This window comes from Tinamus guttatus, unplaced genomic scaffold, assembly GCF_059628265.1.
Source record: "Tinamus guttatus ecotype Peru unplaced genomic scaffold, ASM5962826v1 Tinamus_guttatus_pri_ptg000724l, whole genome shotgun sequence".
In the NCBI taxonomy this organism is placed as follows: domain Eukaryota; kingdom Metazoa; phylum Chordata; class Aves; order Tinamiformes; family Tinamidae; genus Tinamus; species Tinamus guttatus.
In genome coordinates this window covers 1670-143607 of record NW_028289258.1, presented here as the reverse complement: position 1 = coordinate 143607, position 141938 = coordinate 1670, and the positions used below count along the sequence as shown (strand labels likewise).

Sequence of the window (141938 nt, the reverse complement as noted above, 5' to 3'; positions counted from 1 at the left end):
GAGTCTGCCCTCGTGTTTTATTCCCAGGGCATCCTGTCACGTAAGGCCAGTACATGCCAGGAGGCTGCCCAGGGGCGGGCAAATCTCCACCTTCCTGTCATAGAATGCTTCTAAGACTGTGCACGCGCACATTCCAGAAGGGGGTCTCATTCCTCAATGTGGTGGTCCCACTTTCCTTATCCTTCTCATTCTCACATTCTCAAACATCCTTAGACAGCATTTTGTAGTTAGGCTGGGAGCCTTGGGACCTGTGACAGAGGTGAACCAATCTCCAGGAAGGACAAGATGCCAGCAAAAAGTCCCTTGGCCTGAGTTCACAGCCTGAGGTCATCATTGGCCCAAGTCCCGTTCATGCCATCTAGGGGTGTGAAGAGTTTCAAGAGAGGGAGAGCTAGAAGGTACGAAGGATGCGGAGACCTTGGTGTGATGTGCCTCTCTCATTTATGAAGTAAGCTTGGCTTAGACTGTTAGGACTTGGCTGAAGGACAGTGGTGGGATCCAGATGTGTGGGCACTGTTAAGAAACCTGAGTGCCCGAAACCACTTGAAAGGGACAAGTGCCTGAACAGAATGAGATTAATTGTTTCAATGTCGGCATCTGCTTGTGCCTCAGCTTGCTAGTGAGTAGAGCTCTGGTAGCAGTGGGCATCTGATAACATTTTGGGGAACCAAAGCAATTCCCTACCCTGTCCCAACCCATGCTCTAGAAGAAAGTAGGTATGGTGATCATAGCAATCAGACACTGGCACATGCTTTCAACCACCTCTGACCCTTCCAGTGTCACCAAGGGCTTGTGTGTGTGCAGCTGACACTCACCCTGAATGATCAGTGTTTGGGAGCATAGAGCAAGACCTCCCATCCAGGCATCCCTGCTGTACTCACTTCAGCCTGGGCAAGGGGAATCCCACCTGCTGTGTGTTTCTGTGGAGCTCACCACAGAATACCATGGCAGCCCAGGGTGTTCTAAACCAGCCTAAGAATCCCAAACTGGGTGACATCAACCAATACCTGAACACTGGGAAAGTGAGCTCTATTCTTGTATTCATTTATCTTGCCCAGCTAAAAGCTGGGAAGAGAGGCTTCCTAAGTGGGACATTTTCAGCTCTTCCAAGTAACCATGCTCTGATGAAACAAACCACAGTGCTGACACCAGTCTTTCCTAGGGTTTAGAGAGGGACAATCAGGGATTATTTTAGTTGACTACAGTGCACATTTCCCAGGAGGAGGGAACACGAGGGACAGAGAAATTGATGAGTTCAGCTGGGCCTCTGCTCCTGAGCGGGGCCAGGCTCCTGGGATGGAGGCAGCTCATGGCAGCCTGGCAGCACTGCCCAGAGACAGCCGAGTGCAGGAGCAGCTCCTGTGCCAAGAGCAGCAGGGCTGCGGGCACTGCTTGCTGCTGCGGACAGGGGAGGAGAGAAGGCAGCGAGAGGGGAACGGCAGTGTGGAGCAGGAGGACAGAGCAGAGCTCACTGAAGGAAGAAATCTTCACAAGCCCTTGCGTGGTAAGTCTCTGGCTGCAGGGCAATGCTGCTGAGGTTCCTGGAGGGATCTTCTGAACCCATCCCACCCCATGACTGATAGGACTTGTCTCTCTGGGAGTATCCAGGGCATGTCAGGAGAAGGAGCTGATTCAGCTCAGGGATTCCCTGATGCACCTTCACAGGGCAGGGCATGCTGCTCCTTTCTTCCAGGTATCGCTGCAGGGGTGTCAAGTGCTGGGTGTGCACATAGGTCTCTCCAGGTTTCTGAATCAGAGCAGCATCCCTGCACCCGAGGGAGCACCCTGGGCAGTGACTCTGCTGCCTGCAAGGGTCAGTGCTGCACAGAGAAGCTCTGACAGGGCTGGCTCCCACTCAGCCAGGATCATCTTCCTGTTGACACTGTGCTGCCTCGGTCAAGTCTGCTCACCTTGTTCATGTGCAGGACATGTCCCAAAAGTCTTTTCAAGAGGAAGATCAAGAGAAGGGCTACTTCCAAGGGCAGGAACTTTCCTCTTCCCATATGCACTTTCCGTTATCTCCCTAACTGCTGCAGGGAGAAAAGAGGAGTGTATTCTGTTTTGCCAAGAAAGTGGGACTCAAACCTTCCTTCTCAGAGATCAATAGGTCTGTGAGAAACTTTAAATGGCCTCTTCAACCCACCTTAGTCTGCAGACAGCATCAGCATCACCTTTGTGCAATTTATTTTACTTGCTCCGTAAAGTGCCTGCACAGCGATGCCCCTGGACAGTGCCCTGTCCCCAGAGGCTTGTACAGGGCAGAACTGAGCACACAAAAGTGATGTCTCTGTGAGCACAGACTGACAAAAATTGTTGGGACAGAGTAAGCTGCCATTAGGGACTGCTGTGGGCAGCAGGGATGGTCAGAGAAGGAGAGGGAAGTGCCCACCGTGATGGGAGGATGGATTTGGGGAAGTCATGCTCAGTCCTTCCAATGCAGACACCTTCCTCCGAGCAAGCCCTGCCACGTCTCCTCTGCCACCCAGCAGCCTCTCTGCCCTGACAGCCTTGGGGTCCAGGGTATCAGCCCACTCTACTACAGCCAGATCCCTGGCAAAGGACAGGGGCATCCCTCCTGCTATGGGCACATTTCCTGCTGCCCAGTATAGGGGCATCAGATGCATGGTCTGCAATGCAACCTCACAAGGTAGCATGCCCACATAGGTGAGGTCAGGATGTTCCTGAGTGCCCCTCTGCCTGTCTTCCCTTTCTCCCCTTGGCAGAAGGATCGCAGGATTGCTCCTTGTTTCCCCTCCTGTTCTTCTCTTGGGCTCCCCAGGGTTGCACAGTTTTCAGATGCAGTTCAGACACCTACCCTGCAAGCTGTGGAAGAGAGGAATATGCATGGGAGTGAGGTGCCTCCAGTCCCCTCTAACATGTGCAACTCCAGGAAATGCAGCCCAGGGGTTTAGGAACTGATCTAACTCTCCCTTAAACACAGTCCATCTTCAATGCAACTTCATTTGACCCTTTTGCCTGTAATGTCTTAACAGATTTGGAGGTGCCTCAGGAGGGACATTGCTACCTCCTGCCATCTCTGTGATGTCCAGGAGACCTCTGAAGAATCTGTTACAGAGACTGAGAGTATGAGAAAACGGTTTGGAAACTGCATATGGGCAGCTGAAAAGAGCCCTGCATATTATTGGCTAGAAGCGAAGCTTGGAGACCTCCCTCAGGTGCCCTGAGAAAGGGAGAGAAGTTGGAGATTCGAGGTTTAGAAACTGGACTTGTCTGCTCTTAGGAGGGGCTGGGTTCTTTCTAGGGCAACTGATTAGGGTGATCACCATGCACTTCAAAGAGGTTTGGGCACACAACAGCTGCAATCAAGATTATTATGAAGAGGAGCTCTCCTCACTCTGCATAACGTGACTATAAATCCATTTTCTCACGATTCCCAGTAGAAACGCTGAAAAATTCTGCCTCTCAGAAACACTCTGCAGAGGTGAGAGGAGCATCCCAAAGAAAATACATGTCAAAATAAATGTCAAAAATCCCCAAATTGTGCTCTCAATACACATTCATTAGATGTGGTGCTGTAGATACTGAAAAGCCCTTTCACAAACCAGGAGATATTTAACTTTAAAAATCTAGGATAACTGCTCAATATCTTTTCTTTTCTGAACAATCCACAAAGCCTGGAGAGAGTGAAATGTCCAACAGCTCCCTCAACGAGTTCCTTCTCCTGGCGTTTGCAGACACACGGGAGCTGCAGCTCTTGCACTTCTCGCTCTTCCTGGCCATCTACCTGGCTGCCCTCCTGGCCAACGGCCTCATCATCACAGCCATAGTTTGTGACTACCGTCTCCACACCCCCATGTACTTCTTCCTCCTCAACCTCTCCCTCTTCGACCTTGGCTCCATCTCCACGACTGTTCCCAAAGCCATGGCCAATTCCCTGTGGAACACCAGGGCCATTTCCTACTCGGAATGTGCAGCCCAGATATTTTTCTTTGTCTTCTTGATTGGAGGAGAGTTTTCTCTCCTCACAGTCATGGCCTATGACCGCTATGTTGCCATCTGCAGACCCCTGCACTACGGGACACTCCTGGGCATCAGGGCTTGTGTCAAAATGGCAGCAGCTGCCTGGGCCAGTGGTTTCCTCAGTGCTCTCCTGCACACTGGGAACACATTTTCCCTGCCACTCTGCCAAGGCAACATGGTAGAGCAGTTCTTCTGTGAGATCCCCCACATCCTCAAGCTCTCCTGCTCAGACTCCTACCTCAGGAAAGTTGGGCTCATTGGGGTTACTTTCTCTTTGGGCTTTGGGTGTTTTGTTTTCATTGTGGTGTCCTATGTGCAGATCTTCAGAGCTGTGCTGAGGATCCCCTCTGAGCAGGGCCGGCACAAAGTCTTTTCCATGTGCCTCCCGCACCTGGCTGTGGTGTCCTTGCTTGTCAGTTCTGTATTGTTTGCCTACCTGAAGCCCCCCTCCATCTCCTCCCCACTTCTAGATATGGTTGTGTCCATTCTGTACTCGGTGGTACCTGCAGCCCTGAATCCCCTCATCTACAGCATGAGGAACAAGGAGCTGAAGGAGGCACTGAAGAAACTCATGCAGTGGGTACAAGGTCAATAATAACAACTGTTTCATTCACACACCAGGATATCTGGTATCAAGGCTGCATTTTATCCATTTCTTTCATTTTTACTTCTCTCTTTTACATCCACCTTAAAAGAATAAGTAATAAAATAAAGATACCTAGTTTTTGTCACATCTGCACAGGAATCTTTCATGTAGCACTTACTTAAACACAGACCATGATAAAGCAGGAAGCCAGGCTTCCCCCTTCACTAGCAGAGAGGGGTGATTCTCTGAGCCGCTTCTTTGAGCTCCCTTGGATGTGCCCAGTGCAGGGAGGAGAGTTTCCCTCTGCAGGGTCTTTTCCATCACTGACACCAAGGGACCTCTGGGGTACAGAGTCACGGTGGGAAAAGGGCAGGTGGGGTGAGACCAGGGGTCCAGTGTTGTTTAGGAGATCTCAGCTGTCGTGCCTATGGTTAGAGTGTGATCTCAAATCTCTCTAATATGACAGAAATGGCAACCAAGCGTCACCACAGGTTTCCATGGTTCCATGCAAAGCTCCAACACATAAAACTAAACATGAGTGAATTGAAGGAAAGTCTAGAGGCAGCCTTCTCATGGCAGTTCATCTTTCCTGAAGACACATTCCAAGAGGGCAGCAGGACTTTCTCTATTTAGAGTTGGCCTCCTCATTTCCATGCTGTCCTTCCACACTTTATTCTGCAGATATGGCCCAGGAAATCTCATAACCTGGTAAAGATAGGCTTGTTTTTCCTCGTAGCCTGGAAGAACAGGCAGGACCAGTCCTTGGGCTCCCTTAAGACACAGCTGGATTCCAGAATAACATTTCCATAATAGAAGGGGATCTGCCCTAGGATGGTCCTGAATCTGGCCTCTCTTTAGAAACAGGAATCAAAAAATATGCCCTAGGGTGTGCAACCACAAATGGGCCTGCTCTTCTGCGTGTGAACTCCATGAGATCCAGGGGATGACCTCAGCATTCCAGGGTGATCTGTTAGCCTCAATCTAGGGTCCATCTCTCAGTGACCACTGCAGATAAGCAATGGTCTCTGCATTGCCTGTGCCAGGCTGCCCCACACATGACTGTGCTGATGAGAGAACCCCCAGGGGATCTCCAGGCACAGGGTTTGCCTGGGAGTGGGCACTGAGTGCAGCTTTAACGAAACAGGGATGACTCACAGTGCAGGGACCAGAAGGTAGAGCACTAAACCCAGGTGCACATGGGGAAAGGAGGGCTCTGCAATCCCCAGGGAGGCAGTGGGGACCCAGGAGGTGCAGGGAAGGAGCAGTGGAGGGCGATTCCTGCACCCGCAGTGAAACACCACAGCCTGGAGCTAGTGGCCACCCAAAGACATCTCCTGCCATTGCTATATTGTGGGAGCACTCTGAGTACTGTCAGACCTCAGCCACCAGTATCAGCGGCTACAAGGGCACACTGATGGCTCATGGTCTATTTGTTGCCAACCACGATTCCCAGGTCCCTTTCTGTGGAGCCGCTCTCCAGCAGGTCAACCCCCAGCCTGTCCTGGTGCATGCGGTTATTCCTCCCTAGCTGCAAGACCCTGCATTTGCCCATGTTGAACTTCATGAGGTTCCTCTACCCCCAACTCTCCAGGCTGCCCAGGTCCCTCTTAAAGCCTGCACAGACCTCTGGGCTATCAGCCATTCCTTCCAGTTCTCTATTCTCAGCAAACTTGCTGAGGGTGCACTGTGTCCCTTCAGGTCACTGATTAATAAACTGAACAGGCTTTGACTGACTCCTGATACTAACAGTTGCAGGTCTCCAACTAGGCTCTGCGCCACTGATCACAACCCTAAAGCCTAAACCCCAAACCCAGCTGCTCACACGGAGGTGACCTCACAGGTGGAAACCCACCACATCCCTGCTGCTGCCTGTGGCCTTCGGAGACAGCAGCTTCCTCAACCCCCTTCCCCACACAGGAACCACTGCTGCCCTCTCAGCTCCTCTCACCACAGAGACCCCCCACCCACCGCCCACGCCTGCCTGCCTGCTGCCGGCCAATCAGGCGCTCACAAAGACATGACGTCACAGCGCCGTCCCGCCCAGCTCTCTGGCCCTGCCCTCCAGGGCAGCAATGGCCTCCCCAGCCCTTCCCCGCCAGGAGCCCAGCCCGGGCTCAGCAGCTGCTCCGCGGAGATGATCTCAGCAGCGCAGAGCCCCGCAGGGCCCGGCTGCTGCCCAATGAGGCGCTGCGGGAGCAGTGACCTCACAGTCACCAGGCAGAGCCAGCCCTGCTGCTGCCCAATCAGCTCTGCCCGCAGCGGGGACCTCACAAGCAGCAGCCACGCCCTCTCCCTGCAGCTGGCCTATCAGGGGCTGCGGCAGCAGTGACCTCATCATGCCCAGCGCAGCCATTGGCTGTGAGGTCCCGCGGGGCTCCTGGCTGTGCTGGGGGCTGTGCGGGGCCGGGGCAGGGAGGGGAGCCCAGCTCGGGGCTGGGGGTGCTGGGGGTGCTGGTGTGGGGGCCTGGGGGGCTGTGTGAGCTGCTGTGTTGGGCTCAGCCAGCACTGCCCACCCCGGCGTGGGGGAGAAGAGGGGCAGCCAGTGCCAGGGAAACCTGCCCTGGATTCTGTCCTTCTGCCCCCAGCACCCACACAAGGGTTGGAGCTGCCCCATGGGAGCCTTGGGGCTCAGGGATGCCCAAGCCCCAGGAGTCCTGGCTGCCCCATTGTCCCCTGAGCAAGGTGGGACCCTCAGGCAGGACTCCTGCAACAGCCTCCAGTCCTGAGCAGCTACTGCCACAGCCCGGGATCCACAGGGGTCTTTGCAGTGACAGTTTCTGTGTGACACCTCGGGAAGGAGCTCTCGAAGCTGGGAGCCTTGGTGGAGAGCAGCAGGATCGCTGGGAACAAGAACTGAGGTCCAGGCTGTGGGTGTTGATCCAGCAGTCCCTATATCGCTCATCAGTCCCCATCTCATTTGACTCCATCAGCAGTTTGGGAGATGACCAGCTCCCTGTTCTGCAGCTGATGAAGTTGGGGAAAATCCCTGCAGTCTCCCTTTGTGCTCTTCCTCATTTCTGCAGCAGAGTCCTGGTTACCATCTTAAAGGAGAAAACCCCCATCTCCCTGCAACCCTGTCAGGGATGTGGCTTTCCAAGTCACTGCGAAAGCAAGGACTTCTTTGGGTTGCTTATTAAGTCTGTGGCAGCTCGTAAGTGATGCTGTGAGCCCAGCTCTGCATGCTGGAGGTCTTTCCCACATGTCCTGTTTAAAGTGACAATTTCTAACATCTGTTTGGACACATCGTGACTCCTCCTGATACTCTGTTCACCCAGAGACTCAGCGGCTGGTTTGCCCTATAGGGAGGTTAAAGCATGCTCTGTCTTTCTGCAGTCTGCCCCATTAGCCAAGTCCTTACTATATGTACAGACTGTGCGGATACATTCAAAGAGTGTCATTATTTTCCATGAAACTATATTCTGTTATTTATTTATTTATTTCCTTGTAACTAAAAGAAGATCTCTCTGTGCCTGTTGGTAGCCAGTTGTCTAAGTAGAGCAGGTGAGAATTGGGGCAGGTGAGCTATAACATTGAGTGCAGACTTAGGTGGACTAAGGCTCTGGATGGCTATGAATTGGATAGTGTGCTGTCACCTATTCTTTAGAATAATAATAGAAAACTTTAAAAAGATGAAATACTTGTATATGATTGTTATCTTCAGCTTTCAGCTACATTCCCCAAACCTCTCCAATCAGCCATGGACACTTGAAGGCTTTTTGCTTTTTAATGAGCTCCATGCAGTACTTGGAGCTGAGTCCATGAATTGCAGCTATTGAAAGAAGGTTGAAGAAATCACTGACGAAGTCATAATCAGAAGGAAACCCTAAAGTTTTGTAGAGCATTAATGGATCCCACTGAGGCCATTAACTACAACAACTCACCAGGGGCTGATTAAAGGTAAAAAAATATAATCATTGGTAATAGTTAGGTAGAGAAAATACTCAGGTGGCTCTGATGCTGAATATACCCTTGATGTGTTTTATCAAGGAAAATGGCAGAGCACATGCAGAGAAACCCTGAGAAGGGAGATCCTTTCCTCCATGTGTTGCCCATGTCCTCCCTGGCATCAGTGTTTGGGTGAGGGTCTGCAATGCTGAGTGCAGGACAAGCACACGACAACTCCCAGGGTCCCCAGCAGGATAAAGGGGGCAAAGAAGTCCTGATGATTCCTGATAGGCCTCAGTGACAGACACAACAGCCATAGTCAAGAGGATAAAGACCTCCATTCTGTTGGGGCCTTGGCAGTGCCCTTGGCCGTCTCTACCGCAGGTCATCCTAGACCTGCTCCTGTGTCCCTGCAGACTATGGACACCCCATCTGCTTCCCCAGCAAGTTCTCACAACAGCTTCTCCTTCACTTCATTGAGAGCTTTTTCATCCTCGGTGGCTGTTTCTTGAAACACAAAGCCATTGGTGGTGACAGACTCGCTCTGGGTGTCCTGTAGCACCACTGCCCATTGCAGCTCTCAGGATGCAAGGTTGGCCTCTGATTTTCAGCCTTGCAGGCCACAGTATTTCTTAAGGCTGCTGTACTTCTGGTCTGGTGCTGCTTCCTGCAGGTGGTCACCCTCAAATCAAGATCAATTGGAGGGGGCCACGAGTGTTTCCAGCTAGCTCTGGAGAGGGACCAAGGACACAAGTTGCACCTGGAGTTCTCTCAGGCAGCAGTTGCCTGCTCCAGGGTAGTGAGCAGGCAAGTGTTGCTGTACTCTTCATTTGGTAAATGGGTATTCTGGTTTTCATGCGATGTTTCTTGGTCAGGTCACAGATTCCTCCTCCCTACATCCTGTGGTGTAAAGAAGGAAGAAGCAAAACTCTCCAGAACTCCATGTTTTCTGTCCTTTCTTTTGACCAAACCTGATTTCTGGGCTCTACATAGCAGTCAGCAGATGGCCTGGAGGCGTGGATCTTGTCGTCTCGGGTCCTGCCTTAGAGCCTATTCACTTAAAATGCAGTGGGCATTGGTGGCAAGTAAAACTGTCTTTTCTTTTGCCAGGGTCGAGGAGGACAAAGAGCAGGAGCAGTCCTTGTGGTTTTGTTCTGATTGCAGGTCAAGTTTGTTCAGTGTCTCGTGGCTCAACTGTGCTTTAGTAACATCCATGAGCCGCTGTAGGTTCAGACAAGCCCCGGGAGCAGCAGTCCTCTTCCCCTGTGACCCTCTACAGGGTCCAGAGACTGCAAGAGAAAATCAGTTGTTGTCATTTGCAATTCTGAGAGCAGGGGGGGGTCTCTGTCCCAGGAGCCTCTTGGCGTCTCCATGCGTGGGAGCGGTGGGGCATGGAGCAGGCACTGCTGGACCTGCCTGCAGCAGGCTCCTTGCTCCTGGCAGACCCTAGGCAGGCGGGGAGCCCAATGAAAAGAGAAGGAGAGAAAAGGGCAATGTGAGAAGTGTGAGCACCAAGTGTCGCGCGGTGGCTTTGGGGCCTCCCCTGGGAGGCATCGCGCAGGCTGCCCTGCAGCCCCACAGCTCCCCTGCATCTTGTGGGCACCACGGGTGGCCCCTGGTGCTGCGCGGCCCTGCTGCTCACCTGGCCTTGCTGCTGTGTGGCCAGCACTGGGGCCACTGTGAGGCGCAGCCCTGGGAAGCTTCCGTGTTCCCGTGGCGATAACTGCCCCTCTGGGATGTTCCACTGCTGCGTGGGGGGAGGAGGACAGCGGCAGGGGCCAGGGGGGCCGCCATGAGGAAGGGTCTGCGTGTGCTGGACTCCCCCTGGCACTGCTGAGCCTGGCAGCAGAGAGCAGTGCGTGGCCTTGGGCTTGCTGGGTGCCAAGGAGGGCTGGTGGCTGCCTGCCCAGAGGCCGGACTCCACTTGGGGCTCTGCTTCCATCCCTGCAAGCAGCCTTGAATGCCTTCATCTCTCTTCCCGGCTCTCTCCTGCCCTTACAGCCTGATAGACTTGAGCAAGTTTTTTTTCCATGGTCAAGACATGTTCCTTGGCAGTGCAATGAGTGCGAAGGGCAGTTGTGCCCTAGGACCAGGTGTGCATGTCCTCAGCAGAGCTCTTGTGAGTTGGTGGTGGCCTGGGAGCCCCTGGTGCTGCTGGGCTCCTTCTCTTGTCCTGCCATGCACCTTGCAGGCCCCATGTGCTGTGGCTGAGAGCAGCCTTGGTGCAGCTCCTGCACTGCTGCCCCTGCCACGGCTTCCTATGGCTGCAGAGGGCAGAGCAGGCACAAATGTGCCCTCAGCAGAAGCAGGGACCTGCAGCTGCTGCAGCTCTGCCCAGCACTGGGCTACAATGATCAGTTGCTAACGGAGATGAATTCCCAACCCTTGTGTAAGGACAGGAAAGTCTAGGGGAAATGGAGCAGGAGATCTCCCATGTGCCATCGGATGTTGCCCTTGCGCAGAGGAAAACTCTCCAAAAGCAAGCAGCGCAACCTCTGCCACCAAACATTTCTTCCCGCACAGGTGGAGGAGGAATCTCCAAATGCTCTGCCTTTCCTTCACTACCAGGCAATCCTCTGCGTGGCGCCAGGGGAGCCCTCCTGAACACATGGAGCGACGGCTCCAGCTCTTTCACCCTCTCCAGCACTCCCTCAAGCTGCTCTCCGCCAGCTCCTGCAGTTTCCTCGGGCTAGTCCAGCTCCACGGGGTGCAGGTTTTAGCGTGCCATTCCTCCTTGGAGCACTTCTGCAACAGAAACCAGGAGGACGTGAGGAATGAATGGTGAACAAACTGGAGAGAGGAGATGGAGGAGGTGAAGTGATTGGAGCCACCCCTTAGCCCTGCTCTTGCCTGCCTTGCGTGTTGTCTGCTCAGCTCCCATCACACTTCTGCCTGTTATGGTGGACTTGTTGGCCCATTCTCCATGCCTGAAAGTGCAGAAAGCTCAGTTTGCAACTAGAAACAAAAAGATCTTGTTCCTGGAGCTCCCTGCATTGTCATGCTTTCCGAGAGGCCACTGCCCAGGAAGGAGAAGGGGTTCACCAGGAGAGAAGGGCTTCCCTCAGAACTCCCAGAGGGTGCCTGGGGATGACTTTCCCCCCATTCCCATTCTGAACCCTTCATCAGCTCAGCACGGACCCACACACTCGTTTCCAGACCACAAGGGCTCTCCTGCCAGCGCAGTCTTTCCCGCTTCTCCAGCTCCTGCCTTGCTGGGAGAAAACAAGGGAAGCCCCAGCCCTCTGCAGCACTAAGCGTCCCTGTGAACCCTGAGCTTTAGCTCCTTGTTGTGGCCCACGTGTCTTGTCGCGCTCTCTCCTGAGCGCGGCCAGGTGCTGCCTGTGCTGGCTGCAGTGGCGCAGGTTGCAGACGCCCCATGGCGAGATGAGGGCAGCAAGGAGGCGGCGCTCGTGGCGCTCCCGCGCAGGCTGCCTTGCCAGGAGGAGCGCTGGCCCCGCGGGAGCTGCTCCCCTGCGCGCGCGGCCCTGCCCAGCGCCGGGGGCCTTGGCTCCCAGCAGCCAGCGCGGAGCCGTGCTCCTCGCTGCGCCGCCTGGCCACGCACCCGCTGCTGCGGCAGCGCCGCACAGCCTCGCAAGAGCAGCTCGCAATGCCCGCAGCGAGCGCTGGGCTCCTCCTGCCCCTGCAGGGACAGCAGCACAGCAGCCCTGCGCCCTGCACGCGCACGGGGCGGCTGCAGCCAGCGCTCTCCCAGCCTCCCCCTCCCACGGAAACTCCTCTGCTCACCCGCATGGACAACTCACTTGGCCATCCTTGCTCATGTAGCCTCCTCTCCTCAGTCTGTGCAGGTTGTCTTTGTGGTTGGAGGACTCCCACAAATGGGGGTCCTGCACATATTTGTTCTCATTGCCCAGTATGTGACAGGATGGATGTGCAAGAGCAAAGAGACAAGATGTCTGTTGAAGCTTTAAAATACATTGTGCATATCAAGATGAGGGTAAGGTGGATGAGGGAAGAGACCAGGACACTTTGGAGATTTGTCAGCCCATAGGGTAGCGCTCTCCAGGCTCTGAGCTTGAGGGTGATTCCATGCTCAGCACATAGCTCAGCTCTAAGCCTGGGGGAATTGTACCCAAAGGAAAGCTTATTCTTTTTGGGAGACTCTTCACTGTAGGAGAATCCTCAACTCTACAGCTCCTGTCTCGTGGCTGTGTCTAGAAGGATCCTTGACCCGTTTCCCCAGCAGAGAACTCCTGGCATTTACAGCTCTGCAAAGACAGAGCTCACAAGAAGTTTTTGGTCCCTGCAGAGAGTCTTTTGGGGCTGCATGAGCATCGCTGGCCCTGCTGGAAGGACCCCGTCCCCTGGCCGCCTTGCTGCCTGCTGCACGCAGGGCCCCGCTGCACACTTCTCCAGGGCCACACGCCAGGCTGCCCTTGGCTCTGCAAGCTCCTGCCTGGGCACAGAGCTGTGCTGGGACCTGCTCTCCCACCTCCTGGACACCACCTGGCTTCTGCTCCTGCCACCTCCTGCCTCCTCACAGCGCATGCACCAGCCCCTGTCCCACTGAGGACTGCAGCTCCCGCTGACAGCAGGATGTGCCACTGCTTTGCTCTGGGAATCTTGCAGGATGCTCGCTGTGTCAGGGCAAGGAAAGGAAGAAGAAGAGGGGACTTTTCTAGCCCTTTTTGACTGCTTTTACCTCTTCCCCCAGCTTAGACATGTAGAAGACAAGGCTGCAGCTTGGCTCCAAAGGGACCTTGACCTCACGCGGCAACTTCAGCAGCTAAGTCAAATTGCCCTGAGTTGCTGCCTGCTGTGTGTGGGCTCCAAGACAGAGGCGCTCCTGGTCCTTTGGAGCGCAGGCTGCAGACCCTTCCTGCAGAGCAGCTCCCAGGAGTGTTGCCGTTCAAACGGCGTGGTGACCTGGTTCAGGAACGGCACGGCGACCACCCCCAAACGGCTCGGGCCATCAGCTCGCTGACACCAGTGTGGTAGACGGCAAATGGCATTTATTGATGGGTAACAAGGTGTTATATAGCTAAGGGTTACAACGTCACATCTCTCTGCTTACACCATAAACTAAACGCTATTGGCTATTAGGGTCCCTATCTTTCCGTACAGCACGATATCTTCCGGCCGCCGGACCCTAACTATCATCTGCAACATTTCCCCCCTCCCTATGCATAACAAAACTAGCTAAAATACAACTATCTTATTCTTACTTATTCTTATCTTATTCTAATTACTTATTCTTATTATTATCTTATTCTTATTACTATCTTATTCTATTCTTATAGTTTATAACAATCTTAAAATTATATATCATAAACTTGACATAAAAGCATAAGGCACAAAGAAGAAGGCACGTAGAAGGTAGGGGATGACAGGTAATACCGGGGTGTAGGAATAGGGTGTACCTTGGGATAACTTGGGGATAATACTGAGTGGATATATTCTTAAAGCAGTTGTCGGTGTTCTACTAACATGATGTTAACCTTTTCTATCCGACTCTTGACAAACGGCATGAGCTTATTCAATATACAGGGTCCAAAGATTAGTGTCATCATGATCATCATGATCATTGTGATCGGCCCTATCACGGTGGATATCAGGGTGGATAACCACACTGAAACGGCGAACCAATTTTCGTACCAGCTGCGTTTGGAACAGGGTACAATGGGTGCTGGTTGGCAAAGCGTGGCACTGAAAATTGGTGGCCCTGTAGTTATTTTTGTACTAATTACTCGAGATTGTTCGATCTGTTCAAGTACCCATTTAAAGGGCTGATGTGACTCTACCTGTCCTGTAGTGACAAGCTCCAAAATTAAGATAACGCAAAGGCATCGCGGCCCCCTCTTTCGGAGGCTGTTTTGTTGTTTCCTGGATTTTGTCGGCGTGGAACTCACAGGCTCGGGCGGGACGCCTGTCACCGGGGGGTCCGATGATCCGGTCCTGTGAACAGAAACTCACAATTTTCATTACTTTTATTTTGAAGGCCTGGTTTAATAGACTTAAGTGGGCACCACTTGACTCTTCCATCTTTCCTGACAGCGACCTTTGGGTTGATCTTGGTGTGGGGGGAGCGCTGCCAGCGAGTCCCCCAGCCAAGGGCAGTTTACTGCAACGTGGCCGGCCTGGCCACATTTAGAACCTGCCATTACGTTGGCTATTGCGGTGTGAACAGCCACCTGAATTGGGGTCAGATGCTCTTCCTTTGCAACATGCTTAATCATGTCTGCGATACTTGACCCCGCCGGCAATGATCGCAGGATTTCTTTGGTTGCCGAATTGCATTGTTGGCGTAAACATTCAAATACATTAACAGCAAAAGGAAGATCAGGGAGAACGTGGGTCCGCTGGAGGACGGGATGGGCACCTTGGTTACAAATAACACAGAAAAAGCAGAGTTGCTCAATGCCTTCTTTGCTTCGGTGTTTACCAAGGGCAGCCCTTTAGAGCCCCAGGCCCTAGAGACAAGAGAAGAAGCGGGTGGAGAGGAAGACTTGCCCTGGGTAGAGGAAGATTGGGTCAGAGAGCACCTAAGGAACCTCGATACCCACAAATCCATGGGCCCTGATGGGATGCACCCCAGAGTGCTGCGGGAGCTGGCAGATGCCATAGCTAAGCCGCTCTCCATCATCTTTGAAAGATCCTGGAGAACGGGGGAGGTGCCGGAAGACTGGAAGAAGGCCAATGTCACGCCAGTCTTCAAAAAAGGCAAGAAGGAGGACCCAGGCAACTACAGGCCAGTCAGCCTCACCTCCGTCCCTGGAAAAGTGATGGAACGGCTCATACTGGCCGTTGTCTCCAGGCACATGGAGGACAAGAAGGTGCTCAAGAGTAGTCAGCATGGATTCACCAAGGGAAAATCTTGCCTGACTAACCTGATAGCCTTCTATGATGAAATGACCGGCTGGATAGACGAGGGGAGAGCGGTGGATGTCGTCTATCTCGACTTCACCAAGGCTTTTGACACCGTCCCTCACAACATCCTCCTGGGCAAGCTCCGGAAGTGTGGGATAGATGAGTGCACAGTGAGATGGATTAGGAACTGGCTGGATGGCAGGGCCCAGAGAGTGGTGATCAGCGGTGCAGAGTCTAGTTGGAGGCCTGTGGCTAGTGGGGTCCCCCAGGGGTCAGTCCTTGGTCCAGTCCTGTTCAATTTATTCATCAATGACCTGGATGAAGGCACAGAGTGCTCCCTCAGCAAGTTTGCTGATGACACGAAACTGGGAGGAGTAGCCGATACCCCAGAGGGCTGTGCTGCCATCCAGAGGGACCTGGACAGACTGGACAACTGGGCAGTGAAAAACCTCATGCAATTCAACAAGGCCAAGTGCAAGGTCCTGCACCTGGGGAGGAATAACCCCAGACACCAGTACAGGCTGGGGACCGACCTTGTGGAGAGCAGCTCTGCAGAGAAAGACCTGGGTGTCATGGTGGACGACAAGTTGACCATGAGGCAGCAGTGTGCCCTCGTGGCCAAAAAGGCCAATGGGATCCTGGGCTGCATTAAGAAGAGCGTCTCCAGCAGGTCGAGGGAGGTGATCCTGCCCCTCTACTCAGCCCTGGTGAGGCCGCATCTGGAGTACTGTGTCCAGTTCTGGGCTCCACAGTACAAGAGGGATGTGGAGCTGCTGGAGAGAGTCCAGCGCAGGGCTACAAGGATGATCAGGGGCCTGGAACATCTGCCCTACGAGGAGAGGCTGAGGGAGCTGGGCCTGTTCAGCCTGGAGAAGAGAAGGCTGAGAGGGGATCTAATTAGTGTATATAAATACCTCAAGGGAGGGAGTGCAGAGGACGGTCATGGTCTCTTTTCAGTGGTGGCCACTGATAGGACTAGAGGAAATGGCCGGAAACTGAAACATCAAAAATTCCATAGGAACTTAAGGAAAAATTTCTTAACAGTGAGGGTGACAGAGCACTGGAACAGGCTGCCCAGAGAGGTTGTGGAGTCTCCTTCTCTGGAGATCTTCAAAACCCGCTTGGACGCAGTCCTGCGCCACGTGCTTTAGGTGTCCCTGCGTATGCAGGGGGGTTGGACTAGATGATCTCTAGAGGTCCCTTCCAACCCTAAGCATTCTATGATTCTATGATTCTATGATTCTAATCCCTCTGGGGGACTGCAGATGACTGCACAGTCCAGGGCACCTGGACTGCAGAGCATTTCCAAGGGTGCTCGTTGTGTCCAGTTGTGCCTATACATCCTGCCCCTGGTGTTTGATAGATGGGGACCCAGAGGGCTCTCCGTTCTACCTTCTTCATGACAGTTGAGTCCTCACTGCCTCTACCGAGACTGCAGAGTCCTCTTTTGCCTGAGAATACCCAGTGCTTTACCTCTAAGAACCTCCATGTTCGAGGACCTCTCCCTTTATGAGGCTCTACTCACAGTCCATCCCAGGCATATGCAGTCCCAGGAGGATCTCTGTGCTCTCCTGACACCTCCAGCTGCCCCTCCATGAGAACAGCCGTCTGACACTGTGCCTTAATACGTAGGAGAGCTGTGCATGTGTAAATCCATGACCATTCAGTGTCTCCACTATCCTTGGACTCTGATAGGTGAATTCTCAAATCAGCCCTTGGTGTCTGAAAGATCATTACATGATTCTGAGCTCTGTGTTGCTGAACCCATGGAGAATCCTGTGCAGCAGGCCCTTGAGGGGTTCAAGTCCTTGGGCCTATTCTTGACCCCAGCTTTGGAGGAAAAGCCCAGCTTTCATGCACTGTACTGATAGAAATTACTTTATTACAGAAATACTGTTAGGGAGCCAGTTCTTGTCCAGCATTTGACACAATTGAGGGTAGCAGGTGAGACAGAGCAGACACCATAAAAAGGGGAATGAATACAAGTAGTTGTGCAACAACATGATAACAATTATTATCACTAATTAAAGCCATAATAAAAATAACATGAAAAATCAATGCTCAATACAATTATAGGATACAGAAAGAGTCATTCGTGGAGAGTAATGAAAAAATTACCACTGCTTAAAAAGGTCCATGAAATCACTTTCCTAATGGCATCCTTGAGCTCCTTGTTCCTCATGCTGTAGATGAGGGGGTTCCCCGCTGGAGGCACCACCGAGTACAGAACAGCCAGCACCAGATCCAGAGATGGGGAGGAGATGGAGGGGGGCTTCAGGTAGGCAAACAGAGCAGTGCTGACAAACAGGGAGACCACGGCCAGGTGCGGGAGGCACATGGAAAAGACTTTGTGCCGGCCCTGCTCAGAGGGGATCCTCAGCACAGCTCTGAAGATCTGCACATAGGAAACCACGATGAAAGTGAAACACCCAAAGAATAAACAGGCACTAGCCACCAGAAACCCAACTTCACTGAGGTAGGAATCTGAGCAGGAGAGCTTGAGGATCTGGGGGATCTCACAGAAGAACTGCTCCACCACATTGCCTTGGCAGAGTGGTAGGGAAAATGTGTTCCCAGTGTGCAAGAAAGCATAGAGAAAGCCACTGGTCCAGGCAGCTGCTGCCATTCTGACACAAGCTCTGCTGTCCATGATGGTCCCGTAGTGCAGGGGTCTGCAGATGGCAACGTAGCGGTCATAGGCCATGACTGTGAGGAGAGAATACTCCCCTGATACGAAAAAAAGGAAGAAAAAGACCTGTCCAGCACATCCCAAGTATGAAATGGCCCTGATGTTCCACAGAGAATTGTGCATGGATTTGAGGACAGTGGTGGAGATGGAGCCAAGGTCGAGGAGGGAGAGGTTGAGGAGGAAGAAGTACATGGGGGTGTGGAGGCGGTGGTCGCAGGCTATGGCTGTGATGATGAGGCCGTTGGCCAGGAGGGCAGCCAGGTAGATGGCCAGGAAGAGCGAGAAGTGCAAGAGCTGCAGCTCCCGCCTGTCTGAGAATGGCAGGAGGAGGAACTCGTTGAGGGAGCTGCTGTTGGACATCTGTTCTATCAGGCTCAGGAAAACTGTGTAGGGAGGAAAAGGCAATAATAGCTTAGAGGAATTTTCTCTGAAATAAACATTCCATTTTTCATAGAAATGCTTTTTGACCCCGTCCCAACTCTCAGGAATTCCTTCTTCTCACTATCACGTTCATTCAGCTCCTCAATCTCTGCTCCACCTGAGTGTTCTGGGAGGAGCCAGAGCCTGAGCTACTCTCCGTCATTGTGTATAAAAGAGTGGTTCTTGATATCTCTCCTTTTCGGCGTTGATGTCACAGGACATCCACCTTTAAGATAAAGGGTCTTTCCATATTGCCACACACACTTCCAAGGAGTTTGGGGTGCAGCAGGGGGTTTTAGCATTTTGTTTTTGAATTACTTATTTTGGGAATTTTAGATTCTCTCACCATATCTGGTCAGGTTCTTTGCATGTATTTATTGACATGCAAATAAAGACAGATGTCTCTATTTCTGAAAATGTGAACATTAAGCAGACTGGAGATGGAAATGGGCTCTCTGCTGCTTAGGGAACATTGAGGAGTGCTGTTGAGTCCATCTGCCTTGTTCCTCCAGACAAACCTGGACTCTGTTGAGATCATAGAAGACTGGTTTCAAAGCACTCATTTAACTTTACTCTCCTTCTTAGCTCAAGGTGGATATGTGATGGAGAGACCAGAACACTGCTACTGACATGACAAAGACTCTCTACACTGAATCCACTTATGCAGGGCAGCTCAAAACCCCAGCAGGACAACAGAGACAGTCATGTGTCCTGACAGTCACAGGGTCTCCTAAAGGGAGAGTCGACCCCTTTGCAGCCCCTCCAATGAGGCTGCCCAGCACCCTGGGCACATTGCCCCTCTTCAGACACCTCCATGGCAGGACCTCAGAGTGAGTATCTGAATTTGTAGCTGAAGCCCCAGGTGACTGCCAGGACAAGAGCAGAAAGGAGAGGCAGGGAAACGAGGAGAAACACTGTGACTGCTGCCAAGGGAGGACAGAGAGACAGAGCAGCACCGTCCCCAGGTTGCACCTCCCAGACAGTGTGGACTTCCAGGGCAGTGGTTCTCAGCCCCTGTGCCTTGCAATGGGAAATGGGCACATGGCAGGAGAGAGGCAGCTCTGCTGTTCTGGAAATCTGACTGCAGAGGAGGTCAGAAATGCCCTGGAGCCCTTCCCGTTGAGAGTGGAGTGAGACTAAGCACAACAAGAATGAGGAGAACTGCAAGGGGATATTGCTGCTGCCCACAGGTGAAAAGGCAGTTGAAGGAATATTCTGGGGTCCTCACAGACCTATTGAACCCTCAGAGCAGCACTGCAGAACTCTCCTTCAGGCATCTAAAACTAAAATGTCCCATTCATTTGCTGCCTTGTCAAAGATACAACACAATATCCTATCCTCTGGATATTGCCTTCCCTTTCATAGAAGCTTCCCAAGAGTGTCCTCTTGAAAAGCCCTTTCCAGATATGTTGTGGGAGTGAGGCTGAGCTGTGAGCAGCCCTGACCCCACACAGCAGCCTCTCAGCAGGAGAATGAACCTGCCCAGGGGGGATCTCTCCACCCACGCAGAGCTTCTCCCTGCAGCGCCCTGGCAGGCTGAGTGCTGATCCTCACAGAATCACTGCCCCGGGCACACAGCACCCTGGGGCGCATGGACACTGCTCTGAAGAACAATGCTCTGAAGAACCTGTGTGCCCACATTGCCTTCACTGTCTTGCACCAGCTCCAGAAGAAGCAGCCATAATGCCCTGACCTTGTGATGCTGGGGCAGGGAATTTCTGTTCTGAAGCATCTCCTTGTATGCAAAGTAGAAACAGGGAGAACAGTCCTCAAAAAAAAAAAAAAAAAAAAAAAAAAGTCATCAGCTGGAGGGGTGCTGGAGACCCCTCCAGAAACCTCAGCAGCATTACCCTGCAGCCGGAGACTTACCATGTCACAGATTGCTCCCACCATGGGCTCTCCTGTGTCCTCCCACTCCACGCTGCCTTTCACCTCTCTGTCCTCTCTCCTCTCCTGTCCGCAGCAGCAGGCAGTGCCCACAGCCCTGCTGCTCTTGGCACAGGAGCTGCTCCTGCACTCGGCTGTCTCTGGCAGTGCTGACAGGCTGCCATGAGCTGCGGCCCAGCTCAATTCATGAATTACTCTGTCCCTTGGGATTCCTCCCTCTGGGATATGTACCATCAAGTAGAGTAACCTGTTTTCCTTCTCTAAAGAGTACAGGGATACAGCTTCCAACATTGCAATTTATTTCATCAGATAATGATTATCTACAAAAGTTAGAAATGTCCCACGGGAAGTCCTGATTCACATCTCTTAACTAGGCAGGACACCCAGACAGGGATAAGAAGGGAGCTTGTTGATACATGGTGCATGTATGATTCAGATGATTTATTCAGATGGCTTACTGGGGCTCCACATCTCTGTTCAGAAGCGCCCGGTTTGGAGAAGGATTCAGCTAACTCATGAACTCCACAAATACATGGCAGGTGGGATTCCCCCTTACCAGGCTAAGCATGCACATGGTCTGCTTGCAAGCTCCTGGCCTAAAGGTCCTAATGGAATCACTGGAGATAGAGCTTAATCAAGAGGAGGGAGATGGAGCACTTAGCACCATGAATTTGTGCCGCTGTGAGCATGATCTTCTCTGGCGAACGTGGACAAGGAGCAGAGACTTGCGGCCAGCTACCATTGGACCATGGAGTTCAGCAAGACCTTCAGGCTGCTAAATGTACCCAGTGCCTAAGTGAGCATGGTGTAACGAGAGCAGTGGCATTAGTAATTTTTGATTCCCATGCTGTTTGTGCTGCAGTAATTCCCCTCCCTGTCTGATGGGTGAGCTAATGTAGACTCGGCTGAATTGCACTCTGAAGATGTGGTAAAGGAAACGATGGGCACTGTCCCCAGCAGCAAGTTCACAGAATCACAGAGTGGTTAACATTGGAAGGGACCTCTAGAGATCATCTAGTCTAATGTCCCTGCTTAAGCAGGGACACCTAGAGCATGTGGCATGGGGTGGCATCCAGGTGGGTTTTGAAGATCTCCAGAGAAGGAGACTCCACAACCTCTCTGGGCAGCCTGTTCCAGGGCTCTGGCACCCTCACAGTGAAGTTCTTCCTCACATGGAGATGGAACTTCCTGTGTTTCAACTTGTCCTGTCACCGGCCACCACCAAGAAGAGTTTGGCCCCATTTGTCTCCCTATATTCACCCCTAAGGTACTTACTTCTACATGTTGATCAGATCTCCTCTCAGTCTTCTCTTCTCCAGACTAAACAGGCCCAGCTTGCTTAGTCTTTCCTCATACGATAGATGCTCCAGTCCCTTAATCATCTTGGTCACTTTATGCTGCACCCTCTCTAGAACCTCAATATCCCTCTTGTACTGCAGAGCCCAGAACTGCACACAATGCTCCAGGTTAGGCCTCACCAGAGCTGAGGAGAGGGGACAACATCTGCTGGCAACACTCCTCCTGATGCAGGCCAGGATGCCATAGGCCTTCTTGGCCACAAGGGCACATTGCTGACTCATGGTTCACTCCTTGTCAACCAGGATTCCCAAATCCCTCTCTGCGGAGCTGCTTTCCAGCAGGTCAACCCCTAATCTATACTGGTGCCTGGGGTTATTCCTCCCCAGGTGCAGGACCCTACACTTGTTCTTGTAATGAGATGCTGGGCAATATTTCTAAATGCTTCTGCCTTTGCCTCTGCCTTTTTTTTTCTCCTCTACATTGCCCTTTTAGTCTGGAGCTAAGTAACGAGATCTCAGTCTACCCAAGGGGTATCTGCTGGTTTGAGTGCCCTGAGGTATCTGATAGTTTTAGTGAGTATCGGAATGGCCCATCCTTATGCTTGGCAGGTCTGTCCTTAAAGACCTGCTGGCTTTCCTGAGCTCTGATGTCCTTGAGAGCTGCCTCCCCTGGGATCCCCCACCAGTCCCCTGAACAGGCCAGGAAGTCGGCTCTTCTGAAGTCCAGTCTCCATTCTGCTACTGTCCTTCTGCACTCCCCTCAGCATTAGGCACTCCAGATTCTCATGGTCACAGTAGGCAAGGCAGACATTGACTATCCCATCCCTGATCAGTTTGTCCTTGTTTGAAATGTTCAGATACCAGAAAGCATCGTCCTTATCAGCTCGTCTGGCAGCTGTGCAAAAAAGTTCTCCTTAATGCCCTCCAGAAGCTTCCCAGACTGCTTGCACCCTGCACTTTGCCTTTCCAGGTCATGATAGGGGGATTAAAGTCCGCCAAACAAGAACCAGGGCCAGTGATCCACAGACTTCTTTTATACTGCCAAGAAATAGGAGAGCTCCCTCCTGAGATGCTCACCCACAAGCTCTCACTTCAAACCTTGTCTCTTCCAATAAAGAGCTCCACACATCCAATCTGCTCCTTCACACAAAAGGCATCCTCCCTCATCTTCCATTGATCATCATTCCAATGATATTTCTGGCCTGTGACAGCCTGCACATCTTCACGTGTTCCTGCCTCTGCTTCAGGCTGCCTACACTTGCATATATTTGGGCTATAGAGCTTCAGCTGTGACACAGAGAACAGAACGGTCACACAGAAACCTGTTACCAAGAGGCAAAGACACTGGGTGTGCAATGGCCCAGTTCAGAACAGAGCCATGCTGCCATATATAGCAGGAACAATGCAGTGGTGGAAGCAGCTTCCTACTAAGGAAGTGAATCCAGCAGTGTCTGAGGCCAGGAGGACACCAATCTGGGTCATGTAGAAACAGCAGGAAAGGGGGTTGTGCCTGAGGTGACTCTGTGGCTATACTGGACCTATGACAGACTTCTTGCACAAATCTCCAGGAAGGACAAGGTACCCCTGACGGTGTTCATGGACCTTGACAGCCTGTGATCCAGCCGTGCTGAGGTCCTCATTAGCCCAGTCCCTGTTCATATAATATGATGGAGTGAGCAGAAATTGAGGGGAGGAGAACAAGAAGGGTTTGAGAGTGCAAAGAATCTCCAGATACCTTGGTGTGATGTGCCCCTCATTTATGCAGCACACATGGATGTAGATGGGATGGACTTTCCCTGCAGACAGTGCTGGATTTCATTTGTTTGGGTTCAGGACGGAACCCTAGGATTCTCTGGAGCACTTGCCCAGCAAGTGCTCCAAAGGGGATAGTTTCCCTGCAGGTCCAATCTGCAAGAGACATATGCTTGAGCTGGACAACCCAGGCATCTGACAAGGCTCTTCCAGCACTTTTCAACGCCATCAAAAGAAGTGTCTGTGCTGAATTACAAGAGCTGCTGGTTAATACTGGAATCTTCCCATGCCTCAGCTGGAGTGAGTGGGGCTCTAGTTGTATTTGGCACCAGGAGGTCATTTCAGATAGCCAAGACAATTCCCCACCTGATCCTCACCTCATCCTCTAGGATGATGCAGGTCCCCCAGTTCCTGCATCAGAGCAAGCAGACACTGACACCACATCTGTGTGTGGCACATCTGCCTTGGACCACATCTGTCTCTTCAACTGTCACCAGATATCTGTGTGTAAGCAACTGACTCTTCCATCTCCAATGACTGTAGCAGACCACACATGCACACCTCTGTGTTGTGCTCACTTTGTTTTTGGCAAGGGGAATCCCACTGATGGCATCTGTGGAATTTACAGGAATAATCTGAATATCACTTCAGACTCAGGCCTGGGGGTCTGCATTCTGTAATGCCCAGATTGATTACTCCTAATCAAAACCTGAACCACTCAGTGAGTTGGCTTTTGCCCCATCTAGGCGTCCCTGTCTGGTTGAGGGATGAAAATCATTCTTCCAGAGTGGGACATTCACAACTTCCATAGCTCCTCATCCTGTGATGAAATAAATTGCAATGTTGGAACCTCTCTCCACTCACGATAAAAGGAAAACAGATGATTATTTTAGTTTGCTTGAGGGAACATTCCCCAGGAGGAGGGAGCACAAGGGACAGAGAAATTGGTGAGTTCAGCTGGGCCTCTGCTCCTGAGCGGGGCCAGGCTCCTGGGATGGAGGCAGCTCGTGGCAGCCTGGCAGCACTGCCCAGAGACAGCCGAGTGCAGGAGCAGCTCCTGTGCCAAGAGCAGCAGGGCTGCAGGCACTGCCTGCTGCTGCGGACAGCAGAGGAGAGAAGGCAGAGAGAGGTGAACGGCAGTGTGGAGCGGGAGCAGAGCTCATTGTGGGGGAAATCTTCACAGCCCTTGAAACAGTGAGTCTCTGTCTGCAGGGCAATGCTGCTGAGGTTCCTGGAGGGGGTGTCTGCATCCCAACCAAGCCGTGGCTCATAGGATATTTAATGGTCTCTTTCCTGGAGTAAGCAGGACATAGCAGGAGGAGGAGATGCTTCAGAGCAGGGATTCCCTGACACATGGTCAGAGGATCAGGGTATGCTTCTCTTGGCTATGCCACTTGAACGCTGTAGAGCTGTGAAGGCAGGGAGTGCACCAAGGTCTGCCTGGGGCTGTGATTCAGAGCAGTGTCCCTGTACCTCATGGTGCTGTTTGCCCAGGGCAGTGACTCTGCCTCCTGTGAGGGTCAGCACACAGCCTCTCCAGGGAGATCCCTGTGGTGCTGTGGGGAGAAGCTTTGGGTGAGCAGAGATCCCTGGCAGGGCAGGTTCTTTCTGCCCTTGAGAGGTGCTGCAGGGGTCAGGTTCTGCTCACAGCTCCAGCACATGCACAGCACATGTCCGAGGGGTCCTTTCAAGAGGAAAAGCAAGAGAAGAGCTGCTTGAAGGAGAAGGAGCTTTCCTTCAGGTCTCTGCACTTTCACTTTCCTCGTTTTGACAGGGAGAATGAAGGAACAAATTTTCTGTTTTGGCAATTAGCTGGGAGTCGTAAACCTTCACTCTGAGAGATTAAAAGGTCTGTGAGAAATGTCAGTGAGCTGCTTCATCCCCACTTTAGCCTAAAGGCAGCATCAGCATCTTCTTTGCAGCATCCTAGGACTTTATGTGACCTGCTCATTCCAACCTGCAACCACAGAGCTGGCCCTGGACATTGCCAGAGGTTTCTGTAGGGCAGAATTGAGCACCCAGAGGGTGACATGGGATCTTTGAGCAGTGACAGGGACAAGACACTGCGACAGAGAAAGAGCTGCCATCAGGGACAGCTCCAGGCAGCAGAGATGGACAGGGAAGGAGAAGGAACTGCAGGGCATGGGGCTCGGGCTGAACTCTGCAGCCAGAGCTGTGGCAGAGGAGAGGGGCATCTCTTTGGTGCCTCCCCACCAAAGGGCTGAGAGGGGCAGTGCTGCAATGTCCCCCTCTGCAAGGTGCCATACCCTGCTGGTAAAGTGAAGGTTTTCCAGAATGCCTCTCTGTCCCTCTCCTTGCCTCCCTTGGCAACAGGCTCATGGTGTTGCTCCTTAATCCTTCTCCTGTCCATGCTGCTCCTGTTCTTGCTCTCTGCTTCCTGTTTTTGGGAGGATTCAGCTGCAGTTCAGGCACCAAAGCTACAAGTAGTGGAAAAGAGGGATTTCCAGGGGAGTGAGGTCTCCACAGCCCCATTCTGTCCTGTGGAGCTCCGGGAAATGCAGTACAGGGAAATGAGTTGACTGTCCCTTAAGGAAAGTCCATCTTAAATCCTCACAGTCATTTGGCTGTTACCCTGTGGTGTCCTGCTGGCTGCCACCTGCCCTCCAGAAAGGCTCTGCTGTCTCATGGTCTATCTGAGGTATCACAGCGACCCATGCGGAACCTATGGAAATATTGATAGTATGGAAGTGATGGTGGGAGGCTGTAAATGGGCAGCAAAAAAGGGTCTTGTGTGTTGTTTGCTACAAGGGGAGTGTGGAGACCTCCCTCACGTGCATGCAGAAAGGGTGAGAGGGTCAGATGGGCACTCTGAAACCAGACTCTACTCTCAGCAGGGTCTGCTGTCTTTTTAGAATAACATTTTCTTATTAGAAAAGTTGTGAGCCTCAGAGATCTGGGAATGAGTCAAAAAGATAAGAAAACTTCATTAATTTCTTTATTTTCCTTTTAAGAGTGTCTCCTAACTTGTCTCTGTCTGTTTTTTTTCCTTGGCGAATTCCCCATATGTATGGGGAGGAAATGTCCAACAGCAGCTCCCTCAAAGAATTCCTCCTCCTGCCATTCACAGACAGGCGGGAGCTGCAGCTCTTGCACTTCTCGCTCTTCCTGGGCATCTACCTGGCTGCCCTCCTGGCCAACGGCCTCATCATCACAGACATAGCCTGCGACCACCGCCTCCACACGCCCATATACTTCTTCCTCCTCAATCTCTCCCTCCTTGACCTTGACTCCATCTCCACAACTGTTCCCAAATCCATGGCCAATTCTCTGTGGAACCTCAGGGTCATTTCATATATGGAATGTGCTGGGCAGGTCTTTTTCTTCCTTTTTTTCAGTATCAGTGGAGTATTATCTCCTCACCGCCATGGCCTACGACCGCTACGTTGCCATCTGCAGACCCCTGCACTATGGGACCCTCATGGACAGCAGAGCCTGTGTCAAAATGGCAGCAGCTGCCTGGGCCACTGGCTTTCTCAATGCTCTCCTGCAGACTGGGAACACATTTTCCCTACCTCTTTCCAAGGCAATGTGGTGGAGCAGTTCTTCTGTGAGATCCCCCAGATCCTCAAGCTTTCCTGCTCACACTCCTCCCTCAGGAAAGTTGGGTTTCTTGTTGTTAGTACCTCTTTAATCTTTGGCTGTTTTGTTTTCCTTGTGGTGTCCTACGTGCAGATCTTTGCTGCTGTGCTGAGGATCCCCTCTGAGCAGGGCCAGCACAAAGCCTTTTCCATGTGCCTCCCACACCTGGCCGTGGTCTCCCTGTTCTCATCACAGTGTTTGCCTACCTGAAGCCCCCCTCCATCTCCTCGCCATCTCTGGACGTGGTGCTGGCTGTTCTGTACTCGGTGGTGCCTCCAGCAGTGAACCCCCTCATCTACAGCATGAGGAACAAGGAGCTCAAGGATGCCATTAGGAAAGTGATTTTATGGACCTTTTTAAGCAGTGGTAATTTTTCCACATCTCTCCACAAATGACTGTTTCTGTATCCTGTAACTGGATTGAGCATTGTTTCTTCATGTTATTTTTATTATGGCTTTTATTAGTGATAATAATTGTTATTGTGTTCCTGCACAACTACTTGTATTCATTCCCTTTTTACAGTGTCTGCTCTGTCTCACCTGATACCCTCAATTGTGTCAAATGCTGGACAGGGCCTAACTCCCTAACAGTATCTCTGTAATAAAGTAATTTCTATGAGTACAGTGCGTGAAAGCTGGGCTTTTCCTCCAAAGCTGGTGTCAAGAATAGGCCCAAGGACTTGCACCCCTCACGGGCCTGCTGCACAGGATTCTCCATGGGTTCAGCAACACAGAGCTCAGAATCATGTAATGATCTTTTAGAGATCAAGGGCTGGTTTGAGAATTCACCTATCAGAGTCCAAGGATAGTGGAGGCGCTGAATGGTCATGGATTTACACATGCACAGCTCTCCTACGTATTAAGGCACAGTGTCAGACGGCTGTTCTCATGGAGGGGAAGCTGGCGGTGTCAGGAGAGCACAGAGATCCTCCTGGGACTGCATATGCCTGGGATGGACTGTGAGTAGAGCCTCGTAAAGGGAGAGATCCTCAAAGATGGAGTTTCTTAGAGGTAAAGCACTGGGTATTCGCAGGCAAAAGAGGACTTTGCAGTGTCAGGAGAGGCAGTGAGGACTCAACTGTCAGGAAGAAGGGAGAACGGAGAGCCCTCTGGGTCACCTTCTATCTGTCCTAGGTCACCATCTATCAAATACCAGGGGCAGGATGTATAGGCACAATGGACAAAACGAGCACCCTTGGAAATGCTCTGCAGTCCAGGTGCCCTGGACTGTGCAGTCACCTGCAGTCCCCCAGAGGGATTAGAGGTCGTGATACCCATTTGGTTGGGTCTGACTCCTACTCCCGGTCACAGGGACAGTGAAATGTCACCCTGTGGCTGCCCACCTGCCCTTGTCCCGCCATAACTCTGTACCCCAGAGGTCCCTTGGTGTCAGTGATGGAAAAGACACTGCAGAGGGAAACTCTCCTCCCTGCACTGGGCACATCCAAGGGAGCTCAAAGAAGCAGCTCAGAGAATCCCCCTCTCTGCTAGTGAAGGGGGAAGCCTGGCTTCCTGCTTTATCATGGTCTGTGTTTAAGTGCTAGATGAGAGATTCCTGTGCAGACATGACAAAACCAGGTATCTTTATTTTATTATTTATTATTTTAAGATGGATGTAAAATTGAGAATTAAAAAAGGAAATGGGTAAAATACAGCCTTGATGCCAGATATCCTGGTGAGTGAATGAAACAGTTGTTACCACTGACCTTGTACCCACTGGATGAGTTTCCTCAGTGCCTCCTTGAGCTCCTTGTTCCTCATGCTGTAGATGAGGGGATTCAGGGCTGGAGGCACCACCGAGTACAGAATGGACACAACCATATCTAGAAGTGGGGAGGAGATGGAGGGGGGCTTCAGGTAGGCAAACAATACAGTAATGACAAACAGGGAGACCACAACCAGGTGCGGGAGGCACATGGAAAAGGCTTTGTGCCGGCCCTGCTCAGAGGGAATCCTCAGCACAGCTCTGAAGATCTGCACGTAGGACACCACAATGAAAACGAAACACCCAAAGACTAAAGAGGTACTAACAACAAGAAACCCAACTTTCCTGAGGTAGGAGTGTGAGCAGGAGAGCTTGAGGATCTGGGGGATCTCACAGAAGAACTGCTCCACCACATTGCCTTGGCAGCGGGGTAGGGAAAATGTGTTCTCAGTTTGCAGGAGAGCATTGAGGAAACCACTGGCCCAGGCAGCTGCTGCCATTCTGACACAAGCTCTGCTGCCCAGGAGGGTCCTATAGTGCAGGGGTCTGCAGATGGCAACGTAGCGGTCATAGGCCATGACAGTGAGGAGAGAAAATTCTGCTGAAAACAAAAATGCTACCAGAAAAACCTGGGTAACACATCCTGAGTAGGAAATGATCCTGTTGTTCCTCAAGGAATTGGCCATGGATTTGGGGACAGTGGTGGAGATGCAGCCAAGGTCGAGGAGGGAGAGGTTGAGGAGGAAGAAGTACATGGGGGTGTGGAGGTGGTGGTCGCAGGCTACGGCTGTGATGATGAGGCCGTTGGCCAGGAGGGCAGCCAGGTAGATGGCCAGGAAGAGCGAGAAGTGCAAGAGCTGCAGCTCCCGCCTGTCTGAGAACGGCAGCAGGAGGAACTCGTTGAATGAGCTGCTGTTGGACATTAGCTCCTTTGGGAGTCCTGTCCAAGGAAGGAAAGAAAGCAAAAATTTAGAGCAGACTTGTCTGAGCCAAACTATTTCAGTTACTCAAAAATCCCCCATATTTCCTCTCCCCCTTAATTCAGCCCCATTTCAGGTAATCCACATTGAAATGGCTGTATTCTCTGCAGCAGGGACCCACTTCCCATGGCTCCAAAGGAGTTGTTTCTGCTGTGCTGTAGGTGTAATTGCATGTGTCAAACTACTGTTTAATTAGTGTTTCTGGAGATGACTGGGAATGGTGTCTTGCATTGCTTGGAAGGGACTTGGCCTGGAAACCCCGCTGGGAATATTCTCCATTCACCAGCATGAGAGCTGAATACAGCGCTCACACCGGTTGTGTCTGAAGGAGAAGTGCTTTGTGAAGGATTTGTCCCCATCTATCGTGCCCTCCTCAACAGAGATATTTGTGTCTGAATCTGTCACACCAGATCTGACTCCAGCCAGGGAGGAGAACAGTCAAATGGAAGCAAGGAAAGACCTTACCTCTTTTTAGATGTTGAGATGTCTAGAGACAGACCTTGTCCTCATGCCACTTCACCATCTGCACCTGTCTTCCAGAAACTTCAGAGAGAAGGAGTAGCTTTGCTGCACAAAATCTGCAGGAGTTGATGGCCTCCCCTTCCATGGCAGGGCTCTTCAATATGCGGAAATCAAGTGTTCACTGCAAAAGGGTCACCACAGGAGTCTGTTGATATAGAAATGTGCGTATATATAATATATATGATGGTGCACACAGAAACACACAAAGGTGCCGCCTCAATGTGGGAGCATTCTTAGATAGAACAGAAATCTTTGGCATTTCAATCACTCTCAGCATGAACCCTTGTGCATTCCAACAGCAGAAAAAGTACTTTGTCACAGGACCTGCTTCATCGCTGCGCCTTGCCCCTCGCTGTCGTGTTCTTGCACCTTAGTCAAATGAAGGACAACACAAGTGAGCCCAGTTCTCCCTGCAGAAACCTCCCAGGAGCAGGGGACTGTCCAGGGGCACCCCCATGTCTGCAGGTGCTAAGGAGCAGTTCAGATAGACCCTGATGCAGCAGCCCAGGAGAAGCTGGTGCTCTCTATGCACTAAGGGATGGGTGAGGGGACATTCAGATGTCCCTGGCAGACTCTTTGGCCGTTCCTTGAATCTCTTAATGAGTCTCAGTCTCTTGTCCAAATTTAACCATTTCATTTCCATTTTCCTCTTACCAAGTGGAAGGACCATCTAAGCACCATCTCACTGGCTCCTCTTCCAGGAAATACCTGCCCTGCCTTTCCTTTTGAAAAGTGCCCCCTGAAATGTGCTCACAGCTACACCTGTGAGCAGAGCTGACCCCCGCAACACCCTCCCAGCAGGAGAAGGAGCCTGTCCTGGTAGAGGATAATCCTCCCACCCAGAACTTCTCCCCTCAGTGCTGTGGGGAGCTCCCTGGGCAGGCTGAGTGCTGACCTTCACAGGTAACACAGTTGCTGCTGCAGGCACACAGCTCCTTTGGGTGCAGGGACCCTGCTCTGAAGTGCAGACCTCTCACCCTGTCTCGAACCTCTCACCCACCTGGGAAGGTGATGACCCGGCTTCACATCACTGCTGTTTCTGTTGGGGAAGGCAGCAGGATGCCCTGCCCTTAGGTGGTATGTTAGAGAATCCCAGCTCTGAAGCAGCTCCTCTTCCTCTGCACTGCAAAAGCCAGGAGAAAGAAGAGAAAAATGCTGCCACCCATGGGGTGTGATGGGTTCTTATGTTCCCTTCAAGAAGCTCTGTAGCATTGTCCTGTAAGCACAAACCCACCATGTCAAGAGCTGTGAAGGTCTCCTCTGTCCTGCCACTCCACACTGCCGTTCCCCTCTCTCTGCCTTCTCTCCTCTGCCGTCCGCAGCAGCAGGCAGTGCCCGCAGCCCTGCTGCTCTTGGCACAGGAGCTGCTCCTGCACTCGGCTGTCTCTGAGCAGTGCTGCCAGGCTGCCACGAGCTGCCTCCGTCCCAGGAGCCTGGCCCCGCTCAGGAGCAGAGGAACAGCTGAACTCACCAATTTCTCTGTCCCTTGTGCTTCCTCCTCCTGGGAAATGTTCACTGGAATAGACTGAAGTAATCACCTGTTGTCTCTTCCCATTGAGTGGAAAACGACTATTTCCAACATTGCAAGTTCTTTCATCAGAGAATCACTACCTATGAGAGATGGAAATTTGCTCCTGTGGAACACCCGATTCTCATCGCTGAACTAGGCAGGACGCTTAGTCAGAACAAGAGGGAGCTCCTCAGCACATGGTTCAGGGATCGACTCAGATGTGTCAGTCTGGGCATCTCATGCTGATCTAGAAGCCCCTGGCATGAAGTGGGATTCATAAAACTCCTGTGAGCTCCACAGGCAGCTTGTGTGATTCCCCTTGCCACAACTGAAGTGAGCACAACACAGAGGTCTGGAAGAGAGCTCTTTGTCTAGGCTGCAATTGCAGTCACTGGAGATGGAGGATAAGAGTCAGTTGATCACACACAAACACTCCCTGATGACAGTCCAAAAGACTGAGGAGGTCCAAGGCATGTGCCAGTGCCCACTTGCTCTGATGCGGCTCCTGGGAGACCTGCATCATCCTAGAGGATCAGGGTGGGGGCCAATGGGGAACTGCATTGCTCATCTGAGATGACCCCAGATGCCAAATACAATGGCAGCCCCAGGAACTATAGCACTAAGATTATAGCACTAAGAAGCAGCTCTGGTAATTCAGTGCAGATCCTTGATTTGATGGCATAGAAAAGTGCTGGCAGGGCCTTGTCAGATGCTTGCGGTGTCCAGCACAATCACGCGCCTCTGGCAAATGCAGCAGGACACCTGCAGGAAAATCATGTGCCCTTGGAGTGACTGCTGGGCAAGTGTCCCAGGGCATCCTGCGTTTCCGTCCCGTACCCAAACAAAGACATTCCAGCACTGGCTGTAGGGAAAGCCCATCCCGTCTACATCCAGAGTGCTGCATAAATGGGAGGCACTCCGGCCCTACCACGTCTCTGCTCCAGTCTCTGCCCTCTCAAACCCTTCTAGCTCTCCTCTCCTGAATTTCTGCCCACTCCGCCAGATGATATGAACAAGGACTGGGCTAATGAGGGCCTCAGAGTGGATGGAGCACTGGCTACCAAGGCCTAGGGACTTCTTCAGCAGCACCTTTACTTTCCTAGAGATTGCTTCAAGAAATCTACCATCTTGCCCCATCCCTCAGGATAGGCAGGTGTGACAGTCACAAATGGTTCATGTGCCCACCTACAGCACCTGCACACACACACACCCATGGTCCCTACAGCACTGCCCTGGCCTTTGGGTGCTTGGCACTCCCTGGATATCCCCTTTACCCTGCTTATTGGCTTGATGGGGCCAGCAAAGGTGCTGCTGGTGCTGTCAAAAGGCAGAGTGGGCAAAGGCACTTTTGGAGCTTCCGCATAACCTGCTGGTCTGTCCATGGGCTTTGGAGTCTTCAGCCAGTGCCATTGTGGTGGCCTTTGCTCTGGAACAGAGCAGTGAAGCACAGATTATGCCTCCAGCAGCAGCATCCCTGCTCATCTGGGCATGCACTGATGCAAGAAGGAGAACGTGTCCTAAATATTCATGATTTAATTCTGCATTTCATATACTATAATTCATATTGCTTTCATGTACCCTCATACCAGCTTATTACAAGATGAAATTGGAGAGGACAAATAGCAAGGGTCTTTCTCGCCCTCCTCCCCTTTTTTTCTCTTCTTTTTCATTTTATTTTTTTCAGTAGAATTTGGAGGACAACATGGAACTGAGCCCACAGCAGGGCAGCAAGGCTGCAGGTTGTCACATTTCCTTTGGATGGAGACTCTTCCCATCTGCCAGCCTGATGGTCATCAACCAGGTGGCCAAGCCGGTGAGGAGAGCCTTAAACTGGGAGTGACTCAGGGGAGAAGAAAACTTCCGCAAGAGTGAGGAAGTGATGGGCTGGGAAGGCAAGGAAAGGTGCAATTGATGTGAACAAAGGAACCCCTGGAGAGAGCAGTGGGATGCAGGGAGCTCTGCATAGGGATGGACAGAGAGCCTGTCAGGATTGTAGGGATGAGGATTAGTGGGCAGAGCAACAGAGGTGGCCTTGTGTAGATCTTTACTATGGATCTCTAGAAAGGCATCATGATGGGATCCCCATGGTTTTCACCAAGACATTGTGATGGCGTCTTTCTCCATGGTTTCCACCAAGGCATCATGATGGGGTCTGCCATGGTGTCCAGCAGGGCGTGATGATAGGGGCCCCATGGAAACCACCAGGGCTTTGTGATGGCAGTGGTAGCATGCCCATAAGGCCATTGTGAGTGGGTGGTCCCCATTATGACCATGTTCTTGTTGGGGACCAAGGCCCCAGGCCCCCCACTCTGAGGAGAGCAACTCCATTAGGAGGGAGCAGCTCTCCTTGGTGCCAGTGTCATGTCCCCACGAGAAGATCCTGAACATGGACAAGGAGCGACAGGCGAACGCCTGCTCCCAGTGCACAGATGGGCTCTCAGGCTTGCAGGAGAGCAGGAGTGAGGTGAGCAGTGGGGCTGAAAGCAGAGGCAGGCGGCAGGGATGGCACCGACACAGAGAGCACAAGGATGGTGTCGAAGGGGAGCTGGGATGAGGGGGGAGTTATGAGCTCTTCTGGGGAGGGCTCATTTATTGCTGGCCCTGAACATTACTTTAACTGAGGTAGATTTAGTTTGTGCAAAACTGGCCCCGCTAAAGCAGAGCATTTCCTTGAAGCTGGTCTCCTGCCTTTCTGCACCAGGCGAGAGAGGACGACACCGCCGACTGTGATGTGCTCTGTGCAGAGAGTGAGAGGTGGCAGAGGCAGCTGTGGGCAGGGATGCTTTTCTGAGTGCTTGGCTCTGAGTGGGACAAGGAAACCTCCTATTTAGTGCTATAGGCCTGATAATAACAGAAATGTTTAGAAAATGTCTTCAAAAAGAAAGCTAGAATGAAATTAAGAGAAAGAGTTAAAGCAAATAAATGCTTTGATTTACCTTCCACCTTTATTCATTGTTCTGTTTTAGCACACTAGACTTTGGCATGATCTCTTTTTCTTGAAAAGGAAAATGATTTTCAGAACTGGGTGGGATGCAGTCATGGAGTCCTGGACAGCCATTACACATGCTGTGGTCCCCTGTCCCCAGCCTCCCTCTGCAGCTCTGAGGGGCTCTGCTCTCCTGCAGGTCCCTGCAAGAGCTCTCAGGCCCACGCAGGTCACTCAGAGACACTGGGACATCTCCAAGTCCCGCTGGGTGCTGGTACTCAGACACTTGAGCTCTACCTGCAGAGATGAAGGACTGTTTTAAATGTTTTCCAGTGATCAAGGAGTGGAAATCTTCAGGAAGTTTCTCAATCTGCTGTGAAGAACTATTTATCTGCCCTTGCCTTTTAATTTTCACTGCTCTCTATTGGACTGTAGAGGAAATCTCTGTGATCACTCCCATATTTTCTATGTCTTGAATACATTAATCATTTCTGCATCTCCTCTGGGCAGCCCTTCTCCCAGCACAGCACTCACCCCCACTCCAGGCATGTTCTGCTCCTGGAGGTCTCCTGTGCTCCATGGTGGCTCCATATCCCCTTCCAGAAGGATGGGCATCTCTCCCAGCTCTGTAACGAGCGGGACTGTCCTCAGAAGATCCCTCCTGAGCACTCACCCTCTCCAGGGCACTGGGCACCCACAAGTGGCACCTGAATCCAGTCCTCTTTCCCTAACACTTCACTCTAGGAGCTGTTGACCTTTGGCCCATGCAAAACCCAGAGGTTTCCAGGGGGTATTTTGGGGGGCTATTCCCTGTTTCCATTCTTACTTCCAGCTTTGGAAGGGGAGCCCAGTCTTCAAGTACAGACAAGAGAGAATCCTCTTTTACTACTAGAGAGGCCAGTTCTGACCCAGTGTGGGGCAGATTGACAGAAGGGCACTGAGTCAGATCAAGTGGGTTTGTGCCTATCGAGGAGAAAGATGAATTTAGATATTTGTGTAGAAATATGCTTATCAAACACAGAACAGCCAAAACACCGCTGTTACCTAAAACAGCTATGAAATCACTTTCAAAGACTGATGTGCAACAGGTGTGCCCCATAATTAGAAGAAGAGAGATGTGGTGAGATCATTTGAATGGCTACATTCCTTCCATGACAGCATGGAATTCTTGAGGAAATGTTATGTTGAGTGGATAGCTTGGACACATGGAGCTCTTCAATAGGATGAACCAAAGAAAGCAGCTCTGAAGGGTGGAGGACCTCAGGAAAGGCAGCCATTAAGTAAGCATCTGTTAAGAAGAAGAATGCTCCATACAAACAGTTGGTAAAATCAGGAAACATCTCTGGAGCCCAGCTTGACTAAACAGGGAACTGGCATGTGGTCTTCCAGTCAATGAGGCAGCATGTGGAAAGGGGAGGAAGAGAGAGGCTGCAAAGGAGGAAGCCAGAAATATTGTCCAGCAAAGTAAGGGTGGTTTGAGGAAAGCCAAACCTCCCTGCTCCTGCTTCAGTGGGAGTAAAAGAATGCAGAAGGAAAATGTGGGCTAATGGCTGAATGGGACTGGGATTTTAGCAAGTGCCGCCCTGCTTGGCTTCAGTCAACCTTCACCAACAAAGTGAAGCCTGAGAAATGTCTGAAAGGGGCAACTGGAGAGGTCACTTCTCTGTCCCTGCCCTGGCAAGTACGCGCCCTGGGCAGACCTATGGGGTTGCCTGGGCTTGGGGCTTGGTTTGAAGGTTTGGCATTTGGCAAGACAGGATCAAAGTCCTGTGGGATAAAAGAGCACGAAGTTTGAGCACAGGCTGAGATGAAGGTGAGCCTCAGCTCCATGATAACTGCTGTGGGCTGCTCTTTGGGTAGAAGTGGGATGGAGGACAGTCTGTGGCAGAAGACAGTCTTCCTCCTGGAGGCACCAAAGTAGGCTCGCTGTTCTTCAATTCCTCAGCAGGGTTTCATGCACTGTGCTTCTTAAGATAGAAGTGATAGGCCAGAAAAGAGCAAAGGTGCCCTTAACACAAATCCTCCTGAGAACTTTATCTAGGAATCTGCTTCCAGCCTTACTTCATTGCCATGGTCAATGTTGTGCACCAACATAGTGCTGCAAAATAAGAAAAATTAAATGTATTTCATAATGTCAAAAATGGCCAGAAGTTTTAGAAGGGATAATTTTTGTTATTCTATGAGAATGTTCTGACTTATGACTAAAATCTGCTGTAGGGGTTGGATTCAATTTAATCACACAGAGAGGCTGGTGCTGCTGGAGGTTCTCTGGGGCAGTTGTGTTCCCCTGTGGTGCCGAAATCAAATGTCTGTTAAGACCACTTATTCGCCTGCATTGACTAGAAAGGGAATTCCAGACAACTGCATTTGACAGAGGCAACTACATGGATGGGGTCTGACACTTATCACTTTGAAAGTCAGCTTTGATTCAGATGATCTGCACATCTGCACTTTTCATGGTTTGAGTATTCCTTCTCCCCTTGCTCTTTATCGTTCACCTCTGAACTCTTCCCTTGCTGCTTTGAGCTTCAGGGAGTCTTTCAGGACACACTTGTTGTCTCTTAACCAGCTCATTCACTGTGTGTCTATCCAGCCTTTACTATCTGGTTGTGAAAAGCAGTTCAAGGAAGGTTATTCCTTGTAGGCTGTAACATTCAGCTACTGGAGTGAGAAAAATGGTTTGATTTTAGCCAGAGTGATCCAAGGCCCCAGTGGCTGATGAGAGAAGTGGCAGGGCTGGGGAGCTGAGCAAGAAGGTTCTGCATACAGGTCTCCCCTCAAAAACATTACTTTTCACACATGTCCAGACTTCATTAGGAGACACTCTAGGAATTGGAGAAGGTGCATATGGCTGATTCAGAAAATGGAAGAATAAAGAAAGTTCAAAAAAAAATAGCCATCTTTCTTTTCCAGGTGCTCATTGTAATCAATCTAATGTTAATACACTCCTTTCCAATTAGCTAGAGAAGATTTGAAAATTGAAGAAAATTATGGCAAGAATCATGGCTCCTGAGGGGTTTTGCATTTGACTGACCCCTTGGGAGTTCTTGGTGCTGAGCCCATGAACCACCAATGCTGAGAGGAGACTGAAGAAACTTCTCCAGAAGTTCAAGTCAGAAGCACATCCCCAAGTTTCTTGGAGGGTTAATGGGTCCCTCTGTGGTTCATTACCAAGCAAAGCCTCCCCAGGGGCTGATTAGAGCACAGAGTTGGAAGCCATGATTAAACATAGGAAAATGCAAAGTGCAGCTGCCTCTGATGCCAAGTCAACCCTACATGTGTGTTTTCAAGCAGATTGACCAAAGAGAGGCCCAGGCCCTAAATAGGGGGATCCTTTCCATCATGCTTTGCCCAAGGCTTTTCGTTGGAACAGTGTGTAGGTGGGAGTGTTCAAGGCCTAGGGCAGGACACTGATACAGGACACCTTGTGTGCCTGGGGGAAAGCAGGCAAGGAGGCCCTGTTGCCAAAAGGAAGAAGTTTCTTCTCTTAAGCCTCAATGGCAGACACACCAGCCATGGCCAAGAGGACTTAGTCCTGGTTCTTGAAGAAGTTTTTGGCACTGCCCCCAGTTCTCTCTCCCTTGGGCTCTCCTACACTTTCCCATGCCTGTGTCTGTTTCCCAGCAGCCTATAGACAATCAAGCTGCTTGCTCACCTTGTTCTCACCCCAGCATCTCTCCATCTTTTCCCATATCTCTCTGTCCTTAGTGACTGTTCTTTGAAACACAAAGGCATGGCTTGCTCTCAGGTCCCCTCCAGGTGACGTGATGTACCACACCACTGCTCTTAAGTGACATTTCTCTTTTCTTCAAGTCAAGCCTGTACCTCAAGCGGCAGTTTGTGGATGCTTCCTCTTCTCAGTTTCTTTCCCACTACCTGAGCAATGTCCATCATCCCTGAAACCACCCTGCAGCCAGTCACACGCTCCTGCTCTCTTCCCAATAGCTGTAACACTTCAGCAGGCTAAAGAAGCTCATGGCCCTCAGCTTCTGCATGCAGGCCGTGTGCTGCCCAGGCCTGAAAAAGCAACCTCATCCCGGTAGAAAGGTCTGATTCTGGTAATGTCAGCTGCTGACCCACAGGAAAACAACAAAAAGGGAATTTTCCGCAGAACCCTTAACTTCTTTGCACTGAACAAGCCCAAACCCTCTCCTCACAGGGTGGGGCAATGATACTCAAGCCCCCAACCACCTTGGGGGCCTGACACTGAACTCACTTCATGTGATGAGCAGAGTTCTTCTACAGAGAGCCCCAACTGGATGCAGTAGCTAGAGGCACTCTAACGAGTACAGAGTAGAGGACTCTGTCCATGCAGTCCAGGACATGGTGGCCTCCAGAGCATGTTGCTGGCTCACATGCAGCTTGCTGCCCACAAAGGTTCTTTCCCCGAAGAGCTGCTGCCCAGCTGGACATTCCCCAGTCCATATCCCTGCAAGGGTTGGTCTGTCCCAGGAGCAGGACCTGATTTTTTTCCTTATTGGAACACCATCCCTAGAAAATAGACAATGCTATCCTGCATAGCCAAGCTGATCTCCCAAGGTGTCTTCTAGTTTTAATGAGCATCAGGATGGACCATCCTTGGGTTGGGTGGCTCTGCTCCTTAAAGACCTGCTGGCTTTCCTAAGCTCCACCACCCTTCAGATTGTCAGTTTCCCCCACGGGGAGGGAGCCTACACAAGCTCTCACCCAGACCTTGATCCATCCCATGCAAGAGCTCCTTCCATCTGAATTGTCCCTTCCCATCAAGGACATCCAATCCACCCTGCTCTTCTCCACTAGCTTTCCTGCCTGCGGAGCTTGTCCTCTGCCATCACAGCCCTCTAGTCATGTGAGCGGTCTCAAAGCATCTCAATTATTCCAACCGTGTTTCCGTGCAGTGACAGCTTGTGCCTCTCCATCTGCCCTCCTCTGTGGCCCAGCCTGCATGCACTTGTGTGCGACACTGGGTTTGGAGAGCCTCAGCTGTGGCACAAAGAAGAGATCTGCAATGGAGAAACCTGTTACCAAGAGCCAAGGACACCGTGTGTGCAATGGCCCCACTTGACAGCGGGGACATGCTTTTGTAGAGAGCAGTTGTCAGGGTTATGCTGAAAGGAGGTTCCCACAAAGAGAGCAAAGTCTGGAATGACCAAGGCAAGGGAGAAACAGGAGAGGGATTTGCCTCCTAGGGGTGATTAATGGCAACTTGGGCCTGTGACAGAGGTGAATCCCTCTTCAGAAAGGACAAGGTGCCACTGAAGAAGTGCCTAGACCTGGGCAGCCTGATATTTGCCACACTGAGGTCATCATTAGCCCATTTCCCTCATGTAAGCATGTGAAGAGTTTCCAGAGAGGGAGAGCTACAAGATTTTAAGGGTGAGGCTACTAGAGCAGAGACCCCTTTCCACCACTTGATGACAGGAGCAAGGACAATGAAAGTGATGTTCACAGGGTGACTGGATGGCAGTCCAAGCCAGGACGTGCTTCACTGGTGCACTGTCCTTCAGGGAGATCAATTCAGCTCTGTCCCAGGCGCCAGGTGCTGCAGAGGGAGCTCAGGCAGCAAAACCCTCTCCTGCCAGGACTGGGCGGTCCAACTCTGTTTGTATAGTGTCTATAAGTACCTCAAGGGAGGGAGTGAAGAGGATGGTGTTGGTCTCTTTTCGGTGGTGGCCACCGACAGAACTAGAGGTAATGGCCACAAACGGAAGCACCACAAGTTCCACAGGAACTTAAGGAAAAAATTTTTAACAGTGAGGGTGACAGAGCACTGGAATAGGCTGCCCAGAGAGGTTGTGGAGTCTCCTTCTCTGGAGATCTTCAAAACCCGCTTGGATGCACTCCTGTGCCACGTGCTCTAGGTGACCCTGTGTGTGCAGGAGGTTGGACTAGATGACCTCTAGAGGTCCCTTCCAACCTTAAGCATTCTATGATTCTATGATTCCCCCTACCCCAGACTCTGCAGGCTTTGCTGTCTTAGTGGGACCCTCCTGTCACCATCACATTGCCACCTGCTCTCCATGACAGCATGCCTGTGCTCTGAAGTGCAGCCACCAGAAATGCTGTGTCCTTGGCCCTTGGTAGAACAAGTTTCACCATCACCAACCTGTTCACGGCGCCACAGCTGAGGCTTTGCAATGGAAACATGCACAAGTGCATAAAGCTTGGGGCAGAGAGAGGAGCAGATGGAGGTGCCCATCTGACTGAGAAATATTGCTGAGGTGTGGTGGAATCTCACACATGATTCTACATCTCATACAGTAGCAGGGTAGGAGATCTTCAGGAGTGAGCGAAGGAAGATGAGTAAAGGGGCTGCTCTTAGTGTGAAGGGGCAGATCAGCTATGTGGAGCTCTTTTTGAACATGAGGGCTAGGGCCTGAGTTCAAGCTTGTAGGTGACAAGGGTGAGACCACAATGGGAGTGACCAAGCACCCAGGCAGGGTGAGGAGGTGGGTGCAGTCCCCTTTAAGCAATGTGAATAAGTGCGTGGCTGAAAGGGCACCCCATGTGCACACAGCCTGCCACCACTGGCTGCAAAGTTGTGGGAATAGTTGTTCTTGGGGACTGGCTGGCTCCTGCAATGATCCCCCAGGTGCTGGGAGAGGGCCGAGGAGGCAGCAGTGCCCTGGTCTCCGCCACATGTCAGCGCCTTCACCTCGCAAACCACAGGAGGACTCACGTCCTTCCTCCCCGCACTCCTCCCAGTGACCAACTCCTCCCCAACAGGCTGAGGGAGCCTGAGGCCTCCTTGTCCACCCAGAGGGCATGTCCCGGATGGACTCCCATCAACACTGCCAGCTGCTTGTTCCCAAGTGCCTGTCCCAGGAACCATTCTCTGGAGGGGAGTGTTCACTGTGACAGTCACAGGCAGTGCAGTGCCAGGAGGATGGTGCCAGCCTGTTCTTCCAGCCTTCCCTTGGACAAGCAGCTTGTGAGGAGCAGGAATGGCCAGACCCCATGGGTGTCCCTGCACCAGCAGTAGGGAGCAGCTTGGGGACATGGTTGAGTTCAGCACCAAGAAAGTGTGGGTGCAGCAGCAGGGCTGGTCATCACTGGTGCTGGTGAGGCAGGGGTGGGAGAGCTCTTGGCAGGTTCCCTTCTCCCAAGGGGAACACGGGGGCTTCCATGTGTGCCCATCCCTGCACCCGCACACGGCTCCCTGCCTCCACTGTGCAGACAGCACTCAGGGCAGGGTATCCATATGCATCCTCAGCCCTGTCACATTGAAGATACGACTTGACCATTCACCACCTGCAGGAGCTCTGAGCACCCACAGCTGAGAACTGAATCCAACCCTCCTTCCCTAACACATCATCCATGAGACCATTGCTGGAGGCCCTGAAGAGCCCTGGGAAAGAAACAGACACTTTGATGGTGAAAGTCCCTGAGCACATTTTAGAATCTGACTTTGGAAGGAGAGTCAAACCTTCAAGTACTGCAGTAAGGAAATCCACTTTTATTTGAGCGAAGCCAGGACTGACACAGAAACACAAGGACAGACATATTTACAGCAGGTATGGCAATTACACAGAGCGAGTTCATGCTTCTGGCAAAGGAGGATGCATTCAAAAACTTATGTAAAAAATCATTATAAACACATAGAGAATGCTCAAAGCACAGAACTCTCTGAGATGCATTAGGAGCCACTTGTTAGGAAGGACAGGGAGCTTATTTCTAGCACCAACTGAGCCGGTTTCATTAGGGCGTTCTTGAGATCCTTGTTCCTCATGCTGTAGATGAGGGGGTTGACCGTTGGAGGCACCACTGCATACAGAACAGCCACCACCAGATTCAGAGATGGGGAGGAGATGGAGGGGGGCTTCCCGTAGGCAAATGTGCAACTGCTGAGAAACAGGGAGACCACGACCATGTGCGGGATGCACATGGAAAAGGCTTTGTGCCGGCCCTGCTCAGAGGGGATCCTCAGCACAGCTCTGAAGATCTGCACGTAGGACAGCAAAATGAAAACAAAACATGCAAAGAATAAACAAATACTAACCCCAAGAAGCCCAACTTCCCTGAGGTAGGAGTCTGAACAGGAGAGCTTGAGGATCTGGGGGACCTCACAGAAGAACTGCTCCACCACATTGCCTTGGCAGAATGGTAGGGAAAATGTGTTCCCAGTGTGCAGGAGAGCATTGAGAAAGCCACTGGTCCAGGCAGCTGCTGCCATTCTGACACAAGCTCTGCTGCCCAGCAGGGTCCCATAGTGCAGGGGTCTGCAGATGGCAACATAGCGGTCATAGGCCATGACTGTGAGGAGAAAAAACTCTGCTGAAAACAAGAATGCTACCAGGAAGACCTGGATAACACATCCTGAGTAGGAAATGATCCTGTTGTTCCACAGGGAATTGGCCATGGATTTGGGAACAGTTGTGGAGATGGATCCAAGGTCAAGGAGGGAGAGGTTGAAGAGGAAGAAGTACATGGGGGTGTGGAGGCGGTGGTCGCAGGCTACGGCTGTGATGATGAGGCCGTTGGCCAGGAGGGCAGCCAGGTAGATGGCCAGGAAGAGCGAGAAGTGCAAGAGCTGCAGCTCCTGTGTGTCTGTGAATGGCAGGAGGAGGAACTCATTGAATGAGCTGCTGTTGGACATTAGCTCCTTTGGGAGTCCTGTCCAAGGAAGGAAAGAAAGCAAAAATTTAGAGCGGACTTGTCTGAGCCAAACCATTTCAGTTTCTCAAAATTCCCCATATTTCCTCTCTCCCTTAATTCAGCCCCATTTCAGGTGATCCACGTTGAAATGGCTGTATTCCTGCAGCAGGGACCCACTTCCCATGGCTCCAAAGAGTTGTTTCTGCTGTGCTGCAGGTGTAACTGGATGTGTCAAACTGCTCTTTGATTAGTATTTCTGGAGATTCCTGGGAATGGCGTCTTGCATTTCTTGGAAGAGACGTGGCCCCGAAACCCCACTGGGAATATTCTCCATTCACCAGCATGAGAGCTGAATACAGCGCTCACACCGGTTGTGTCTGAAGGAGAAGTGCTTTGTCTCCATCTATCTTGCCCACCTCAACAGAGATATTTGTGTCTGAATCTGTCACACCAGATCTGACTCCAGCCAGGGAAGAGAACAGTCAAATGGAAGCAAGGAAAGACCTTACCTCTTTTTAGATGTTGAGATGTCTAGAGACAGACCTTGTCCTCATGCCACTTCACCATCTGCACCTGTCTTCCAGAAACTTCAGAGAGAAGGAGTAGCTTTGCTGCACAAAATCTGCAGGAGTTGATGGCCTCCCCTTCCATGGCAGGGCTCTTCAATATGCAGAAATCAAGTGTTCTCTGCAAAAGGGTCACTGCAGGAGTCTGTTGATATAGAAATATGTGTATATATAATATCTATAATGGTGCACACACAAACACACAAAGGTGCCTCCTCAATGTGGGAGCATTCTTAGATAGAACAGAAATCTTTGCCATTTCAATCACTCTCAGGAGAAAAAGACTTTGTCACAGGACCTGTTTCATCACTGAGCCTTGCCCCTCACTGTCGTGTACTTGCACCTCACTCAGATGAAGGACAACGACACTCGCAAGTGAGCCCAGTTCTCCCTGCAGAAACCTCCCAGGAGCAGGGGACTGTCCAGGGGCACCCCCATGTTTGCAGGTGCTAAGGAGCAGCTCAGATAGACCCTGATGCAGCAGCCCAGGAGAAGCTGGTGCTGTCTATGGACTAAGGGATGGCTGAGGGGACAGTCAGATGTCCCTGGCAGACTCTTTGGCTGCTCCTTGAATCTCTCAATGAGTCTCAGTGTCTTGTTCAAATCTGCCAGTTTCGTCTCCATTTTCCTCTTACCAAGTGGAAGGAAATTCTAAGCACCATCTCAATACCTGCCTTGCCTTTCCTTTTGCAAAGTGCCCTCTGAAATGTGCTCACAGCTACACCTGTGAGCAGAGCTGACCCCCGCAGCACCCTCCCAGCAGGAGAAGGAGCCTGTCCTGGCAGAGGATAATCCTCCCACCCAGAACTTCTCCCCTCAGTGCTGTGGGGAGCTCCCTGGGCAGGCTGAGTGCTGACCTTCACAGGCGACACAGTCGCTGCTGCGGGCACACAGCGCCTTTGGGTGCAGGGACCCTGCTCTGAAGTGCAGACCTCTCACCCTGTCTGCACACCCCAGCTTCACATCACTGCTGTTTCTGTTGGGGAAGGCAGCAGGATGCCCTGCCCTTAGGTGGTGTTAGAGAATCCCTGCTCTGAAGCAGCTCCTCTTCCTCTGCACTGGAAAAGTCATGAGAAAGAAGCAAAAATTGCTGCCACCCTTGGGGTGTGATGGGTTCTTATGTCCCATTCAAGAAGCTCCGTACCATTGTCCTGTAAGCAAAAACTCACCATGTCAAGAGCTGTGAAAGTCTCCTCTGTCACCCCACTCCACACTGCCGTTCCCCTCTCGCTGCCTTCTCTCCTCTGCTGTCCGCAGCAGCAGGCAGTGCCCGCAGCCCTGCTGCTCTTGGCACAGGAGCTGCTCCTGCACTCGGCTGTCTCTGGGCAGTGCTGCCAGGCTGCCACGAGCTGCCTCCGTCCCAGGAGCCTGGCCCCGCTCAGGAGCAGAGGCCCAGCTGGACTCACCAATTTCTCTGTCCCTCGTGTTCCCTCCTCCTGGGAAATGTTCACTGCAATAGAGTGAAGTAATCACCTGTAGTCTCATCCCATTGAGTGGAGAGGAACTATTTCCAACATTGCAAGTTCTTTCATCAGAGGATCACTACCTGTGAGAGATGGAAATTTGCTCCTGTGGAACCCCTGATTCTTATCTCCAAACCAGGCAGCACACCTAGTTAGGACAAGAAGGGAGCTCCTTGACACCTGGTTCAGGAATTGACTCAGATGTGTCAGTCTGGGCATCTCATGCTGATCTAGAAGCCCCTGGCATGAAGTGGGATTCATAAAACTCCTGTGAGCTCCACAGGCAGCTTGTGTGATTCCCCTTGCCACAACTGAAGTGAGCACAACACAGAGGTCTGCAAGAGAGCTCCTTGTCTAGGCTGCAATTGCAGTCACTGGAGATGGAGGATAAGAGTCAGTTGATCACACACAAACACTCCCTGATGACAGTCCAAAAGACTGAGGAGGTCCAAGGCATGTTCCAGTGCCCGCTTGCTCTGATGTGGTTCCTGGGAGACCTGCATCATCCTAGAGGATCAGGGTGGGGGCCAATGGGGAATTGCATTGCTCATCTGAGATGACCCCAGATGCCAAATACAATGGCACCCCAGGAACTATGAAGATGAGGCATAGAAAGATTCTGGCATGAAGCAGCAGCTCTGGTAATTCAGTGTGGATACTTGATTTGATGGCATAGAAATGTGCTGGCAGGGCCTTGTCAGATGCTTGGGGTGTCCTGCACAACCACATGTCTCTAGCAAATGCAGCAGGGCACCTGCAGTAAAATCATGCCCCTTGGAGTGACTGCTGGGCGAGGGCCCCAGGGCATCCTGCGTTTCCGTCCCGTACCCAAACAAAGACATTCCAGCACTGGCTGTAGGGAAAGCCCATCCCGTCTACATCCAGGGTGCTGCATAAGTGGGAGGCATCCTCACCCCGCCATGTCTCTGCTCCAGTCTCTGCCCTCTCAAACCCTTCTAGCTCTCCTCTCCTGAATTTCTGCCCCCACTGCCAGATGATATGAACAAGGCCTGGGCTAATGAGGGCCTCAGAGTGGATGGAGCTCTGGCTACCAAGGCCTAGGGACTTCTTCAGCAGCACCTTCGCTTTCCTAGAGATTGCTTCAAGAAATCTACCATCCTGCCCCATCCCTCAGGGTAGGCAGGTGTGACAGTCACAAATGGTCCATGTGCCCACCTACAGCACCTGCACACACACACACCCATGGTGCCTACAGCACTGGCACGGCCTTTGGGTGTTGGCACTCCCTGGGTATCCCCTTGCCCCTGCCTGGTGGCCTGATGGAGCCAGTAAAGGTGCTGCTGGTGCTGTCCAAAGGCAGAGTGGGCAAAGGCACTTTTGGAGCTTCCTCATAACCTGCTGGTCTGTCCATGTGCTTTGGAGTCTTCAGCCAGTGCCATTGTGGTGGCCTTTGCTCTGGAACAGAGCAGTGATGCACAGATTATGCCTCCAGCAGCAGCATCCCTGCACATCTGGGCATGCACTCATGCAAGAAGGAGAACGTGTCCTAAATATTCATGATTTAATTCTGCATTTCATATACTATAATTCATATTGCTTTCATGTACCCTCATACCAGCTTATTACAAGATGAAATTGGAGAGGACAAATAGCAAGGGTCTTTCTCGCCCTCCTCCCCTTTTTTTCTCTTCTTTTTCATTTTACTTTTTCAGTAGGATTTGGAGGAGGACATGGAACTGAGCCCACAGCAGGGCAGCAAGGCTGCAGGTTGTCACATTTCCTTTGGATGGAGACTCTTCCCACCTGCCAGCCTGATGGTCATCAACCAGGTGGCCAAGCCGGTGAGGAGAGCCTTAAACTGGGAGTGACTCAGGGGAGAAGAAAACTTCCGCAAGAGTGAGGAAGTGATGGGCTGGGATGGCAGGGAAATGTGCAATTGATGTGAACAAAGGAACCCCTGGAGAGAGCAGTGGGATGCAGGGAGCTCTGCATAGGGACGGACAAAGAGCCTGTCAGGATTGTAGGGATGAGGATTAGTGGGCAGAGCAACAGAGGTGGCCTTGTGTAAATCTTTACTATGGATCTCTAGAAAGGCATCGTGATGGAATCCCCACGGTTTTCACCAAGACATTGTGATGGCGTCTTTCTCCATGGTCTCCACCAAGGCATCATGATGGGGTCTCCATAGTCCCCACAAAGGCATCATGATGGGGTCTGCCATGGTGTCCAGCAGGACATGATGATAGGGGCCCCATGGAAACCACCAGGGCTTTGTGATGGCAGTGGTAGCATGCCCATAAGGCCATTGTGAGCGGGTGGTCCCCATTATGACCATGTTCTTGTTGGGGACCAAGGCCCCAGGCTCCCCACTCTGAGGAGAGCAACTCCATCAGGAGGGAGCAGCTCTCCTTGGTGCCAGTGTCAGGTCCCCACGAGAGGATCCTGAACATGGACAAGGAGCGGCAGGCGAACGCCTGCTCCCAGCCCACAGATGGACTCTCAGGCTTGCAGGACAGCAGGAGCGAGGTGAGCAGTGGGGCTGAAAGGAGAGGCAGGCGGCAGGGATGGCACCGACACAGAGAGCACAAGGATGGTGTCGAAGGGGAGCTGGGATGAAGGGGGAGTTATTAGCTCTTCTGAGGAGGGCTCATTTATTCCTGGCCCTGAACATTACTTTAACTGAGGTAGATTTAGCTTGTGCAAAACTGGCCCCGCTAAAGCAGAGCATTTCCTTGAAGCTGGTCTCCTGCCTTTCTGCACCAGGTGAGAGAGGACGACACCGCCGAGTGTGATATGCTCTGTGCAGAGAGTGAGGGCTGGCAGGGGCAGCTGTGGGCAGGGATGCTTTTCTGAGCGCTGGGCTCTGAGTAGGACAAGGAAACCTCCTATTTAGTGCTATAGGCCTGATAATAACAGAAATGTTTAGAAAATGTCTTCAAAAACAAAGCTAGAAAGAAATTAAGAGCAAGAATTAAAGCAAATAAATGCTTTGATTTAGCTTCCACCTTTATTCATTGTTCTGTTTTAGCACACTAGACTTTGGCATGATCTTTTTTTCTTGAAAAGGAAAATGATTTTCAGAACTGGGTGGGATGCAGTCCCAGAGTCCTGGACAGCTGCTGCCATTACACATGCCGTGGTCCACTGTCCCCAGCCTCCCTCTGCCGCTCTGAGGGGCTCTGCTCTCCTGCAGGTCCCTGCAAGAGCTCTCAGGCCCACGCAGGTCACTCAGAGACACTGGGACATCTCCAAGTCCCGCTGGGTGCTGGTGCTCAGACACTTGAGCTCTGCCTGCAAAGATGAAGGACTGTTTTAAATGTTTTCCAGTGATCAAGGAGTGGAAATCTTCAGGAAGTTTCTCAATGTGCTGTGAAGAACTATTTATCTGCCCTTGCCTTTTAATTTTCACTGCTCTCTATTGGACTGTAGAGGAAATCTCTGTGATCACTCCCATATTTTCTGTGTCTTGAATACATTAATCATTTCTGCATCTCCTCTGGGCAGCCCTTCTCCCAGCACAGCACTCACCCCCACTCCAGGCATGTTCTGCCCCTGGAGGTCTCCTGTGCTCCATGGTGGCTCCATAGCCCCTTCCAGAAGGACGGGCGTCTGTCCCAGCTCTGTAACGAGTGGGACTGTCCTCAGCAGATCCCTCCTGAGCACTCACCCTCTCCAGGGCACTGGGCACCCACAAGTGGCACCTGAATCCAGGCCTCTTTCCCTAACACATCACTCTAGGAGCTGTTGACCTTTGGATCATGCAAAACCCAGAGGTTTCCAGGGGGTATTTTTGAGGGCTATTCCCTGTTTCCATTCTTACTTCCAGCTTTGGAAGAGGAGCCCAGTCTTCAAGTACAGACAAGAGAGAATCCTCTTTTACTACTAGAGAGGCCAGTTCTGACCCAGTGTGGGGCAGATTGACAGAAGGGCACTGAGTCAGACCAGGTGGGTTTGTGCCTATCGAGGAGAAAGATGAATTTAGATATTTGTGTAGAAATATGCTTATTAAACACAGAACAGCCAAAACACCGCTGTTACCTAAAACAGCTATGAAATCACTTTCAAAGAGTGATGTGCAACAGGTGTGCCCCATAATTAGAATAAGAGAGATGTGGTGAGATCATCTGAATGGCTACATTCCTTCAATGTTGAGTGGATAGCTTGGATACATGGAGCTCTTCAATAGGATGAACCAAAGAAAGCAGCTCTGAAGGGTGGAGGACCTCTGGAAAGGCAGCCATTAAGTAAGCATCTGTTAAGAAGAAGAATGCTCCATACAAACAGTTGGTAAAATCAGGAAACATCTCTGGAGCCCAGCTTGACTAAACAGGGAACTGGCATGTGGTCTTCCAGTCAATGAGGCAGCATGTGGAAAGGGGAGGAAGAGAGAGGCTGCAAAGGAGGAAGCCAGAAATATTGTCCAGCAAAGTAAGGGTGGTTTGAGGAAAGCCAAATCTCCCTGCTCCTGCTTCAGTGGGAGTAAAAGAATGAAGAAGGAAAATGTGGGCTAATGGCTGAATGGGACTGGGATTTTAGCAAGTGCAGCCCTGCTTGGCTTCAGTCAACCTTCACCAACAAAGTGAAGCCTGAGAAATGTCTGAAAGGGGCAACTGGAGAGGTCACTTCTCTGTCCCTGCCCTGGCAAGTACGCGCCCTGGGCAGACCTATGGGGTTGCCTGGGCTTGGGGCTTGGTTTGAAGGTTTGGCATTTGGCAAGACAGGATCAAAGTCCTGTGGGATAAAAGAGCACGAAGTTTGAGCACAGGCTGAGATGAAGGTGAGTCTCAGCTCCATGATAACTGCTGTGGGCTGCTCTTTGGGTAGAAGTGGGATGGAGGACAGTCTGTGGCAGAAGACAGTCTTCCTCCTGGAGGCACCAAAGCAGGCTCATTGTTCTTCAATTCCTCAGCAGGGTTTCATGCACTGTGCTTCTTTAGATAGAAGTGATAGGCCAGAAAAGAGCAAAGGTGCCCTTAACACAAATCCTCCTGAGAACTTTATCTAGGAATCTGTTTCCAGCCTTACTTCATTGCCATGGTCAATGTTGTGCACCAACATAGTGCTGCAAAATAAGAAATATTAAATGTATTTCATAATGTCAAAAATGGCCAGAAGTTTTAGAAGGGATAATTTTTGTTATTCTATGAGAATGTTCTGACTTATGACTAAAATCTGCTGTAGGGGTTGGATTCAATTTGATCACACAGAGAGGCTGGTGCTGCTGGAGGTTCCCTGGGGCAGTTGTGTTCCCCTGTGGTGCCGAAATCAAATGTCTGTTAAGACCACTTATTCCCCTGCATTGACTAGAAAGGGAATTCCAGACAACTGCATTTGACAGAGGCAACTACATGGATGGGGTCTGACACTTATCACTTTGAAAGTCAGCTTTGATTCAGATGATCTGCACATCTGCACTTTTCATGGTTTGAGTATTCCTTCTCCCCTTGCTCTTTATCGTTCACCTCTGAACTCTTCTCTTGCTGCTTTGAGCTTCAGGGAGTCTTTCAGGAGACTCTTGTTGTCTCTTAACCAACTCATTCACTGTGTGTCTATCCAGCCTTTACTATCTGGTTGTGAAAAGCAGTTCAAGGAAGGTTATTCCTTGTAGGCTGTAACATTCAGCTACTGGAGTGAGAAAAATGGTTTGATTTTAGCCAGAGTGATCCAAGGCCCCAGTGGCTGATGAGAGAAGTGGCAGGGCTGGGGAGCTGAGCAAGAAGGTTCTGCATACAGGTCTCCCCTCAAAAACATTACTTTTCACACATGTCCAGACTTCATTAGGAGACACTCTAGGAATTGGAGAAGGTGCATATGGCTGATTCAGAAAATGGAAGAATAAAGAAAGTTCAAAAAAAAAATAGCCATCTTTCTTTTCCAGGTGCTCATTGTAATCAGTCTAATGTTAATACACTCCTTTCCAATTAGCTAGAGAAGATTTGAAAATTGAAGAAAATTATGGCAAGAATCATGGCTCCTGAGGGGTTTTGCATTTGACTGACCCCTTGGGAGTTCTTGGTGCTGAGCCCATGAACCACCAATGCTGAGAGGAGACTGAAGAAACTTCTCCAGAAGTTCAAGTCAGAAGCACATCCCCAAGTTTCTTGGAGGGTTAATGGGTCCCTCTGTGGTTCATTACCAAGCAAAGCCTCCCCAGGGGCTGATTAGAGCACAGAGTTGGAAGCCATGATTAAACATAGGAAAATGCAAAGTGCAGCTGCCTCTGATGCCAAGTCAACCCTACATGTGTTTTTTCAAGCAGATTGACCAAAGAGAGGCCCAGGTCCTAAATAGGGGGATCCTTTCCATCATGCTTTGCCCAAGGCTTTTGGTTGGAGCAGTGTGTAGGTGGGAGTGTTCAAGGCCTAGGGCAGGACACTGATACAGGACACCTTGTGTACCTGGGGGAAAGCAGGCAAGGAGGCCCTGTTGCCAAAAGGAAGAAGTTTCTTCTCTTAAGCCTCAATGGCAGACACACCAGCCATGGCCAAGAGGACATAGTCCTGGTTCTTGAAGAAGTTTTTGGCACTGCCCCCAGTTCTCTCTCCCTTGGGCTCTCCTACCCTTTCCCATGCCTGTGTCTGTTTCCCAGCAGCCTATAGACAATCAAGCTGCTTGCTCACCTTGTTCTCACCCCAGCATCTCTCCATCTTTTCCCATATCTCTCTGTCCTTAGTGACTGTTCTTTGAAACACAAAGGCATGGCTTGCTCTCAGGTCCCCTCCAGGTGACGTGATGTACCACACCACTGCTCTTAAGTGACATTTCTCTTTTCTTCAAGTCAAACCTGTACCTCAAGCGGCAGTTTGTGGATGCTTCCTCTTCTCAGTTTCTTTCCCACTACCTGAGCAATGTCCATCATCCCTGAAACCACCCTGCAGCCAGTCACAGGCTCCTGCTCTCTTCCCAATAGCTGTAACACTTCAGCAGGCTAAAGAAGCTCATGGCCCTCAGCTTCTGCATGCAGACCGTGTGCTGCCCAGGCCTGAAAAAGCAACCTCACCCCGGTAGAAGGGTCTGATTCTGGTAATGTCAGCTGCTGACCCACAGGAAAACAACAAAAAAGGAATTTTCCGCAGAACCCTTAACTTCTTTGCACTGAACAAGCCCAAACCCTCTCCTCACAGGGTGGGGCAATGATACTCAAGCCCCCAACCACCTTGGGGGCCTGACACTGAACTCACTTCATGTGATGAGCAGAGTTCTTCTACAGAGAGCCCCAACTGGATGCAGCAGCTAGAGGCACTCTAACGAGTACAGAGTAGAGGACTCTGTCCATGCAGTCCAGGACATGGTGGCCTCCAGAGCATGTTGCTGGCTCACATGCAGCTTGCTGCCCACAAAGGTTCTTTCCCCGAAGAGCTGCTGCCCAGCTGGACATTCCCCAGTCCATATCCCTGCAAGGGTTGGTCTGTCCCAGGAGCAGGACCTGATTTTTTTCCTTATTGGAACACCATCCCTAGAAAATAGACAATGCTATCCTGCATAGCCAAGCTGATCTCCCAAGGTGTCTTCTAGTTTTAATGAGCATCAGGATGGACCATCCTTGGGTTGGGTGGCTCTGCTCCTTAAAGACCTGCTGGCTTTCCTAAGCTCCACCACCCTTCAGATTGTCAGTTTCCCCCACGGGGAGGGAGCCTACGCAAGCTCTCACCCAGACCTTGATCCATCCCATGCAAGAGCTCCTTCCATCTGAATTGTCCCTTCCCATCAAGGACATCCAATCCACCCTGCTCTTCTCCACTAGCTTTCCTGCCTGCGGAGCTTGTCCTCTGCCATCACAGCCCTCTAGTCATGTGAGCGGTCTCAAAGCATCTCAATTATTCCAACCGTGTTTCCGTGCAGTGACAGCTTGTGCCTCTCCATCTGCCCTCCTCTGTGGCCCAGCCTGCATGCAGTTGTGTGCGACATTGGGTTTGGAGAGCCTCAGCTGTGGCACAAAGAAGAGATCTGCAATGGAGAAACCTGTTACCAAGAGCCAAGGACACCGTGTGTGCAATGGCCCCACTTGACAGCGGGGACATGCTTTTGTAGAGAGCAGTTGTCAGGGTTATGCTGAAAGGAGGTTCCCACAAAGAGAGCAAAGTCTGGAATGACCAAGGCAAGGGAGAAACAGGAGAGGGATTTGCCTCCTAGGGGTGATTAATGGCAACTTGGGCCTGTGACAGAGGTGAATCCCTCTTCAGAAAGGACAAGGTGCCACTGAAGAAGTGCCTAGACCTGGGCAGCCTGATATTTGCCACACTGAGGTCATCATTAGCCCATTTCCCTCATGTAAGCATGTGAAGAGTTTCCAGAGAGGGAGAGCTACAAGATTTTAAGGGTGAGGCTACTAGAGCAGAGACCCCTTTCCACCACTTGATGACAGGAGCAAGGACAATGAAAGTGATGTTCACAGGGTGACTGGATGGCAGTCCAAGCCAGGACGTGCTTCACTGGTGCACTGTCCTTCAGGGAGATCAATTCAGCTCTGTCCCAGGCGCCAGGTGCTGCAGAGGGAGCTCAGGCAGCAAAACTCTCTCCTGCCAGGACTGGGTGGTCCAACTCTGTTTGTATAGTGTCTATAAGTACCTCAAGGGAGGGAGTGAAGAGGATGGTGTTGGTCTCTTTTCGGTGGTGGCCACCGACAGAACTAGAGGTAATGGCCACAAACTGAAGCACCACAAGTTCCACAGGAACTTAAGGAAAAAATTTTTAACAGTGAGGGTGACAGAGCACTGGAATAGGCTGCCCAGAGAGGTTGTGGAGTCTCCTTCTCTGGAGATCTTCAAAACCCGCTTGGATGCACTCCTGTGCCACGTGCTCTAGGTGACCCTGTGTGTGCAGGGGGTTGGACTAGATGACCTCTAGAGGTCCCTTCCAACCTTAAGCATTCTATGATTCTATGATTCCCCCTACCCCAGACTCTGCAGGCTTTGCTGTCTTAGTGGGACCCTCCTGTCACCATCACATTGCCACCTGCTCTCCATGACAGCATGCCTGTGCTCTGAAGTGCAGCCACCAGAAATGCTGTGTCCTTGGCCCTTGGTAGAACAAGTTTCACCATCACCAACCTGTTCACGGCGCCACAGCTGAGGCTTTGCAATGGAAACATGCACAAGTGCATAAAGCTTGGGGCAGAGAGAGGAGCAGATGGAGGTGCCCATCTGACTGAGCAATATTGCTGAGGTGTGGTGGAATCTCACACATGATTCTACATCTCATACAGTAGCAGGGTAGGAGATCTTCAGGAGTGAGCGAAGGAAGATGAGTAAAGGGGCTGCTCTTAGTGTGAAGGGGCAGATCAGCTATGTGGAGCTCTTTGAACATGAGGGCTAGGGCCTGAGTTCAAGCTTGTAGGTGACAAGGGTGAGACCACAATGGGAGTGACCAAGCACCCAGGCAGGGTGAGGAGGTGGGTACAGTCTCCTTTAAGCAATGTGAATAAGTGCGTGGCTGAAAGGGCACCCCATGTGCACACAGCCTGCCACCACTGGCTGCAAAGTTGTGGGAATAGTTGTTCTTGGGGACTGGCTGGCTCCTGCAATGATCTCCCAGGAGCTGGGAGAGGGCCGAGGAGGCAGCAGTGCCCTGGTCTCCGCCACATGTCAGCGCCTTCACCTCGCAAACCACAGGAGGACTCACATCCTTCCTCCCCGTGCTCCTCCCAGTGACCAACTCCTCCCCAAAAGCCTGAGGGAGCCTGAGGCCTCCTTGTCCACCCAGAGGACATGTCCTGGATGGGCTCCCATCAACACTGCCAGCTGCTTGTTCCCAAGTGCCTGTCCCAGGAACCATTCTCTGGAGGGGAGTGTTCACTGTGACAGTCACAGGCAGTGCAGTGCCAAGAGGATGGTGCCAGCCTTCCAGCCTTCCCTTGGACAAGCAGCTTGTGAGGAGCAGGAATGGCCAGGCCCCATGGGTGTCCCTGCACCAGCTGTAGGGAGCAGCTTGGGGACGTGGTTGAGTTCAGCACCAAGAAAGTGTGGGTGCAGCAGCAGGGCTGGTCATCACTGGTGCTGGTGAGGCAGGGGTGGGAGAGCTCCTGGCAGGTTCCCTTCTCCCAAGGGGAACACGGGGGCTTCCATGTGTGCCCATCCCTGCACCCGCACACGGCTCCCTGGCTCCACTGTGCAGACAGCACTCAGGGCAGGGTATCCATATGCATCCTCAGCCCTGTCACATTGAAGATACGACTTGACCATTCACCACCTGCAGGAGCTCTGAGCACCCACAGCTGAGAACTGAATCCAACCCTCCTTCCCTAACACATCATCCATGAGACCATTGCTGGAGGCCCTGAAGAGCCCTGGGAAAGAAACAGACACTTTGATGGTGAAAGTCCCTGAGCACATTTTAGAATCTGACTTTGGAAGGAGAGTCAAACCTTCAAGTACTGCAGTAAGGAAATCCACTTTTATTTGAGCGAAGCCAGGACTGACACAGAAACGCAAGGACAGACATATTTACAGCAGGTATGGCAATTACACAGAGCGAGTTCATGCTTCTGGCAAAGGAGGATGCATTCAAAAACTTATGTAAAAAATCATTATAAACACATAGAGAATGCTCAAAGCACAGAACTCTCTGAGATGCATTAGGAACCACTTGTTAGGAAGGACAGGGAGCTTATTTCTAGCACCAACTGAGCCGGTTTCATTAGGGCGTTCTTGAGATCCTTGTTCCTCATGCTGTAGATGAGGGGGTTGACCGTTGGAGGCACCACTGCATACAGAACAGCCACCACCAGATTCAGAGATGGGGAGGAGATGGAGGGGGGCTTCCCGTAGGCAAATGTGCAACTGCTGAGAAACAGGGAGACCACGACCATGTGTGGGATGCACATGGAAAAGGCTTTGTGCCGGCCCTGCTCAGAGGAGATCCTCAGCACAGCTCTGAAGATCTGCACGTAGGACAGCAAAATGAAAACAAAACATGCAAAGAATAAACAAATACTAACCCCAAGAAGCCCAACTTCCCTGAGGTAGGAGTCTGAACAGGAGAGCTTGAGGATCTGGGGGACCTCACAGAAGAACTGCTCCACCACATTGCCTTGGCAGAAGGGTAGGGAAAATGTGTTCCCAGTGTGCAGGAGAGCATTGAGAAAGCCACTGGTCCAGGCAGCTGCTGCCATTCTGACACAAGCTCTGCTGCCCAGCAGGGTCCCATAGTGCAGGGGTCTGCAGATGGCAACATAGCGGTCATAGGCCATGACTGTGAGGAGAAAAAACTCTGCTGAAAACAAGAATGCTATCAGGAAGACCTGGATAACACATCCTGAGTAGGAAATGATCCTGTTGTTCCACAGGGAATTGGCCATGGATTTGGGAACAGTTGTGGAGATGGATCCAAGGTCAAGGAGGGAGAGGTTGAAGAGGAAGAAGTACATGGGGGTGTGGAGGTGGTGGTCGCAGGCTATAGCTGTGATGATGAGGCCGTTGGCCAGGAGGGCAGCCAGGTAGATGGCCAGGAAGAGCGAGAAGTGCAAGAGCTGCAGCTCCTGTGTGTCTGTGAATGGCAGGAGGAGGAACTCATTGAATGAGCTGTTGTTGGACATTAGCTCCTTTGGGAGTCCTGTCCAAGGAAGGAAAGAAAGCAAAAATTTAGAGCGGACTTGTCTGAGCCAAACCATTTCAGTTTCTCAAAATTCCCCATATTTCCTCTCTCCCTTAATTCAGCCCCATTTCAGGTGATCCACGTTGAAATGGCTGTATTCCTGCAGCAGGGACCCACTTCCCATGGCTCCAAAGAGTTGTTTCTGCTGTGCTGCAGGTGTAACTGGATGTGTCAAACTGCTCTTTGATTAGTATTTCTGAAGATTCCTGGGAATGGCGTCTTGCATTTCTTGGAAGGGACGTGGCCCGGAAACCCCGCTGGGAATATTCTCGATTCACCAGCATGAGAGCTGAATACAGCGCTCACACCGGTTGTGTCTGAAGGAGAAGTGCTTTGTCTCCATCTATCTTGCCCACCTCAACAGAGATATTTGTGTCTGAATCTGTCACACCAGATCTGACTCCAGCCAGGGAGGAGAACAGTCAAATGGAAGCAAGGAAAGACCTTACCTCTTTTTAGATGTCGAGATGTCTAGAGACAGACCTTGTCCTCATGCCACTTCACCATCTGCACCTGTCTTCCAGAAACTTCAGAGAGAAGGAGTAGCTTTGCTGCACAAAATCTGCAGGAGTTGATGGCCTCCCCTTCCATGGCAGGGCTCTTCAATATGCAGAAATCAAGTGTTCTCTGCAAAAGGGTCACTGCAGGAGTCTGTTGATATAGAAATATGTGTATATATAATATCTATAATGGTGCGCACACAAACACACAAAGGTGCCTCCTCAATGTGGGAGCATTCTTAGATAGAACAGAAATCTTTGCCATTTCAATCACTCTCAGGAGAAAAAGACTTTGTCACAGGACCTGTTTCATCACTGAGCCTTGCCCCTCACTGTCGTGTACTTGCCCCTCACTCAGATGAAGGACAACGACACTCGCAAGTGAGCCCAGTCCTCCCTGCAGAAACCTCCCAGGAGCAGGGGACTGTCCAGCGGCACCCCCATGTTTGCATGTGCTAAAGAGCAGCTCAGATAGACCCTGATGCAGCAGCCCAGGAGAAGCTGGTGCTGTCTATGGACTAAGGGATGGCTGAGGGGACATTCAGATGTCCCTGGCAGATTCTTTGGCTGCTCCTTGAATCTCTCAATGAGTCTCAGTGTCTTGTTCAAATCTGCCAGTTTCGTCTCCATTTTCCTCTTACCAAGTGGAAGGAAATTCTAAGCACCATCTCAATACCTGCCTTGCCTTTCCTTTTGCAAAGTGCCCTCTGAAATGTGCTCACAGCTACACCTGTGAGCAGAGCTGACCCCCGCAGCACCCTCCCAGCAGGAGAAGGAGCCTGTCCTGGTAGAGGATAATCCTCCCACCCAGAACTTCTCCCCTCAGTGCTGTGGGGAGCTCCCTGGGCAGGCTGACCGCTGACCTTCACAGGCGACACAGTCGCTGCTGCGGGCACACAGCACCTTTGGGTGCAGGGACCCTGCTCTGAAGTGCAGACCTCTCACCCTGTCTGCACAACCCGGCTTCACATCACTGCTGTTTCTGTTGGGGAAGGCAGCAGGATGCCCTGCCCTTAGGTGGTATGTTAGAGAATCCCTGCTCTGAAGCAGCTCCTCTTCCTCTGCACTGGAAAAGTCATGAGAAAGAAGCAAAAATTGCTGCCACCCTTGGGGTGTGATGGGTTCTTATGTCCCCTTCAAGAAGCTCCGTAGCATTGTCCTGTAAGCAAAAACTCACCATGTCAAGAGCTGTGAAGGTCTCCTCTGTCACCCCACTCCACACTGCCGTTCCCCTCTCGCTGCCTTCTCTCCTCTGCTGTCCGCAGCAGCAGGCAGTGCCCGCAGCCCTGCTGCTCTTGGCACAGGAGCTGCTCCTGCACTCGGCTGTCTCTGGGCAGTGCTGCCAGGCTGCCACGAGCTGCCTCCGTTCCAGGAGCCTGGCCCCGCTCAGGAGCAGAGGCCCAGCTGAACTCCCCAATTTCTCTGTCCCTTGTGCCCCCTCCTCCTGGGGAATGTTCCCTCAAGCAAACTAAAATAATTATCTGTTTTCCTTTTCTCGTGAGTGGAGAGAAGTTCCAACATTGCAATTTATTTCATCAGAGGATGAGGAGCTATGAAAGTTGTGAATGTCCCACTCTGGAAGAATGATTTTCATCTCTCAACCAGACAGGGACACCTAGATGGGACAAAAGCCAACTCACTGAGTGGTTCAGGTTTCGATTAGGATTAATCAATCTGGGCATTACAGAATTCAGACCCCGCAGGCTTGGGTCTGAAGTGATATTTTGATTTTTCCTGTAAATTCCACAGACACCATCGGTGGGATTCCCCTTGCCAAAAACAAAGTGAGCACAACACAGAGCTGTGCGTGTGTGCTCTGTCTAAGATCCCACTATAATCATAGGGATAATCATTGGAGATGGAAGAGTCAGTTGCTTACACACAGATATCTGGTGACAGCTGAAGAGACAGATGTGGTCCAGGGCAGATGTGCCACACACAGATGTGGTGTCAGTGTCTGCTTGCTCTGATGCAGGGACTGGGGGACCTGCATCATCCTAGAGGATGAGGTGAGGATGAGGTGGGGAATTGTCTTGGCTATCTGAAATGACCTCCTGGTGCCAAACACAACTAGAGCCCCACTCACTCCAGCTGAGGCATAGGAAGATTCCAGTATTAACCAGCAGCTCTTGTAATTCAGCACAGACACTTCTTTTGATGGCGTTGAAAAGTGCTGGAAGAGCCTTGTCAGATGCCTGGGTTGTCCAGCTCAACCATATGTCTCTAGCAGATTGGACCTACAGGGAAACTATCCCTGCCAACAGGGAGTGCTTGTTGGGCAAGTGCTCCAGAGAATCCTAGGGTTCAATCCCGAACCCAAACAAACTGTCTGTAGGGAAAGTCCATCCTGTCTACATCCATGTGTGCTGCATAAATGAGAGGCACATCACACCAAGGTATCTTGAGACTCTTTGCTCTCTCAAACCCTTCTTGCTCTCCTCCCCTCAACTTCTGCTCACTCCATCATATTATATGAACAGGGACTGGGCTAATGAGGACCTCAGCGTGGCTGGATCACAGGCTGTCAGGGTCCACGGACATCTTCAGGGGCACCTTGTCCTTCCTGGAGATTTGTGCAAGAAGTCTGTCATAGGTCCAGTATAGCCACAGAGTCACCTCAGGCAGAACCCCCTTTCCTGCTGTTTCTCAATGGCCCAGCTCTGTGTCCTTCTGGCCTCAGACACTGCTGGATTCACTTTCTTAGTGGGAAGCTGCCTCCACCATTGCATTGTTCCTGCTATATATGACGTCATGGCTCTGCGCTGAACTGGGCCATTGCACACCCAGTGTCTTTGCCTCTTGGTAACAGGTTTCTCTGTGACCATTCTGTTCTCTGTGCCACAGCTGAAGCTCTATAGCCCAAATATGTGCAAGTGTAGGCAGCCTGAAGTAGAGGCAGGAGCACGTGAAGATGTGCAAGCTGTCACAGGCCTCAAATATCATTGGAATGATGATCAATGGAAGATGAGGGAGGATGCTTTTTGTGTGAAGGAGCAGATTGGATGTGTGGAGCTCTTCCTTGGAAGAGGCAAGGTTTGAAGTGAGAGCTTGTGGGTGAGCATCTCAGAAGGGAGCTCTCCTATTTCTCGGCAGTATAAAAATGTCTGTGGCTCACTGGCCCTGGTTCTTGTTGGGCGGACTTTAACGCCCCCACCATGACCTGGAAAGGCAAACTGCAGGGTGCAAGCAGTCTGGAAGGCTTCTGGATGACATCAAGGAGAACTTTTTTGCACAGATGCCAGATGGGCTGATAAGGACGATGCTTTCTGGTATCTGGACATTTCAAACAAGGGCAAACCGATCAGAGATGGGATAGCCAGTGTCTGCCTTGCCTGTTGCGACCATGAGAATCTGGAGCGCCTAATGCTGAGGGGAGTGCAGAAGGACAGTAGCAGAATGGAGACTGGGCTTGAGAAGAGCCGACTTCCCGGCCTGTTCAGGGGACTGGTGGGGGATTCCAGGGGAGGCAGCTCTCAAGGACATCAGAGCTCAGGAAAGCCAGCAGGTCTTTAAGGACAGACCTGCCAAGCATAAGGATGGGCCATTCCGATACTCACTAAAACTATCAGACAACTCAGGACACTCAAACCAGCAGATACCCCTTGGGTAGACTGGGATCTCCTTACTTAGCTCCAGGGTAATAGGGCAATGTAGAGGAGAAAAAAAGGCAGAGGCAAAGGCAGAGGCATTTAGAAATATTGCCCAGCATCACATTACACAGACAAGCGCAGGGTCCTGCACCTGGGGAGGAATAACCCCAGGCACCAGTATAGACTAGAGGTTGACCTGCTGGAAAGCAGCTCCGCAGAGAGGGATTTGGGAATCCTGGTTGACAAGGGGGACATGGAGGTTCTGGAGAGGATGCAGCATAAAGCAACCAAGATGATTAAGGGACTGCAGCATCTATCATATGAGGAAAGGCTAAGCAAGCTGGGCCTGTTTAGTCTGGAGAAGAGGAGACTGAGAGGAGATCTGATCAGCATGTAGAAGTAAATACCTTAGGGGTGACTGTAAGGAGCATGGGGCCAAACTCTTCTTAATGGTGGCCCGTGACAGGACAAGGGGTAATGGGTGCAAGCTGAAACACAGGAAGTTCCATCTCCATGTGAGGAAGAACTTTACTATGAGGGTGCCAGAGCCCTGGAACAGGCTGCCCAGAGAGGCTGTGGAGTCTCCTTCTCTGGAGATCTTCAAAACCCATCTGGATGCCACTCTATGCCACATGCTCTAGGTGTCCCTGCTTGAGCAGGGGGTTGGACTAGATGATCTCTAGAGGTCAAGCCCCCTTGAAGCCTGCCTACCCACCTGCAGACTGCTGGCAGAGCAGCCCCTGGGGCCCAGGGTTGCTGCTAGGCGAAACATGCCCTGAAGATCACAAGGGTGCAAAGCAGCTCTGCAAAGAAGGAGCTGGGGGTCCATGATCTCCTGGTGTGCAGTAGGAAGACTGTTGCCAGGAGGTCAAGGGAGGTCATCCTGCCTTTCTACTAAGGCCTGGGGAGGCCACCCCTTGAGTCCTGTGTCCAGTGCTGGGCTCCCCAGTACAAGAGGGACATGAAGCTACTGGAGAGAGCCCAGCATAGGTCTACAAAGTTGATCAGGGAGCTGGAGCATCCCTCCTATGAGGAGAAGGTGAGAGACATGAGCCTGTTTTAGCCTGGAGAAAAGAAGGTTGAGAGGGGATCTTATCAGTGTGTGCAAATACCTGAAGAGAGGATGCCAAGAGCAGAAGAGGATGGCCCAGACTCTTTTCAGTGGAGACTAGTGATGGCACAAGTGGCAACAGACACAAATCGAAGCACAGGAAGTTCTGCCTGAATTTGAGGAAAAGCATCTTGACTGTGAAGGTGACAGAGCACTGGCATGGATTGCCCAGAAAGGTTCTGGAGACTCCTTCTCTGCAGATATTCCAGACCTGCCTGGACAGGATCCTGTGCAAAGTGCTGTACGTGACACTGCTTGATCAAGGGGATTGAACTAGATCATCTGCGAAGGTGCTTCCAACCTCAACCATTCTGTGATTCTATAAATGGTCTCCACTGGAATAGATCAGCTTTTTGAGCTGTAGGGATCTGCCTGTCCCTCAGCTTTCTTGTGAGTGCTGCTCTAGTAGGATAGAAGGCATCCAGGATCATTAGAGATGACCAAGGAAATTCCTGCCCTGGCCTCCCACTGAAGCTCTATCTCCAGTGATTCCATTAGGACCTTAGGCCAGGAGCTTGCAAGCAGACCATGTGCATGCTTAGCCTTGTAAGGGGGAATCCCACCTGCCATGTATTTGTGGAGTTCATGAGTTAGCTGAATCCCTCTCCAACCCGGGGGCTTCTGAACAGACATGTGGAGCCCCAATAAGCCATTTGAATAAATCATCTGAATCATATTGCACCATGTATCAACAAGCTCCCTTCTTATCCCTGTCTGAGTGTCCTGCCTAGTTAAGAGACGTGAATCAGGACTTCCCGTGGGACATTTCTAACTTTGGTAGATAATCAAATGATGAAATAAACAGCAATGTTGAAATCTGTATCCCTGTACTCTTTAGAGAAGGAAAACAGGTTACTCTACTTGATGGAATATATCCCAGGAGGAGGAATCCCAAGGGACAGAGTAATCCATGAATTCAGCTGGGCCGCAGCTCGTGGCAGCCTGTCAGCACTGCCCAGAGACAGCCGAGTGCAGGAGCAGCTCCTGTGCCAAGAGCAGCAGGGCTGCGGGCACTGCCTGCTGCTGCGGACAGGAGAGGAGAGAAGGCAGCGAGAGGGGAACGGCAGTGTGGAGTGGAAGGACAGAGGAGAGCTCATGGTGGGAGCAATCTGTGACATGGTAAGTCTCCGGCTACAGGGTAATGCTACAGAGGTTTCTGGAGGGGTCTGCAGCACCCCTCCAGCTGATGACTTTTTTTTTTTTGAGGGTTGTTCTCCCTGCTTCTACTTTGCATACGAGGAGATGCTTCAAACAGAAATTCCCTGTCCCAGCGTCACAAGGTCAGGGCATCATGGCTGCTTCTTTTGGAGCTGGTGCAAGACAGTGAAGGCAATGTGGGCACATAGGTTCTTCAGAGCACTGTTCTTCAGAGCAGTGTCCATGCACCCCAGGGTGCTGTGTGCCCGGGGCAGTGATTCTGTGAGGATCAGCACTCAGCCTGCCAGGGCGCTGCAGGGAGAAGCTCTGGGTGGGTGGAGAGATCCCCCTCTTGGCAGGTTCATTCTCCTGCTGAGAGGCTGCTGTGTGGGGTCAGGGATGCTCACAGCTCAGCCTCACTCCCACAACATATCTGGAAGGGGCTTTTCAAGAGGTCACTCTTGGCAAGCTTCTAAGAATGGGAAGGGAATATCCAGAGGCTAGGATTTTGTTTTGTATCTTTGACAAAGCAGCAAATGAATGGGACATTTTAGGTTTAGATGCCTGAAGGAGAGTTCTGCAGTGCTGCTCGGAGGGATCAATAGGTCTGTGAGGACCCCAGAATATTCCTTCACCTGCCTTTTCACCTGTGGGCAGCAGCAATATCCCCTTTGCAGCTCTCCTCATTCTCATTGTGCTTAGTCTCACTCTGCTCTCAAGGGGAAGGGCTCCAGGGAATTTCTGACCTCCCCTGCAGTCAGATTTCCTGAACAGCAGAGCTGCCTCTCTCCTGCCATGTACCCATTTCCCATTGCAAGGCACAGGGGCTGAGAACCACTGCCCTGGGTGGACACACTGTCTGGGAGGTGCAACCTGGGGATGGTGCCGCTCTGTCTGTCTGTCCTCCCTTGGCAGGAGAGTCACAGTGTTTCTCCTTGTTTCCCTGCCTCTCTTTTCTGCTCCTGTCCTGGCAGTCAGCTGGGGCTTCAGCTAGAAATTCAGATACTCACCCTGAGGTCCTGCCATGGAGGTGTCTGAAGAGGGGCAATGTGCCCAGGGTGCTGGGCAGCATCATTGGAGGGGCTGCAAAGGGGTTGACTCTCCCTTTAGGAGACTCTGTGACTGTCTCTGTTGTCCTGGTGGGTTTGTGAGCTGCCCTCCATAAGTGGACTCAGTGCACAGAGTCTTTGCCATGTCAGTAGCAGTGTCCTGTTCTCTCCATCATGTATCCACCTTGAACTTAGAGGGAGATCAAAGTTAAATGAGTGCTTTGAAACCAGTCTTCTATGATCTCAACAGAGTCCAGAGTTGTCTGCTGGGAACAAGGCAGATGGACTCAACAGCACTCCTTACTGTTCCCCAAGCAGCAGAGAGCCCATTTCCCTTTCCAGTCTGCTTTATGTTCATGCTTGCAGGAATAAAGACAGCTGTCTTTATTTGCATGCCAATAAAGACATGAAAAGAACCTGACTAGATATGGTGACAGAATATAAAAATTTCCAAAATAAGTAATTCTAAAACAAAATGCTAAAACCCCTGCTGCACCCCAAACTCCTTGGAAGTGTGTGTGGGAATATTAAAAGACCCTTTGTCTTAAAGGTGGATGTCCTGTGGCATCAACTCCGAAAAGGAGGGATATCAAGAACCAGTCCTTTATACACATTGGCGTAGAGTAGCTCAGGCTCCGGCTCCTCCCAGAACACTCAGGTGGAGCAGAGACTGAGGAGCTGACTGAAGGTGATAGTGAGAAGAAGGAATTACTGAGAGTTGGGACCGGGTCAAGAAGCATTTCTATGAAAAATGGAAAGTTTATTTGAGAGAAAATTCCTCTAAGCTATTATTGCCTTTTCTTCCCTAGACAGTTTTCCTGAGCCCAATAGAACAGATGTCCAACAGCAGCTCCCTCAACGAGTTCCTCCTCCTGCCATTCACAGATACACGGGAGCTGCAGCTCTTGCACTTCTCGCTCTTCCTGGCCATCTACCTGGCTGCCCTCCTGGCCAACGGCCTCATCATCATGGCCATAGCTTGTGACCACCGCCTCCACACCCCCATGTACTTCTTCCTCCTCAACCTCTCCCTCCTCGACCTTGGCTTCATCTCCACCACTGTCCCCAAATCCATGCACAATTCTCTGTGGAACATCAGGGACATTTCATACATGGAATGTGCTGCTCAGGTCTTTTTCTTCCTTTTTTCAGTATCAGCGGAGTATTGTCTCCTCACCGTCATGGCCTACGACCGCTACGTTGCCATCTGCAGACCCCTGCACTACGGGACCCTTCTGGACAGCAGAGCTTGTGTCAGAATGGCAGCAGCTGCCTGGGCCAGTGGCTTTCTCTATGCTCTCCTGCACATCGGGAACACCTTTTCCCTACCCCTCTGCCAAGGCAATGTGGTGGAGCAATTCTTCTGTGAAATCCCCCAGATCCTCAAACTCTCCTGCTCAGATTCCTACCTCAGAGAAGTTGGGCTTCTGGTGGTTAGTGCCTGTTTATGCTTTGGGTGTTTCACTTTCATTGTGGTGTCCTACGTGCAGATCTTCGCTGCTGTGCTGAGGATCCCATCAAAGCAGGGCCGGCACAAAGCCTTTTCCATGTGCTTCCCACACCTGGCCGTGGTCTCCCTGTTCTCATCACAGTGTTTGCCTACCTGAAGCCCCCCTCCATCTCCTCCCCAGCTCTGGATCTGGTGCTGGCTGTTCTGTACTCGGTGGTGCTTCCAGCAGTGAACCCCCTCATCTACAGCATGAGGAACAAGGAGCTCAAGGATGCCATTAGGAAAGTGATTTCATGGACCTTTTTAAGCAGTGGTAATTTTTCCACATCTCTCCACAAATTACTCTTTCTGCATCCCGTAACTGGATTGAGCATTTTTTCTTCATGTTATTTTTATTATGACTTTTACTAGTGATAATAATTGTTATCGTGTTCCTACACAACTACTTTTATTCTTTCCCCTTTTTACGGTGTCTGTTCTGTCTCGCCTGATACCCTCAGTTGTGTTGAATGCTAGACAAGGACTGGATCCCTAACAGTATCTCTGTAATAAAGTAATTTCTATCAGGACATTGCATGAAAGCTGGGTTTTTCCCCCAAAGCTGGTGTCAAGAATAGGCGCAAGGACTTGCATCCCTCAAGGACCTGCTGCACAGGATTCTCCATGGGTTCGGCAGCACAGAGCTTAGAATCATGTAATGATCTTTCAGAGACCAAAGGATGGTTTGAGAATTCACCTATCAGACTCCAAGGATAGTGGAGGCGCTGAATGGTCATGGATTTACACATGCACAGCTCTCCTACGTACTAAGGCACAGTGTCAGACGGCTGTTCTCATGGAGAGGAAGCTGGAGGTGTCAGGAGAGCACAGAGATCCCCCTGGGACAGCATATGCCTGGGATGGCCTGTGAGTAGAGCCTCATAAAGGGAGAGGTCCTCAAAGATGGAGTTTCTTAGAGGTAAAGCACTGGGTATGGCTTTTACTAGTGATAATAATTGTCTGGTTCAGACTGGGCTGCTTTTTCTTGGAGAGCAGCAAGAGAAAAGGCATCTTTCCCTTCTTTTAAAAGTCATCAGGCAATAATTTGCATACTGCTTGTAACACACACTTGCTACTCAGGGCCATTAGGGCCAGGGGCTTGGGGCATGCAAAGGAGCACGATGAGAAAGAAGAGCACCGGCACAGCTCTGGGGCACATGGGGTGATGGAAAGAACCAGATGCCACTGGAAAGAATGGTCTTATTTCACTATTAAAATTAAGGCAGTTCAGAATGATACATTTAACAAAATAAGGTTATTACACACTGGTTTTAGCATCAGACAAAATAAGCAAGGCAGTGCACCTAGCCATGAGTATACGAGAAAGAGAATAGTGATTAAAAGAAACATCACCAAATGCCTAAATATGCCTAAATATGTCATCATCATCCAGATCCACATTCGCTGGGGAGTCCCTGTTGTGGTGAGGATTTGGAGAACCTTCCCAGCAACTGGGAGGTCTTACGTGGTGCATCCACCCGTGAGGTCTCCAAAATCGTGGCAAGAGTGTCTATCTTTTATAGAGCCGAATCAGCAAATCATGATAACTTGCATTTTGTTTGTGAGCAGTAACATCTGATGTGGCATACTTTCCCTATCATGTGGGATGGGGATCTGGTCAGAGCCCAGGCCTCGGATGGGAGGTTTCCCTTCAAGGTCAAAAACAGCCGCATGAGAGCTTAAAAAAGCTACAGTTTAATAATCCTCTGTGCAAGCTGGCATGAGCAGTTCTACAGGCAAGTGTTGTGTACTGCAAAGGCAGGGCCATATTCATCTGTAAGTCAGCCCCGACTTGGGCCTGTCATTCAGGCCCTGGCACTTCAGTTCCTCACATTCCATTCTGTCGTGATACACAAGGTTATATTCGTCCCCACATTATGGGGTTGCCAAGAGATTTCCTTGGTAGTGGGAAGCAGCATGAAAAGAGGAAACAGGACCAAAACACAGCTTGGGAAGCTCAGATTGGGCAATAGGATGAAGAAATATTACTTGAAGGGTAGAGCAGTGGTGCAACAGGGCACCCAGAGTGAGTCTGTCACCACCAATGGCTTTGTGTTTCAAGAAACAGCCACTGAGGATGAAAAAGCCCTCAATGAAGGGAAAGAGAAGCTGTTGTGAGAACTTGGTGGAGATGCAGGTTGGGTGTCTACAGTCTGCAGAGACACAGCAGCAGGTCTAGGATGACCCGTGGTAGAGATGGCCAAGGGCGCTGCCAAGGCCCCAACACAATGGAGGTCTTTATCCTCTTGACTATGGCTGTTGTGTCTGTCACCAAGGCCTACCAGGAATCATCAGGATTTCTTTACCCCCTTTATCTCTCTGGGCACCCTGGGAGGTGTTGTGTGCTTGTCCTGCACTCAGCATTGCACACCCTCACCCAAACACTGATGCCAGGAGGAGACTTGGGCAACACATGGAGGAAAGGATCTCCCTTTCCAGGGTTTCTCTGCCTGTGCTTGGCCAATGTGTGGTGACAAAATACATCAAGGGTGTATTCAGCATCAGAGCCACTTGAGTAATTTTTCTACCTAACTATTACCAATGATTATATTTTTTAGCTTTAATCAGCCCCTGGTGAGTTGTTGTAGCTAATGGCCTCAGTGGGATCCATTAATGCTCTACAAAACTTTAGGGTTTCCTTCTGACTTTGGATTCTCCACTGATTTCTCCAATCTCCTTTCAATAGCTGCAATTCATGGACTCACCTCCAAGTACTGCATGGAGCTCATCAAAAAGCAAAAAGCCCTTATAAACCAGGACTCTCCCTGCTATTTCCTTCAACTGTCCATGGCTAATTGGAGAGGTTTGGGACGTGTAGCTGAAAGCTGAAGACAACAATTACATACAAGTATTTCATCTTTTTAAAGTTTTCTATTATTATTCTAAAGAATAGGTGACAGCACACCATCCAATTCACAGCCATCCAGAGTGATTCCTAACGAAATCAGCACATGTAAGAAAAGCAGTGTCCCAGAGATCAGGCACCTTATGCACAATCTTCCTCCCCACTTACCCAGCCCTCCCATTTCCCTCATCAGCCTCTTGGGAATTTAAATCACTCCTGTAGAAAGCTAGCCTTAGTCCACCTAAGTCTGCACTCAGTGTTATAGCTCACCTGCCCCAATTCTCACCTGCTTTACTTAGACAACTGGCTGCAAACAGGCACATGGGGATCTTCTTTTAGTTACAAAGAAACAGAAAATAAAGCAGAGTATAGTTTCATGGAAAATAATGACACTCTTTGAATATATGCTAAGTCCATACAATCCGTACATATAGTAAGGACTTGGCTAATGGGGCAGACTGCAGAAAGACAGAGCAAGCTTAACCCCCCTAAAGGGCAAAACAGCCGCTGGGTCTCTGAATGAACAGAGTATCAGGAGGAGTCACAATGTGTCCAGATAGTGCCCTAAAGGGGATGTTAGAAATTGTCACTTTGAACAGGACATGTGGGAATGGGAGATTTAGGTAGACACACAGGAGACAGAGGAGAGAATGGGCCAAGACCCCCAGCATGAAGAGCTGGGCTCACAACATCACTGATGAGCTGCCACAGACTGAATAAGCAACCCAAAGAAGTCCTTCCTTTGGCAGTGACTTGGAAAGCCACGTCTTAGGCAGAACTCCAGGGAGATGGGGTTTCCCTTCTTTAAGATGGTCCCCAGGACTATGCGGAGATGAGGAAGAGCAGGAAGGGAGGCTGCAGGGATATTTGCCAGCTTCATCAGCTGCAGAGCAGAGAGCTGATTATCTCACAAACTGCTGATGGAGTCAAAAGAGATGGGGACTGATGAGTGAGATGGGGACTGCTGGATCAACACCTGCAGCCTGGACCTCAGTTCTTGTTCCCAGTGATCCTGCTGCTCTCCAACAAGGCTCCCAGCATCGGGAGCTCCTTCCCGAGGGGTCACACAGAAACTGTCACTGCAAAGACCCCTGTGGATCCCAGGCTGTGACAGTAGCTGCTCAGGGCTGGAGGCTGCCGCAGGAGTCCTGCCTGAGGGTCCCACCTTGCTCAGGGGACAACGTGGCAGCCAGGACTCCTGGGGCTGGGGCTTCCCAAGCCCCAAGGCTCCCGTGGGGCAGCTCCAACCCTTGTGTGGGTGCTGGGGGCAGAAGGAGAGAATCCAGGGCAGGTTTCCCTAGCACTGGCTGCCCCTCTTCTCCCCCACGCCGGGGTGGGCAGTGCTGGCTGAGCCCAACACAGCAGCTCACACAGCCCCCCAGGCCGCTACACCAGCACCCCCAGCACCAGCAGCCCCGAGCTGGGCTCCCCTCCCTGCCCCGGCCCCAAACAGCCCCCAGCACAGCCAGGAGCCCCACGGGGTGCCTCACAGCCAATGGCTGCGCTGGGCATGATGAGGTCACTGCTGCCGCAGCCCCTGATAGGCCAGCTGCAGGGAGAGGGCGTGGCTGCTGCTTGGGAGGTCCCTGCTGCAGGCAGAGCTGATTGGGCAGCAGCAGGGCTGGCTCTGCCTGGTGACTGTGAGGTCACCGCTCCCGCAGCGCCTCATTGGGCAGCAGCCGGGCCCTGCGGGGCTCTGCGCTGCTGAGATCATCTCCGCGGAGCAGCTGCTGAGCCCGGGCTGGGCTCCTGGCGGGGAAGGGCTGGGGAGGCCATTGCTGCTCTGGAGGGCAGGGCCAGAGAGCTGGGCGGGACGGCGCTGTGACGTCATGTCTTTGTGAGTGCCTGATTGGCCGGCAGCAGGCAGGCAGGCGTGGGCGGTGGGTGGGGGGTCTCTGTGGTGAGAGGAGCTGAGAGGGCAGCAGTGGTTCCTGTGTGGGGAAGGGGTTTGAGGAAGCTGCTGTCTCTGAAGGCCACAGGCAGCAGCAGGGATGTGGTGGGGTTGCACCTGTGAGGTCACCTCCACCTGAGCAGCTGGGTTTGGGGTTTAGGCTTTCGGGTTGTGATCAGTGGCGCAGAGCCTAGTTGGAGGCCTGTAGTTAGCAGTGTACGCAGGGGTCCAGTCCTACTCTGTTTATTCATTAATGTCCTGCAGGAAGGGACAGAGTGCAGCGAGTTTGCTGAGGGTATAAACCTGGGAGCAGTGGCTGATCCATTGGAGGGTTTGTGCAGGCATTCAGAGGCACCTGGACAGCCTGGAGAGTTGGGGGTAGAGGAACCTCATGAGGTTCAACACAGTCTATAACCGCACGTGGGGAGGAATAACTCCATGCCCCAGGAGAGGTGGGGGTTGGCCAGCTGGAGAGGAGCTGTGCAGAGAAGGACCTGGACATCCCAGTGGGCAAGAAGTTGACCCTGAGCCAGCAATGTGCCCGCGTGGCCGAGAAGGCCAATGGCATCCTGGACAGAGAGGGGATCTTATCAGTTTTTATAAATACCTTAAGGGAGGGTGTCCAAAGGAGGAGGGTACTTTGTGTCGTAGGGGACTGTGTAGGTCACTGCCTTGGAGATGGCACAGCCAGGCAGAGAACTGTCCTGGAAAGCAGTGCCCTCCACTCCCCCCTGTTGTTCTCCAGAACTTTCTGATAAATCCTTCAGGAATGTCTCCAAATGGTACCAAAGGATGTGAAGTATTTCCAGTGGGGCACTGGAGAAGTTCCTGTTACTCCCCTGCATGAACAGGCCTCTGCACTGGGCACAGCTGTGCAGGAAGGCATGATGTTGAGATTGGGAATTTGGCATTTTGTGAGGGAACCAGAGTTTCAGGGCTACTTTCAGGCTAGGATCCTGAGCATTTTTCTGTCTAACTTTTAAGCAGAGGTAAATTTTTCATATACATTAGTTTACATGACCAATCAGATCCATTCATGATTCTTGGTTCCATCAGTCCCTTTGCCATGTTACAGTGTGAGTTAATTCTGTGCAGACCTGAAATGGGCCATTGAGGCTGATTTTGCACTTCTGGTGTAACCTTTGCACAACCTCTGGCTGGATTAGACTGCTTTCTTTGCAGCACTTCTATTTTATAAGAAGAGCAGGGCTGTGGAAGGTCAGCTGAGATGTCCTGCTCACGGGGTACATGGCCTTGCATGTTGTTTCCTGTAAAACTAGAGTATAATATAAATTTCCTTCACAAGTGACCAATACATTTCTGCAATGGAAGGAGGTTCTGGGAAGAAGATAGGATGTGATGGACTACAGTTCTTGCAAGGAAAGCTGAAGGGTGAGACTGTAGTGTGGCCCTTGTTTTAGATAAACTGCAAGACCACTTGAGTGAAGCAGTTGACCATCTTGCAGCTGAACAGATCCAGTGGTTGCACAAATGCCTTTGACCATGTTAATCAAAAGAGAGTGTTTGCGTCCCTGAGTGAGCCAGACCAGCATGTGTTGGGTAGGGGGAGCGTGGACAAGGCTCAGCTCAACGCAGGGTATAAAAACCGAAATGTAACAAAGAAATAAAAAAGGGGTCTGGAGCTGTTTTCATCGTATTCCTTTCTGGCAGCTGGGGATGCTCAGTGTGGTGGCAACGAGCGTGTTGTAAAGACAGGTTAATGGGAATCCCATTTGTACTGTCCCACACCTGAGTTCTCATCCAGCTGTGAGGCAGTCCCTGGCCAGCTCCATCCTCCCGCAGGTCCCCATATCCCAAGGGAGAGGAACAGGCCAGGCTTGCACGACCTCTCTTGTGCAGCAGAGCCCAGCGGGTCCTGCAGCCCAGCTGCCTGCGGAGCCCTGTGTGGGGCACAGCCTGGGGTGGGCAGGGACCGTCTCCTGGGTTGCCCCAGACCTGACCCCACTGAGCAGCAGCCCCCATTTCCCTCCCTCCTTCCTTGTGCTGTGGATGTGCTGGCAGGAGGCCTCCGCATTGCCCTCCCCTTCCCTCGCTCTTTCCAGCTCCAGCCGAGCTCTGCATTTCCTCTCTCCATCCCTGCTGGCACAGAGCAGGTCGTGATGCTCCTCCAGGGCAGTCCGTCCCCTCCTGCCCTCTCTGCACTCCCACCCCGGCACCCTGAGCACTGGTGCTGCTGCCAGGGCAGAGGTGGAGGATCCCCTGGAGCGGCTCCGCAGGGAGATCCCAGGGAAAAGCTGTGCCCAGCACCAGCCCCAGCGTGGCAGAGAGGGCTGCCCTCTCCCACCCACCTGGTGGTGCCAGACCCACCTCAGCCCAATCCTGAACGGCTCCAGAGCAGCCCTGGAGGAGCTGGAGCTGCCTCAGGCCCCGGGGCAGTCTGGAGGCTGAAGGGTTTGACATGGGCACAGCATTTGTGGTGCTAGAAGCAGGAGGAGAGCAGGGGAATTGGGGAAAAGACCCTGGCCCTCAGCTGCACAACTTTGGCATTGGGCAGGAGATGCCTTTGTGGGGGCTGGTCTCCAGGCTTCGGGGATGCCAGCTCAAGGGTAGGAGCACCAGGGTCTTCATGCAGAATGAAATTCCAATGCTTCGGGATCAGGGGATGAGGAAAAAGATGTCATGGAGTTGCAATAAGATGTTGTAATAAGAGCTGCTGGACCATATCGACGGAATAGAGCATGGAAGGACAGCATGGAAATGAAGAGAGCGGCTCTCAAAAGAAAAAGTTCTGCTGCTCTGCTGGGACGTGTCTCCAGGAAAGCTGCCGCCCTCACAGGAAGGCTGCTGTCACTGTGGGGATGATACTGTCAAGCATGGGGTCTATCCTCACAAACTGCTGTCCGAGTTCCCTCCTCTCCAATGTTCCTCCTCTCCCACATGTTGAAGCTCTGTAGAGGGAAGGGACCAGCCCACAGTGACACGTGGCTGTCACCCATGCAGGAGAGGGCTGTGAGATGACATGCTGACGGCGCCTGGAGCAGCTGAGCTCTCCTAATGGACAGGGGACCCATGGTCTCACCCCATCCGTACTTGTCTGAGCAAAACTCTGTGCCTCGGATCTCCCTTGGTGCCAAAGCAGGAGGAGACACTGCACAGGGAAACTCTCCTCACTGCACTGAGGGACACGACACCTGGGGGAGCTCTGACCAGCGGGCTCTGAGGTTGCCCCTCTCTGCTGGTGAAGGGGGAAGCAGGGCCTCCTGCTTCAACAGAGTCTCTGGAGAAGATACAAATGAGAGGAATCAGTACTCAGAATTTGTGTATTCACTTATTTATTTTCTATTTGAATGCATCAGAAAAAAAAAAGAGACAGGAGGAGAAAGGAAAAGAAAGGAAAGGGAAGGGAAGGCAAAGGAGGGGAAAGGAAAGGAGGGGAAAGGGAAGGGAAGGGAAGGGAAGGGAAGGGAAAGGAAGGGAAGGGAAGGGAAGGGAAGGGAAGGGAAGGGAAGGGAAGGGAAGGGAAGGAACAGCATAAAGACTTGATGCCAGATAGCCTGTAACTGGTGAGTGGTTGTGCATGGCGGAGTTATTGGTGCTGACATTGGACCCATGTAACCAGTTTCCTCAGGGCATCCTTGAGCTCCTTGTTTCTCATGCTGTAGATGAGGGGGTTCACTGCTGGAGGCATCACCGCATATAGAAGAGCCACCACCAGATCCAGAGCTGGGGAGGAGATGGAGGGGGGCTTCAGGTAGGCAAACATGCCTGTGCTGAGAAACAGGGAGACCACGGCCAGGTGCGGGAGGCACATGGAAAAGGCTTTGTGCCGGCCCTGCTCTGAGGGGATCCTCAGCACAGCTCTGAAGATGTGCACATAGGACACCCCAATGAAAACAAAACACCCAAAGGCTAAACTAAGGCTAACCCCAAGAAGCCCTACTTCCCTGAGGAAGGAGTCTGAGCAGGAGAGCTTGAGGATCTGGGGGATTTCACAGAAGAACTGCTCCACCACATTGCCTTGGCAAAGTGGTAGGGAAAATGTGTTCCCGGTGTGCAGGAGAGCATTGAGAAAGCCACTGGCCCAGGCAGCAGCTGCCATTTTGACACAAGCTCTGCTGTCCAGGAGGGCCCAATAGCACAGAGGTCTGCAGATAGCAACGTAGCGGTCATAGGCCATGACTGTGAGGAGAGAAAACTCTGCTGAAAATAAAAAAAGGAAGAAAAAGACTTGCGTTGCACATCCCAAGTAGGAAATGGCCTTGGTGTCCCACAGGGAACTGGCCAAGGATTTGGGGACAGTGGTGGAGATGGAGCCAACATCAAGGAGGGAGAGGTTGAGGAGGAAGAAGTACATGGGGGTGTGGAGGCGGTGGTCGCAGGCTACGGCTGTGATGATGAGGCTGTTGGCCAGGAGGGCAGCCAGGTAGATGGCCAGGAAGAGTGAGAAGTGCAAGAGCTGCAGCTCCCGCATGTCCGCAAATGGCAGGAGGAGGAACTCACTGGGGGAGCTGCTGTTGGACATTCGCTCCTTCAGGCCACTGAAGGACTGACAGAGGAAAAAGAGTTGTCGAGAAATCAGAACAGATTTCCATGTATAAATCTTTCTCATAAGCCCTCCTCTAGCTCGCAAACGTTATGAAGTCAAGTCTCAAGTCGTTGAGGTCTGTGTCTTGAGCTCTGGTTGGTGCTGGGTGAGTTTTCCTTGAGGACACAGAAATCCCCAGCATTCCTACTATACTCTGAGTAAATGGCTGTGGTTATAGAGGGGCAAAAGGGATCACTATAACATTAATGCAGAGTGAGAAGAGCTGACCTGTTCCCAGCTGCCCTGTGTTCGCACCTCTGATGCAGAGGAAAATTTCACTCATTTTACCATAGAAATAAATCACTCCATGGAGTGCAGAGGAATCCAGGTTCAAAGTGCAGATCACCCAACCCAGTGCCCTGTCTCAGAGTTCCTGAGGGAGGTCTCAGTCCTCCTCTTCAAGCCAGAAGCACATTGGACTTATTCCATCTGTTCCCATGCACCTGCCCAGCAGCAATTCCAGGGCCTCAGTACCTAGAGAGCTTCTCCATGGAGCCCCTCCATAAGACTCAGCTGTAATGGGGGAGCTGTGCCCCTCTGGAGGGCAGCTTGCAGCCCAGCCAACAAAAATACAGAGAGAATGTTTTAAGGATGAGGTGTCCTCAAGGGAGAATTGGCTCATTCCCAGACCCTCACAGTACCTGGCTTCAAGCAGCACAGGGCAGAGGGGTATGGGGCACCTCACACACAAGGACATATCTGCATGGCAGGACTCACAGGGTCGGTGTCTGGACTTCAGCAGAAACCCCCTGCTCAGAGAGTCCAAGGGATGGACACGAGCTGGTGCGAAGCACAGAGCAACACCCCGATAGCTGTGCTGAGGGAAGCAGGGCCAGTCAGGGCTGGGGAAAGAGAGCTCTCAGGAGTGTCTCCTTCACGTCCCTCTGCCAAGGAAATATGGTCTGGATGACCATATGAAATGGATGAAATATGGTCTGCAGCTTGCAGAGCAGAGGGTTGTGCTGGTGTGGACAGGAGAGGAGGTGCTGGAGGTGACAGTTTCCTCTCAACCTCTGGCCATGACGCTGCTGCCTGGGGAGCCATCCCCTATGGGAGCTGTTCCTCCATCCCTACGTGTCTGCCCTGTTTGTGCTCACAAACCCCATCCCACCTGCTGGGCCCTCGGCTCTGCCCTGCAGACACCCGCTGGGGTCAGGATCCTGCCCAGGGCACCTTTGTGTTTGCAGGTGAGACAAACCTTGCTGAAGCTGGAAAGGGGATGCTGGCTCTGTCTGTAGGCTGAGGGGTAGGTGAAGGCATTTGCTGAGGTCCTCCTACTACTGCTCTTTTATCAGTGTCACCACCTATGAGCCTCCATCCCCTGTCTAAATCTGTCAGATCCATGTCCATTTTATCCCACCCAAAGAGAATAAAAGTGAGAGCACAGAGTCTTGATGACTCTTTTCTATCAGGAGTTCCCTGCCTTGGTGTTCTTGATGAAAAGTAGCCTCTGATATGTCCCCAAGGCAGAAAATACAAAATGGGAGGCTCAAGCTACCCTGCTGGGGGTTTCTCTTCTAACCCAGAGCTTCTCCCCATAGCGGCATGGGGAGCACCCCAGGCAGGCTGAGTGCTGACACTTACAGGTGTCAGAGTCACTGCCCCAGGCTCACAGCACCATGGAGCACAGGGACACTGCTCTTAATTAACAGCCCTGGGCAGACCCTGGCTTCACACCCTGCAGCCATCCCCAGGAGAAGAGGACACTATACACTCCCTGCATTAGAGTGCCAGGAACGCTGCTCTGAAGCATCTCCCCATTTTCTGCACAGGAGAAAGTGAGAGAACGATCGTTAAAACCCCAATCTGTAATGGTTTGGGGTCAGAAGACCCCTCCAGGAACCTCAGCAGCATTGCCCTCCCGCCAGAGACTCACCGTGTCAAGGGCTGTGATGATTTCTCCACCAGTTCTCCTCTGTCCTACCACTCCACACGTCCATTCCCCTCTCGCTGCCTTCTCTCCTTTGCTGTCCGCAGCAGCAGGCAGTGCCCGCAGCCCTGCTGCTCTTGGCACAGGAGCTGCTCCTGCACTCGGCTGTCTCTGGGCAGTGCTACCAGGCTGCCACGAGCTGCCTCCGTCCCAGGAGCCTGGCCCCGCACAGGAGCAGAGGCCCAGCTGAACTCACCAATTTCTCTGTCCCTCGTGTTCCCTCCTCCTGGGAAATGTTTGTTAAGTAAACTAAAATAATCACTTGTTGTCCTTCCCAACTGAGTGGAGAAAGAATGATTCCCAGCTTGCCATCTATTTCATCAGAGGATGACTATCTATGTAAGTTAAAAAGGTCCCACTCTGGAAGTCCCTAGTTAGTAAGACCCTAATAGGCAGGACACCCAGACAGGGGCAAGAAGGAGGCTCATTGATTCAGATGAGTCAATGTGGGCATCACATGCTGGTTCAGAAGTCACTGATCTGGGATGGGTTTCACATTCCTCCCCTGAATACACAGAAGGTGGGATTCTGCTTCCCCATGCTGAAGTGTGCACAGCACTGACATCTCCATGGGAGCTCCTTCTCTAAGCTCCCCTTGTAATCACTCCTGATGGAGGGTGGGAGTCAGCTGGCAACACACAAACAGCTGGGGACAGTTGAAGAGGCAGAGGAGGTACCAAAAACCTGCCCATGTCTGTTTGCTCTTAAGAAGCAAATCTCAGACCCACATTCTCATGGAGCTCCAGGACAAGACCAGGTGGGGAATGTCCTTGGCCATCTCAAATGACCCCAGGTGCCTTCCACTACTATGTGAGCACCATGCAGTATAAAGCAGAGACCCAGGCAGATCATCATAGTGCAAAAAGTTAATATAATTCAGGGCAGGCATATCATTCAGTGACATTGGAATAGGCTGGCTGGGCCAAGACAGGTGCCTGCGTTGTCCAGCATAACCAAATGCCTCCTCTAGCATGGGATCTATGAGAAGTCATGTCCCTTTGGAGTTGGAGCTGGGCAAGCGCCCCAGGACCTCTCGGGTTTGCTACCAGTGCCAAAACAACTGGATCCAACCACTGCCTTTAGGCCAAGTCCATCCCTCCTACAGCCAAGCGTGCTCCCTAAATGGGAGAGGCACATCACACCAAGGTGTCTGCTCTGGTCTCTGCTCTCTTAACAGCTTCTTGCTTTTATCAAACAGAACCTCCTTTCACTCTGGATGATATGGCTGGGCTAATGATGGCCTCAGGATGGCTAGATCATAGACAGCTCCAGCCCAAGAACACTTTCAATGATGCCTTCTCCTGCCTGGATATTGGCCCAACTCTGTCACAGGCCCCAAGGTGCTACAAATCGGCTCAGGCAACAAAGCCCTCTCCTGCCATTTCCTCACAGTCACACTATGTTTCTCCCTGGCCTTGGGCACTGCAGGCTTTGCTCTCTTAGAGGGAACCTTCTTTCACCATTGCACTGACATCTTCTCTCCATGCCAGCATTTCTCTGCTCTCAAGTGGGGCCATTGCACACACGGTGTCCTTGGCTCTTGGTAATAGGGTCTACCATGACCAATCTGTCTTCTGTGCCACATCCTGATGTTTTGCATCCCAAATATATGGAAATGCCTGTAGCCTGGCAGGAGAGCTTAAGGATTTGGGGGATTTCACAAAACTACTGTCCATAGAGCTGTCTCTACGGAAAGAAAGCATGAAAGTGTTAGCAGTATGGACCAGGGCATTGAGAAACTCAGAGGCCCAGGCAACTGCTGCCATTTCAACACAAGTTCTGCTGCTCAGGAGGATCCCATAGTACAGGGGTCTGCAGATGGCCTCAAAGTGGTCATAAGCATGACCACTTTTTCACATGACTATGTGAAAAAAACATTCTCTTGAACTCAAGAAGACAGAGACCTGTGCAGCACATCCCAGGTAGGAAATGGCCCTGGCATCTCTAATCGCTAGAGAGAGAGGGTAGGAGTCAGTAATAACACCTTGTAATGCCTGAGGGGCTGGGGTGGTCCAAGGCAAATGCAAGGGTCTTCAAGTTCTCTTGGAACCATCCTGAGAGATGGACATCCTTCCCAAGCACCAGCTGGTGGACATAGGGGCAAGGAGGGTATCCTTGACCACCTGAAATGGAACCAGACATGTGCATTTAGGGCATGTGAGCTCAAATCAGAGCAAAGCAAAGTGACACACATACATCCCTGCACGGCAGGCACCTAAGTTCAGTCCAAGGTCTCTAGAGCTGTGCCAGGTGCCTGGTGTGCCCATTACAGCCAGCCATGGCTGGCAAATACAGCACAGCACCTCCAGGAAAGACACAACCTCCTGGAATGGGTGCAGAGGGCAGGAACTCTGAGGCCTCTCAAGGTGGTCCAGGGCCTATGGACCAGCAACTGAACACCAACACATGAAAGGAGGAATCAGTAATGGGAGACACATGACACTGGGGTCTCTTTTCATGAACCTATGTTCTTAAAGGCTGATGGGTCTCCTCTTCCTGAACCTTCTTACCTGTGGTGATCCTGACAGTGAGTATGCTACTGATGTCCTCAATGTGGCCACATGAAAGGCTGTCCTCATCCAGAAGGAACAGGAATTTTCTCAGCAGCAACTTGCCCTTCCTGGACATCCTCTTTACCTCTGTCACATGCCTCGAGGTACTTTAGAGTCCCCTGGGGCAGCAACTCCTTCTCCTGTTGGGGCTGCCTTACCCAGCTGGGCTGGCCTGGAAAGTTCCCGGGAGAGGAGGAATGTCACCCGCAGTTAACTGTGCCAGGGAAGCACAGGGGAACATAGCAGTGTGCTTCTGGGAGCCATCCTGCCCTGTCCCTCAGGCTAGTCCGGTGTGACAGATACAGGTGTGCTCACCTAGAGCACGTGCACACGCACACCCATGGTCCCTACGGCACTGGCATGGCCTTTGGGTGCCTGGTACCGCTGGTTATCCCCTTTCCCATGCTTGGTGGCCTGCTGGGGCCAGCAAAGGTGATGCTAGTGCTGTCAATGGGCAGAGTGGGTGAAGGCACTTTTGGAGCTTCCTCACAACCTGCTGATTTCCCTGTTGGCCTTGGAGTCTTCAGTGAGTGCCCTTGGATTGGCCTTTGTTCTGGCACAGCGATGCACAGAACTGGCCTCCAGCAGCAGCAGCTCTGCACATCTGAGCATGCACTGATACAAGAAGGAGAAACATGTCCGAAGGATTCAGGTTTAAATTCTGCATTTCAGGTACCATAATTCATATTGCTTTCATGTACCCTCATACCAGCTTAAGACAAGCAAGAAATGGAGAGGATGTAGAGCAAAGAGTCTCTTTTTCCTTTTTTTTTTTTTCTTCTTCTCTCTCTCTCTTTTTTTTTTTTTTTTTTTTTCAGCAGGAGCTGGAGGAGAACCTGGAGCTGAGCTTAGAGCAAGGCAGCAAGACTGCATATTGTCACATTTCACCTGGAAGGAGACTGTTCCCATCTGCTCACCGGATCGTCATCAATCAGTTGGCCAAGCTGGTGAGGAGAGCCTTAAATTGAGAATGACTCAGAGAAGATGACTACAGCAAGAGTGAGGGAGTGATGGGCTGGGATGGCAGGGAAAGGTGTAGGTGAGGTGGACAAAGGAAACCCCGGAGAGCACAGCAAGATGCAGGGAATTCTGCCCAGGGACAGACAGAGAGCCAGTCAGGATTGTAGGCGTGAGGATTAATGGGCAGACCAACAGTGATGGCCTTGTGTGGATCTCTGCTATGGAGCGCCTGAAGAAGTGCAGCCTCTGCAAGGCCTGGGGAGTGCAGAGCTGGAGGGAGGAACATTCATTCTGCTCCCTGGATAGCAGTTTCCAGGCAGGCTCAGAAGCTGGAATCAGGACTTGGAGGTAGCAACATGGTGATAGGCATCCCCATGGAGATGGTCAGGACATCATGATGGAGTCCCTACGGTCTCCACCAAGGCATCGTGATGGGGTCCCCTTGGTCTCCGCCAAGGCATCGTGATGGGGTCCCCATGGTCTCCACCAGGACATCGTGATGAGGTCCCCATGGTCTCCACCAGGACATCGTGATGAGGTCCCCATGGCACTCACCAGGGCTTTGTGATGTCAGTGGCATCATGCTCACAAGACCATTGTGAGGGGGCGGTCCCCATGGTGACCATGACTTTATTGAGGGAAAAGACCCCAGGTCCCCACTCTGAGGAGAGCAGCTCGATCAGGAGGGAGCAGCTCCCCTTGGTGCCAGTGTCAGGTCCCCACGAGAGGATCCTGGACATGGACAAGGAGCAGCAGGCGAACGCCTGTTTTCAGCCCGCAGATGGGCTCTCAGGCTTGCAGGAGAGCGTGAGCGAGGTGAGCAGTGGGGCTGAAGGGAGAGGCGAGCAGCAGGGATGGGACTGACACGGAGAGCACAAGAGTGGTTTGGAAGGGGAGTTGGGGTGAGATAGCCAGGCATGAGCTCTTCCGGGGAGAGCTCATTTATTCTCGGCCCTGGATATTTTTTCTCGGACAAAAGACGCCAGCCGGGGTCCTCCCAGGGCCACCCAAACCCTGTGAGCTCTGTGCTGAGGATCAGCAAGCAGCTCTAGACTGAGCTCAGCCAGGCTGTGTGCAGCCACGAGCCTCCCTTGGACACAGGGCTGAGGTTTCTTGTGTTTCAGGGGCCACTTGTATCCATGCAACCACCTCCACCAGGGGCCTCCTTCTCCCCACAGGTGGGCCAGCAGATCAAGGACCAGCGCCTGGAGGCAGAGGTGCCCAATCAGGAGTTGGTGCTAAGCACATCCTCAGGGTGCCAAGGGGGAGAGCTGCAGCTTTCTCAAGTGGAAGGGCCACCCGCCAAGGTGTGCCAGGAAGAAAGAGCCTCTTCTGCCCCGCAGGATGCCCAGCAGTGCGCCCCGGCAGCCAAGGAGGGTTCCCGGGAGGCTGAACTCCCCAGCCTGCCCTTCGCAGAGGCACCGCACGGCTCTGCAGAAGACACGGCTGCTGCTGGCTCACTGGAGGCCACACGCTCATCCCTGCTTGAGCCTGCTGGCTTTGTGGAGAGCATCTTTGCAGAAATTGCGGTGGAGCTGAGGGCAGAGAGCCGGAAGGCTGCCCCACCATGCCGAGCAGGGACAGGACAGGGCCCAAAGCAGCAGCCTGTGGGCATCATCTGCCACCTGGGAGCAGAGCCACTGCGTGTGCACCCGGACAACACCGCGCGCTACCTGTCCGTGCTCAGCATCCGCACGGAGCCGCTGGAGGAGCTCCAGAGCAGCTGCCTGGCGCGCACCGGGCAGAGCTTGGCCCAGCTGCGAGAAGGCGCCTTCCTGAGGAAGCAGCAGAGCCTGGAGGAGAGCGAGGATGAGGAAGAGGAGGACGAGGGAACACATTTCTCCCTGACAGCCTCGGGATCGCTTAATGTGCGACCCAAGCAGGTAAGCAGAAGGGATGGCTGGGGCAGCCAGAACCCTTGCGGTGCTGGCACCAGGTGCTGCTCTGCCCAGTGACAGCCCAGTTGTCCCTGTGCTGGTGGGGCCCAGGAAGCCATTCTGGGGGGAAGTGAAGCCCCCTTCATAAACCTCCCTCTATTCTCTAGCTCCTCGCTAGAAATTCCTTCTATGACTTGTGGAACCCCAGGATGACACAAGTGGAGCTGCTCAAGGATGTGAGGTGCAAGTGGGAGGTGTTGGAGCGCCTCTATGCCCATGCCCCCAGGGAGGAGGGGCAGGTAAGGAGAGGCAAGAGAGCCCTAGGGGCAGAGCAGGATGAGCTCACAGGCCACACTGATGAGGAGGAGGATGCTGGTGAAGAGGCTCTGCAAGGCAAAGAGGTGGAGGAAAGCACCTCCAAGACCTGGGTCAGACCCAGCCTGCGCAGCCTGTTCGCAGACAGGGAGGCATCTCAGCAGAAGGTGCCCCCTGTGAGTGACAACCCCATTCTGGAGCAACCATTGCCTGATGACACGGCACCAGCGGTTCCTCCCCTGGCTGCAAGCCCTGCTCCCCAGGTGAGCAAGCAGCGCCTCACCTGCACCCACCATCCCAGGGAGCTGCCCTGTGAGCTGGGTCTGGGGTGAGCAGAGGGGGTGCTCAGAGCTGCTTCAGCCCGTGGGACCCCCCTGCCGTGGTGCCCTGTTGTCACCCCAACTATTTGCCCTCTGCGATGTCGCCATGGGGAGATACCGAGTCCTCTCTGTATCCAAGGGCCAAAGGCACAAGGCTGTTGTCCCCTCCACCCCTGTGCTACATACAGCCCTGGAGCCTAGACACTGAGCAGGGAGGAAAGGGGCAGCCCCAGAAGTAGCCCCCTCCACACCAGGACACGAGCCCGCTTGTGCCACGCACCCGGTTGCCTCCGTTCCCCCTGCCCAGCCCTGCTGCTACAGCCCCACAAAGAGCCTTGTCCCCTTTCTGTGCCAGCCACAGGTCCCTTCCCTTGGGATGCGCATCCATGGATAGCCTTCCCCATCCCCAAACCCTTTGACCCTGTGTAACCAGGGGTACTGGTACCCTGAGCAGCAGCAGCTGATGGCCAACGGGTGCGTGTTCTTGTCCCGTCCATGCAGGAGGCCTCGGAGTCCCAAGAGGAGGAGAAGTCATCGTCCTCCTGCAGCCCCAGGCCAGACGTTGAGCCAGGTACGTACCCGCGTGCAGAGTCCTTCTGGGGACAGTGGGACAGCAAGTGGCACCGAGGTCAGCAGCAGGAAGCGCTCAAGGGCTTCTGTGCAAAGGCCACAGACCCTTGGGAAGCCCTTGGTGCTGGGGACAGGCAGGTGCTCTCTGTGTGCCTGTGTGGCCCATCGCCCACAGCTCTCCTTCCCACCACAGGCATCACCGCCCTCCCAGACATCGCCGTTCCCCGGCGATGGTGCTCGCGACTCAGGACGGCGCTTCGGGCTCTGTGCAGAGCGTTCTGCTGCCACTGCATCACCAGGCAGCAAGAGGAGCAGCGCAGGTGAAAGAGCCCAGCAGGATCCCGAGAGTGGGGCTGGTGCAGAGCGACAGACACTGTGTCGTGGCGGGCACAGAAATGCTACTGCGTCATGCCCCAGAGCACCCATATGCCTACATGAACCCTAGTTGTCAACAGCCATTGCTTCTTTCAAATAAACCCCTCAAAAGATTTTTCTCCCTGGGTCACTTTGTGTCAGGCCAATCTCTACATTTAGATTAGAGCAGGTGATGCCAATGGAACCAGTGGGGCCTTGTTCTGGATGGGCTCAGGATTCGGCAATAATCACGCAGAACGAGGTGACTACATCGAGCATTTATTCAGGTGAAAGCACATAAAAGAAGCAAAGTATGGATGACTACTCATGAGGTGATACCTGCTGGCAGGATACTGGATCCGAACATCCTCTCGAGCTGGCAGATCAGAGAGAGAGAGTTGCCGACCGGCTCCCGCAGAGACAGCGCAGGCCTCAGAGTTAGGGGTTTCTCCTTCCCCCGCCTCTCTCCACACTGTCTTTTTTTATGCCTGGTGCATCCTGGCATGCAGGGTCAGTCCGACCCAGGAGGCAGGCCGGGGAGGGTGGACAAACTCTGCCTCTAGTTGTCCAGCTCTCCCCACTGGGTGCGCAGGCGCGCACACCAGTCAGGGGTCCCAGCCCTCAATTCGAGGGTCCTGCCTTACTCCTCTTCTTCCACATTTCCGGGTGTTTGACCTCCAAAGCTAGTTTGGAGGATGCCTGCGGTTAAGTTGGCTACAAGCCCAGCCCAGTGGCCGGCTTCAACAGGTTTCCGGGGGGGCTGCCTGTGAACCGGGCTGAGCAGCTGCATCCCTGCTCCTTATCGCTCAGCCTAGGCAGGGAAACAGCTCCTTTCTCAAGGTCTGGCCTCTGCTTCTAACAGGACATTTTTATGACTCTACAGATCACAGAAATTTCCATCTCCAATACAGGCCACTACAGTAGTCACTTTTTTTCATATCCCAGACAAGGTTCTGTGGCCCCAAAGCAGTGGACCACTTCTTCTACAGTTTTAATCCTTTGCTGGAGCTTGCCTGCAGTGACACCACTGTTGTCACACCTGTAGCTTTCTTACTGTGTTTCCTGGATATAGTCTTCCTGGATACAGTCTTCCCCTTCCTGCTCACACTGGCTTCCTATGTGTGCATCAGAGTTGCCATCCTAAAGATCCCATCCAGTGTGGGCAGGAAGAAGGTCTTCTCAACCTGCTCTTCTCACCTCACTGCTGTCACTGTTTTCTATGGCACCCTCATCATTGCCTGCCTGATGCCCAGGATTGGCCCCCTGAGGCAGCTCAACAAAGTCTTCTCCTTGTTCTACACTGTCCTCACACCCCTGCTCAATCCTCTCCTCTACAGTCTGTGCAACAGGCAGGTGGGGGAGGCTCTCAGAAAAGCAGTCAGGACTGCTTGGGCTTGCACCCAGAGCTCATAGCAGTTGTCCACCGCTGCACAGAAAACATTGCTGCTTCTGCACAGTAGCACAGTCAATACAGGAAAGGAAACAGTAGGCTGCACCCTTGATATCCATTGAGAAGAACACAGCAATGAGGATAATGCTGGAAAGTAGAAGGGAAGAGGGGATATTAAATCAATTAAACTTCACGGTCTAGAAGGGATAGACATAATGTCCCATTCTTGTTGCTTCCTTGACAGACGATAAAGGAGTGTTGTTGTATCTGAGATAGGTTACATGTCTTCTTGATTCTTTGTTTGCTTGCTTATTTTGTTTCTGTGTTTTTTTTTTGGTTTGTTTCTGTGGTGAGGGGAAATTCATGTGTGGTGAAAGGTGAGAGGTCAGAGAGGGAGATTTGGAGTGGCAGGACTTTCCCAACTGCAGATTCATTGGATGAGAGCCAACCCCGTCTGCTGTAACTATTTTCAGGGTATCTCAGCCCATAGGCCTCGCTACTCCACTGGCCAATGGAAACGCATATACTGCACAAACACATATTGGTGTCTGCTGTCATTTGTGATGGTGTCAGATCTCCCACATACCTATGGGTTCCTGGCAAACAGTGAGGGGAAATAGTGCAGGGACCTGCATGGCCTGGTAGTGCCAGTGAATACTGTAGGCAAACTCCAGGGCATCCAAAAGGGCCCTCAGTACCAACATGGGCAACAGCACTCACGCCTGCAGCCCAGGACTTCAGTGCCAGTTTGTCTGTGCCTCGGTCCATCCTGAGCGTGATGAGCACGTGCAGTGTCCCTGAGGAGCCTCTTTCTGTCTGTGTCTCTCCAGGGAGCCTGAGGGTGAGCTCAGGCAGAACAGGCTCCTGGGTCAACCAACAGCCCTTGGCAAGATGAAGTGAGAGTCCAAAGCTGCATTCCTGCTAATGCCTAAAGCCATGTTTTCATGGTTCCATTTCAGTACCTGTGGTGGCCCTCAGAGGAATTATTTACATGTCTGTGGTGAGCACCTGCGTCCCGGAGAGCTTATGAACAGAAGATCCCCTTCAATCGCAAGGCACTCAGGCCAGCAGAGTCAAGAAAGACAGGTTTCTGACCTTGAGAAAGCCTTTGTGGGCATCTTGCCTATCTCTCCATGTTGTTCTTCCCTCCATGGATGCCCACAACCTATCATGACAAGACCAAGGGGGACATTCCCATCTCAGCATCCACATCCATTGTGCCCACTGCACATCTCATCCACTGTCCAGTGAAATCATGACCAAAACTTGAGTAAAATGTCAGAGGTATCATGAAAACAAGAGGCAGATAACTGCAGATGCTTTACACCCTGATGTTTAACCCTACTCTTTGGTGTCATAAGCCAAGCTCATGGCTTCAGGATTTTATTCTGAGTTTGGAGAATTTTGACCCTGATTGGAAAAGAGATCATAGAGGAACATGAGTGGCATCAGGTCAAGCTTTCACTTCCTCTGCCTGATTAATGTACAGCAGGAAAGGACATGGATGTGTAAAGTAGCTTAACAGGAAAGAGTCAAAGGTTGAAATGGGAATCGATGGCCCTTCTGTCCTGATAGCAATGGGACCTGCAGGACTATCCTGATGGCAGGGGGAGCTGCAGAACTGTCCTGGTGGCAGGAAGAGGTGCAGGAATCCCCAGCCCCCCAATGCCTCCTTGTTGCCTGCTGAGGGGTGGGAAACCAAATGTGGGCTCTGAGGGCTGGGTGTCCTGGTCCCCTTGTGTGTGGGAAGAGGGGACAAACGCTTCTTATTTGAGCCCCACCATCACCATGAGAAATCCCTCTCACAACAGCCCAGCCCCAGAGGCACGTGGACTCACCGCAGTGAGCCCAGTGGAGACCCCTGCAATGGCTGCGAGTTGAAGGAGAGAACACAGGAGTCGAGACTCAGGATCTGGATTTGTTCATCTGGGAGAAGAGGCAGGAGGATCACAGTGCTGCCTGCAGCTGCCAAAGTGGAGGGTGGGGAGAAGATGGAGCCAGAGCCTTCCCAGTGGTGCCCAGGAACAGCGTGAGGAGGCTAAGGGTGGCCGGCACTGAAGGAAGGACCCAGAGCCTTGCGGAATCCATCCCCAGAGAGCATGGGGGCTCTGTCCTGCCCAGCCCTGGGAAACCCCCTCTGTTGCCTCCACTTGCAGCAGGAGGTTGAGCAGAGACCTCCAGGAGCCCCTTCCCTCCATGACTGCTCTGCAACTCTGTCTGGTAAACGAATGTCCCTCCAGACATTACTGGATGCATTGGCATTGCCTGCTCTAGTCTAAATGTGGAGATTGGCCTGACACAAAGTGACACAGGGAGAAAAGTTTCTGAGGGTTTTATTTGAAAGAAGCAATGGCTGTTGACAACTAGGGCTCACATGGGCACACGGGTGCTCTGGGACACAATGCAGCAGCATCTCTGTGCCCGCCAGGACACAGTGTCTGTCGCTCTGCACCAGCCCCACTCTCGGGATCCTGCTGGGCTCTTTCACCTGCGCCGCTCCTCTTGCTGCCTGGTGATGCAGCAGCAGCAGAACACTCTGCACAGAGCCCGAAGCGCCGTCCTGAGCCGTGAGCGCCATCGCCGGGAAGCTGCAACGTCCGGGAGGGCGGCGATGCCTGTGGTGGGAAGCAGAGCTGTGGGCGATGGGCTGCAGGGTGCAGGGCTGCACCTGCCTGTCCCTGCCACCAAGGGCTTCCCGAGGGGTTCTGTCCTTGGCACAGCAACTCCCGACCGCTTCCTGCTGCCGGCCTCGGTGCCACCCCCTGTGCCAGGACAGGCCACTGTCCCCAGCAGGGCTCTCCACGCGGGTACGTACCTGCCTCAATGTCGGGTGTGGGGCTGCAGGAGGAGGGCTTCTCCTCCTCCTCTTGGGGCTCCAAGGCCACCTGCATGGGCAGAGCAAGAACACGCACCCGTCAGCCATCAGCTGGCCCTGCTGAGGGTCCCAGTGCCCCAGGTTGCACAATGGCAAAGGGTTTGGATCAGAGGAGGCTGCCCATGGCTGCACGTCCCAAGGGAAGGGACCTGCGGCTGGCACGGCAATGGGACAAGGCTCGTTGTGGGGCCATAGCAGAGGGCTGGGCAGGGGGAAAGGAAGGCAGCTGGGGGCGTGCGTGGCACAAGGGGGCTGGTGCCCTGGTGTGGAGGGGGCTGCTGCTGGGGCTGCCTCTTCCCTCCTCGCTCGGCATCCAGGCCTCAGGGCTGAATGCGACGTGGGCTGGAGCAGACTTCATCCCTGTGTCTTTGGCACTTGGAAACGGAGAGGAGCCGGCATCTCCCCATGGAGACATGGCAGAGGATAAATGCCTGGGGGTGACAGTGGGATGCCATGGGCAGGGGGGCTCCAAGGAAATGGGGTAACTCTGGGCACCCCCCACACAGCTCCCACGGCAGCTCCCGGGGATGGTGAGGACAGGGCAGATGCTGCTTGCTCACCTGGGCAGCAGGGCCTGCAGCTGGGGGAGAAGCTCCTGCTGTTGTTTCCTGCAGCAGGGTTTCCTTGGGAGACGGGCTGCTGCTCATCTCATCGCAAGGGTTTTCAGCCGAAGGAGAGGCCTCTGGTGCAGGTTCTGGAGGAAGTGATGGAGACGGAGGACCATTTTCCCCTGCATGCTGGATGAAGTTGCTGGATGCCGGGGAGGCCTCTGGTTCTGCTCCTGCACTTGCTGCTGGTGGGACAGGCACGCTGTCCTCTGCGTGCAGAAAGCTGTTGGCCAAAGGAGGTGCTCCTGGCTCACCACCCCTGGGCATTGCTGGCTCAAGGCCCTCCACGTGGCCAGGTGCCTCGCTCACAGTCTCTGTGGTGCTGACATGGGGCGAGCAGGGCACCTTCTCGTGCTCCGTCTCCGGGTCCACAGCCGGGCTGCAGAGGCTGGCTCTGACCCAGGTCAAAGAGTTAATTTCCTCCACCTCCTCTTCCCCATCCTCCTCCTCCTCATCAGTGTCCTCTGCTCTCTCCTCCTGCAGTGCTCCCAGGCCTCTCGGCGCCTCCCGGGTTGGGGCATGAGCATAGAGCCGCTCCAGCACCTCCCACTTGCAGCTTGCGCCTTTGAGGAGCTCCACTCGCGTGATCTCTGGTTTCCAGAGGTCATAGAAGGAGTTTCTGGCGAGGAGCTAGAAGGAGAGAGGGAGGTTTGTTAAGGGAGGAAAGGCCTCGTGGGGCTCCGCCAGTGCTTTGACAAGCCGGCTGTCCCGCACGACGCGGCACAGCTGCTGGCCACAGCACTGGGAGGGCTCCCCCATGGCCCAGCACTCCCTGGCACTCACCTCCTTGGGTTTGGCATTGAGTGATCCTGCCAGCGTCAGGGAGAAATGGTTGTCACGGGCCTCCTCCTGCTCGTCCTGCCTCTCTCTCAGGTTCTGCTCCCTCATTGGAAAAGCTCCTTCTCGGAGCTGGGCCAAGCTCTGTCCAGTGCGCTGCAGGCAGCTCCTCTCCAGCTCCTCCAGCGGCTCTGTTCTGATGCTGAGCACAGCCAGGTAGCGTGCAGTGTTGTCTTCATGCACGTGCACTGGCCTTCCTTGGAGGTGGCACGTGATCTCCAAGGGCTGCTGCCGTGTCCGTGATGTCCGTACTCTCACTGGCCCACTTGGGCAGCTTAGTCCGCTAGGCCAGCTCGGCCAGCTAGGAATGCTGCACTGGAATTGTCCCCGATGACTGTAGGGATCAGGCCCTGTCTGAGGTGCAGAGGATGATGTGCTGGGGCGCCACTCTATGCTCTGGAGCTGCCATGATCTTGCCTGGGAGTCTTGATGGATGACGTGTGCCAGTGCGTGTGGGGGCACAGGTACAGCGAGCTCCATCCTAGCTCTATTGGCATCAGGCTGTGCTGGCTCCCGTGGAGAGGGAGATGGCGTTTCCTGAGGCCTTGCAAGGCTGGTGGAGGGCTGCGGCTCTTGCACTGTGGAGGGGACATTGCTGGCCTTCTCCTCCACAACCTGCAATGAAGGCCACCACAAAGGCAGTCCTTACTGCCGTCCTTGGTCCCTCCCTCCATCCTTCCCAACGGGAAACCTCCGGCAGCCTCTGACCCCCTTGACGATGGCTCTGCCATGCAGGTGGCTGCTGCCCTGCTCCCAAAGGCTGCCTGGGGAGAGGGCTGGTGCCTATGGGCAAGCCTTGGGCAAAGGCAGCTCCTCGGAGAGCCCGAGGCGGGTGCGTGCAGGCTGCCGTGCAGAGCAGCGCTCGGCCTGCCGGGCACAGAGACCTCCTGGTGTCTCCCAGCAGGTCCCACCTGCTTCTCGGCCCCATGGGGACTCAGGCAGAGGCTCGGCCTCCACCGCCGCTCAGCTCTGTACCTGTGCGATGCCGTGTTCAGAGGTGTGTGAGCCCTGAGGGTCGGGCAGCGGTGACAGCCGGTCCCTTTGGTGGGACGAAGCCGGGCTCCCGCTGCGCTGCACTGCTGCGGGCAGCTCCTGCTGGCCCACCTGTGGGGAGAAGGAGGCCCGTGATGGGGACACTTGTGTTGGTACGAGCAGCTCTAAAGGACGGGAAACCCCAGCCTCGTGTCGAAGGGAACATCCTGGCGGAGCACAATGCGGCTGTGCGTGGCCTGGACCTGCTCTCTGCCCTCAGTACAGAGCTCATGGGGTTCATGTGGGCCTTGGAGAATCCAGATCAGAGAATCAGAATCACTATGTTGGGAAAGATCTCCAAAAACATTTAGTCCAACTGTAAACCCCTCAACCCCATGTCTGCTAAACCATAGCTCTAAATGCCTTATCTGCACATTTCTTGAAGGCTGCCAGGGTCAGTGATTCTACCACTTCCCTGGGCAGCCTCTTCCAATGCTTCACCACTCTTTCCACCTGGAAAGTTTTCCTAATATTTAACCTGAGCCTCTCCTGGTGCAACCTGAAGCCATTCCCTCTTGTCTTATTGATAGCTATTTCTGAGAATAGATCAACCCTGCCTCACTACAACCACCTCTCAGGTTCTTGCGCAGAGCAATAATGTCTCCCTTGAGGCTCCTAGATAACCCCAGCTCCCTCAGCCACTCCTCATAGGGTCCATGCTCCAAAGCCTTCACCAGCTTTGGTGCCCCTCTCTGGGCACACTCCAGTGCCTCCATGGCTTTTATTTTTACTTTTCCTAGTGATGGGCCCAGAATTGAACACAGTGTTTGAGGTGCAACATCACCAGCATCAAGTACAGGGGGAGAGTGCAGGTCAGGCTGCTTTTTCCGTGCCCAGGAATGCACGTCCCCTCGCTGGAGGAGCTCCTGCCCGGCTATCTTGACCCAGGGCTCCTTCCCCACCACCCCTGTGCTCTCCATGCGGGTCCTGTCCCTGCCTCCCAGCTCTCCCTCCAGCCCCAACACTCACCTCACTCGTGCACTCTTGCGCACTAGAGTTCCCTTCCATGGATGAGGTGCAGGCGTTCGCCTGCTGCTCCTTCTCCATCTCTAGGAACCTCTCTAAGGACCTCTCGCACGGGCACCAAGGGGAGTTGCTCCCTGCTGGTTGCGCCGCAATCCTCAGAGTGAAGACCCTAGCAGGGACACAGTCACCTTGGGGACTGCCCCATCACAGTGGCCTGTGGGTGTGATGCCACCCCCATCACAAAGCCCTGGGAGTCGCCATGGGGACACCAGGCACCTCCTCTCCCCACTCCTGAGCAGGTCCCTGGGGCGCAGGACGAGTTGTCCTCTCCACAGCTCTGCGCTCCACGGGCCTTGCAGAGGCTGCCCCTCGTCAGGCGCTCCATAGCAGACACCCACCACGAGGCCAGCCCCATCCTCGCCCCTGTGCTCTCGATTGCCTCTTGGTTCACCCCAAGGCAGAGCTCCCTGCATCCCACTGCTCCCTCCCTGAGCTTCTCTTTCCCACATCACCCCGTGGCTATTCCTTCCCATCCCAGGCCATCACTTCCTCACTCTTTTTGGAGTCCTCCTCCTCCCCGAGTTGCTCCCACTTTGAGGCTCTCCTCACCAGCGTGGCCACCTGCTCGACCATCAGGTCAGCACATGGGAACAGCCGCGTTTTACACCCCCTCAGCTTCATGTGACGCCAACCCCCAACCGGCCACCATGAAAAGACAAAACACTTGGGACTCTTGTGCTTAGGTTCCCAACATGGGCTTGTTTCTGCCCACACTCATTTACCACCCCCAAGATTGCTGCCCTTGGGTGCAGCATTGAGTGGTAAGAGTGGAGAAGGGAGTTAATACTGTTTGTTAATTGCAGTCAAAATGTAAAGAAATTGTTCTTTTCCCCATCTAGGTGCATGCCTAGCTAAGAGACATTAGCTATCATCTTAATATGTAAGAAATTGTTATAGATTTTATTGAGATATACAGGGTTTTTAATGAGGTTGTACAAGTGGAAATAAGTGGCAAGGATACGGCAAGTGTAGGAGAACACTTAAAGGAAGGGGAAGAAGGGAAGGCATGGGAAAATTACTAGAAGCATAGGGAAAAGTGCAGCAAATGAGCGCAAGAGTTGGAAAATAATAAAGGCAAATATAAGCATTGGAAAAAGATTGAAATGGTGGGAAAAAGTGCAAAAGCATTGGAGAAGTGCCCAGATCTTGGAAAATAGGGAAAAACATGGGTAAGGAACGATAGTGTAGGAATATGGTCAAAAGTGCAGGAATGGTTACAAAAGTGGAAAAAGAGTGAAGTGATGGGAAAAAAAGGAAAGTGCAAAAAGAACACACAGCTCGGTAATATTGAGAAAGCATGGGAATAGAAGGAGAGGTTGGGGAAAAGACAAAAGGGTAGGAAAATCTTCACAAGTGTGGGAAAATGGTCACAAACATGGGAGGGAATGTTTGTGAAAGAGAAGGAAAAAAAGTCAAATCAAGGGAAAACTATCAAAGTAGAGGAAAATGTGGGAAAAACGTGGGAAGAAGTGGCAAAGTGTAAGAATACCAGTAAAAATTAATCTGTGGGGAAAACCTCCAAAGCAGGAGAAAAACAGACCGTGTGTGAAGCCTTGTGGAAGTGTCCAGGGTCCCCCACATCTCCAGCGTGCCCTTGCCCTCAGAAGGTGTCTGCCCCCAGGGAGGAGGGACGCTCCTGCCTTCTTGTCACCGCCAGGTGCCTGCAATGTGCCCCTGCTCTGCTGCCTGTTGCTGAGGGTCCCCAAGGCAGCCCCACTGTCTGCAGACCCCTCTCCTACCATGGAGCAGGCCTGCCTGCGCGGTGCCTGGAGACCCCAGCAAGGCTGCGCTTAGAGGTGAAGGTGTGACTGTCCTCGGTGAAAGTCTGATTGGGGCTAAGGGCAGGAAAGGACAAGAGACAAGGACAAGCAGTAGCAAAGGGAATTTCAAGAGAGTTTAAGGACAAACTAATAATAATTTTTGTAGCTGAGCAGCACTGGGACAGGAGCCAGGAGTTTTCCCTGGTGAAACCACCTACCAACCTGATACAAGAGTAAAGTTAGCCCTTCCCAGAGCAACCTGGTTGCCTTCCACCTCAAGAGGAATGCCTGTGTTCAAAAGGACAAAGCAGGGGATTTTGTGAACTCTCGCTTTAGCAAGGGCATTGGAAAGGTTTCTTATAGTCTCCTTCTAGTCAAATTGTGAACTGATCTGCAGAGTGGACCATAAAGCAGGTGGATGGAGTATCAGGCTCACTGAGAACAGTGATCAGCAGTGCAGTGCTGCCAAGCGGCAGCTGGCTATTAGTGGCATCCCTCAGTGATCAGCATGTGGGACAGGACTGCTTCATCATAACATCATAACATCAAGTTCCTGAAGAAGTCCCTGGACGTGGGCAGCCTGTGATTTGGCAGTCTGAGGTCACCCTTAGCCCATTTCCTCTTCATTTCCTCTAGGGGTGTGAAGAGTTTCAGTGGAGGGAGTGATAGAAGGTGTTAAGGGTGCAGCGACTAGCGCAGAGACCTTGGGGTGATGTGCCTCTCCCATTTCTGAAGCACGCTTGACTGTACATAAGGAGGACTTGGCCTAAGGCAGTGGTGGCATCCAGTTGTTTGGACGCTGTCAGGAAACCACTCCAAAGGGTCCTGGTTTTCCTATAGATGCCGTGCTCTATCTGCTAGAGACTTGGAGTTGTGCTGGACACCCCAGGCAGCCCACCTGTCCCTGTGGGCCTGTTTTGGTGTCACTGAGTCAGGTGCCTGCACTGATCGACATCAAGTGCTTGCAGTGTCTGCATGTGCCTCAGCTGCCTAGTCGAGGAGCTCTGGTGGCAGTGGGCATGTGGTGTCCTTTCAGGTCACCAACTCCCTACCTGGTCCCCAGTTCATGCTCTTGACGGAAGTAGGTGCATGCCTTCAAGCACCTCGCTCGCTTTCAGTGTCACCATGTGCTTGTGTGTGAGCAGCTGGCTTTCCCCCTCCATCCCCAGATATTTAAAAGGGAGCATAGAGCAGGATCTTGCTTGCACACAGCCTTGCTGTGCTCCCTTCTGCCTGCACAGGGGGAATCCCACCTCCTGGGTGCTTTTGTAGAGCACATGGGAAGGATCTGAATTCCCCTCCAGCCCAGGGCCTCCTAGGCCAGCCTGAGAAGCCCAGCCTGGCTCATCTGAGTCAATACCTGAACTCTGGGAAAATGAGCTCTCTTCTCGTCCCCATCTAGGGGTCCTGCCCAGCTAAGAGATGCCAATAGGGTCTTCCAGAGTGGGACATTCCCACCTCTTGCAAATAACCATCCTCTGATGAGAACCACTGCAATGCTGGCATCAATCTTCCATCAGTGCTTAGACAGGGATCACTGCTGATTATTTCAGTCCATTCCAGTAAACATTCCCCAGGAGGAAGGAGCACGAGGGATGGAGAAATTCATGAGTACAGCTGGGCCTCTGCTCCTGAGCTGGCTCAGGTTCCTGGGATAGAGTGAGCTCATGGCAACCTGTTGATGCTGCTGAGAGAGAGGTTTGTCCAGGAACAGAACCAGTGCCAGGAGGAGCAGCGCTCTGGGCACTGCCTGCTCAGGCTGCCAGAAGATGAGAATGATGAAGCACGAACAGAAACAGACACAGGAAAAGAAAAAGAGAAAGAAAAAGACACAGAAAGGAAAAAAAAAGAGAGAGAAAGAAATGAAACAGAAACAGGAAAAAAACAGAAGCAGACAGAATAAACAAAGAAGAGAGAGAAGAGAAAGAACAAAAAGGAATAACAAAGGAGATGGAAAACACAAGGATAAGAGATAGAAAAAAGAAAAAGAAGTAAAAGAAGATGGGAAAGGGAGTGTAGCATCCCCAGGGCCACATGTGAAGGGAAGTCCTAGATGGACTTTATACTGGCCCTCTCTTGTCCCTAGGGTCTGAAATCGTGGGGCTACACACACAGACCTGCAGTGGGGATGATTTTTGTGCCAGAGCTCGATTGGAAAGAAAGACGCAACACTAAAACAATGATACAGGAATATATATTTAAACAAGAGCAAGAAAGAATAACAATATAATAAACAGTAACAACAAAAAACCCAATATCAATAAAACTAACAACAACATCAACAATATGAACAAGAACAAATACTGGTATAAAAGGCTCTTCAGAAAAATCCAAATAAAAGGTTATGGCCGGAGTCCTTATGCCCAGTGCTTCCTGGCAGCAGCCAGAGTGAAGGGGAGCTTGGTCTGCAAGGGAAAAGGAGGCGTGAGCAGGGCCGAGGAGCGGCTCGGGGGCTCCCGTGGAGCAGAGGCTCTTTGGCGGCTGCGCGGGCTCTTTGGCAGCAGCGCTGCAGTCATTGGTGCCCTGGCAGAGGCTTGGCGTGGCCAGCGCAGCCCAGAGGCCGGCAGAGGGGCTGAGGCAGCAGGTGCCCAGGCCTTGGGCGCTCCTGCGCCCTGTGCAGCTCTGCCCCGGCGCCGCGGCCCGCCAGAGCGCCCGCACACCTGGGCCAGGCTCCCGCGCGGCTGCTCCCCAAAGGCAGCGCGGAGCAGCGCCAAGGGGCCGGGCACAGCCCCAGCTCTGCCCGTGCAGCCGGCAGCAGGGACCATACCTGGGGGCTGCAGCCGGAGCTCTCCCAGTCCATGGGCTCCTCCTGGCTGCAGCCGACCAGGCCACTGCTCCCCATCATCTAGAAGAGAGCAAGAGACCTTGGTGGGGACGGTGCGTGGGGAAGAGGAAGGACAAGGGCATCCAGTGGCTGCAAGGACTGTACCTGGCTGCTGCCGTAACTGAGCCACTCCATTGGCTCAGGCTGGTCCCCTGTGGGGCTCCCATTCGTGCATGGAGCCTGCAAGAGAGCAAGAGGCTTTTGCAGGACACGTCCCAGAGCCGGTGCTCCCTGGTCCCCAGGACGTCTCTTCCTCATCTGGGAAACAGGAAAGAGGGAAGGGGCCAGGCCCAACCCCACCTCTTCTCATGCTGCCAGAAGCTGGGGCAATACCTGGATGTTGCAGCTGGAGCTCTCCCACTCCATGGGCTCCTCGCAACTGCAGCTGCCCAGGCCTTGGGCTGCCAGAGTCTGGAAGAGAGCAGGAGAGCTTGTGGGAATGGTCACGGTGGCAGCACTGGCTCTGTGCATGGGGTCTCATGTCCCCTGCGTGCGCGGGGCAGGCGGTGCACAGAGCCAGGGCACCAGGCTCAGGCAGCAGCCCCCGAGGCCTTGGCCGCTCCTGGCCCTAGCGCAGCTCTGCCCCAGCACCCAGGCCTGCCAGAGCTCCCTGCCACCTCTGCCACCAGCCCTGCGGCTGCTCTCGCAGAGCCAAGCGCCAGCCGTCCCCGCACAGCCTCTGCCTGCGCACACAGTACCTGCCCCAAGCATTCCCATTCCATCTCTTCAACGGGAGAGTTGTCCATTTTTTTTAGTGTCCAGAGACTGCAAGAGAAAAGGAGTTGTGGTCATTTGCAATTCTGAGCGCAAGGAGGGTCTCTGTCCCAGGAGCCTCTTGGCGTCTCCATGCGTGGGAGCGGTGGGGCATGGAGCAGGCACTGCTGGACCTGCCTGCAGCAGGCTCCTTGCTCCTGGCAGCCCCTTTAGCAGGTGGGGAGCCCAGGGTCAAGTGGAGGAGAGAATAGGGCAATGTGAGAGGTGTGAGCACCTAGTGTTGTGCGGTGGCTTTGGAGCCTCCCCTGGGAGGCATCGCGCAGGCTGCCCTGCAGCCCCGCAGCTCCCCTGCATCTTGTGGGCACCACAGGTGGCCCCTGGTGCTGCGCGGCCCTGCTGCTCACCTGGCCTTGCTGCTGCGTGGCCAGCACTGGGGCCACTGTGATGCGCAGCCCTGGGAAGCATCCGTGTTCCCGTGGCGATAACTGCCCCTCTGGGATGTTCCAGTGCTCCGTGGGGGGAGGAGGACAGCGGCAGGGGCCAGGGGGGCCGCCGTGAGGAAGGGTCTGCGTGTGCTGGACTCCTCCTGGCACTGCAGAGCCTGGCGGCAGAGAGCAGTGCGTGGCCTTGGGCTTGCTGGGTGCCAAGGAGGGCTCCTCACGCAGCCCCATGGTGCTGCTGGCGGCTGCCTGCCCAGAGGCCGGACTGTACTTGAGGCTCTGCTTCGACCCCTGCCAGCAGCCTTGAATGCCTTCATCTTCCTTCCCTGCTCTGCTCCTGCCCTTACAGCCTGATGGACTCGAGACAGCTTTCTTTTCCATGGTCTAGACATGTTCCTTGGTAGTGCAATGAGCACGAAGGGCAGTTGTGCCCGGGGCCAGGTGTGCATGTCCTCAGCAGAGCCCTTGTGATTTGGTGGTGGCCTGGGAGCCCCTGGTGCGCTGCTGGGCTCCTTCTCTTGTCCTGCCATGCACCTTGCAGGTGCCATGTGCTGTGGCTGAGAGCAGCCTTGGTGCGGCTCCTGCACTGCTGCCCCTGCCACGGCTTCCTAGGGCTGCAGAGGGCAGAGCAGGCACAAATGTGCCCTCAGCAGCAGCAGGGACCTGCAGCTGCTGCATCTCTGCCCAGCACTGGGCTACAATGCTCACTTGCTAATGGAGGTGAATTCCCAGCCCTTGGGTAAGGCGGGAAAACCAAGGGCAGAAGGAGCAGGAGATATCCGTGGTTCCATCGGGTGTTCCCTCGCGCATAGGAAAACCCTCCAAAAGCAAGCAGCACAACCCCTGCCACCAAAGTGCTGGAGCCCAGAGGAGCATCTTGCTGTTGGCTAACCTTGCTTGCTGGCATGCCGCAGTGCCCCTGCGAGGCAGAGCGCAGCTGCTGGGAAGGGGCTGGTGCCAGAGGTGCGCGGAGGGCTCTGGGTGGCTCCCAAGCAGCCGCAGGGCTGGTGGCACGGGGAATTGCCGGCAGGCATTTGGCTGCTGCCCTGGGAATGCTGGAGGGGAAGTGTGAAGCAGAGCAGTGTTCCCTGGAGGGAGGTGTGAGCAGAGGGCTGGGCAGCCAGCTCAGCCCCGTGGCTGTGAGGGCAAGTGCTGGGAGCCCCCTTGCCTGCGCGCGTGACGCCTGCAGAACCCAGGCGTGCGCAGTGCTCCCATCGGCAGGAAAGGCGCTGGGAAGCCCTTGCCCCATGCAGGTTGCTTGCAGAGAAGCTGCGGCTCCTCTGCCCCTCGACCTGGGTACACAGGCCCTTGCAAGCAATGTGTTTATTCTGTGCCCAGCTACTGCCCTCTCTCAGCACTTGTGTTGCCCTGGCGTGTTTGTCAGCAGCTTTACATATGTGTGTCTCCACTGGGTCCCTTTCTGGGAAGTGGTGTTTGCAGGTGCAGGAGGGATGTGCTGCCTGGAGTCATGCTGAGCAGTGGAGGGGAAGAATCTCGTGTGCTCCCTGTTTTCGCTTTTGGTAAAGTCAATGAGATATGGAGAAGGTAACCTCCCCTGCGCCAGAGAAGCTGCTATTGTCTGCAGTGATTGACTGAAATTTTTTTTAAAAGGCAGGAACACTTGTTTGTAAAAGCTGGGCTGTGAAATAAGCTTCTCATTCCCATCGTCTCCTGTAACATTGTTGTAGGGATGCTGGGAAGCTCAGGCAGTTTGACTTGGTTAAGTGCAGAGTGCGTCGATCAAGAACTGGCTGGATGGCAAAGCTTAAAGAGTTGCTATCAGCGGTGCTGAATCTAGTTGAAGGCCTGTGGCCAGTGGTGTTTCACCGGGAAGAGTGGAATTAAAGGCAGGGGCAAAGTCTTTAAGATAAAGGCAATCAGAGGACAAGATCTAAGGGCTATCATTCAAAGAGTGATTTATATATATCTAGTTGTAGAAAATGTACAAAAAGCTCCATGTTGTGAACAAAGAAGAAAGAATCAAGGACCATGGACCATAAATACATCACCTCAGAAAGCTGAATTGCGTGTTTTAACACAGACTCTGGAGTTACCTGGAGGAAAGTGGGCCAATATCTATGTGACTTGAAATAGACCTTTGGGGTTGTGCATGCACTTGTGGCCATTTGGAAGGAAAGGGGATTGTTCTCTTCACAAGGGAACACTATAAATACAGTAGAGAGATTAGTTGTGCTACTTGAGGGGAGGTGAGGGATTCTCGTGGTCTAGCCTTAGGACTTGGTCAGATGTCATTCCTCATCCCTGCTCAGCTTCTCACTGCTAGACCCTGTTATGTATACCTTCAAGAGGAAGAAGGCATGACTGTGATATGGTCATCCTCATAAGGTGATCCTTTCAGAATCTGCAGGCAAGTTCCATAAGATACTCTGCTCCTTGCACCATGAGAAAGTCGAGTTGTGCACTGTCAGTAGATGCCTCTGCAAGACTTTCCAGTTTCCTGTTTGAGCAGTCCTTGAAAATACATGCAAATTCCAGCATATGTTCTTGCTGCATCAGTGTCCGTATGTGCCTTTTTACTTGCCCATTCCACATGTATTGGAGGAGGGACGAAGTTGAGTAGGGCGAGTGGATTACCCTAGACCTGAGGAGAAAAGTGTGTTGTTGATAGAGATTTTGTGTGTGAGCACAGAGGTGTGCTCAGCAAGCTGTGCCAAGAGGCCGGCAGGAGCCTGCTCGCACTGTGCGTCAGGACTGCTTGCTGCCGGGTGCGAGCGCAGTGCCCGTTGTGGTCTGTGCAGAACTGCAGTGGCCTTGCTTGGGAAGCTGCAGCCCTGCTGGCTTGCTGCGTATGGCAAAGGGGCCAAAGGAGGCCCTTGCTCCCTGCAGCTGTGGAAGATGAGGATATAGGTGGGTGCCTTTTGTTGTGCCTGAGGGGCCTGAAGAGAGGTCAGTTTGTGCCAAAGCTGCTCTCCTCCTTTCCCCTGGCCTTGGTGGTGCTGCAGGGCAGGTGCTGCTGGTGCTTTGCTTCCAAGGCCCAGTGTATCCCTATGTTCCATGGTGCTGGAAGGAGTGAACATCATGCCCTGCTTGGGACACCTGTGGTTCCTTCAGGATCTGAGGCTGCCCTCTTGACCTGTCTTCCAAAGCAAGAGCCATGTAGAGATGTGGCAGAAGCAGGACATCTTCTCTGGGAGAAGCTGAAGAGAGGGCTAAAGCAGTGGAGCAGGACTGGGGCAAGTGTGTGCGTGAGGGCTTGTCCATGCAGGTGGTCATTGGCCGCAATGAGCCAGGCTGTTGGGCACACTCATCTGCTCCCCATGTGCCGCGCGACTCCCGCTGGGCCTGGCAGTGCTGCCTTCCAGCTCATCGGCTGTGGCAGACGGTGCAGTTTGAGATGGAACAGCGCTCTCCCATGACCTTGAAGGACCAGTGTATACTGGTCCTCCCTTCGCTATTCCCATGCAAATCTTATTTCAGGGAGTAACTGTAGATGGCACGGAGTCAGCCTGCTACTGGCACGTGCCAGGCCACGAATCCATAGCTGATGGGTTCATCTTGCGCGTAATTAGTTAGAATGCTGGCTCATTTAGCAACCGTCTTTGCATGCTTTCTGCAAATAAGGAATTATATCCAGGACAGTATGGTATATAAGTTGTATCTGATGTTCAATAAAAGGTCTTTGGTACATTACACTGGAGTCCATCCACATCATATGCTGCAAATGGAGCCCAAAGTGGGGCATGAACAGTCAGGAAACTTACGCAGTCTGAACTCATCAGCGCAGCCTAGGTGAACCACGAACGGAGCAGAAAGAGCTGCAGTGTGCACCCATCATGTGAGCGGCCTGGGAACCCTGGGAGGTGGAATGTCTCAAGAGCAGAAACACAGCCTGGATGTGCTGCAGCGCATGATGTGCAAGCAGAACCGGGAAGTCTCCAGGAAACACCTAACAACTCTGTTAGAATGGATCCAGGATAAGGTACCTATCTTTCTGAAAGAAGGCCCATTCCAGCAAGAGGTGTGGGAAGATCTCGGAAATTGCCTTAAGGAGGCGATGGCAGATGGTGGTGCAGCTGCAGTAAAACGTGTGACCACCTGGTGGCAGATGATGCTTACCCTGAAGGCAGCGGGGGGCCCCTCCGAGTGATAAGAGTGACCAGAAAGAAACACCACCACCGTGAGCACCACCATATGAGGGGGTGGCTGACCCCCCAAGTGATGATCCGTTTGACCTTAGCTCTGAGGGCTTGGAGGAAGAACAACAGCTTCAAGCGTGGTGGAGACCTGTGACCTTCACCCACGACTAGGTCCTCAGCACAGTCATCACTAACGCACGGACAGTGGCGGATGTCATCATTGAGAAGGTTTACCCCATTGTAGCCCTGGAAATTAACACCAACGAATCTGTGCTCTAAACACCCACGTCCCTCTCTCCCCCCCATTCCCCGGACCACTGAATGTGGGCAAGTGTGTCTGATAAAAAATGGTAAAAAACAGCAATTGATAGATTTAGAAGCCTGTGTTTTAGTATCAGGACTGGAGTTCAAATGTGAAGATGATGCCCTTAAGGCGAGCAAAGTTTGCCTTGATACCAAGGAGGGCGTGTGTCATTTTGAGATCAATCCATAGAGTAATAATAAAACAGCATTACCTTATGCAGGGAAAGGGTGTGTATGTTGTAGACCAATGTGTAAATGCTTGCTAATTAATTAATGAAATTTATGACCAGACTGTGTTTAATGACTCTAATACGTGTGCTTGCAATGTAGTTATTGTAGTTATCCTGGTGCTGTTTATTTGCGGCTGACTAAAGACGACTTTGTGGTATTAAATAGGAAATTCTTATGGATGCAAGCGCTCTGGCTGATTATTTAAATGAGATACATTATACACCTGCACGACATAAGGTGTTACGTTCCCTCTCTCAATCTGCATTGCAGCCAAGGATCCCATGTGTTCCTGTTCCCATTAAAGGTGCACATACATTGTTTCTGGACGGATCAGGGAAAACACATAGAGCTCTGGTTATATGGAGACAAACAGACTCGTTATACTGGCAATCATCTATTTTAATGTTTGAAGGATCCACATAAACTGTTGAACTATCAGCGGCCTTGCATGCCACTGAATTGCTTTCACCTGGACCACTCAATGTTGTTGCAGATTCTGCATATGTTGTAGGTATTGCTCAACACGTTGAAGATACAATGATAAAAGAGGTCACTAACAAACAACTTTTTCCCTTGCTACTGAAGTTAGCTACGCTGTTTTAAAATCGTGTACGTTTATATTTTAAAACGGATATATGGTTCCATACTACTCTACCAGGAGCAATAACTGAAAGAAATGCTATGGCAGCAGTACTGTCATGCAGTTTTGAGCAAACCCAATTATCTCACGACTTCTTTCATAAAAAGGCCTCTTCCTTGCATAAACAATTTCCTCTGTCCCAAAAGCAAGCCATGGAAATTGTCCATGCATGCCCTGACTGTCAACGTATTACACCAGTATCATCATATACAGAAGTGAACCCTTGAGGTTTACAAACTAATGAGTTGTGGCAGAGCGATATCACACATATATGGACATGGGGCCGACTGCATTATGTGCATGTTAGCGTGGAAACCTTCTCAGGGTGTCTGGTAGCCTCTGCACATACGGGAGAAGAGGCACACGATGTGAAATGCCACAGATTTTTTGCTGCTATGGGCCTTCTGAAAAGAATTAAAAATGATAATGGCCTTGCTTATGTTTTACAAACGATATCTACTTTACTACAACACTGGGGTATACAACATGTTACTGGTATCCTGCATTCTCTCACTGGAAAAGCCATTATCGAATGTGTCCATGGGACTCTCAAGGCTACGATAAATAAACAAAAAAGAAGGAATCATATGGACCATGTTACTCCACAGGAACAGTTAGGCAAAGCATTATAAGTACTTAATTTTTTGAATCGTTCTGATCATCAGTTATTTGCAACAGCATCTGCCCGGCAATTCAGGAGGGTCCCTCCATTTGTGGCTCAACCAAAGGTATGGTATAAAGAATGTGGGGAGTCGCAATGGACTGGCGCCGTAGAACTAATAACGTGGGGAAGGGGATATGGATGTGTTCTTCTTCCCACAGGTCCTCGCTGGTTACCAGCAAAAACTGTAAAGCCTTACTTGACGACAGAGGAGTCACAGCCACAGGAGAATTGCAGCCAAGCACAGGAGTCGAAAACCAATGAGCCATTGGAGTGAATCATGAATCATTTTTCAACATTTGGTGCAGTAGGGAATAGATGTGGTGATGTTTGCAATTTTATTCTGTTATGTACATTGATCTTAACCTGTATAATTAACAGCTTATGCTTTTATGTATGTGCATTGGTCTCAACCTATATAATTAGTAGTTTATGCTTTTAACCTGTATGATTAATATGGATATCCAATATAGAATATTATGGATGTTTTTATGTGTGATGAGTATACCTATAACCTTCATGCAAATTTACTGGATTCATAGTGGGATCTATCCTCTCCAATTGACAATGATGGCATATGGATTAAAAAAAAAAAAAAGAAAAATTTCCTCAATTATTGACTAAAAGCAACCATTCTGAGGCTAATTTGACCATTCTTCACACTCAGAAGGTTATGATATGCATTTCACATCCATGCATTTTTTTTTATTAGTACCTAATCTGAGTATCACAAATTGTAATGTATTTTTTTGTGTAACAAGTAAGTATTAATCATAAAAAAGTGAACAATGTGTATGTGAATAAATATTATTATTCATATGAGGCATATATATTATGAATAGATGTTTTATATATATGGACAAATATAATTATTAATATAAACATATACATTATGAATAAATTTTATTATTAACATGAAACATATATTACGAATATATATGTATGAATATATGGATAAATATAACTATTAATATAAAACATATATACTATGAATATATATACTTCATGAGTATGAAGATATATATATATATAAATGCAAGTGTACATATATAAATAAGGTATATATATATGGGTATGTAAATGGAGATATGAGAATATATATATGAAAATATATATATTCATATATATGTACATCATATATGAATAGATATGAATATATATGTGAATACATATGAATAAATATGATTACTCATATCCATGAAATATGCAGGCCTAGATGAGAAGACTGCAAAAGGGTGAAGCCCAAATCAGGGCAGCTCCTTTTGTCAGCGGCCTGGTTAAACAAAATGGGGAGCCGTGGCAGACGGTGCAGCTTGAGATGGAACAGCGCTCTCCCATGACCTTGAAGGACCAGTGAATACTGGACCTCCCTTCGCTGTTCCCATGCAAAACTTACTTCAGGGAGTAATTGGAGATGGCACGGAGCCAGCTGATTACTGGCATCTGCAAGGCCACAAATGCATAGCTGATGGGATAACCTTGCATGTAATTAGTTAGACTGTTGGCTCATTTAACAACCATCTTCACGTGCTTTTTGCAAATAAGGAATTATATCGAGGACAGTACGGTATATAAGTTGTATTTGTTGCTCAAGAGAAGGTCTTTGGTACATTACACTGGATTCCACGTGCATCATATGCTGCAATCTGCCAACAACATCCTCTTCCTCCCTACATGTCTGGTTTTGCCATACACTACACTCTCATTCCCAGCTCCATAAGGGAGCAAGAAACTCCACTGCCTGGCACTGGAATGGATACACATTTCTACAAAAGAAACATTGTTCCTTTCTGGGTGTGGCTTCAGAGGTTCCCTTCGTGTCCAGGGAGTGATGGAACAAATGAAAGGAAGGAATGGAAAGAAGAGTAATGAAAGTAATGGAAAAAAAGGAAGAAAAACAGAATAATAATAAAAAAGGATACAAATAAAAAAAAGAAAATAGTAGGAAAAAGAGAAAAAGAAAGGAAAGGAGAATGGAAAATAGAAAGGAAAAGAGAATGAGAACAAGAATGAGAACAAGAACGGAAAAGAGAAAGAGAAAGAGAAAGAGAAGGAGAAAGGGAAGGAGAAAGAGAAAGAGAAAGAGAAAGAGAAAGAAAAGAAGAAAAAGTAAAAGAGAAAGGAAAAGAAAGAGAAAAAGAAAAAGGAATGGAGACAAAGAATGAGCAACCCTAGTTAAATATGAGAGTTTTTATAATAATCTATGACCAAATACGTGCTCAAAACTGCCTTGCATCAATTTCCTTCTGGCATCCAGACTGAGGAGTGAACAGCAGCAGATGACCACAGTGACCCAGACTCTTGTGTCCACACAGCTGATCAACATCGGAAGGACCCAAGGGCCTGGGAGGCCGTTTCACCTCTCCTGGGCTCTCCAGAGCCAGGAGCCCAGAGCCGACCAGTTCCATCTGGAAGGTGACCATGTGATTAAGGGCCTCGAAAATCTCTCTTATGAGGAAAGACTAAGCGAGAAGAATGAGATGAGATCTTCTCCACATGGACAGCTAGGTTAGAATGTATAGAGGATGGGGCCAATGTGTTCTCTGTGGTGCTGAGGGAAGGACACCTTCCCCCTGCACGTGGACACCTGGGCGGCTGCTGCACGCAGGGCCCAGCTGCACCCTGGGGACAAAGGTGCCTCTGGAAGCTGGTGCAGGGCAGAGAGCAGCTGTGGGAGACGCTCTGCCCTCGTGCGGCCCTGCAGCGCGGGGCCCTGCTCTTGGCAGCTCCTGCCTTCTCTGCGTGGCAGGGAGCTTGCAGCTTGCTTTGCTGCGCTCTGAGCCCCGCGCACAGGGAGGGCCCCTTGGCAAGGGCAGCTCCTCTGGCCCAGCGCTCACATGCAGTGCTCAGCATGGGCCTTCCCGGAGCTCTTTGTGCTGGAAATGGCAGGCAGCTCAGGACAGGGAAATGCTGGGAAAGGCTGTAGGCAGCGCAAGGACAGGAGTGTCACACAATTTGAGCAGAGCAAATGGGCCCTGCACAGGAAATGCCAGAGTCACTGTGGAGCTGGAGGACCTTCCTTGGTGACCTGGTCCCTGTTTCCGAGGCTGCCGAGGGACAGAGCAGCCTCCATCGTGGTCCCCAGCACAGGGCCCTTCCTGGCAGCAGCCCATTTCTGCACCAGCTGCCTCCAGGGACACTGCCCCCCGTGACGCAGTCCCTGAGCGTGTCCCAGCCCTGCGGGTCCGTGTGTCCCCCAGGGGCTCGGGGAGCTCGGCCCTGCATCTCCAGGCCCCGTGTCCCTGGGGTGCGACAGCTTCCCTTTGGCTGTGGCTTGGGCTCTGCGGGGACACGTTGTGTGCGGCACCCGGAGAGTTGAGAGCTGCCCCACAGTGGGGCTGGGGCTTCTTCCCCTTTGGGCATCCCCAGGGCCACTTATGAATGAAGGTCCCAGAGGGACCTTTTTGCTGTCCCTCCCCTGCCCCTGGTGTGTGAAATCCCGGGGCTTCACACACACCTGCAGTGGGGATGGTTTTTGTGCCTGAGCTTGCTTGGAAACAACATGCAACATGTGAACAATGATACAGGAATATATATTTAAACAACAACAACAACAAGAACAACAACAGTAACAAGAATAACATTAACAACAATAATATAAAAAGAATATCAACAGTATAAACAAGAACAAATTGTAGTATATAGCTATCTGAAGAAAAATCCGGAAAAGACGTGATGAACTAATTCCATCTTCCTCAGCACTTCCTGGCAGCAGCCAGAGTGAAGGGGAGCTTGGTCTGCAAGGGAAAAGCAAACGTCAGCAGGGCCGAGGAGCGGCTCGGGGGCTCCCATGGAGCAGAGGCTCTTTGGCGGCTGCGCGGGCTCTTTGGCAGCAGCGCTGCCGTCATTGGTGCCCTGGCAGAGGCTTGGCGTGGCCAGCGCAGCCCAGAGGCCGGCAGAGGGGCTGAGGCAGCAGGTGCCCAGGCCTTGGGCGCTCCTGCGCCCTGTGCAGCTCTGCCCCGGCGCCGCGGCCCGCCAGAGCGCCCGCACACCTGGGCCAGGCTCCCGCGCGGCTGCTCCCCAAAGGCAGCGCGGAGCAGCGCCAAGGGGCCGGGCACAGCCCCAGCTCTGCCCGTGCAGCCGGCAGCAGGGGCCATACCTGGGGGCTGCAGCCGGAGCTCTCCCAATCCATCGGCTGCTCCTGGCTGCAGCTGACCAGGCCACTGCTCCCCATCATCTGGAAGAGAGCAGGAGACCTTGGTGGGGACGGTGTTTGGGGAAGACAAAGGAAAAGCGCGTGCAGGGGCTGTAGGGGCTGTACCTGGCTGCTGCCATAATCGAGCCACTCCATGGGCTCAGGATGGTCTCCTGCAGAGCTCCCATTCATGCATGGAGCCTGCAAGAGAGCAAGAGGCGTTTGCAGGTCCCAGAGCCTGTGCTCTTTGGTCCCCAGGACCTCTCTTCCTAATTTGGGAAACAGGAAAGAGGGAAGGGGCCGGGCTGAGCCCCATTTTTCCCTGTTGAGCTGGAAGAAGGGGCAATACCTGGAGGCTGCAGGTCGAGGTCTCCCAATCCATGGGTTCCTCGTCGTTGTAGCCGACAAGATTGCCGGTGTTCGGATTCTGGAAGAGAGCAGGAGAGCTTGTGGGGACGGTCATGGTGGCAGCACTGGCTCTATGCGCAGGGTCTCATGTCCCCTGGGGCAGGCGGTGCACAGAGCCAGGGCGCCAGGCTCAGGCAGCAGCCCCCGAGGCCTTGGCCGCTCCTGGCCCTGGTGCAGCTCTGCCCCAGCACCCAGGCCTGCCAGAGCTCCCTGCCACCTCTGCCACCAGCCCTGCGGCTGCTGTCGCAGAGCCAAGCGCCAGCCATCCCCGCACAGCCTCTGCCTGCGCGCACAGTACCTGCACAGAGCTCTCCCATTCCATCTCTTCCACTGAGTTATCCATTTTTCTTCAGTCTCCAGAGACTGAAAGAAAAAAGGAGTCATTGTCATTTGCAGCCCTGAGAGCAGGGGTCTCTGTCCCAGGAGCCTCTTGGAGTCTCCATGCGTGGGAGCGGTAGAACAAGGAGCAGGAAGTGCTGGGCCAGCCCGCAGCAGCCTCATTGCCCCCAGCAGTCCCTTTGGCTGACGGGGAGTCCAGTGCCAAGTGGAGGAGAGAAAAGGGCAATGTGAGAGGTGTGAGCGCCAAGTGGCGCGTGGTGGCGTTGGGGCCTCCCCTGGGAGGCATCGCGCAGGCTGCCCTGGAGCCCCGCAGCTCCCCTGCATCTTGTGGGCACCACGGGTGGCCCCTGGTGCTGCGCGGCCCTGCTGCTCACCTGGCCTTGCTGCTGCGTGGCCAGCACTGGGGCCACTGTGATGCGCAGCCCTGGGAAGCTTCCGTGTTCCCGTGGCGATAACTGCCCCTCTGGGATGTTCCAGTGCTCCATGGGGGGAGGAGGACAGCGGCAGGGGCCAGGGGGGCTGCCGTGAGGAAGGGTCTGCGTGTGCTGGACTCCCCCTGGCACTGATGAGCCTGGCGGCAGGAGGATGTGAGGAATGAATGGTGAACAAACTGGAGAGAGTAGATGGAGGAGGTGAAGTGATTGGAGCCACCCATTAGCCCTGCTCTTGGCTGCCTTGCGTGTTGTCTGCTCTGCTTCCATGACACTTCTGCCTGTTATGGTGGACTTGTTGGCCCCTTCTCCATTCCTGAAGGTGCAGAAAGCTCAGTTTGCAACTAGAAACAAAAAGATCTTGCTCCAGGAGCTCCCTGCATTGTCATGCTTTTGAGAGGCCACTGTCCAGGATGGAGATGGGGTAGACCAGGAGAGAAGGGTTTCCCTCAGAAATCCCAGAGGGTGGTTGGGGATGACTTTCCCCCCATTCCCAAATTCTGCACCCTGCATCAGCTCAGCACGGACTCACACACTCATTTCCAGGCCACAGGGGCTCTCCTCCCAGCGCAGCCCTTCCCGCTCCTGCAGCTCCTGCCTTGCTGGGAGAAAACAAGGGAAGCCCCAGCCCTCTGCAGCACCAAGCGTCCCTGTGAACCCTGAGCTTTAGCTCCCTTTTGTGGCCCACGTGTCTTGTCGAGCTCTCTCCTGAGCGTGACCAGGTGCTTCCTGTGCTGGCTGCAGTGGCGCAGGTTGCAGACGCCCCATGGCGAGATGAGGGCAGCAAGGAGGCGGCGCTCGTGGCGCTCCCGCGCAGGCTGCCTTGCCAGGAGGAGCGCTGGCCCCGCGGGAGCTGCTCCCCTGCGCGCGCGGCCCTGCCCAGCGCCGGGGGCCTTGGCTCCCAGCAGCCAGCGCGGAGCCGTGCTCCTCGCTGCGCCGCCTGGCCACGCACCCGCTGCTGCGGCAGCGCCGCACAGCCTCGCAAGAGCAGCTCGCAATGCCCGCAGCGAGCGCTGGGCTCCTCCTGCCCCTGCAGGGACAGCAGCACAGCAGCCCTGCGCCCTGCACGCGCACGGGGCGGCTGCAGCCAGCGCTCTCCCAGCCTCCCCCTCCCACGGAAACTCTTCTGCTCACCCACATGGACAACCCACTTGGTCATCCTTGCTCATGTAGCCTCCTCTCCTCAGTCTGTGCAGGTTGTCTTTGTGGTTGGAGGACTCCCACAAATGGGGGTCCTGCAGACACTTGTACTCATTGCCCAGTACGTGACAGGATGGATGTGCAAGAGCAAAGAGAACAGATGTCTGTTGAAGCTTTAAAATACATTGTACATGTCAAGATGAGGGTAAGGTGGATGAGGGAAGAGACCAGGACACTTTGGAGATTTGTCAGCCCATAGGGTAGCACTCTCCAGGCTCTGAGATTGAGGGTGATTCCGTGCTCAGCACATAGCTCAGCTCTAAAACTGGGGGAATGGTACCCAAAGGAAAGCTTATTCTTTTTGGGAGACTCTTCATTGTAGGAGAATCCTCAACTCTACAGCTCCTGTCTCATGGCTGTGTCTAGAAGGATCCTTGACCTGTTTCCCCAGCAGAGAAGCCCTGGCATTTACAGCTCAGCAAAGAAAGGAAAAAGAGAAAAAGATGAAAAGGAAAAGAGAAAAAGATGACAAAAGAAGAAGGAAAAGATGGAAAAGGGACTGTGGCATCCTCAGGACCACGTGTGAAGGGTAGTCCAAAGGGACCTTTTGGTAACCCTCGCTTGCCCCTAGTGTTTGGAATATTGGCATTACATACAGACACCTGCAGTGGGGATGATTTTAGTGCCTGACATCACTTGGATAAAATACGTAACACTAAACAAACTAAAACACGTAACAAATACTACTATACTATACTACTATAAAAGATTCTTCAAATCTTCAAATCCAAATAGGGGTTATGGCTGCAGTCTCTCATGCCCAGCGGTTCCTGGCAGCAGCCAGGGTGAAGGGGAGCTTGGTCTGCAAGGGAAAAGGAGGCATCAGCAGGGCCGAGGAGCGGCTCGGGGGCTCCCGTGGAGCAGAGGCTCTTTGGCGGCTGCGCGGGCTCTTTGGCAGCAGCGCTGCCGTCATTGGTGCCCTGGCAGAGGCTTGGCGTGGCCAGCGCAGCCCAGAGGCCGGCAGAGGGGCTGAGGCAGCAGGTGCCCAGGCCTTGGGCGCTCCTGCGCCCTGTGCAGCTCTGCCCCGGCGCCGCGGCCCGCCAGAGCGCCCGCACACCTGGGCCAGGCTCCCGCGCGGCTGCTCCCCAAAGGCAGCGCGGAGCAGCGCCAAAGGGCCGGGCACAGCCCCAGCTCTGCCCGTGCAGCCGGCAGCAGGGACCATACCTGGGGGCTGCAGCCGGAGCTCTCCCACTCCATGGGTTCTTCTTGGCCGCAGCCGACCAGGCCATTGGTGCCCGCAGCCTGGCAGAGAGCAGGAGACATTGGTGGGGACAGTGCGTGGGGAAGAGGAAGGAAAAGTGCACGCAGGGACTGCAGGGTCTGTACCTGGCTGCTGCCATAGCTCAGCCATTCGATTGGCTCAGGAGCACTAAGCGTTTGTGCCCCATGTGTATTTGGAGTCTGCAAGAGAGAAGGAGGGGTTTGCAGGGCAGGTCAAAGATCTGGAAGGATCTAGCCCAAGGACCGCTCTTCCTCCAGCGGGAAGCAGGAAAGCAGGAAGGGGCCAGCCACAGCCCCAGCTCTCCCTGTGCAGCTGGCAGCAGGGGCATTACCTGCAGGCCAAAAAAGTAGCTCTCCCACTGCATTGGCTCCTCCACGTTAGTACGGCTGATCAAGGTGTGGGTGCTGGAACTCTGGAAGAGAGCAGGAGAGCTTGTGGGGACGGTCATGGTGGCAGCGCTGGCTCTGTGCATGGGGCCTTGTGTCCCCTGCGTGCGCGGGGCAGGCGGTGCACAGAGCCAGGGTGCCAGGCTTAGGCAGCAGCCCCCGAGGCCTTGGCCGCTCCTGGCCCTGGCGCAGCTCTGTCCCAGCACCCAGGCCTGCCAGAGCTCCCTGCCACCTCTGCCACCAGCCCTGCGGCTGCTCTCGCAGAGTCAAGCGCCAGCCGTCCCCACGCAGCCTCTGCCTGCACGCACAGTACCTGCACCAAGCTCTCCCACTCCATTTCTTCAACTTCATCTTTTTCCATTTTTTTTCACTCTCCTGACTCTGCAATGGAATGGAAATGTTTACATTTGCAGCCATGAGCACCAAGTGTCGCACAGTGGCTTTGGGGCCTCCCCTGGGAGGCATCGCCCAGGCTGCCCTGCAGCCCCGCAGCTCCCCTGCATCTTGTGGGCACCACGGGTGCCCCTGGTGCTGCGCGGCCCTGCTGCTCACCTGGCCTTGCTGCTGCGTGGCCAGCACTGGGGCCACTGTGATGCGCAGCCCTGGGAAGCATCCGTGTTCCCGTGGCGATAACTGCCCCTCTGGGATGTTCCAGTGCTCCGTGGGGGGAGGAGGGCAGCGGCAGGGGCCAGGGGGGCCACCGTGAGGAAGGGTCTGCGTGTGCTGGACTCCCCCTGGCACTGATGAGCCTGGCAGCAGAGAGCAGTGCGTGGCCTTGGCCTTCCTGGGTGCCAAGGAGGTCTCCTCACGCAGCCCCATGGTGCTGCTGGTGGCTGCCTGCCCAGAGGCCGGGCTGCACTTGGGGCTCTGCTTCCACCCCTGCAAGCAGCCTTGAATGCCTTCATCTTTCTTCCCTGCTCCACTCCTGCCCTTACAGCCTGATGGACTCGAGACAGCTTTCTTTTCCATGGTCTAGACATGTTCCTTGGCAGTGCAATGAGTGCAAAGGGCAGTTGTGCCCAGGGCCGGGTGTGCATGTCCTCAGCAGAGCCCTTGTGAGTTGGTGGTGGCCTGGGAGCCCCTGGTGCTGCTGGGCTCCTTCTCTTGTCCTGCCGCGCACCTTGCAGGCGCCATGTGCTGTGGCTGAGAGCAGCCTTGGTGCAGCTCCTGCACTGCTGCCCCTGCCCCGGCTTTCTTGGGCTTCAGAGGGCAGAGCAGGCACAAATGTGCCCTCAGCAGAAGCAGGGACCTGCAGCTGCTGCAGCTCTGCCCAGCACTGGGCTACAATGCTCACTTGCTAACAGAGGTGAATTCCCAGCCTTTGAGTAAGGACAGGTAAGGTGCCTTTGGGTAAGGTGCCATCAGGTTAGTCCTCACATTGGTGAAAACCCTCCAAAAGCAAGCAGCACAACCCCTGCCACCAAAGTGCTGGAGCCCAGAGGAGCATCTTGCTGTTGGCTAACCTTGCTTGCTGGCATGCCGCAGTGCCCCTGCGAGGCAGAGCGCAGCTGCTGGGAAGGGGCTGGTGCCAGAGGTGCGCGGAGGGCTCTGGGTGGCTCCCAAGCAGCCGCAGGGCTGGTGGCACGGGGAATTGCCGGCAGGCATTTGTCTGCTGCCCTGGGAATGCTGGAGGGGAAGTGTGAAGCAGAGCAGTGTTCCCTGGAGGGAGGCGCGAGCAGAGGGCTGGGCAGCCAGCTCAGCCCCGTGGCTGTGAGGGCAAGTGCTGGGAGCCCCCTTGCCTGCACGCGTCACGCCTGCAGAGCCCAGGCGTGCGCAGTGCTCCCATCGGCAGGAAAGGCGCTGGGAAGCCCTTGCCCCATGCAGGTTGCTTGCAGAGAAGCTGCGGCTCCTCTGCCCCTCGACCTGGGTACACAGGCCCTTGCAAGCAATGTGTTTATTCTGTGCCCAGCTACTGCCCTCTCTCAGCACTTGTGTTGCCCTGGCGTGTTTGTCAGCAGCTTTACATATGTGTGTCTCCACTGGGTCCCTTTCTGGGAAGTGGTGTTTGCAGGTGCAGGAGGGATGTGCTGCCTGGAGTCATGCTAAGCAGTGGAGGGGAAGAATCTCGTGTGCTCCCTGTTTTCACCTTTGGTAAAGTCAATGAGATATGGAGAAGGTAACCTCCCCTGCGCCAGAGAAGCTGCTATTGTCTGCAGTGATTGACTGAAAATTTTTTTAAAAGGCAGGAACACTTGTTTGTAAAAGCTGGGCTGTGAAATAAGCTTCTCATTCCCATCGTCTCCTGTAACATTGTTGTAGGGATGCTGGGAAGCTCAGGCAGTTTGATTTGGTTAAGTGCAGAGTGCGTCGATCAAGAACTGGCTGGATGGCAAAGCTTAAAGAGTTGCTATCAGCGGTGCTGAATCTAGTTGAAGGCCTGTGGCCAGTGGTGTTTCACCGGGAAGAGTGGAATTAAAGGCAGGGGCAAAGTCTTTAAGATAAAGGCAATCAGAGGACAAGATCTAAGGGCTATCATTCAAAGAATGGTTTATATATATCTAGTTGTAGAAAATGTACAAAAAGCTCCATGTTGTGAACAAAGAAGAAAGAAGCAAGGGCCATGGACCATAAATACATCACCTCAGAAAGCTGAATTGCGTGTTCTAACACAGACTCTGGAGTTACCTGGAGGAAAGTGGGCCAATATCTATGTGACTTGAAATAGACCTTTGGGGTTGTGCATGCACTTGTGGCCATTTGGAAGGAAAGGGGATTGTTCTCTTCACAAGGGAACGCTATAAATACAGCAGAGAGATTAGTTGTGCTACTTGAGGGGAGGTGAGGGATTCTCGTGGTCTAGCCTTAGGACTTGGTCAGATGTCATTCCTCATCCCTGCTCAGCTTCTCACTGCTAGACCCTGTTATGTATACCTTCAAGAGGAAGAAGGCATGACTGTGATATGGTCATTCTCATAAGGTGATCCTTTCAGAATCTGCAGGCAAGTTCCATAAGATACTCTGCTCCTTGCACCGTGAGAAAGTCGAGTTGTGCACTGTCAGTAGATGCCTCTGCAAGACTTTCCAGTTTCCTGTTTGAGCAGTCCTTGAAAATACATGCAAATTCCAGCATATGTTCTTGCTGCATCAGTGTCCGTATGTGCCTTTTTACTTGCCCATTCCACATATATTGGTGGAGGGACGAAGTTGAGTAGGGCGAGTGGATTACCCTAGACCTGAGGAGAAAAGTGTGTTGTTGATAGAGATTTTGTGTGTGAGCACAGAGGTGACCAGAAAGAAACACCACCACCGTGAGCACCACCATATGAGGGGGTGGCTTACCCCCCAAGTGATGATCCGTTTGACCTTAGCTCTGAGGGCTTGGAGGAAGAACAACAGCTTCAAGCGCGGTGGAGACCTGTGACCTTCACCCATGACCAGGTCCTCAGCACAGTCATCACTAACGCACGGACAGTGGCGGATGTCACCATTGAGAAGGTTTACCCCATTGTAGCCCTGGAAATTAACACCAACGAATCTGTGCTCTAAACACCCACGTCCCTCTCTCCCCCCCATTCCCTGGATCACTGAATGTGGGCAAGTGTGTCTGATAAAAAATGCTAAAAAACGGCAATTGATAGATTTAGAAGCCTGTGTTTTAGTATCAGAGCTGGAGTTCATATGCAAAGATGATGCCCTTAAGGCGAGCGAAGTTTGCCTTGATACCAAGGAGAGCGTGTGTCATTTTGAGATCAATCCATAGAGTAATAATAAAACTGCATTAGTTTATGCAGGGAAAGGATGTGTGTGCTGTAGACCAATGTGTAAATGCTTGCTAATTAATTAATGCAATTTATGACCAGACTGTGTTTAATGACTCTAATATGTGTGCTTGCAATGTAGTTATTGTAGTTATCCTGGTGCTGCTTATTTGCAGCTGACTAAAGACGACTTTGTGGTAATTCTTTGTGGGAATTCTTATCGATGCAAGCCGCTCTGGCTGTATTACAGCAGTATTACAACGTATCACACCAGTATCATCATATACAGAAGTGAACCCTTGAGATTTACAAGCTAATGAGTTGTGGCAGGGCGATGTCACACATATATGGACATGGGGCCAACCAAGGCTACGATAAATAAACAAAAAAGAAGGAATCATATGGACCATGTTACTCCACAGGAACAGTTAGCCAACCCATTTATGTACTTAATTTTTTGAATCGTTCTGATCATCAGTTATTTGCAACAGCAGCTGCCCAACAATTCGGGTGGGTCCCTGCATTTGTGGCTCAACCAAAGGTATGGTATAAAGAATGTGGGGAGTCGCAATGGACCGACCCCGTAGAACTAATAACGTGGGGAAGGGGATATGCATGTGTTCTTCTTCCCACAGGTCCTCGCTGGTTACCAGCAAAAACTGTAAAGCCTTACTTGACGACAGAGGAGTCACAGCCACAGGAGAATTGCAGCCAAGCACAGGAGTCGAAAACCAATGAACCATTGGAGTGAATCATGAATCATTTTTCAACATTTGGTGCAGTAGGGAATAGATGTGGTGATGTTTGCAGTTTTATTCTGTTATGTACATTGATCTTAACCTATATAATTAACAGCTTATGCTATGTGCATTGGTCTCAACCTATATAATTAGTAGTTTATGCTTTTAACCTGTATGATTAATATGGATATCCAATATAGAATATTATGGATGTTTGTATGTGTGATGAGTATACCTATAACCTTCACACAAATTTGTTGGATTTATAATGGGATCCATCCCCTCCAATCGACAATAACGGCATATGGATTAAAAAAAAAAAAAAAAATTTCTCAATTATTGACTAATAGCAACCATTCTGAGGCTAATTTGACCATTCTTCACACTCAGAAGGTTATGATATGCATTTCACATCCATGCATTTTTTTATTAGTATCTAATCTGAGTATCACAAATTGTAATTTTTTTTTGTGTAACAAGTAAGTATTAATCATAAAAAATGTGAACAATGTGTATATGAATAAATATTATTATTCATATGAAGCATATATATTATGAATAGATGTTTTTATATATGGACAAAAATAATTGTTAATATATACATATACATTATGAATTAATGTTATTATTAACATGAAACATATATTATGGATATATATGTTTAGGAATATATGAATATATGGATAAATATAACTATTAATATAAAACATATATACTATGAATATATATATTTCATGAATATGAATATATATAAATAAATACAAGTGTACATATATAAATATGGTATATATATATGGGTATGTATATGGAGATATGAAAAAATATATAATTCATATATGTAAATATATATGAGAAAATATATGTGAAAATATATATTCATATATATGTAAATCATATATAAATAGATATGAATATGTATGTGAATATATACAAATAAACATAATTACTCACTCATTATTCACTTCAAAACTTACCGAAAATTGTGACTGGGGATTAAAGAGGCAAACAGACTGCCTGATGCCTCTCATCACATAGGCACAACCAAGCTATCTGTCCTTTCAGCCTTCATTCCTAAGTTAAGTTTCTGATCATGGAGGCGGGGGGGGCGGGGGGAAAAAGTTTGGAAAGCTCAGTTAAGTTTTAGCCTATAAAATGCACTGTAGAATGCCTCCGTGTGTTTGTCAGTGTGATGTGACTCAAACTTTGATTCCTCATGACCTGTATTTTTTTCTTAAAATCTCCTCACTTTACAAAGAATGTCCTGTATCGTGTAGTTTAGTCAGCTGTGAAAGGCAAATGTAGCATGTAAGCATTTTCTTAAGTCGACTTAAAGCCCATTTTAGAATATTCACTGATTAAAAGGCACTTCCAGAGTTACCTTTTCAGGGTTTTGAAGCCTTCAAATTTCTAAACCACATTTCCTGCTGGCTGCTTTCTGTGTATATGTTGCTGTGCCTGCATTGCACGTCATCTTAAGTAGTCTTGTGCCCCTGGAGGAGGTGCTGTTGAAGCACACAGCAATGCTTATTGCCTCCTTTTGCTGGTAACTGGAATTCTTCGTTTGGGATGCTGAACACTTCCTTTTGTGAGCAGGCTAGAAAGTTGCCTTCATAGCTTCCCGCTTAGGTCCAAATTCCTTTTTTTCAAGTAGAGCAGAAAAAATGGATCTTTTGTGTATATGCAGTGCCTTGATAAAGTTTCTATACAGGCACAAAGTACGTGCATGTCAGGTGCTCTGCATATTTATGACTGATTTTCTTGGTTCTTTTAAGCAGGGAAACTTGATGTATGCTTCCAAGAAGAATGAAGCTGCTGGAAAAGCTTATGCAACTCAGGAGATAGGTTAATTCTGGCTTTAAGTTATCTTTACTGCTCACAGAAGTGAGCTAACTACTGGATAATTTCCATATGTGCATAATTCTCTATTGCCATTGGGGTTACAAGCCAGAGGGATGGATGTCAGGGCTGGGCTGGGCTGGGCTGAGCTCAGGACAGATGCTCAGAAAAATAAAGGAACACATTCACAACATGCTCACGACCAAACACAAATAAAAGGCAACAGATGCCACAGACAGGTGGGAAGTCAAGTAAACGAGCAGTATTATTCAGCATGGGAAACAGTGCTCTTGCTACAGCAATAGTGGGGCAGTTTTCCTGGTTTTGTGCAGCACAGCAAGGATTTTCAGGAAGGGAGATGTGCATGAGAGCTCCTCTGAAGTGTATCCTCCTGCTGTAGTTACAGAATCATCATCATCGTCAGAAGCAGCTGATGTTCGTGATGCTGAGGAAGGTGAGGATCCTCGGAAGCGTTACGGCCTCAGGCAGAGGAAAACTGTCATATGCTACCAAGCTCCTTTGGAAAGTAGGTTATGTGCACAGGTACTCTCCAGGGCTAAATTATTGCATATAAATGAGGTACAATTTCTTGAATATATTTATATACACACACACACACTCAGCTTTGATTTAAATTTCTTCTGCAAGTGCATTTTGCTGCATTTATTGCATGCATGTAACCTGTGCACATTGCATTTCTTTGCCACTTCAGTTGCTCATTGCCATTTCTGTCAATGCCCCATTACAAATGGGCTGCTAAAGGGTCACTTCAGAAGGTCTACTTTTTATAAATCTGTTTCTACTTGTAGTTTAGTTTATAATGACTTTTTTTCTTTCATTGCACTGTTTTATCAAAAACTTAACCTTTAAGTTTTGTTATTTCCATATCCAAACTTACTGATTTTAATTTAAAGATCTCCACTGAGAAGTATAAAAAGATATATGTACATATCCTTGAAAGAAAAGTCATAAACCCAACATGGTACTCTTACCCTCTTGTCACTTTGTGTCCTGAAAAAAGCTACTGTGTGTGTTTCCCTTGTACTATGCATTGAGAAAAGACACTTGAAACTGCTTTCTGGAGTTATAAACAGGTGAAATATCACTTTCTGCCATTTTATTTCATTTTATAGAATCATCATCGTCAGAAGAAGCTGAGGTTTGTGATGCTGAGGGAGGTGAGGATCCTCAGATGTGTCACGAATGCAGACAGAGGAAAACTGTTGTATGCTACGAAGTTCCTTTGGAAAGTAGGTTATAAGCACTGTAGAGTAATTGATGGGCCAATGGTCTTCAGCCAAAGGCTGAAGGGTTGGTATAAAAACCCAACCAGGGTTGGGTATTCATATAACCTTCACACATCTTAACCCACCAATCCTGGAGCGTCAGCATCCCAGTGACCAATCCTGGATCTCCTCTGCTTCACCAGCAGTTCCTCAGTCCTAGTTTTGCAATCTTCAACAGGTTCCCTTCATGAACCTTTTATCCTATATATTCCCACACCCGAAGTCTTATGTGAATTCTATGCCCCTGTCCCCTCAAGGTCCTGCTGTGTTCCTAATGTCTTGCGTTCTTCATGCCACGCATGTCCTCGGTTCTCTATGTTTCCCTCCCCTGCCCTCTGTATCCCTAATCCCACATGCCCCCTGTGTCCCTGATCCCATCTGTGCCCAATCTCCCATGTGTCCCTCATCCCCCAGGTGTCCACCCAATATCCCGTGGCCCCCAATGCCTTGTGTCCCCCAGCGTCCCTGCACTGTCCCCGACCAAGGTGACGCACCTGCAGCACGAGGAGGCAGCGCAGACAGCCCGGCCACTCGGCACGGCGGGTGCCCAGCAGCAGCCGCCGCAGGAAACAAGGCAACAGGGGGCTGTGCCCCCCTGTGCACCCACCACCACCACCTCCACCGCCTGGAGCACCTCTGTCCTGTGCTGGCAGCTCTGGGGCAACGAGGGCACCACTCAGGACACGCAGGGGACGCTTGGGGTCCCCTTTGGGCCCAGAGCAGGGTCACGGGGGAACCCAGCGGTTCTCATGTTGGGTTGGGAGTGGGCACCCAAAGTGGCTCCCACTGTGTGTGGGGGGGTACCAGGTTGGGGGGGCCCACTGGGGATCCCATGGAGCGTTGGGGCATGTTGGGGTGGGTGGGGTCACCCAATGGGGTTATGGGGACCATGGGCACCCAAAACATGGCACAGGGGGGACCTGGGGACCAGGAGCACCCCAACAATGACATGGAGGGGACATGGGCAACATGGGCACCCCAGGCCTGTCACAGAGGAGACATGGAAACTACTGAGGGTGACTGGAGTAATCCTGGGGACCCAGCAGTGACACTCACTGGTGCTGGATGCGGGTGAGGACGTCCGAGAGCTCGGCCTGCACCTTGGCAGCAGCCACCAGTGGCTTCTTCTGCTCCTGCAGCAGGTCCCCAACAAGCTGGGGACAGACAGGGGTGGTTGTGCAGTGGGGTCAGCATGTGCCCAGCAGGGTCCCCGTATCCCCCTGCTCCCAGCAGGACCCGGGGGTGCCCCGACGCTCACCTGGCCCTGCCGCTCGGCCGCCTCTACCACAACGATGCTCTCGGGAAGGGCTGTCTCACACCCAGAGCGGCTTGAGCTGCTCAGGGAGCACCTGGCGGGAGCCCTGTGGGGGCCCCAACATGCTCAGCATCCGCGGGGGCACCCAGGAAGGTGGGGACAACCGGGAAGCCAGCGCTGGTGGCTCCCAGGGTGTCCCCACACTGTGCCCACACTGGTGTCACCACCCCACGGACCACCATAGTGCTCATGGCTGGGACAGGGGAAACTCGGGCTGTCCCTGTCTTGTTACAGACCCACTGCCCCGATCCCTGCTGTGACGTCCTGCATCCCTGGCGTGTCTCCTTCCCCGGCAAGTCACTGAATGTCCTGCATGTCTCTAACTTGCCATGTCTCCTCGATGCACCATATGTCCACCCAATGCTTCATATGTCCCCCGATGTTCTCTGTGACCCACCAATGTCCCACATGTCCCTGATACTCCATGCGTCCCCAGTGCCCCATGTCCCCCCTATCTCCCATGTGTCCCTAATGTCCTGTGTCCCTAATGCTCCACATGTCCCTCATGCTCTGGCTGTCCCCTGATGTCCTGTGTCCCCCGATTCCCCATGTGTCTGCCCATGCCCTGGGTGTCCCTAATGTGCTATGTACCTGGTGGCAAACGTGTTCCCAAGCTCTGTGTGGCCCCAAATATCCTGTGAACCCCTGATGTTCTGTCCCCCTGATAGCCCATGTGCCCCACATCATCCTTGTGCACCCAGTGTCTCGTGTTCCTTATGACCCAAATTCTCCCCATTTCCTATGTATCCCTAATATGCTCTGTGCCTCATGTCCTCCATATCCCCAATGCTCTGTACATGCCATCATGGCCTCTGTCCTGACAATGCTCCATGTGTCCACACGTGTCTTGTGTCCTCTTATGTCCCGTACTCTCCATTAGCTCTTGTTTCTCTCAATGCCCTGCATGTTCCCAGATCTCCTATGTCTCCTCCTGTTCCCCATCTTTCTCCAATTCCCCATGTGTCCCCAAAGGCTTGTGTGCCTTCTATGCCCTTGTCCCCTCGATGTCCTGATGTGTTCCTAATGTCCTGCACTCTTCATGCCACTCATGTCCCCAGATCTCTAGGTTTCCCTTCCTGCCCTCTGTCTCCCTGATCCCACATGTCCCCAGTCCCCTCTGTGTCCCTGACCATGTGCTCCCAATCTCCCATGTGTCCCTCATGCCCCAGGTGTCCACCCAATACCCCGTGGCCCCCAATGCCTTGTGTCCCCCCGCGTCCCTGCACTGTCCCCGACCAAGGTGACGCACCTGCAGCACGAGGAGGCAGCGCAGACAGCCCAGCCACTCGGCACGGCGGGTGCCCAGCAGCAGCCGCCGCAGGAAACAAGGCAACAGGGGGCTGTGCCCCCCTGTGCACCCACCACCACCACCTCCACCGCCTGGAGCACCTCTGTCCTGCGCTGGCAGCTCTGGGGCAACGAGGGCACCACTCAGGACATGCAGGGGCCTGAGATGACCCCTGTCCTGAGATGCAAAATCCCCCCAACCCCACAGATCCCTTCTTGCTTCCTCGACAGGGACCCCCAAGCCCTCTTGGGAACCCAGTTTCCCCCCTTTCTCCTGCACTCCAAAATCCCTCATCCACTCGGGGACCCCAAATCCCACTTTAGAGACCCCAAATTTCTCCTGCAACCCCAATGTCCCCACACCTCAGGAGCCAAGGACCCCAACTCAACCCATATCCCCCCTCTACCCCAAACCCCAGCCTCGGTTGCCTGGCACCCTCCTCCCCAGCTTGCCCCTTACCTGGCTGATGTCAGCTCCTCTTGGCTGCTTTTCACTTGGGTCTTCAACTTTTCGGGGATTCCTCCAGAATCCATGAGCTTTTTATGGTCCTCCTCCTGCAGCCTGTGCAGGGAAAGGTCATTGTGGGGGTTAGGGCAGTCAGTTGGGGCACCCCAATATGGGGGGGAAATTACGCATCCCCATTTGGGGAGAAAAGGGAGCTGGGGGCACCCAAACCTGGGGTGATGAGTCCAGAATACCCCAATATTATGGGTGAAATTCTCTAGGGCACCCCAATATTGTTTGTTTGTTTGTTTTGAGGGAGAAATATTGGGTAGGGTCTCAAAAAACTAGGAGCGACTCCAATATGTGTGTGGCGGGGGGGAATTTGGGGCACCCACATACTTGGCAAAAGGGTCAGGGCACCCCAACTTCTGAATGAAGGCAGCTGGGAGCATCCCCAATACTGGGGGATTCCAGGGAACCCCAATACTGGCAGCCAGGGGTGCTTTGGGCACCCCAATGTTGGGGGGATCTGGGGCACCCCAGTATTTTGGGTGAAGGGAGCTGTGGGCACCTGCACTACAGGGAGGGGTCTGGGAGATGTCGGGGGCACCTCAATATTGGCCGTGCAAGTAGCTGGGGCCCAACAATACCTGGGCTGAAGGGAGTCTGGGGCACCCCCAATACTGGGGAGGGCTCTAGGACACCCCAATATCCAGTGTAAATGGAGCAGAGGGCAGATCCATATTAGGAGGAGCCTGGCAGAAGTTGGGGACACCCTAACACTAGGGGTGTACAGAGTGGGGGGGGATCACCAATGCTGGGGCGGTCTGTGGCACCCCACAACTGAGGGGAAAGGGAACTGGGGGGCACCCTCAAAACTAGAGGGCTCTGCGGTAACCCAGGACAGGGGTGAAAAGAGTTGAGGGAACCACCAGAACTGGGGGGGTCTGGCAACAATACTGGGGTCTCTGGGGACTCCTAATATTAGGGATGAAGGTTTCTGGTGGCATCCTATTACAGAGGTGGCCCAGGGTAGCCCAAAATTGTGGATGAAGGGATTTGGGAGCAACCCAAACCTGAGTGGGAAGTGGGGCAATTCCCTCCCATATCAGGAGATGGAACCTGGGGAACTCCATTATGGGAGGGTCTCACCCTTCTATTGGGTTAAAGGGAGCTGGGGGAACCCCGATACTGGGGGAGTCTGAGCTACCCCAATATGGGAGGAAGGCATTAGAGGGCAGCCCAGCACTTAGAAGATCCTGGGGCACCCCAGTACTGGGGGGAGGCAGATGGGAGGCACCTCAACAGTGAGGGGAGTCTGGGGTACCTCAGAATGTTGGATAAAGGGGAACCTCATATTGGGGGGGAGATGAGCATCCCGATATCCATATTAAAAGGTGCTGGGGGTCCTAGGGCACCCAATATTAGATGTGAAGGGATTGGGGCACCTCAGTATTGGGGGTGAAGGGATTTGGGGGCACTGTAATCCTGAGGAGGAACTGGGACACCCCAATATTGGCTGAAAATGTGGCTTGGGGCACCCCAATCCTGGGCAGGGTCTGGGAAAGGTTGGGGGGAACCAAATACTGTGGAGGTGAAGGGAGGTGGATTCACCCCAATACCAGGGGTGTCTGGGAGAGGTTGGGGACACCTTAATAGTGGGAGTAGAGGGAGCTGGGGGGTGTTTGGGACCATCTGCAGAGCCCCATTTTCCACAGGGAGCCTAGGGGCCCAGGGCCACCCATGGGTGCCTGGGGGGACACCCTACCTCACCCAACACTTTGAAGTGTCTCAGCAAGGCCAACAATTTCTGATTGATGTTGGGCTGCTGTTGCGGAGAGCGGGTAGGTCAGGGCAGAGGCAGGGGCAGCCTGGGGACCCAGCACAGCTGGGGACATCCTGGGGACAACTCTAGGACCTGGCACCCTGGCACGTGGGGGAGCATCCTGGGTACTGCCCCCAGCTCCTCCTGCGGCACCCACAACACCCAAGGCTGCAGCAGGACCCTCCGGGCACCCTGTCACCTCCACCCTGGAGAGGCACCTGCTCACCTGGGTCCAAGCAGAGCCTGGGAGTGTCCTCCTCCTCTTCTTCACTTTCTGCAGCTCCTCTTTCTTGTAGAAAAGGTCCTGGGGGACAGTATGACAGGGTGGCACCATCGGGGGCACCTGTGGGTGCCGTGCAAGCAGTGGGACACCCGTCAAGCACCCACCTGCCGTGCAGAGCATCGTCGCTGCCCTCCTGCTCCAAGCAGATGCTCTCCTCCTCTGAACAGTTGTCCATGTCAGCAGAGTGGTCTTGGGGCACCCATGGGTGAGCACCTGGCTGGGCTGCCCACCCCGGGGATGCTCCCGTGCCCCTTTTCGGCGGGTGCTGCCCCTGCTGGGGGAGCTGCCCCGTGCCCTTGGCCATCCCCATTCCTTGCCCTTCCCCTCTGACTCTAGTGGTGTCAGCGGGGACTCAGGGCACCCGTGGGTGCCTCGGGGGCCTCACCTGGCATCCTGCTCTTGTCCTTGTGGTCCATGCGCCGCTTGAGACTTCATCCGAATCTCGGTGTGGGGCACTGCCAAGTTCTGCGCGAGCACCTGCAAACCTTGGGCGCTGGGCACCCAGGAGCTCCACGCTCGCCTCCGGCCTCCCGCAAGCACCACAGACCTGGGTGTCTGCGAGCTCGTTGCTCACTCTGGACACCCGCAGGCACCCGAGGACCCCGGCATCGGGGTGCCCCTCAGCAGGCGCCCACACACACCCAAGGGCCCAGGCATCCGGGCGCCCGCATGAACCCAAGGGCCCAGGCTTGCAGGTACTGGCCTGCAGGCACACTGGGGACAGGCACCCGCACGCACCCAGGTGTCCCAGCACCCGCACGCACCCCAGGGCACTCGGGACACACGGCCCCGCAGGGACAATGTGGGCACCCCTGCCCTGAAGGCTGCAGGGGCTCGGGCACGAGCTCTGGACATCCAGGCTGCACGGGGGAGGCTGCTGTGGGTGAAGGGGCCAGGGGAAGGGCGGCTGGAGGGTCCCGGGCGCCTGTGGCAGGAGGGATCGGGGGCTGTTGCGGGGAGCGAGGGGCGCTGGGGGCAGGAGCTGTGCGGGTGAAGGGTGCTGGGGTGAGGGCCAGGCGGGGAAGGGTCCTGGGCACCGGAGTCTGTGGGTGAAGGGGGCTGGGGGCAGCTCAAGGGGGAGGGGTCCTGGACGGGGGCTGGGAGGGAAGTGTCCTGGGGGTGGGGGGTCCTGGCAACAGGGCCCTGCGGCTGCTGGGGGGAGGATCAGGCTGGGGAAAGGGAACCCAAGGGTCAACGGTCCTGGGGGTGGGGGCACAAGGGGGAAGGCTCTTAGGGCCTATGGATCAACTGTGCTAGGGGGGGGACCACAGGGGATGGGCACTGAGGACAAGGACGCCCAGGGGAACCGTTCTGCAGGTGGGAGCCCATGGGTGGTGGCTCCGGGAGGGGAGGAACTGAGCAGATGGGGACCCCCTGGCTGAAGTGTTCAGGGGGTCGGGGTCCTATGGAAGAAAGGTCCGGGGAGCCGGGACCCACGGGGAAAGTGCTCGGGAGGTGGGGGCCCATGGGGGAAGGGGCCACGAGGTTGGGGCCCATGGGGGAAGGGTCCAGGGAAGCGGGGCCCGCGGATAAAGGGTCCAGGGAAACAGGGCCCATGGGTAAAGGGTCTAGGGAAGTGGGGCCCAGGAATAAATGGTCCAGGGAAGCAGGGCCCACGGATAAAGGGTCCAGGGAAGCGCGGTCCACGGGTAAAGGGTCTAGGGAAGTGGGGTCCACGGGTAAAGGGTCTAGGGAAGCGGGGTCCATGGGCAAAGTGTTCGGGATGTGAAGGTCCATGAGTGAAGGGCCCAGGGTATGGGGACCTACGGATGAAGGACCCAGGGGATGGGGGCCCATGGATGAAGTGTTCAGGGCCTGGGGCCCTATGAATAAAAGGTGGAGGGGCCTGGGGTCTTCGTGTGCTGTATCCACGAGGTTGGGGCCCATGGGGGAAGGGTCCAGAGGTTTGGGCCCTTTGGAAGGGCTCAGGGAACCGGGGCCCAGGGGTGAAGGCTTCAGGAGGCGGGGGTCTACGAATGAAGGGTTCTGGGAACCGGGGCCCAGGGGTGAAGGCTTCAGGAGGCGGGGGTCTACGAATGAAGGGTTCAGGGAACCGGGACCCAGGGGTGACGGGCTCCATAGGTGGGGGTCGATGGATAAAGGGACGTGGAGGTGGGAGCCCATGGGGGAAGGGTCCAGGTGATGGGGCCCTATGAGAGAAGCGTGCAGGGGATTGGGGCCCATGGGGAAAGGGCTCAGGAGGTGGGGGTTGATGGGGGAAGGAGCCGGGAGGTGGAGGCCCACGGGTGAAGGGTTCAGGGGAGGGGACCCTTCCGAGGACGGGTGCAGGGAAGAAGGGTCCAGGGATGACGGGTTCGAGAGTTGGGGGTCTACGAATGAAGGGGTCAGGGAACCAGGGACCACGGGTCATGGGTTCAGGGAAACGGGGCCCACAGGGGAAGTATTTGGGAGGTGGGGGCCCACGGGGTAAGGGTGCTGATGGGGGGGGACCCTTACTGATGGGTATGGGAGTTTTGCGCCCGTGAGAATTGGGTCCTGCAGGTTGGGGAATACAAGTTGTGGGGTCTGGGGTCTGGGGTCCACGGGGGATCGTTACTGGGGGTGGGGGCCCACGGGTGAAGGGTCCAGGGCAGGGGGCACTACAGAAGGAGGACCCAGGGAAGCAGGACCCACGGGAGAAGGGTTTGACAGTTGGGAGCCCATGGGGAAAGGGGCCGGGCGGTGGGGGTGCAGAAATGAAGGGTCGAGGGGAACAGGGTCTTCGGGTAAAGCATCCTGCAGGTTGGGGCCTTCGGGTGAAGGGTTCAGGGGAGGGGACCCATCTGAGGACGGGTGCCGGGAAGAAGGGTCCAGGGACGACGTGTTCGAGAGTTGGGGGTCTATGAATGAAGGGGTCAGGGAACCAGGGACCACGGGTGTTGGGTTCCATATGTGGGGGTGGATGGATAAAGGGATGTAGAGGTGGGAACCCATGGGGGAAAGAGCCGGGTGATGGGGCCCTATAGGAGAAGGGTGCAGGGGACCAGGTCCCATGGGGAATGTTTTCGGGTGGTGGGGGTTGTTGGGGGAAGGGGCCGGGAGGGGGGGGCCCACGGGTGAAGGGTTCAGGAAAACAGGGACCACAGGGGAAGTATTTGGGAGGTGGGGGCCCACTGGGTAAGGGTGCTGATGGGGGGGGACCCTTAGTGATGGGTACAGGAGTTTTGCGCCCGTGAGAATTGGGTCCTGCAGGTTGGGGAATACAAGTTGTGGGGTCTGGGGTCTGGGGTCCACGGGGGATGGTTACTGGGGGCAGGGGCCCACGGGTGAAGGGTCCAGGGCAGGGGGCACTACGGAAGGAGGGCCCAGGGAAGCAGGGCCCATGGGTGAAGGGTTTCACAGTTGGGAGCCCATGGGGGAAGGGGCCGGGAGGTGGGGGTCCAGAAATGAAGGGTGCCGGGTACCAGGGTCCACGGGTGATGTGTTGCATAGGTGGGGGTCGATGGGCTCCTGGGAATGGGGGTCCATGTTTGAAGTGGTCCTGGGGGGGCCGTCCCATGGATGAAGGGTCCCCTGGGCCTAGCCGTGGGCCTGAAGCACCCTGATGTTTAGAGCAGGCGGCTGAGGGATCCTGGGGACTTATTCCCACGGGTGAATGGCCACTGGGACATTGGCCTGGGGTGGGGGGTCTTGTGGGTGGGGGTTCTATAACGATACACACATGGTCAGATGTTTTGGGGATGAAGGGGCCTGGGGTTGGGAGCCCGAGGTTGAGGTGCCCAGGTGGGACGTGTCCCTGAGTGGGGGGCCCTGGTGTTGAGGGCCCGAAGGTGACGGGTCCAGCTGGTTGGGACCCAGCAGGGAGGGCTCGTGGTGCAGGTGACCCCACAGCGAGGGCTCCTCGTGCTGGGACCCCCAGGGTGGCAGGTCCCGGTGGCAGCGCCCCAGGGGCACTGGGTGCCGGGGGCCGCAGGGCGAGGGGTGCCGCGCGCGGGGGCACCTGTGCGGGGGCTCGCGGGGCCGCGGGCCCCGTCTGCAGCTGCAGCTCCGGCGTGGGGGGGGCGCTGGGCCCCACGGCCCCCTCCAGCTCCTTGGAGCGCAGCACCCGCGGGGAGCCCTGTGCCGGGCTCGGTGTCACCAGGAGGCACCCAGCAGTGCAGGGGGGCAGGGCCCCCTTCCCCCTGGAGCCCCAGCCACTCCATGGAGTTTCCCTCCTGCCCCAGGAGCCCCTGGCAGCTCTCCAGACTCACTGGAACACCCAGCTGCACCACAGGGCACTTATGGGATCCCCTCCAGACCCATGTCTGCACCCCAGGGCAACCACTGGAGCCCCAGATGCCTTGGGACCTGCTTGCACCCTGGGGCAGCCTGGGAACCCCACAGACCCACTGGGATCCCCCTATTGCACCTTGGGGAACCTTGGTCTTGCCCAGACTTCTTGGTACTCTCACCTGCCCCTGGAGCTCCATGGGACCCCCAGACCCTTTCAGACCCCCTGTGGCACCACAGGACACTCTGGGGATCCCCAGTCCCTTGCAACCTACTGCCTGCACCCTGGAGCACACAGGGGACTCCACCAGATCCTTTGGGACCCCCTGTTGCAGCACAAGGCACCTTTGCCCCCCTGCAGCCCTCTTGTCACTCCCAGGCCTGCACCCTGAGACACCCTTGTTGCCCTCCAGACCCATTGGGACCCCCCACCAGGTACCCTGGGACTCCCTTGCTCACCTAGACCCTTTGGGACTCCCCTGCTGCACCCTGGGGCACCCATGGAACGCCCAGAGACCCATCAGAACCCCCTGCCTGAACCTTGCGGCACTCATGGGACCCCAATAAACCCCTTGGGATTCCCTTCTTGCACCACAGGGCACCTTTAAAACCCTCCGCCTGCTACAGATGCCTCATAACCCCCTGCCTGCATCCTGGGCACCCTTGACCTGCCCCCCTGCCCCACACACACCCATTGGGACCCACTCTAGCACCCTGGGCACCCTTGGAACCTCCCAGACACACTGAGATCCTCCTGCCTGCATCCCAGGCCACCATTACCCATTGGGATCCCCATGTTGCACCATGGCAACACCAGGCCCCTTGGAACCCCCATGTTGGACCCTGGGACACTCACGGGATCCCCAGATCCCTTGGAATCCCTATATCGTAAACCTGGGTACCCACGGGACACTGCTGACCCCTTGGGACACCCCAGCCTACATCCTGAGGCACCCATGGGCCCCACCAGACCCTTTGCGGCTCCCCTGTTGCACCCTGGGGCATCCTTGGGGCTCCCAGACCCCTTGGGTCCATCCTGCCCATGCTCGGGGGTACCACTGTGCCCCTCAAGACCTGTTGGGACCCCCTGTGTGCACCCTGGAGGACCCGTGGTCCCTTTGGACCCTTTGGGACCCCCCCGTTGCACCATAGGGAACCACTGAACCCCCCACTCCCACCCCAGACCACTTGGGACACCCTTGTTGCACCCTGGGATCTCCCCAGGCCCATTTAAACCCCCATGTGGTACCCTGGGGCACCCATGGGACACCATCCCCCCAACTCCTTGTGACACCCACGTTGCACCCTTGGAATCCCCTTGGGACCCTCCTGCCTGCAGCCTGGGGCACCCCTGGGCCCCTCCAGGCCCCTCGGAATCCCCCTCTTGCACCATAGGGCGTCTTGGGAAGCCCCTGGAACTATTTCCCAACCCCTGCCTGCACCCTGGGACAGGACCCTTGTGCCCTTTGGACCCCGCAGTGCTCTGGGACCCTCACCAAAAGCCCCGACGATCCATCCCATTGGTACCCCCTCCCACCAGCTCTGCCCTGCGACAGCGATGGGACCCCCCAGACCTCAAGTGCCAGGGGCCCCTTCGGCACCTTCCCCACAGACCTCTTTGAGCCCCCCAGATGCCCTGGTGTCCCCCCCGGGGGTAGGAACCCTTCGGTCCCGGCTCTCCCACCAACAGGACCCCCTTGGGTCTCACCTGGGGTTCGGCAGTGGTGGCGTCGGGGTTCTTGACCACTCTGCGCACAATCCGCAGCCTCTTCAGGAAGGCTCTGAAGAACCTGGGGAGGATGGGGGGGCAGTCAACGGACAGAGCGGGGCCCCGAAGCCTGGGCCCATTCCCATAATCCCAGCAGGAGAGATGGGGACCCCGGGCAGGGCACGCACGAGCACATGTGTGTGCTGAAAGCAGGTGTCATGGGCATGTGCACGAGCACCAGCGTGTCTCACACACGGGTGACGTGAGGGTGATCACAGGCACCCACATGTCTCACACACGGGTGACGTGACCATATGCATGAGAACACGTCCTGCACACGCAGGACGCGAGTGTGCTGACGAGCACACACGTGTCACAGGAGGCACGGGTGGCCGTGAAGACTCACACGCCTGGGGTGCATCTCCCGTGTGCAGCGCACACACTTGCCAGCTCGCACGCACCACGCGCACGGATGGCCGGGCTCACGCGCAGCCCCGGGGCCACGCGGGCCCCTGCCACGAGTTGGCAGGAGCGGGCGCAGCGCACACGCACACACGGGCGCGGGCACGTCCGAGCACGTGCACACCCGAGCACACGCGCGTCCCCGTGCTCGCTTACACACACGCACTTGTGCCCAGGCATCTCTCCGTGTCTGCAGACAGGCGAGTGTGTTTGTTGGGCCGTGTCACATGGGGAGGGGACGCTGGGAGGACAATAGTGGCAGGTCCCTGCACCCCAGGGCAGGGTGGACAGTGACAGGGACCAGGGGTGGGGGTAGATGGGGACTGGTGGGACCCTGCACTCAAGGGCGGGGGGGACACGGCCCCCACAGGAAGCGGCACTGGGGGGAAGAGACACCCGGGGTGTCTGGCACTCAAAGTAGGGGGGTACCCGGCCCCAAGGGGGCGGCTCTGGGGGTGCCACGGGGCACGGCAGCACCCAGCGGGGCCCAGCGGGGTCGGCACCCGCGGGGCCGCTCACCTCGGCACGCAGCCGGCCGAGCTCCGCTTCCCCATGGCGGCCGCGCGCAGCTCCCTGGCACCAGGCGCCGCCGCTCCCGGGGGGCCGCGCCAGGCCGGGCTGGGCCGGGCGGCTGCAGCTGCAGGGCCGCCGCCTGCTGGACCGGCCCGCCGGGGCCGCGCGCTCCTCCGCCGCCTGCCGCGCGCTCCCGCGCAGCCCAACGGCCGCTGTCCACAACAGCCAGCAACGGCCCCAGCCTCCGGCTGCGAGGCCGCGGGGCCCCGGCCGGCCCCTTGCGCCTCGGGCCGCCTCCAGCTGCTGCCTCCCACGCTCCCGAGCGCCTCTGGCCGCACAGGGATCGCGCAGGGATCGGTCGTGCGGGACTCGCGTCGCCCGCAGCCGCCACCGCCCGCCGCGCGCCTCGCTGCGGCCCCGGGGCCGCCGCCGCCTGCAGCCGCCGCTGCCCAACGGCCGCGTCACGCGCTGGCCCCGCCCACGGCACGCGCCGCCACGCCCCCAGCCTCCCGCCGCGCGCTCATTGGCTGCTTCTGCCGCTGCCCCGCCCACCTGCCAGCAGCAGTACCTGCCCCGCCCCCGGGCCCCGCCGCCACCACCTGATTGGCTGTGGATTAATGAATATTCGATAACATCGGTAACATTGGAGCCCAGCGCTGCGGCTGGTGCCAGCAGGGGACGATCCTCTGTGGGCTGGAAATGTCCCCCTGCAGAAGCCTCTGCTCCCGCCACGGAAGAGGACAGGACACCTGCCCAGGAGCAGGAAGTTGGTTCGTTTCCTCCTGCTCCTCGGGCTCTTCACGGGGAGTTAATCCATGCACCAAATGCCCATGGAGAAGCTCCTGGGATGCAGTGGGGTTCAGTTCCCTCCTCTGTGCTCCGCAAGTTCACAGGAGGTTTCCCCTTGACTAAATTTTATGTCTCTGCATAGGAGCTTCCTGTCTAAGCTCGTAATCCACAGGGATGGAGAGAGGGTGGCAGCTGGACACACACAGACACCTTTGGACTTTTGAAGGGACAGAGTGGTGGTGGGGTTGTGTTTCCATGTGTTTCCTAAGTAAAGCAGGACAAGGCAATGGGCAGCCTTACGCCAGACTTAGCCTCCAGAAAAACATTAAGTTTGTGTCTTTCTTCTGAAGCTGGGGTCAACAGTACACCAATGCACCCAAGGGGTTGCAGCATGAAAGGGCCTCTGCTCTGCCTGTGCGCTCTGTGGGCTCCAGGGGAGGAGGTCAGAGGCCCAGTGTGGTCTTTCAGGGACCAAGGGCTGCATTCGGGGTTCATGTCCCTGGGAGCACTGCCATGGGAGGTGCAGAATGGTCTCTGAATTGCATGCCTGGGGCTGTCGCACAGGTGACAGTGCTGATGACAGATGCCCATCCTTGTGAAAGGGAACCTGAGGCTCCAGGAGAGCTCAGGGGAACCCCGGGGATGCCTAGGGGTGGCAGTGAGTGCAGTCTCACCAAACATGAGGCAGCCCATGGTAGAGTCCCCCAAAGACCGCGCAGCAAATGCAGGCATGCCTGGGGAAAGGAGGGCTCGGCCGTCCCTGGAGAAGCAGGGGGGACCCAGGAGGCGCAGGGAAGGAGAACTGGAGAGTGATTCATGCACTCGCAGTGAAACACCACAGGCCAGCGCTAACGCACACCTGAAAACATCTCCTGCTCTTGCAAGAGCGCAGGGGTCACTCTGAGAACCATTCAAAAGCCTGGACACGTGCCAGCCATGTCAGTCGTGAGCAGCCCTGTTTGGCTAGATCTGCTTCCCACCCCAGCCACCAAGGCCAGTGCGGAGTCAGGAGTCACCCATGGCCTTAGGGCCCCACAGCCCCACTAGTCTTTTCATGGAGATTTTCTGACAACAACTGACAAGGGGAGAAAAACCTTCCGAGGGGTTTATTTGGAGTTGACAATGGCTGTTGCCACCTAGGGCTTGTGTGGGCACATGGCTGCTATGGGGCACGACGCAGCAGCCTCTCTGTAGCCCCCAGGACACAGTGTCCATCGCTCTGCACCAGCCCCGCTCCAGGGATCCTGCCGGGCTCTTTCACCTGCACCGCTCCTCTCGCTGCCCCGCGATGCAGCAGCAGCAGAACGCTCTGCTCAGAGCCCGAAGCGCCGTCCTGAGCCGCGAGCGCCATCGCCGGGGAGCCGCGATGTCCGGGAGGGCAGCGATGCCTGCGGTGGGAAGCAGAGCTGTGGGCAACGGGCTGCACGGGCGCAGGGCTGCACCTGCCTGTCCCTGCCACCAAGGGCTTCCCGAGGGGATGTGGCCTCAGCACAGCAGCCCCCGAGCACTTCCTGCTGCCGGCCCCGGTGCCGCTCGCTGTTCCAGAGAGACCCGCCGTCCCCAGCAGGGCTCTCCACTCGGGTACGTACCTGGCTCAGTGTCTGCCGTGGGGCTGCAGGAGGATGAGGACTTCTCCTCTTGGGGCTCCGAGGCCTCCTGCATGGACAGAGCAAGAACACGCACCCGTCGGCCATCAGCTGCTGCTGATCAGGGTACCGGTGCCCCTGGTTACACAGGGTCAAAGGGTTCGGGGCTGGGGGAGGCTTCCCGGGGCTGTGCGTCCCACGGGAAGGGACCTGCGGCTGGCACGGCAATGGGACACGGCTCGTTGCGGGGCCACAGCAGCAGGGCTGGGCAGGGGCCGTGATGCACAGGGGAACAGAGGCAGATGGGGGCGTGTGTGGCACAAGGGGGTTCGTGCACTGTGTGCGGAGGGGGCTGCTGCTGGGGCTGCCCCTTCCCTCCTCGCTGGGCATCCAGGCCCCAGGGCTGAACGTGGTGCAGGGGTGGAGGGGATGTCAGCCCTGCACCTTTGGCACTTGGAAATGGAGAGGACCCATCATCTCCCCATGGCAGACCGCACAGGGCAAATGGCTGGGGGTGACAGTGGGGCACCGTGGACAGGGGGATCCCTTGGGATGGGGCAGCTCTGGGCATGCCCTCTGCACCTCCCCCCACACAGCTCACATAGGAGCTCCCTTGGGTCGTGGGGACAGGTGACATGCTCCATGCTTACCTGGGGAGCAGGGCCTGCAGCCTGGAGAGAAGCTGCTGCTGTTGCTTCCTGCAGCAGAGATTCCTCAGCTCCTCTGGGCATTGCTGGCTCAACAGAGGGGCTCTCCACCTCACCAGGTCCCTCACTGGCAGCCTCTGCTTGTTTGATGTTGGGCAAGGAGGGCACCTTCTCCAGGTCCATCTCCCTTTCCGCAAACAGGCTGCGGAGGCTGGGTCTTATCCAGGCCAAGGAGCTACTTTCCTCCAACTCCTCCTCTGGCAGAAGCTCTTCATCACCATCCTCCTCATCATCACTCTGCTCTGCTATTTCCTCCAGGTCTCTCCTCCATGTTTCAATGTTCTGCTGGGGGGCATGAGCATAGAGGCGCTCCAGCACCTCCCACTTGCCCTTGGCATCCTTGAGGAGCTCCACTTGCGTGATCTCTGGTTTCCACAGGTTGTGGAAGGAGTTTCTGGCAAGGAGCTAGGAGAAGAGAGGCAGAATTTGTGAAGGGAGCTTCTTTTCCCAAAAGGAAAGGTCTCTTGGGGGATTTTCTGCCAGTGCTGGGACAACCCGTCTGTCACAGCGTGGCACCGGGGTCGGCCCCAGCACCAGGAGGGCTCCCACCTGGCCCAGCCCTCCCTTGCACTCACCTCCTTGGGTCTCACATTGAGGGATCCTGATGCTGACAGGGAGAAACGCTCCCCATGGCCCTCCTCTTCCTCGCCCTGGCTCTCCTGCAGGCTCTGCTCCTTCCTCAGGAAAGTGACTTCCCGGATCCGTGCCAAGCTCTGCCCCGTGCGGGCCAGGCAGCTCCTGTCGAGCTCCTCCAGCGCCTCCGTCTTGACGCTGAGCACCCCCAGGTACCGCGCGGTGTTGTCTTCGTGCACACGCAGCGGCCTTCCTTGCATGTGGCAGGTGATGCCCACAGGCTGTTGTTTCGGGTCCTGCCCTGCTGGTGCTCGTCGTGGTGTCCCTGTCCCACCATCCTTGCCTGGGGAAGCTGGTGTCCCAGCCCTGCTGACCTCCCTTTCTTCCCCATGAGCGCAGGGATAAGGCCCTTCCTCAGCTGCAGGGGCTCTTCCCTGGTCACACTCCATGGTCTGGAGCAGCCACGAGCTTGCCTGTGTGCCTTGATCGATGGTGTGTGCCAAGGCATCAGGCTGTGCTGGCTGCTGGCTGGCTCCAGGGCTCGCATCATCAGGATGGCTCAAGGGGGCAGACCCCAGCCCCACGCCTGCCTCCTCCAGACCCACAGCAGGAGGTGTGGGGCCATGTGGGACAGGCCCCTGGCTCTCAGATCTCAGTTCTGTGCCAGTTTCTCCATCAACGCTCTGAACGAGGCTGACAGGCTCAGGCGAGAAGGGCGATGGGGATTCCAGTGGGGCCATTTCACTGCAGCACCCGGCAGTGACGTCTTGTGCAGAGCTGGGTGGCAGCACTGCAATGGAGGAGCTGCTGAGTCCAGCCTCCTCCGAAACACCTTCAGCTGCCATCGCACCCTGCTCGGGATCATCCGGGGCAGAAGAGGCCGCTGCTTCTTGAGGATTCTCCATCGCAGGCACTTGCCCTTCAGGAGGAATGCTCTGTGCTCTCAGGAAAAAGGAGGAGCTTCCCAAGAGCTGCTGGCTTTTCAGGGATAGATTCATCCTCTCATCATCCCCTTGAAATATCCTGCCTTCTCCCACTGATGATGTTGAAGACTCAGGCCTGGATTGAGGCAGGAACTGCACATGCTCTTGATTTACCTGGATGAGAGCACTAGTTTCTTGCTGGGGTCTTTGAAGTGGAGGCAGGGCAAGACGCGATGGCTTGAGCTTCTGCTCTTCCCTTCTCTTCCCTGAGTCCAGAGCCACCCCAGCACCAGGAACAGGTGGGAAGCGTTCCCTGGCAGCAGCTTTGCTGGAATTTGCAGCCACCCTCTCCAAAGCCATGTTCATTCTGTCCAGGACTTTCCTGGCCACCTCTTCCTTGTCCAGGGCAAAGGCCCTGCCTTTGGGTGAAGACCTGCAGGATGTTTCCAGAGCAGGCAGCTTGGTGTGACTTGCAGATCCTGCTGGTTTCACTGCAGAGTCCTCCAAGCCTCCCTGTGTCTGCCAAGCTGCCTTGGCTGGGAGAGGTGGGAAGCTGGGCACGTCTGATGTCCCCGCTTTTCCAGGAACCCTGCCAAGACGTGTCCTGCTGGGTCCTAAAGAACTCTTCCTTACAGGGCCGGTGGAGGGATGCAGATCTTGCACTGTGCAGAAGACATCACTGGCCTTGTCCTCCACCGCCTGCAATCGAAGCCCACCACACAGGCCAGGTTACTTTTCCTTTTCCCTCCCTCCATGCTTCCCAGATGGATGCTTGGCTGTCACCGCCGCTCAGCTCTGTACCTGTGCGATGCCATGTTGGGAGCAGCGTGAGCCCTGAGGGCTGGGCAGCGGCGACAGCCGGTCCCTTCGGTGGGACGAAGCCGGGCTCCTGCTGTGCTGCACTGCTGCGGGCAGCTCCTGCTGGCCCACCTGTGGGGAGAAGGAGGCCTGTGATGGGGACACTTGTGTTGGTACGAGCAGCTCCAAAGCACAGGAAACCCCAGCGTCGTGTCGAAGGGAACCTCTTGGCTGAGCAAAATCCGGCTGTGCGTGGCCTGGACCTGCTCTCTGCCCTCAGCACAGAGCTCATGGGGTTCATGTGGGCCTTGGGGCATCCAGATCATGGAATCATTATGTTTGGGAAAGATTTTCAAAACCATCAAGGCCAACTGTAAGCCCTTCAGCACCACGCCTGCTATACATATCCCTACATGCCTCATCTACACGTTTCTTGAACACTGCCAGGAACAGTGACTCCACCACTTCCCTGGGCAGCCTCTTCCAATGCTTTACAATTCTTCCCATGTGGAAAGTTTTCCTAGTATCTAACCAGTTCCTCTCCTGGTGCAACCTGAAACCATTTCTTCTTTTCCTATCAGTATTTTAGAGATCAGCCTCCCCTCACTGCACCCTCCTTTCAGGTAGTTGTAGAGAGCAATAAGGTCACCCCTGAGCCTCTCTTCTCCATACTAAATAACCCCAGCTCCCTCAGCCGCTCCTCATAAGGTCTGTGCTCCAGACCCTTCACCAACTTTGTTGCCCTTTGGAAATATTCCAGCACCTCAACGTTTTTCCCATGCCCAAATCTGAATACAGTATTCAAGGTGCGTCCTCACTGGCACTGAGTACAGTGGGAGGGTGTAGGTCAGACTGCTTTTCCCACGCCCAGGAATACAAGTCCCCTCACTGGAGGAGCTCCTGCCCCACTATCGTGACCCAGGGCTCCTTCCTCGCCATCCTCGTGCTCTCCATGTGGGTCCTGGCCCTGCCTCCCACCTCTCCCTCCAGCCTCACCACTCACCTCACTCGTGCAGTCTTGTGCACTGGAATTCCTTTCCGTGGTTGAGGAGCAGGAATTACCCTGCTGTTCCTTCTCCATGTCTAGGAACCTCTCTGAGGACCTCTCGCACGGGCACCAAGGGGAGTTGCTCCCTGCTGGTTGCGCCGCTCTCCTCAGAGTGAAGACCCCAGCAGGGACACGGTCACCTTGGGGACTGCCTCATCACAGTGGCCTGGGGGTGTGATGCCACCCCCATCACAAAGCCCTGGGAGTCGCCATGGGGACACCAGGCACCGCGTCGTTTCCTCCTCTCCCCACTCCTGAGCAGGTCCCTGGGGCGCAGGACGAGTTGTCCTCTCCACAGCTCTGCGCTCCCCAGGCCTTGCAGAGGCTGCCCCTTGTCAGGCACTCCATAGCAGACACCCACCACGAGGCCACCCCCGTCCTCGTCCCTGTGCTCTCGATTGCCTCTTGGTTCACCCCAAGGCAGAGCTCCCTGCATCCCACTGCTCCCTCCATGAGCTTCTCTTTCCCACATCACCCCGTGGCTATTCCTTGCCATCCCAGGCCATCACTTCCTCACCCTTTTTGGAGTCCTCCTCCTCCCCGAGTTGCTCCCACTTTGAGGCTCTCCTCACCAGCGTGGCCACCTGCTCGACCATCAAGTCAACACATGGGAACAGCCGCGTTTTGCACCCCCCCAGCTCCATGTGACACCAATCCCAACCGGCCACCAGGAAAAGACAAAACACTTGGGACTCTTGTGCTTAGGTTCCCAACATGGGCTTGTTTCTGCCCACACTCATTTGCCACCCCCGAAATTCCTGCCCTGTGGGTGCAGCACTGAGTGGCAAGAGTGGAGAAGGGAGTTAATACCATTTATTAATTGCAATCAATATGTAAACAAATTGTTCTTGTCCCCATCTAGTTTCCCTGCCTAGCTAAGAGACATTAGCTATCGTCTTAATATGTAAGAAATCATTTTCAGTTTTATTGGTATGTACAGGGTTTTTAACAAGGTTCTAGAAGGGGAAATGCGTGGGAAGAATATGGCAAGTGTAGGAGAACAGTTAAAGGAAGGGAAAGAAGGGAAAGCATGGAAAAATTACTAAAAGCATAGGGAAAAGTGTGAAAGTGTGGCAAATGAGCGCAAGAGTTGGAAAATAATAGATGGCAAATGTAAGCTTTGGAAAAGAAATTGAAATGGCGGGAAGAGGTGCAAAAATATTTTGAGAAGTGTCCAGATAATGGAAAACAGGGAAAAACATGGGTAAGGAACGATAGTGTAGGAATATGGTCAAAAGTGTGGGAATGGTTACAAAAGTGGAAAGAGTGTGAAGTGATGGGAAAAAAAGGAAAGCGCAAGAACACCAAGAGCTCAGTAATATCGAGAACACATGGGAAAAGAAGGAGAGATTGGGTAAAAGATGGAAGGGTAGGAAAATCTTCACAAGTGTGGGAAAATGGTCACAAGCATGGGAGGGAATAATTGTGAAAGAGAAGGAAAAAAAGTCAAAGTGTGGGAAAATTATCAAAGTAGTGGAAAATGTGGGAAAAATGTGGGAAGAAGTGGCAAAGTGCAAGAATACTAGTGAAAATGAATCTGTGGGGAAAACACCCAAAGCAGGAGAAAAAGAGACCGTGTGTGAAGCCTTGTGGAAGGGTCCAGGGTCCCCCATATCTCCAGTGTGCCCTTGCCCTCAGAAGGCGTCTGCCCCCAGGGAGGAGGGACGCTCTTGACTTCTTGTCACCGCCGGGTGCCTGCAATGTGCCCCTGCTCTGCTGCCTGTTGCTGAGGGTCCCCAAGGCAGCCCCAATCTCTGCAGACCCCTCTCCTACCATGGAGCAGGCCTGCCCGCGCGGTGCCTGGAGACCCCAGCAAGGCTGCGCTTAGAGGTGGAGGTGTGACTGTCCTCGGTGAAAGTCTGATTGGGGCCAAGGGCAGGAAAGGACAAGAGACAAGGACAAGCAGTAGCAAAGGGAATTTCAAGAGAGTTTAAGGACAAACTAATAATAATTTTTGTAGCTGAGCAGCACTGGGACAGGAGCCAGGAGTTTTCCCTGGTGAAACCACCTACCAACCTGATACAAGAGTAAATTTAGCCCTTCCCAGAGCAACCTGGTTGCCTTCCACCTCAAGAGGAATGCCTGTGTTCAAAAGGACAAAGCAGGGGATTTTGTGAACTCTCTCTTTAGCAAGGGCATTGGAAAGGTTTCTTATAGTCTCCTTCTAGTCAAATTGTGAACTGATCTGCAGAGTGGACCATAAAGCAGGTGGATGGAGTATCAGGCTCACTGAGAACAGTGATCAGCAGTACAGTGCTGCCAAGAGGCAGCTGGCTGTTAGTGGCATCCCTCAGTGATCAGTATGTGGGACAGGACTGCTTCATCATAACATCATAACATCAAGTTCCTGAAGAAGTCCCTGGATGTGGGCAGCCTGTGATTTGGCAGCCTGAGGTCACCTTTAGCCCATTTCCTCTTCATTTCCTCTAGGGGTGTGAAGAGTTTCAGTGGAGGGAGTGATAGAAGGTGTTAAGGGTGCAGCGACTAGCGCAGAGACCTTGAGGTGATGTGCCTCTCCCATTTCTGAAGCACATTTGACTGGAGATAAGGAGGACTTGGCCTAAGGCAGTGGTGGCATCCAGTTGTTTGGACGCTGTCAGGAAACCACTCCAAAGGGTCCTGGTTTTCCTATAGGTGCCCTGCTGTATCTGCTAGAGACATGGGGTTGTGCTGGACACCCCAGGCACCCCACCTGTCCCTGTGGGCCTGTTTTGGTGTCACTGAGTCAGGTGCCTGCACTGATCGACATCAAGTGCTTGCAGTGTCTGCATGTGCCTCAGCTGCCTAGTCGAGGAGCTCTGGTGGCAGTGGGCATGTGGTGTCCTTTCATGTCACCAACTCCCTACCTGGTCCCCAGTTTATGCTCTTGACGGAAGTAGGTGCATGCCTTCAAGCACCTCGCTCGCTTTCAGTGTCACCATGTGCTTGTGTGTGAGCAGCTGGCTTTCCCCCTCCATCCCCAGATATTTAAAAGGGAGCATAGAGCAGGATCTTGCTTGCACACAGCCTTGCTGTGCTCCCTTCTGCCTGCACAGGGGGAATCCCACCTCCTGGGTGCTTTTGTAGAGCACATGGGAAAGATCTGAATTCCCCTCCAGCCCAGGGTCTCCTAGGCCAGCCTGAGAAGCCCAACCTGGCTCATCTAAGTCAATACCTGAACTCTGGGAAAATGAGCTCTCTTCTCGTCCCCATCTAGGGGTCCTGCCCAGCTAAGAGATGCCAATAGGGTCTTCCAGAGTGGGACATTCCCACCTCTTGCAAATAACCATCCTCTGATGAGAACAACTGCAATGCTGGCATCAATCTTCCATCAGTACTTAAACAGGTATCACTGCTGATTATTTCAGTCCATTCCAGTAAACATTCCCCAGGAGGAAGGAGCACGAGGGATGGAGAAATTCATGAGTACAGCTGGGCCTCTGCTCCTGAGCTGGCTCAGGCTCCTGGGATAGAGTGAGCTCATGGCAACCTGTTGATGCTGCTGAGAGAGAGGTTTGTCCAGGAACAGAACCAGTGCCAGGAGGAGCAGCGCTCTGGGCACTGCCTGCTCAGGCTGCCAGAAGATGAGAATGATGAAGCACGAACAGAAACAGACACAGGAAAAGAAAAAGAGAAAGAAAAAGACACAGAAAGGGAAAAAAAAAGAGAGAGAAAGAAATGAAACAGAAACAGGAAAAAAACAGAAGCAGACAGAATAAACAAAGAAGAGAGAGAAGAGAAAGAACAAAAAGGAATAACAAAGGAGATGGAAAATACAAGGATAAGAGATAGAAAAAAGAAAAAGAAGTAAAAGAAGATGGGAAAGGGAGTGTAGCATCCCCACGTGTGAAGGCAAGTCCTAGATGGACTTTATACTGGCCCTCTCTTGTCCCTAGGGTCTAAAATCGTGGGGCTACACACACAGACCTGCAATGGGGATGATTTTTGTGCCAGAGCTCGATTGGAAAGAAAGACGCAACACTAAAACAATGATACAGGAATATATATTTAAACAATAACAATAAAAATAACAATATAATAAACAGTAACAACAAAAAACCCAATATCAATAAAACTAACAACAACATCAACAATATGAACAAGAAAAAATACTGGTATAAAAGGCTCTTCAGAAAAATTCGAATAAAAGGTTATGGCCGGAGTTCTCATGCCCAGCGCTTCCTGGCAGCAGCCAGAGTGAAGGGGAGCTTGGTCTGCAAGGGAAAAGGAGGCGTGAGCAGGGCCGAGGAGCGGCTCGGGGGCTCCCGTGGAGCAGAGGCTCTTTGGCGGCTGCGCGGGCTCTTTGGCAGCAGCGCTGCAGTCATTGGTGCCCTGGCAGAGGCTTGGCGTGGCCAGCGCAGCCCAGAGGCCGGCAGAGGGGCTGAGGCAGCAGGTGCCCAGGCCTTGGGCGCTCCTGCGCCCTGTGCAGCTCTGCCCCGGCGCCGCGGCCCGCCAGAGCGCCCGCACACCTGGGCCAGGCTCCCGCGCGGCTGCTCCCCAAAGGCAGCGCGGAGCAGCGCCAAGGGGCCGGGCACAGCCCCAGCTCTGCCGTGCAGCCGGCAGCAGGGGCCATACCTGGGGGCTGCAGCCGGAGCTCTCCCTGTCCATGGGC

General features: G+C 53.3%; 1 protein-coding gene across 1 annotated transcript; it reads right to left on the bottom strand.

Annotated features, from left to right (window-relative positions):
* Positions 1-82518: 82518 nt before the first annotated feature.
* LOC148591719 (uncharacterized) lies at positions 82519-135483 on the bottom strand. The gene is made up of 3 exons (XM_088537088.1): positions 134581-135483; positions 133949-134410; positions 82519-82584 (listed from the first exon to the last, which is right to left on the bottom strand). Exons 1-3 carry the CDS (start codon positions 135481-135483, stop codon positions 82519-82521), a joined length of 1431 nt encoding a protein of 476 aa, XP_088393214.1.
* Between the last annotated feature and the right edge of the window lie 6455 nt (positions 135484-141938).

What these genes read in the sequence shown, in the direction of transcription:
- LOC148591719 (XM_088537088.1), bottom strand. Translation starts at nt 135,483, where the DNA reads ATGGAGAATCCTCAAGAAGCAGCGGCCTCTTCTGCCCCGGATGATCCC. An exon ending in TCAATGTGAGACCCAAGGAG is followed by an intron (nt 134,411 to 134,580) that starts GTGAGTGCAAGG and finishes CTCTTCTCCTAG; the next exon opens with CTCCTTGCCAGAAACTCCTT. An exon ending in CTGCAGGCCCTGCTCCCCAG is followed by an intron (nt 82,585 to 133,948) that starts GTAAGCATGGAG and finishes TTTGCCTTGCAG; the next exon opens with AGCCTCTTCACCAGCATCCT.